The 143,089-nt window shown below is 40.1% G+C and overlaps 9 protein-coding genes and 1 long non-coding RNA gene across 23 annotated transcripts; 5 read left to right on the top strand and 5 right to left on the bottom strand.

Moving 5' to 3' along the window:
* Nucleotides 1-15,525: 15,525 nt before the first annotated feature.
* On the bottom strand, nt 15,526-16,718 carry ascl1b (achaete-scute family bHLH transcription factor 1b). Its single transcript, XM_088299100.1, has one exon. The coding sequence runs from the start codon at nt 16,596-16,598 to the stop codon at nt 16,026-16,028; it is 573 nt and encodes a 190-aa protein (XP_088155226.1). The 5' UTR covers nt 16,599-16,718; the 3' UTR covers nt 15,526-16,025.
* Nucleotides 16,719-22,358: 5,640 nt separating this feature from the next.
* irf7 (interferon regulatory factor 7) lies at nt 22,359-26,342 on the top strand. Its single transcript, XM_088297870.1, has 9 exons — nt 22,359-22,557; nt 22,693-22,846; nt 23,635-23,803; nt 23,896-23,969; nt 24,058-24,109; nt 24,603-24,790; nt 25,636-25,837; nt 25,921-26,036; nt 26,125-26,342. The coding sequence occupies exons 1-9, from the start codon at nt 22,394-22,396 to the stop codon at nt 26,278-26,280; spliced, it is 1,275 nt and encodes a 424-aa protein (XP_088153996.1). The 5' UTR covers nt 22,359-22,393; the 3' UTR covers nt 26,281-26,342.
* Nucleotides 26,343-27,013: 671 nt separating this feature from the next.
* On the bottom strand, nt 27,014-39,060 carry phrf1 (PHD and ring finger domains 1). Of its 5 annotated transcripts, none has more exons than XM_088297865.1 (19): nt 38,953-39,060; nt 38,348-38,408; nt 38,134-38,257; nt 37,916-38,032; nt 37,278-37,471; nt 36,178-36,261; nt 35,737-35,870; nt 35,044-35,174; nt 34,561-34,733; nt 34,193-34,325; nt 34,003-34,118; nt 33,709-33,902; nt 33,490-33,612; nt 33,159-33,307; nt 30,891-32,673; nt 29,624-30,801; nt 29,472-29,536; nt 27,701-27,910; nt 27,014-27,602 (listed from the first exon to the last, which is right to left on the bottom strand). In XM_088297865.1, exons 3-19 carry the CDS (start codon nt 38,210-38,212, stop codon nt 27,465-27,467), a joined length of 5,001 nt encoding a protein of 1,666 aa, XP_088153991.1. In that variant the 5' UTR covers nt 38,213-38,257; nt 38,348-38,408; nt 38,953-39,060; the 3' UTR covers nt 27,014-27,464. The 5 variants fall into 5 exon arrangements, with proteins under 5 accessions (XP_088153991.1, XP_088153992.1, XP_088153993.1 ...); XM_088297866.1 differs by having other exon boundaries at nt 30,891-32,670; XM_088297867.1 differs by having other exon boundaries at nt 34,576-34,733.
* Nucleotides 39,061-41,353: 2,293 nt separating this feature from the next.
* Nucleotides 41,354-42,287, top strand: LOC148335405 (uncharacterized). The gene is made up of 2 exons (XR_015844127.1): nt 41,354-41,538; nt 41,911-42,287. It is a non-coding gene; the product is annotated as an uncharacterized LOC148335405 (long non-coding RNA).
* A 1,999-nt stretch (nt 42,288-44,286) lies between these two features.
* Nucleotides 44,287-82,572, bottom strand: rassf7a (Ras association domain family member 7a). The gene is made up of 6 exons (XM_088299115.1): nt 82,431-82,572; nt 50,529-50,727; nt 48,295-49,211; nt 46,581-46,755; nt 46,404-46,493; nt 44,287-44,574 (listed from the first exon to the last, which is right to left on the bottom strand). The coding sequence occupies exons 2-6, from the start codon at nt 50,629-50,631 to the stop codon at nt 44,543-44,545; spliced, it is 1,317 nt and encodes a 438-aa protein (XP_088155241.1). The 5' UTR covers nt 50,632-50,727; nt 82,431-82,572; the 3' UTR covers nt 44,287-44,542.
* A 9,543-nt stretch (nt 82,573-92,115) lies between these two features.
* lrrc56 (leucine rich repeat containing 56) lies at nt 92,116-103,624 on the bottom strand. Of its 4 annotated transcripts, XM_088297637.1 has the most exons (12): nt 101,698-101,982; nt 100,507-100,594; nt 99,708-99,768; nt 98,659-98,755; nt 98,338-98,535; nt 96,850-97,018; nt 96,571-96,777; nt 96,311-96,378; nt 95,937-96,070; nt 94,038-94,231; nt 93,575-93,908; nt 92,116-92,957 (listed from the first exon to the last, which is right to left on the bottom strand). In XM_088297637.1, the coding sequence occupies exons 1-12, from the start codon at nt 101,854-101,856 to the stop codon at nt 92,870-92,872; spliced, it is 1,797 nt and encodes a 598-aa protein (XP_088153763.1). In that variant the 5' UTR covers nt 101,857-101,982; the 3' UTR covers nt 92,116-92,869. The 4 variants fall into 4 exon arrangements, with proteins under 4 accessions (XP_088153763.1, XP_088153764.1, XP_088153765.1 ...); XM_088297638.1 differs by lacking the exon at nt 101,698-101,982 and adding an exon at nt 103,532-103,624 and having other exon boundaries at nt 96,571-97,018; XM_088297639.1 differs by having other exon boundaries at nt 96,571-97,018; nt 101,911-102,004.
* Nucleotides 102,361-120,994, top strand: LOC148335402 (GTPase HRas). 2 transcript variants are annotated; one of them, XR_015844005.1, is made up of 7 exons: nt 102,361-102,704; nt 113,766-113,924; nt 115,822-116,000; nt 117,076-117,235; nt 117,721-117,845; nt 118,227-118,476; nt 118,550-120,994. XR_015844005.1 is itself a non-coding variant. In XM_088297647.1 (6 exons), the coding sequence occupies exons 2-5, from the start codon at nt 113,814-113,816 to the stop codon at nt 117,838-117,840; spliced, it is 570 nt and encodes a 189-aa protein (XP_088153773.1). In that variant the 5' UTR covers nt 102,361-102,704; nt 113,766-113,813; the 3' UTR covers nt 117,841-117,845; nt 118,227-120,994. The 2 variants fall into 2 exon arrangements, 1 of the variants encoding a protein (XP_088153773.1); XM_088297647.1 differs by having other exon boundaries at nt 118,227-120,994.
* Nucleotides 120,995-121,757: 763 nt separating this feature from the next.
* Nucleotides 121,758-125,086, top strand: LOC148335401 (tumor susceptibility gene 101 protein). Of its 6 annotated transcripts, none has more exons than XM_088297644.1 (7): nt 121,758-121,941; nt 122,534-122,663; nt 123,002-123,086; nt 123,186-123,251; nt 123,356-123,519; nt 123,588-123,690; nt 124,662-125,086. In XM_088297644.1, exons 2-7 carry the CDS (start codon nt 122,622-122,624, stop codon nt 124,778-124,780), a joined length of 579 nt encoding a protein of 192 aa, XP_088153770.1. In that variant the 5' UTR covers nt 121,758-121,941; nt 122,534-122,621; the 3' UTR covers nt 124,781-125,086. The 6 variants fall into 6 exon arrangements, with proteins under 6 accessions (XP_088153770.1, XP_088153767.1, XP_088153772.1 ...); XM_088297641.1 differs by having other exon boundaries at nt 121,890-121,941; nt 122,498-122,663; XM_088297642.1 differs by lacking the exon at nt 121,758-121,941 and adding an exon at nt 121,987-122,218 and having other exon boundaries at nt 122,498-122,663.
* Nucleotides 125,087-125,523: 437 nt separating this feature from the next.
* Nucleotides 125,524-133,564, top strand: tsg101a (tumor susceptibility 101a). The gene is made up of 10 exons (XM_088299458.1): nt 125,524-125,892; nt 126,507-126,594; nt 126,804-126,869; nt 127,107-127,270; nt 128,287-128,413; nt 128,580-128,637; nt 128,795-128,889; nt 131,474-131,676; nt 132,220-132,459; nt 132,550-133,564. The coding sequence occupies exons 1-10, from the start codon at nt 125,851-125,853 to the stop codon at nt 132,637-132,639; spliced, it is 1,173 nt and encodes a 390-aa protein (XP_088155584.1). The 5' UTR covers nt 125,524-125,850; the 3' UTR covers nt 132,640-133,564.
* A 1,287-nt stretch (nt 133,565-134,851) lies between these two features.
* On the bottom strand, nt 134,852-141,830 carry ldha (lactate dehydrogenase A4). The gene is made up of 8 exons (XM_088298252.1): nt 141,686-141,830; nt 139,302-139,427; nt 138,077-138,194; nt 137,819-137,992; nt 137,446-137,619; nt 137,207-137,324; nt 135,992-136,115; nt 134,852-135,865 (listed from the first exon to the last, which is right to left on the bottom strand). Exons 2-8 carry the CDS (start codon nt 139,425-139,427, stop codon nt 135,701-135,703), a joined length of 999 nt encoding a protein of 332 aa, XP_088154378.1. The 5' UTR covers nt 141,686-141,830; the 3' UTR covers nt 134,852-135,700.
* Nucleotides 141,831-143,089: the final 1,259 nt, after the last annotated feature.

Here is a 143,089-nt window from a genome sequence, read left to right as displayed (position 1 = left end):
TGCAGGAAAACCAACTGGCCTTCCTCTGTTACCTATTGTGATGGAACTATCACTGAAATGAATCATTACAAAGACAATCCCAGCCATTTCAGTCATCTCAAACTGAAAATCGACTTGGATTGATCCAGAAACAACTTGCCGCCCGCCTTTCTGTGTTTAGACAAGCAAATGAATGGCAAACTCAGTTCATTTCTGGGGCGTCAAAAAATGACAGCGTGGCCGCTTCCAATAGGTGGCTTATGTAATATATATATATATATATATATATATGTATATATATATATATATATATATATATATATATGTATATATATATATATATATATATATATATATATATATATATATATATATACATATATGTATAGAGAGAGAGCGAGAGAGAGAGAGAGAGAGAAAGAGAGAGAGAGAGCGAGAGAGAAAGAGAGAGAGAGCACTTGTGCAGAGGAGGAGCAAAGAGGTAATGCTAGTTTTCTCCCTTGATTGCTGCTAAAGACCTGTGAGAAAGTAATGAGAATCAGAATGCGCTTTATTGTCATTCTACTCTCCAGTGCAAATATAATATATAATTTAATCAAATATATAAATTCAATTAATTAAAGATTAAATAATAAATAAAAATGAAATAAAATTAAAAAAACATTATTTTGCCGTTCTACAAAGCAAAGGAAGATGTATGCGAGAGCCTGAAGATGGCACTCAGGAAGAAACTGTTTATCAGTTTTTCAGAAAGAAACAAAAAAAAGAAATGCTTTACACCTGCCTGGATGTTGACTTCAAATCTTTATCACCAATATCTAATCGCTTGCCCCCACACCACCACCAGCCGCTGATAAATGGTCTCATGATGGAATTCTCCTCCTCTAACTAGAAGCCATGCTAAACACAGGTGTGAGCGTATGACGGACTGATAGAGATGCTCACTGATGTGGCGACCAAAGTTAATGCTTAAGCAGGTTAAGGTGTGTGTGAGTTTGTTTGTGTATTTACCACTGGATGGTGCATACGGGGGCCATGAACCTGGGCGGGTCGTTAAGAGAAGGCTGTTAACTAACACACTGTCATTAATGCTGAACAGAGTTGACTTGCAGCCACACGCCATTAAAATGTCCTGCAACCTAACACCCATTCACAACATTTGAAGAGCGCCCCTGCTTTATTTATTATGAAGTGGTTCTAAAAAAAATGAATGCATGTGGTGAATCATATTTTTTTTTCTCCTCTTGCATGTAAAGAGGGGCTCTGACATTCTTTGCAGTGACTTAACATCAGAAAAGAGAATGAAGTCATGTTAAAAGCTGAAAGCAGCTCAGCGGCTCCCTTAGATCGCCAACAATGATGGTTCTCTTCGGTGCACTGCGCGATGGGCGATACTGACACACTTCAAAGTGTCGGGATTACACTCCTTTGCTCCTGTTAATCCCAGGAGTCGGATGACGGGAGCGCTCACATAATGATGCTTTGGCCAAAGGGTTGAGGAGTAGCTGCAAAACACAGAGAAGAGATTCTAAATATTGACTTTATTACTGCGTCAACTTTTGCTTTGCTGCCATTCACACAAGAACAAGGTGAGTCAAGATGAAAGCGTTGTGCGTAGGGGAAGGCTTTGCACATGATGTGCAAGGGTTATGATGGTTTGTTTCATTAAAGGTAGTTTTTTATTTTTATTGACTTTTTTAAATTCACTTTGGTTTAATTAGTTTCTAGTTAATTAATTGTTTTAATGCTTCATTTTAGTTTTGTCTTTATTGTTTTATATATATATATATATATATATATATGTGTGTGTGTGGCACAGTTGAGTGCAAGATAAAGGTCACTAAGAATCTGTGAATGTTGTTAAGTTTAAACTTTATGCAAACATTGTGCAGTCACCATATTTTCACTTTTACACGAAATGGGTGATGGACTTATATAAAAAAAACAAAAAAAAAACAAGCTTGCGCAGTATCTCTATCGCTGAAAAGAAGCACATGGTGGCGGAACACGAATTGGAAGACACACTACAGACGGGGAAATGGGAAAACACAAAAACAAAAAGCACGCACATAACATGGGGTATACACTTACACCCCCGAATCCTGACTTCCCTCGCGCACCAAACGAATGAACTGATAAGTGAGTAACCCGAGGATGTTAAGATGAAGATCCTGATCATGTGGCTACAAAAATAAATGTTCTATGTTCTGTAATGGCATGGATATTAAGTGTTAATTATTCTTTGGGAGTTTTAAGATCGTGATAATTTTTAAAGTAAATTTGTTTGCCTGTTTATTCTGTTATTTAGGGGAATTCTTAACTGGTTGGAAGGGTGCGCGTAGTGATGACGTGAGTTAGGAGTGGTCTGCATGTTTTTGGCGGTTGTGACTATGTGGCAGTATTGAACTGTTTAGAGCCACGAATAAAAGGGCAAAATAATTTGTATATTCCGCCTACTGCCCGAAGACAGCTTGGATAGGTTCCAGCATGCTCGCGACCCTCGTGAAGATAAGCGGCTCGGATAATGACAATGGATGGATGATAATATGCAGTTGTCTATAGTCAGATGACAAAAAAAGCATAAATCAAACAGAAGCAGTGAATAGACAAAAGTATATTTTTTAGGGAGCCTTAATGTCCCATCTTACACTACTATGTTCTGGACCAAAAGATGAATCCCACCAGTTTATTGAAGAGAATCGCGTGCAGTGCTCCCACTAATTACAAAGACGCTAATTAGTGTACTGGTCATTTATCTTCTTTATCATTTGTATTTATGCCAGCTTGTCAAAATGTCTTTACGTGAAACCACCAGTCTGTGGTACGTAGACGTGTGCTCAGAAATTGATGTCTTTGACTTATTGACTTCGACATGTCTTACATCACATCATTTTCTTAAGCCGTTCCACCACGATTTCATAACATGTCATTAAAAAGTGACTTCAACATTCTTGTTCCATGACAGAAAATGAAGTACATTAATATTAGCCAATTCATATCAATCGCAGTGTCTTTATTTTTCTATATGCAACAAATCACTGCTCTGTATTCAATATAAACCTAAGTTGGGTCACCACAGAATTTGTTATATTTGGACATTTGGAAGGTCATTCACCTGTCTTTCTGTGGAGTGGAAAAGACAAACTGTCAGGAGAACTCAACTCTCACCACCCCCAGAGGTAGGATGTTAGAAATGACCAAATGGGAATGGACGATGCACGCACGCAACATTGTTGCTTTCCAGCTTCCACCGTAACTACACCGTATTTTCTGTAACTTCTGAGCTTGTTTCTTATGATATGGTTTGTGTGGGGGAGGACCCAAGTGCATCGAGTTGGAGAAGCAAGGCAGGAGTGCAGGATGTTCTCAAATAAAAAAAGGAATTCATTTCCAAAAAACACAAACGCAAAAAAGACTCTCGGGGCCCGGTTTCCGTGCCCAGCCCAAGTCCAGCCCAAAGTGCAATCTAACTCTGCACATGGGTGGAGTTTTCTTCCGTTCGCTATTTCGGTAGACTGGTGAGTTTGAAATGGGTGCTTGCACTTTGTGTGAGTAAACAGAGCCAATTAGATTATCGGCCAATCGAAGCGGCTCCTTTCATTCCCTTTCAAATTCAGTGCAGGTGAGGTGTATGGTCTCCATGGCGGAACCAGAACCAACTTGCTTGCTGGAGTCCATGCAGGCGATTGGCACACGTAAAGTACATTCATAACTGCAAGATCTCTACTTGCAGATGATGTAAAGTGGAGAGACTTGGAGACTGCCTCAAAGGGGTGCTTTTCAAATATGATGGATAGATGTGTTGATGATGATGACAATAATAATGAGGCATCCAATGATTCAGAGGAATTGATGCTTTCTGTTGTCATATTTCTGAATGAAATACCATGATACCCATCCCAAACATCCGCGCAGCTCAGAATCTGTCTGCCTGCGGCTTGATGAAATCCACCAAAATCACCTTACACCTGCACCACAAGTTGAACCTTCGTTTATCTATGATCCAACGTTTTCCTACTTGATGTCACAAAATTGTCAGGTTCTCTGGGGGTGTGTAAAAAAAAAATGCCATTGGTCTACCTGAACGCCCAGATAAGCTTAGCACGGTCTGCCAAATTCCCAAACACAACTAGACTTGCCATGACATGAAAATGTCAGTTTTTATGCAGAGCATATATGCGCCTATTTCCAAAACTAGAGCCAGAGGAATCAAAACTACCAAATTTACAAAAGTCCAAAAACAGGATACAAAGAAACAAAATAAAATTGGGAATAGGCTCACCCCAACTGGTAACAAGCAAACAGAAGCAGCAAACAATGAATTGACGACGACTGAAAGAAACCGAGGAACACATAAACACAAACATATAAATAAATACAAGCAAACTGATGAGAGTCAAGTCAAATTTTATATTTTTAATTTATATCGCCCTTAATCACAAAAAAAGTCTCAACGGATTTTACATGCCCAGAGTTGACAAATATTAACGACATCCCCTGATCTAATAGTAAATTATAATCAATGATGCCAATGGCAGCACTGATATCAAGTAATAATCGTAATGTCTCCTTCCACAATGTGCCCCTCCAGCGCCCTGATTTAAATGCGAATGAGGTGAGCCACTTTGATTGGCCTGGGTGTTGGCTGCTCACACAAAGTCACAAACGCCCCCTTATGCCCAATTCTACCTGTGCAACATCTACAAAAACACCAAAAGAAAGAAAACTCCACACATGCACACAGTGAGACATGTGCTGAGCACAAAAATAGTGACCAATATCATACCTCACGAGACAATTTCTCCAGAAAAATATCTGCAAAAAATAAAGACTGGCAAACTAAATCACCCAGGCACTGAAGATAACGCCACATAATGTTCTTTATTGAGGAGTAAACGCCTGAATCAATAATCACCATTGTCATAGCTCAAATAAATCACTTTCCCTCCAACTGACTGTCACAAATGACTATGTGACTGCTTTACTATGTTTGAGTACATTTCTTCCCAGAAGGTTTCTTTATTGCTTGAACCTAATTTTCCCATTGCATTACAGACCACACTAGGATGAGTTTGCTTGCTATCTGGAATTTATGCAATACCATCGACCTTACAAGAACTACAAAGAGAGTGAGGGGAAAGTACACAAATTATTAGAGATACCACCTAGAGAGCAGGTGAAAACACACTGGGAGCAAACGATAGCTGTCACTGAACAATAGAAGGCCAGACACCTTTGGGAGGTAGAACGTAGATTGAACGTAGACACACACTGATAGAGGCCAACGTGGTCATCATAAAAGTGAGAGTTTTACCAATGAGACCACACAAGATCACCAGTATACAAATACGAATGTCTGAACAGGTTTCAAGCTTCTGTGTTTTCGGGCTGGTGGGAGCAGATCACTGAATCACTTTTGTCCGCTCTGATGCATTTGAAATAGATTGGTTGCTCACGCCTTTGGTGTCACTGAATGCATGATGAAACGGGATTACGCAGTGACTTGTCTTCATCTCTGTCCCGCACCCTTTTCTTTCATTTTCAAGTCTTGCTCCGGCCTCGGCCGGCCCTTCTCTCTGGTCTCGAAAAGCCGCGCTGATGAGCCCAATTGGTCTGAACTCTTGGGGCCAGCAATAATCTCTCTTTAGCCCCTCAGAAGGCTGAGAGGGTGGAGTGAGCCATAAGAACACTCTCTGTCAGCTTGAACCAGCCAGCAGAAAGAAAAAGTCATAATTATAGTGCTCTCTCTGGCTGGATTTAAATAAATCTTCCTCGTTGGGGGCCCTGTATGCACACACGCACACACTGCAATGCACTTCAATAAAAAGGCACTAATCAATCAGAGGTTCCCCTGCCATGGCTTCATTGAAAGCCCCGTCTGAAAGAGGGACTGACAGCCCTCAACCTCCCAGCATTGTTCGACGAAACTGATTAGGCCTCTGACTGGCTACCTCAGCCACCAGCTAGAAAAGCGCAGAGGTCAAAGGGTCTCCATTTGAAATTGACATGCACTGAAAAGTTCTGGACACCTGCTTTTTAAAGTGATGCTTGTCTCTGCGCTTCTATCCTCTTTTTTTGTCATTTGCAATTTGAGGGCAACACGGGGAGAGAGTTGTTTGAGAGACGTGTGCGCGTGTGACCGCGTGTGACCGTGTGTGTGCGTGCGTGTGCGTGCGTGTGGCTCAAGTTTTCGAGGGGGAGCTTGGCTGTGGGCCCAGGGCTGTAACAAAGAGGGAACACTTTTAACATGCACATCCAGACAGAGTAAACTGACCTGCGGCACTGACAAGCAAACAGAGAGCTAAAAAAAAACAGGGGGAAAAGAAATATACAATGAAATAATCAGCATCTTTTTGTCATATGTTGAACTCAAATCTGCTGAAAAGGTGCCGAGCAGCTTAAGCTGCTTAGAATTGACAACATATGCTTTCAATATGCTATGGTGCTCTGTGGCCATGAGTTATCATGTTATTCCTTTCCTCACACCACTAATGAATAAATATTAGCTATACATGAAGCGAAAGAGCCAGATGAAAGAATGGAACTAGCAATAGCCAGTTTATGACTAAAAGTATGGGCGACATTTTATTTGATGGATTCCTCTGAATAACCCCAAGAGCAAATAATTCCTGAAGTGTATGTTTTGACTCCATCCCTCATCAGATTATAAGAATGTGCACTGGATTCCAGTTCTCTTATTCTTTTCTCCATTTTACCGGAATCAGCTTGAAGCTTTTGCAAAAATGTCACCCTTATAAAAACGAGAGCCACTCCATCAATGGAGGACAATAGCATATACTGACAAAAAGTCTGAAGGCTTTACGCCACCCTGCCATCACTCTGCTCCTTTCCATACAGCCGCTGCCGGTGACTGGTAAATGCCACTCTCAATCTTTCTCTTTTCTCTCCTCATCCCTTTTTACTCCTCCTATTCCATGGCCTCAATGGGTTTGTTAAGTATTGTGCACTGTGATGGGGGCGGTGAGTAAGTCAGCATCATTAAACGCAGGCCAGGCCTGTGGCCAGATCAAAATAATTAACTGGAGAGGTCACAAGCTAATGAAATGAAACGGGGGACTGAAAGGAGCCCCTAAATGGTGCTCACTAATCCCCCCTTCACCTTGTTTTAGGGAGGGGGCAGGACTTCATAAGACTGAGCATATCTGCTGAGAAAAAAGGGGACTTGTGGTGCGTGCATGCGTGAGTGTCTGCATGCTCAGCCATGTTTGACCACTAATTTCATTTTCTAGAAATGTCATTTACTTGGTATATTGTTCGATCTACATGCATTTTTCTATACTGGATCTCGAACACACTTTCATATTTTGATCATTTTAACTAAGTGACAAGTTTTCTTACTTTTGGTATTTTTATAGACAGGTGCAGGTCGAAATGAGAGTTTGCGCCGCTGTGGGAGTGAACACAGTCGACTTAATTCCTGGCCACTCGAAGCAGCTCATCTCATTCCTTTGAAACTCAGCACAGGAGAGGCATGTAGTTGACATGGTGGATGGGTAACCGATTCACCGGAATCCATGCAGGAGATCGGTGCGCTCAAAATATAAGAAACTACAAGATTTCCACTTGCGGATAATGATGTGAAGTGGGCACTTGGAGACTGCTTTCTACCCCAGATTGGATCAAATTTTCAAACTTGGTAAAATAGACTTGCCCTGGCACAAAAGAAGATGCACCAGTTTTTACAGCCGAACGCACATGTGCTTGTCCACATTTTTTTTTATATTACACCTAGTTGATATGTTAACAATGGTAACTTGCCAAGTATGTGGAAAAATTACAGACTAAAATTTGTTTGTGATTGTCCATTTCAGTCACGTTTGGCTACATCAGTCAGGGGTTTATTCTGCTGTTCAAGTTTAACCCAATTCCTTACAAGCCTTTTTTTCTTTCAAAGCATTTAACTCATTCACTACCAGCCAAGTAAAAAAAAAATTTGACGTCTTTAGCCGTCGATGGCAGTAAATGAGTTAAGCTTCTGACTGCACTTGCGAAACCTTGAAGTACTACATGATATATGAAGTTTCTACGTTTGACAAGACAATTTAACTATCGCAACATCAAATCGACAAAGGTTGTCTGTACGGCTTTCTCTTTTTTTCTCGTTACTCGGCTAGTCAGCGAGTCACAAAGCTGCGTTCTCTGCGCCATCGATGCTTGGCACCCGGCTATAGTGCGGCCATTCAATCATGCAGCATTGCGGAAAAAATTATCCTCAGCCTGCAGTTTGTAGTTTATGCTTTTTTTTCATTAATTTTCTTTCTTTTTCCCATCGCCTCAAATTTGTTGTGTTCGTACCATAGAATGTGTTTTGCATTCTGTTTTCTCGTTGTTTTTGTGCCCTTTAAACAAAGTTGGGTTGAGCGTGCCAAAATAATCATGCAGGTCTATGTTCACGCTAAACTGCATGTACTGTGATACAGCAAATAGCATCGATGGGTACTTTACCATATTTTTCAAGTCCACCCTCCGTCCTCCGTCCTTGACCTGGGCACCATTCGATTCTTAGCCCCCCGTCCTTGTTCCTAAAAATAATGGGCCTGAAGCGCCCAAAAAACAAAATTATTTACATTCACATTCACTTACCATAATTGCCGAACTACACAACACTTGATTAAAAGTTTTACAATTATTTTGTTTATTTTGTACCTTTGATCCTAATTTTGTGATCGTTCTATTGAGGCACGCTCAAATACTTAATTCACACCCGTTTTTTAAAGTGAATGACTCTTCTCCGAGGATGAAGTGCTTCTTTGCCTACTTAAAGTGACAGAAATATTGGCATTCGAAAACGCCTTGTCCAACAAGGTAGGTTAATTAATTGAAATTAATTCAAAGAGAAAGTGAAAATGTTAATGTTCTTTCAGATATCGTGAGCTTTTTTTCCTGCATGAATAACAATGGCGAGACTACTTTTCTTACTTGTAAAATCAGCACTTTTAAAAACACCACGGAAATAAATTCAATAATTAAGCTGATAAAAATGAAGTCAAAAATAAATTATATCATCAAAATTCTAACCACTCACTATTTAAACTACTTTTACGTTACATATTGAGTAAGAAAATAAGTTTTCATACTTTGCAAATACTTTAACAGGGTCAGTCAGTATTCTACACGATAACTAATATCTTTCAGTTATTTTCTGTTCAGATGTTTGTGATTTTACTCAAGTATCGCTTTCGGCTATTTTATACAAGACTATATTCAACTTTATATGCTCTAGCTGGGCTACTAACTTCAGTTTGGGGGAGGTTTGTTTTTTGTTTTTTTTACTTCCAAATAGCACTGCAAAAATCTTGATTAACCAAGCGGCTTTGAATGCATCAGTCGCGACACAAACGACCGAACTTCAATAGTTTCCTTCAAACCATTTTTTTTTAAATATGTATTTTTATTTGACAGCATTCAATTTAAGAGCATCCACTGTAAATTGAGAGGGAACATTTTCAGCCTAGCCCGAATTTAATATGACAAACTCAGTGTTTGTATTTCTAGATGAAACACTCAATTTAAATAATAGAATAATCCACTTGAGACAAAAAATAGCTCTGGTGAACAATAGAACCATATATTGAGGACAGTGTGTGTTTTGCTGTGTGTCACGGAACAAGTTTTGCAGGGGCATGCTCCAACCTGTTGAGAACTCAGGGGTATAACGGTGTGAGTACAGTATGTGTTTGTACGTTTGGACTGGGGTCTGCGTGTCCGTGTGCGTGTGCGTGAGTGTGTGAGTGTGTGTGTGTATAACTGAGTCCTGTAGACAGACAACACATTTGCACAGTTACTCATCTTAAAGACGTTACAACGTTTTGTTGAGTGAAAGAAAACACATGATGGTTTTTAAACTGAACTTAGAAAGGACAAGTCTACACACGACGTGCATTCACACCGTTTGAGGATTTACTTTTTTTTTTTTTTTTTAAATGATGACTAAACATCTTGGGATCTGTATTTGTAGACAGTGCAAGTGCGTTTGAGCATAAAAAACAGGTGCTTCTGTTTTGTGATTTTTGTGCTGATGTAAGCCTCTTTTAGCGTGTTTGGGAAATTCGCCAGTGGTGGGCGTTCAAGGCATTCTCTGCCGGCCTAACATAACCAAAAATCAAGAAATCATGATCATATTTATGATAAAAGTTTATTTCAATTTATATATATATATAAAATTATTCATATCCCAGTGTTGTTGTGTGTTTGACATTTTCTCCTCACTATATTGGAATGTCATTTTCTTTCTCTGCATTTCTAAGTTTCATCCTTCATAAGCTTGACTCTAACTTTTCCATGTGGCCCAACAGAAAATCACTCACTCCATGCTGCTAGCTTATGCTAAACCATCATTAATCATCCAGTCATTAGGCCACCATAAGCTCTTTATCACAGGAGTCCGCCAGCCTCCACTTTAACCCATCAATAATTATCACTTCCCTGAGAGTAGAATTAACCTGTAAAATGGGACAAAAGAGGCAAGAAAGTTGGTGCTAAGAAAGAGAGTAAGAGTGAGGTAAATGGGGAAAGGAGAAATAAGGGAGGACAGGGAGGATTAAAATGGTTTGAATTAGGTCCACGCTCGCCCCATTCATTTGGTATTCTGCTCAAATCAGTGCTTTTGTTGCGCCTGGTGTAAAGTAGTGTCAATCATCTCGACCCGGTTTTTTAGAATGGGCAAATTTATTATGAATTTTCTCTGGCAAATAATGAGTCGTACCCCCTTGCCTGCGCTTTCCTTCTCCCCCAAGCCACCTCTTCTCACTCTGCCTTGCCTCCACCCCCGTATCAATGCTGCAGAATAGCCAATAGAGAGTGAAGTTAGCAATCTCAGGGCCACTCGCATTCTGGACCCACATCAAAGTGACACAGACGTCCAATCAGATTTGTCTTACAGGCATTACATGATGAATATGGTGCAGCCGGAGCACAAAAGCACCTTTGTGTCTCCTCCAAGCAGAGACTATTCACAGCCCACCACAGCCAGCCAGAGTGGAAGTAAATGGCCAAAAGGGCCCGGGACAGAAAAAAAAAACACCCAAACTTGTGCAGCACAATAGGCCATGCAAATCACAGCCCCCGCCGCCTCCACACAACACACTACTACACAGCCGCACCTCCAACCCCATCACCCCCCCCACACACACACACCCCCACTTCCAGCCTGAGCTTGGTCCCTCACACATGCAGAGGTGTCAGGGATTCACGTCCATGCTCCTTTCATTCCTTAGACTGAAGACTGACTTTTTTCTTCACTAAGAACAAGTGACTTTGTGGCTGTCAACAGAAGACATCTATTTAAGACTTTTGCTTGACTGTGGATTTGCAGCACACATTGCCCAATCGAGAGAAAGGACAAATTCGAGTTTGAGTGGCACAATTAGCTCAATATAAATTGGCAACATTTCCAGTAGACCTACTATTATCTTCCAAAAATGACACGACATATTTGTGTGCTACAAATGCAGCTCATGAGCAAATTTCAACATTTTACCTTTAACGTTGCCTTGAAATAACAGCTTTAAGTCTTTAGATCAGGAGAATACAATCGTACAGTCGTTTCCAGGCCCACCCCAACTTTATAATATGGGGCGGGATGACAAACTTTGTCACCAAACTCAAATATGCAAATAAAACAATTTGCATATGAGGAATAGTGGAATTCGTTAACAAAGTGACAATGCCAACTACTAGCTATTACAGCGTTTTGGCAATATTGTCTAAAGGTAAAAGTTTGGACAAAAACGGGCCAATTAGTGATCAATTAGTGCCTCCAGCCACACGAACGCACATTTTTTCCCCACACACATCCTTTAAATTATCTCAGACCTCTTCAAGCCCTCAAGACATTGTTTTCTTTTCCCCATGAGTTGGGTCAGCGCTGTCAGGGTGTCCTTTACTCTGTTAATGGAACCAGCACCAACTTTTCCTTTTTTTAATGATATTTTTAAAGAAACATACTATAATTCATTTGTGAATTATTTTTTTTTCACTTTTTTTGTTTATAAATTATTCTGACTGTAATTGTTTTTTCACTTTTTTTGTTTATAAATTATACTGACAATATGCGGGAATTGGAACAGGACACGTGTACACAAGTGCACCTTTAGCAGCATTAACTGTTTCAAGTCATTTGGAATATGACGCCGCACCAATCTTAGGGCAATTTCAGAAGCTCCGTCAGGTTGGATGGGGAGCGTCCATGCACAGCCATTCAGACCTCTCCAGAGATGTTCAAGTCGGATTTAAGTCTTGGCTCTGGCTGGGCCACTCTAGCACATTCCCAGAGTTGTTCTGAAGCCACTCTTTTATTGTCTTGGCTCTGAGCTCATGGTCATTGTCCTGCTGACTGCTGAACCATCAACCCAGTTTGAGGTCAAGAGCGCAACGGAGCTTGCTTCCATCCAGGATGTCTCTCTACCTTCTTGCTTTCATCTATCTCTCAATTCTGACGAGTCTCCCACTTCCTGACACCATTTCCATGCAGGCTTGATTAATAGATTTCTGCAAAGATTTTTGTTCTTTTAGAAGATTGTCTTCATCCAATAGTGGAACACTGGAGCTCTGAGAGAGGTTCTTCTTCTCTCATTACTCAATTTAGACAAACAGTCAGCTCCAGAAATAATCCCGGTGGTTACAAAATTCTTCCATTAATGGATGATGGAAATTATGTTCATTGGGACCTTCAAAGCAACAGAAATGTTTTTGTGCCCATTCCCAGATTCCCAGCTGGCATACACTGTCATCGTTTGGAACTTCTGTAGACAGGTGTGTGCCTTTCCAAATCATGTGCTATCAACCAAATTGGAACTCCACTTAACTGTAGCTTCTTGCTGTCGTGGGAGCTTTGTGCGTGACTGTGTGTTCAAAATATAATATATAATAAAACAATGGCCGTTGTTTCAATAATATATTTGAATCCAAATGAGCACAAAGGAACAAAATCCATGTTGTTATTTCATGTAACATACTGCTCTCACTTTTTATGGCTGAATGAATCTCACTGAGCTCCTCGATGGTGTTTCACAAATTGAGTGTGCAAAAGGCTCCACTTAAAATGTTATGTAAAAATATGTTCGGACTTCTTAATAATGTGCTGTGTCCTTGTTTCTGAGATATGCACTCAAACACACACACGCACACCCCCACACACGCACACACACATGCAACTCTTGACTCTTGTCACATTGGTCTGGTTGCACAAATGGGGTGCACGTGATGGATTATTTAATGATGGATTAACATGAACATGGCCCTTATATTTGCAACATGAAAATGACCCTACACGACAAAGTAGCATGAATAAATCCATCTTGTCCCGTTACAGCTGAGGGGAAAATTGCGTATCAATCAATCCGTCAGTAGACAAACGCTTTCTTTCATTGAGGGAGCTGGCCTCTGGTTGACACTCAAGGACATCAGAGACACCATAAAGCGTGTCATAATGGGGCAGCGGGGTGTTGCACGCCCCAATTTGATTTGTCTTTGGGAGTCCTGGTGACGTAGGAGGGTGAAACGACACATTATGTCCTTCGAGTCATTTATCACTTGTTTGATCCTGACTGTGCCGCTGACGAATAGATGCACCGGAGCTTTTGTCACCCCCTCCCGAGTGCAGGCACGTGGCTAACACCTGCAGGCTATGCATGTGCATGAGTGTGTGCGAATGCATGTTTGGGGAGCCTTTTTACAGAGCATTCAAGGACCTGTAACTTAAACTTCAGTTGAATAGGACCCACGCCCCATGCCTCACAATGAGACAGAAGAACCATGTCATTGCACTGAGCCAATCAAGGAATACATGCAATCATAAAAATGAAAAAGGTATGAATAAAAAAACTGTTTACCCAGGATTTGATGTCATGCCACCGCAGATTTGTACCATTGACAAGGCGAGAGGAGTTTGTGATTATTACCATAGAACTCGTAAAAAAAACTTACTGTAGTGTCAAAAAGTGGGCACGCTTATCTCGGGAGAAAGTCAGTAAACATCACAACCAGAAGAAGAAGAAAACACACAACATGATGTTATCTGTGTTTATTCTTTATGTGAATACATCCCCCAGGCGTGCTCAGGAATCTCCCTCCTTACATTTGGCAGTATGCCACGGGTATGCCAATTGCCATCAAAGTTCTGGGGAAGTACATCATTCGTTGTTTAGGAAAGCAACAGTAAATAGTTAACTTATTGTAGGACTTGGATGAGGGTTGAGAATGTTAAAAAGCATGATGCATGAAGTTGATTTAATTTTAGTATAGAGCATGTATAATAAATTTAATCTGATGGGCAGTTAATTTATTTGTTAGACATGTATGACACTAAAAACTGTTTAAACACAATGTTGGAATAGATTACTTTGTAAATTTTTTGTTATGGTAAATTATTTTTTAATTTAAAATAGTTTGGGTTCGCTGACAGAGATTTTACCCAATTATCAATACAATGATTTTTTAAAAGTGTTTTAATGTACTATAACAAATTAAAAGCACAATAATTATTTGTATTTCTATAAATAATAATACACTAGAATTGTACAAAATAATTAAGTTATATGTATATATATATATATATATGTATATATATATATATATATATATATATATATATATATACACACACACACACACACACTGTAAATATCACCCTCACTTAGAGAGAGAGAGAGAGAGAGAGCATTATAATATTTATTAAATATCTAAAAATACATATTGGACTACATTGTGACATGTTTTACACATGCTGCATCAGGGAGAGAAAAAATCTATTATGAGTCATGATCCATGTGTGGCTGTTTTCGCCATCAGACTTTGATGGCTATGATCATAATAGTTATAATTGAGTTTAATCATTCGCAATAAAGGCCCCACATTTAAATAATGAGACGCAAAGGAAGCACAATGGTGCCCACAGTGGGGTGTTGTGCTCCCTATTTTGCGCGAGGTGCTTGTGATTGAGCCCTGCTTGAAAAAACACAGTCGGGGATACAACTAGCCTACAAGCCCGGGTTTTTATTTAGATTGATCTTAGTCAGGCCAATACGAATTTTGACCTGACGTATTGTCTTGCTGACTTTCCCGGAGCCGTATTTCAAATGGGCTTTGAGAAGAGTGAATTGCCCACTCCTCCTCCCCAAAACAAGCACTCTCCCTGCAGGCGAAATAGCGCATGCATGAAACAATGCAATGCAAGAAAAGTAATATTAATCTCCCCTCCCTGAATGCAGACAAAGAGTCGTGGAAGGTGCGCGTCTCTAATGCTTATTGAGGGCTCACCCAGCTGCGCAATTTTAGCCCCATGTGCCCAATCAAGTCGGGGAAAGGTCACTGAGGTTGGACTTGAATAGAAGTGCTCCATAGTTTGCTCAATTACCGCCACACACTCCCGCCCACGCGTGAACATAAGGTCATAAAGATGGAAGCCAATCCACACACGCACACACACAAGCATGTAATATAAATAGATTATTTTATTTATAAAACTCGTTTTACACAAATATATCTGTTAAAATCAAATATGTACATTTGGAGGCTAGAGGAAGGGGAGAGCAAGTGCATACATCAAAAAAGATCTCCTTATCGCCCCCTATTTTTTTTTTTTATAGATAATTATATAAAAAGGGGAAATAAACTACAATTCGTCCCAGGTAGTAGCCTTGATATTGCTGATAAAACTTAGCCCATCAGTCAGTGACAATTTTCAGTGTACAAAAATAGGTCTTTGTGTTACAATGAATGACAAGAAAGAAATGTACATGCCCGATGCCTCTTCAGTCATTTGAGGGCAGTTGCGGCTGTGGCTGCATGTGTGTGTGAGCATCACCTAATAATTGCACTTATTCAACAGTATTTACTTCAGCGCGTCAACATGACACAGTCCAACTCCTTCTTCCCCTCAATCCCTGTCATTATTGCTTGGCTGCTTTGCTAGCAGAGTCAGGTGAGGGCGGGCGGTCACAACACTATTTGAACCCGCCGTGTGTCCAGTGTCGGCCATGAATCGGGCTCGCTTTTACGCACGGGCGCCGCCGTGTGGTGCTGCGTCAGTACCGGTCGAACCAGGTGGTGAAGTCCAACAACTCCTGCTCCTCGGAGCTCAGAGGCTCGTCGGATGAGTACGTGGAGTGGGGCGACTCCGGGTCGGCCGAATAGGTGTTGGAAAGCGTCGGCGAGGGAAGCCCGCACTGGAACGCCGCCGAAACCGCGTCGTGCTCGTCTAAAAGCTGCTGCAAAGCTCGGATGTACTCCACCGCTGAGCGAAGAGTTTCCACCTTGCTCATCTTCTTGTTGGCGGCCCCATTGGGCACGTGCTGGCGCAGCGTCTGGAAGCCCATGTTGACCTGCTTGACCCGGTTCCGCTCCCGTTCGTTCCGCCGGGCCACGGCCACGGGCTGCTGCTGCGGGATGGAGTAGCCCAAGCCGTTGAAGCTCAGACGCCGCTTGCAGCGCAGCAGCTCGGGGGAGTTGGAGCGCTGTCTCTTCAGCACCTTGCTTCGGTTTTGTTCGTGCGCGGTCGGGAGCGAGCAATCCTGCGCCGGGGCGTGCACGCTCAAGCCGGCGCGTCTCTCAGTAAGCGCGAAGGCGAAGGCGGTCTGCGTGGTGGTGATGGTTGCCATGTCTGTGACAGCTCCCGTGATGGATGCGGTGACGCTTGGCTCTCGTGTCCTTCGCGTGGGGGAGACCGTGTGGTGGCCGACTGTGGTCCAAGTCTCTCTTGACTGCTGTTCTGCACGAGCCTATGTGACCCAAACTTTGGCAGCACTCCTCTTTTTCAACACGCGCCCTGACGCACACCCCACCCAAGCACCCACCCCCTCCTCGCACGCTCCGTGGCGAGGCCCCGCCCCCGCTGTGTGATTCTTCCGCGGGCCGGCTCCCTCGGGCCAGGCGCGTGGCTCCGGGAGCTCAATAAACAATCTGAGCTTTCACTGGGCCCCGAGCACGCGCTGGCCTCATTTGCATTCCAATGTCTCCAACTTGAAGGCCCATTGGTCCATTCAAACGGCCTGCAACCGTGCGAGAAGAAAGCAGGGAGCTCGAGGGGCAGGAGGGGTGGGGGGGACAGAAAAGACTGGAAAAAAGGGGAGAATAAAAAAAAAAGTGAATGGTTCGACTCTTTGAAATGCCTTTTGAATTTGACAATGTACCCCTGGCAAGTCTTCAAATTATAAGTCCTCGCCCCCCACCATCGTTCTCCACTGGCTCTTTACGATCACAAATACCACGACGCTCAGTGCTGTATCCAAGCTACAGCTTTACGCAGCCAAATAGATGTTAGGCGTGTCTCTGTGCACAGTAATTGGCAATTAGACAAGTGGCGCGAGGACGCGATTCACTCCAAAGTAAACATTGTTTATGACACGCAGGCTGTTTTCGCTCTGTTGCGTTCGCTCATATTGGAATCCAAAAACATCGTTGTGGTGTTAAAACCGCACGCGGTGGGAGGTTCATATTCCCTAATCGAACTGAAGGTGCGCAGGCATTTCAGCACCATGTCAGAGTGAACAGTTTGAAACCAAAAGAATAAAACTCGCAGTTTCAAATGTGCACCTTGCTTGAAAAAAAAGTTTGTTCTGGTTCAGTTAGGTAATATCTGCGCACTGTCGGGACTTTTTAGAAGAAACTGAGCGATGCAAACGCTGTGGGGAAAACGTGTTAATTACGCCACCTTGTGGTATAAATGAGCAAATCAGACAATTCACCTCCCGGACTCCAGACACGACGCCAAGACACTTTTTCTTATTTGCTAGGGTTTAGGACGCTTGACGATGGGTTTCAGATAAAATAATTGATTTTCATCGCTTCACTTTTTTTATTCAGAAGTTGACTATTTGTCAAGGAGAGGATGATAAAAGTTTGTTCAATATAAACATAGGCCTATATTTTAAATGAATATGGACAAAGAACAATCCAACGGTTAAATGGCAACAGAGAAATTGCAAAATCTTCAACCTAGAGCGCAAGAACACCGTTGCCCTCCCCCTTCAAAAAGTGTAAATTAACTGGAGTGACACCAATTATTGCCGGTGCTATAGCACCCCCTAGCCTTGGTGTAGCGCCGTGCCTACTCTGGTGCCACCCATCCACCGAACATGCACGTTTTTGCAAAGTGGAAGGACACCGGAATAACGGACGGCAACCTCCGCAAGTACGGAGAGAAGATGCAGACATCAGCCGAAAGTCTGAACCGTGATGCAGACGTGACAACTGTGCTTCCCATCTTGACCTCATGAGGATAATTAAACAATTCATAATGTCAATGATGAATCCATTCATTTATTTGCTCTTCTTTTATCAGGTTAACTCACGTGCGCTTATTGTTTCGGCAGTAATGCCAATTGGCAGTAATCTTATTGAATACGTTCAATCTTTCAATTTATATCTGGCAGTGTCAATACTGTTGTAAAAACATAACATTTGATAAGGTTCTTATAAATCTCATTATATCAGTGATTCTCAGCCACTGTCCCACAAAGATGGCAGAAGATGCAATTCAACCGTGTACTAACCCGTTACAAACGAATGACATAATAATAATGGTTTTGTGTTCATCAAGGGGGCAGCACGGAAGACGACTGGCCTCACAGTGCAGAGGTTGTGGTTTCGATTCTGGCTCCGGCCTTCCTGTGTAGAGTTTACATGTACTCCCCTTCCTGCGTGCGATTCCTGCGGGTACTCCGGTTTCCTCACACATTCCAAAAACATGCATGGCAGGTTGATGCGACACTCTAAATTGCCCTTAGGTACGAGTGTGAGTGCGGAGGGTTGTTCATCTTTGTTTGCCCTGCGATTGGCTGGCAACCAGTCCAGCGTGTAACCCGCCTTTTTACCAAAGATAGCTGGGATAGGCTCCAGCACCCTTGTGAGGAGAAGCGGTACAGATAATGGATGGATAGATGTTCATAAAGGCTACAAGTTCACACTTTGTGATTGTTTCAGGACATATACCTTTGGTGACATTTTTGTTTGGTGCAGTATTGAAATTTTTTTAAACATCAAAATAGAGTTTATACGCCCAATTCACAATTAATCCCATTTCCAGGAATGTTACACTCTTTATTCGTGTATGTTTATACAATTGTATACACCCGTAAAACTCAATAGTTTTTGAAAAAAACAAATAATGTGTGTCTTGTACTTGATGGATTTTTTCACAGCCGAAAAATTAATCCTCATTCAATTCAGAATTTATGATTGGTGAGCTCCATTTATTTTGGTTGGTGCTTACTGTTACTTAATCATGAAAAAAAAAACATGAAAAAAAAGGTCACACCACAATACATTAATGGCTGCCAGTGTCAAGAGCTGGGACAACCCTGATTACACGCGGCACTCTTCAAACTTACAATGTGAAACCATGTAAAACAGTTGCCCGTGGGACTTCCCCGTTTGAATATGACAGTCTTGAAAAAGTGGAAGAAGTGGACTTTCACCTCCAAACACAACACACTTATCACAACAAGAAAAGCTTGACAAACATATTCAGTTATTCTAAGGAGCAAGTTAAGAACAGCGTCACTCAACATTTCAAAGATCCATACAAGAGTCTTGCGTGAGATGGCTGTTTTTGGGGGAGGGAGAATGAGAGAAAGGTGTGCGAGCGTAGGTGGATGATATTTTAGCAAGCGGGAACAGGAGGGAAAGTTGAAGGAGGAGGGACAACAAAACAGTTGTCAAGATGCATTACGTCAAAAGAAAAATCCCCTTTTAAACGGTTACAAAGCTGCAAATGAAAATGTCATCATCGTGTTTTATTGAGGCAAAAATCATGACAGTAAAATCAAAGTTTAAATAAGTCACAGAGAAGGAAAAGGTAAAATGATCATTACAATAATTACATAATAACTCAAGCACTTAAAAAGTTAACGACGGGAAGTGTCATCATCAACAGCACTTATCCTTTAGAGCAGGGGTGGGCAAACTTTTTGATTAGTGGGCCATAATGGGTTCTAAAATTTGACAAAGCGGCGGGACTTTACCTCATCAGAGAAAAAAATATATATAATTTCAAATGAAAATGAAAAAAAGTATTAAAACAAAATATCTGTCTTTGACACACCACAGTATTTAGAAAAAAAATCATTAACAAGGTTTATTCATTGAATTTTTTTCAAGTTTGGTGGGCCAGATAAAAACGTTTAACGGGCCGTATGTGGCTCCTGGGCCGTAGTTTGCCCACGCCTGCTTTAGAGGGTCGCGGGGGCAATGGAGCTTATTCCAGCTGACTTTGGGAGAAAGTAATGGTCAACAGCCAGCTGCAGGGAACACAAAGACGTGATGAGATGTCATTGGGCAGGAACTGATCCCACACTGCCCGCACACAAGCCAGGCAAGTGAACCGCTACTCCATCGAGACTACGGATGGAAGTAAATATTGAAGTTTTTTTATATTAAAGCACTGCTGTTGAGGAGTCGTCGCAGAAACCATCACAAAGTAGCTTCCTAATCATGACACATGTTCTTTCACATCTCAGTGCAGTCAAGCATCTTTCTTGTCTTAATGGGGGAGATTTAAATGTAAAGAAATGCAGTCCAGGCATTCCCGAAATTTAACACACAACAAATTTAAAAGGTTACACATGACCAGAAAGCAACAAGAACTTGAGAATAAAATAAGAAGACTGTCACTGCAATCCATACAACTTCTGGCTTGTAGTAAATTTCCCACTAAGGTTAAAGAAAACCTTTAGCTTGGATCTTTGGAGGTCTCAAAAAGTTCCCATCGCCCAGAAGCAGCAGTCTGGAATGTCATCAAATACATCGGACGACTGCTGATAAACATCATGTGAGAGACACTTCAAAGTTGATATTCTGAAAGCGAGTGGGTACATTGACAACAAATTACGTCATTTTCTCCGTTGTCAAACGCTGACAGCATCTATAATATCCGATACCTACATCAGGTCAGACAGAATTCTGATTCCAATTTGAGCTAATCCAATTTCTCGCATTCTTTTCCTCCCTCTTTCCATTTTTACCACCAATATCAGAACTGTGCACAGAGCAAAACATAGTCACTTTTAAACGTACAGCATAAAATCCACCCTAAACTTGAACAGTAAATACATGACCATCAATAGATTGGCTCTCACAGACGACCAGATTAGTCAAAAGCTTGAAAGTTTGGACCACATCCTTAGAAAAGTGGCAATATAACATGCAATAAAATCCTCTCTCTGCCCCCCGGCCATGACGCCTGTGACCTGTACAGCGAGTCTACATAACTAGAATGGGGAAGTGTCTGCACTGGATATGTATCACTTCTACATTACAAACATGTCAACGGTGTATGTTTCTCAAGAACAAGGGGGGAAAAAGGTTAAGCTAATACTGTGGCCAAAATCGACTAGGCTGTTGGGTAAGTTCGTGCACAAATACAGACGAGCCACCAAATAAAAAAATAGAAAAGAAAAGATGAAAACCAACTTGATTTTCCAGTTTTGTGCTGCACTCAGAGGTGTGGAATCACTGCGGTGCTATAAATAAAGACGCTCTCGATTGGGTGGTAGTGGTTTTAAGTACGTCATGAAGTTGGAATTCCACATTACCAGGTATTACTTGCTCAGTGTGCGTAATTGCACACCTGCAGGATCCTGATGCCAAAAGTCCCTTGATGTGGATTACGACACCTCATTTAGAGATTATGTTTTAAACTGTAGATCCATGAGTAGTTTCTTATTCAATATTTTGGGTGGGCAAAACCTCAACGAAAGGTCACAGCAGGTGGGCGAGAACTCATTTACATAAAGGGTCTCAATTACACTTGAGAGTTTCAGCCACAGAAACAGGCACAGATCTTGATTTATTTTGAGCTTTTATTTGCACCACTTTTGACATACGAGGAGAGGAACTTAGACGCAGAAGCAAATATGACACGGAAGTTGAAAAGTAAAAGTCTTTGTCTAAGAAAATTTAAAAAAAAACTACAGAGAGCAGAGCTGGATGCTGAAGACATGAAAGAATTCTGACTTACTTGGTAAAAGCTTGACGTACTGATGCGTCACTGAGTAACTCAAGCTTTAATACTCTTAAGACATCAAACCTATATGAGATCATAAATAATAAAAGCATAGACAAAATGATTAAGATCGCAATAAACTCAGAGCTCAGCCCTGTGTGACAGCAAATGATCTATCATCGGGTTAAGAAAATACTTGGTGGTCTCAAGGCTTCAGTTAGTTGTCACCGTTATCAGTGGACTCGTCAAATAGGGACGGAAAGATGACGCAAGACAGAAGATGACGTCACACTTCCTTGATGACTTTTGTTTTCGGCCGATAGTGATAGCACTCATGAAATAAGAAAAACAGAAGAAGAAAAAAAAAAAAAAAAGCTTCGCTTCATTTATGCACCTGGCGCAATCTCCCGCTTGATTATGTTGCAATGTGAGGTTTACAGTTCCTGATTGGCCATGAATGAAACACACCAAAAGCAGGGAGGGAATACCACAAGAAGCGGTGGCCACCCATTTCGGAGGAGGCACGTGAGGAGTGTGAGTATAAAACCTCACACAATGCTGGAAGGAATCATATACAGCTCTGCTAAAGGAAGGAACAACTGTCAAGAAATGGAATGGTAAGATTTTCTCTTTATCACGATCGTTTTATTCAGCTATTACTTCACTTAAAGTCTCCCAAAGATGCTGATTGAATACTTCTTCCTGAGTGCAGCAAAACAGAGTGATGAGTAATCCAACGTGTTTCCTCTCAGCCTCCATAAGCCACTGTTTGCCAGCTGGCTCATAGAGCAAGTGCAGGCGGGCCGCTATGAAGGTCTGCGCTTCGTCGCTCCAAACAAGATCCGAATTCCTTGGAAGCACAACTCCAAAAGGGACTGCAATGATGTCGACACTAAAATATTTCATGTAGGTCTGACTTCCTCCATCAAGTTGCAACTCCACATTACCTGGCACACTTGTTGGCCACGTTCGACGATTCAATATTGAATAAGGTCTCAATTGTTTATTTGTGTTTGGGAGGGTGTTCTTTGTTTTTATTAAATGCACATTGAAGATCATTTTAAATGTGTTGAATTTGTGAGTTAGAAATTGATTTCGAGTTTGGCAAAAAAATTGTGTTGGGTATTTAACATTTTTGCTTGTCTTTATACATAGAATTCATTCCAGATTCAGTCAAAACAAACAATTTATTTGCACCAATCTAAAAAAAAATAGTTTCAACTTCTACCACAAGCTAGAACATTCTAACCAAATACACATTGAGAACACTGGACTGAACAGGTGTTCTTAACTACTGTCACCTTGAGACCCACATGTTCCTATCTTCCTACTTTCATAGACATTGAGACCATTAACACATTTTTCTTTCAAGATTCATGTACGGTATGTTGAATTTGTGAACGCCCAACCAAATAAGTTTGACATACTGCCAAAAACATATTGCTACCTACGCGTCGAGCTGCACAGTGTTTGTTTACAGCGTTGCTAGTGACTCCGCTATACTGTTCAGAAAAACTCAGAATACAAACATACAAAATAAATGTCATTTTTTTTAATAGCTGTCCGGACGCACCTACTGACAGATCTATACAGTATATTTGCACTGATATGCAGAGCAGAGAAACTAAATGACGGTTCAGTTCGGACCGATACACTGTATACCACCGAATAAGATGTGACTTTATGATTGACAGGAATGGGCAGTTGTCAGTGGTAAAATCAGTACCTTCCCGAATGATAAGGCCAGATGGAAAACAAACTTTCGCTGTAACCTAAACAACCACCCACTGCGCTTCAAACTGATTGAAAATAACAGCAAGACTACAGACCCTCATAAAATCTATGAGATCATCAACACTAAGAGTAAGTTGTTTTTGTCTTAATCCAGATCTCTTGTCAAAGCAAATTTAATGTTTCTGTTTTCATTTGTTGTCGTTTTTCCATTCATTTTGTAGGCACAAAAGAAAGTATACAAAACCCATGGGAGGAGTCTGACATGATTGTAGATCTCTATGAGGCTCCTGCCGAGGTGCTTTTCCATTTTCACCACTGATGTCTGCGCTAATGGGTATTTTGGATTTCTCTGACACTTCAATTCTGTTTTTCTCGCCACACAGCAACAATTTGCAAGTAATTCTACGGCTTTAGAGATGGACAGCCATCCGACAGGTACATCCAATAATTTGCTCTGAGGAGAACATACTACATTGAGGGACAGTACTGTAATGGAATTAATTCCTCATCTCTTCTGAAAATCACATTTTTCGACATTTAAATGTGTGTGCGACATCAGATGTCCATCCATCCACCTTTAGCTAATATGGGGTCAGGTCACAGGTGCAGCATCTTAGGCAGGGAAGTCCAGACTTCCCTCGCCCCGGCCACTTTGTCTTGGTCCCGCGGGAGGATCCCAAGGCATGGCATGGGATCAGAGAGACAGTCTCTCTGGGACATCACTCGCACCCCAAACACCTCAGCGAGGCGTCCATGAAGCATCCCATCCAGATGCCCGAGCCACTTTGTTTAGCCCCTTCAGATGACCGAGCGTCACACCCTACCTCCAAGGGAGAGAGCATGCACACCACGTTGGCTACGTGTATCCTTGTAACGTGAGCTTGTTCCTTCGATCATGACTAAAACTTGTTTATTTGAATTTTTCCAGTAAATCCACATCCGCCTCAATATTGCAATATTGATTTGGAGGTCTCCATCTACTACAGAAAAAGACAAATGCTCAAGACAATAGTGAACACAGCCCGCCTGCAACTCCACTATCTCCAAGAGGGCTGTGAGAACAACTGCTATCCTGTGCGCTTCCCCACCACTGAAGGCCTGCTGGACCACAAACAGGTGCCTCGCAACATTCAGCAAACGTAGCCTAAACTGGCCTACCTCAACAGAAGTGATTTTATAAGCATGGTACGACTGCAGAGAATAACTGGATGAGCCAGCAGCAGTGGCCTTGCCGCTCACATGGAATCAATTCATACTCAATGCCACATTCAAATTCAAAATCACAACAATCAACAGGATTGAATTGTAGACTCAGTCTGGTTTGATTTCACCTCGACTCAGGTAAACAATAAGGATATTATACGATAGTCCTAAACGGTTAATGTATTGGGTATTCTTAATGATTTTATGCAAGGAAAAAAAAAAAAAATCAAGATAAGTTTTGTGCTGCATTTTCAAGGTCTCAAAAGTATTCAAACGAATGACTCATATGAGCATAATGAGCCAGACTCAGCCCATTTTGTTAATTAAGTTAAATTATTAGCAGCAGCTTGACATGTCTATCCTGATAAAATACAATCAATAGTAAAAAACAAAAACATAAATGGCTAGGGAAGCATAACAGAATCCTTAGGTCTGACCAAATTAACAGTCACGGGAGGATTCTTATTCATCCACTACTTAGAATGATGTTCCAATTAAGACACATTGTGTAAATACATTTGAAGCCTGGATAACTTAAATATTCAATAAGAAAAATGGCTGTAATTCCTAAATGGAACCGTAAAAGTCATTTTTGTGACACCTCTTCAATTAAAGCTCTAAGTCTGTACTTCAATCATCCATCCGTCATCTGTTGTATTATTTCAAATTTGTTGTGGTGGGAGAGATGAGCAAATTCTACACCGTCTGTGGCCGAATACCTCAAAGTTATTTCCTAACCACAACTGTCCTTCCGCCAGATTGAGTACACCAACCGCATCCTCAACAGTATCCAAAGAGGTCTAATCCTTGAGGTCCATGACACTGGCATTTATGGCATCAGGCAGGACACTTGCCATGTGTTTGCCAGCACGGATAAGACCAACATGACACGAGCGCATCCGAGAAAATTGCCCAAGAACACCATTGAGGAGCTCTTTAACGTTCAGAAGTTTCTTCATGGTGGGGATAATTATCTAATAGTAATTCATAATACAGTACGCTACACTGGGAAATGTTACCGTTTTTATTCACATTTGTTTCAGAAATAAATAAGTTTAAGGAGAACAAGGGAAACTCTCCCAACTATACCATCACAATGTGTTTTGGAGAGAAGTTCCCGGATGGAAAACCACTCGAGAACAAGCTTATTGTTGTCAAGGTCAGGCTAGACTTCCATATATCATGTGCAGTCAATCCTCTTTCATACAGACAAGTGTTCTAAAATGTTCTTCCCTGTGCTAACACAGGTGGTCCCGCTGTTCTTCCAAACCATTCACGAGAAGGCCCAGAGTGATGGAGCGTCTTCTCTCAACAGCACCAACGTCAGCCTCCAGTTGTCACACAACAGCTTCTATGATTTCATTGCTGCTAACTTGAGCCCACCGACAACAGAGTTTTGCTAACAGTCCACTCCACCACCCATTTTTTTTCCCACCGTTTGCCAATAAATTCTTTGGAAACCCAACAGGTTATTTTTGTATGATTTCATTCTTTTCAGCCATTCATTTCTTTAAATAATTTACCTTTTAAACTACAGTACATTACATGCAACAGTTAAGATTAAATTGGACATTTTAAATCATTCTTTTGGTTGCTTCGCCACTGTAAAGCCAACTGTAACTTTTTATCTAAATTCATAAAGTTCCAAATATTTATCCCAAAAAGTACATCAGCAACACTAGTACAGCGGCTTGTCAAAGTATTTCCCCATGTGACATTAAAATGTCTGTCATGACAACATGACATAAATTATGGCAATTTTGACACAAAGTCGACATTAAGATAACATTGCTCAAGATGACTAAGAGACATTTGAAATTATGAATAATATTATTATGAATAATTTACCGAATGACAACCATCATAAGGATTTATTCATGTTCATGACAGGTGTCATGATTATGTCTAATGAACCCACATTCAAATAAAGTGTTTTAAACAAATAAAGCTTATATGGCCTAAAAAACATGAACACTATTCAGTAATTGAGTTATCTGGCTGTGTCAAAGTCTAACAGTGTACATGTTAGTAGTTGTGTCCTTCAGGGGGACGTTCTTGGCAACGTTTAGTGTTGTTGAGGATGCTGTTACCTCAAAATTACTGACATGGAAGAAAATAAAGTACCATACATAAGTGTTCAAGTAACAAAATCTTAATCCTTTTATTAAATTGAGATGGTAGCAACAAGCAGCGTTTACGGAAACAAACAGTTAAGTGGTCAAAATTAAATGAAAATTATTTACAAGTTAATATTAAACTTCCTAATAAGACTATTGACATTTTTTTTAATAACAGCGACTTCCTAATGATAAACATTTTAAATAACGGCGTAAAAACTGCCTGTGAACCGAACAAGGAGTTTGGGCCACTGATCTTGTTAACAAAAAGTTACGCCTGCCGAGAGTGTGAATACTTAGAGAAAAGTCTCTTAAAACAACTACAACTTCGGCTGAGCACAAAAAGATTTTTTGACTTGCATCCCAGAAAAAGACCAAGATCCATGCTCGGCCACCGAGACGAAGAAACAAAATCTTACAGTAAATTTCTCTCCTGTAAAACCAGTGAATGAGGGTAGATGGGATTTAAATCAGTGGCCGTCAGACTTCTTCATGGGCTTCGTCTCAGATTTCTGGTGTTTCCGAGCATGTTTGTATTTGTTCACATAAGCCGTTACCAGATTGCCCACCTTCACGGGGTTTATTTCTCCACTCTTGCTGTGGCACACCTAGTAGAAGACATAACGACTTCAATTCAAAGTCTAAGCTACAAAAAAAAATTAAAAATAAGATCACGTCATTTCATTCAACTGTCCTAAGAACCCACCTTCTGCACAGCTTTGCGTAGAATCGCTTTATATTCCTCCTTGTTGATGTCTCTCTTCTGGTAGAAAGGTTTGATGGCTAGTTTCACCTCTTCAATGGCTCGCTCCTGCATGTGAAGTTTCTTTAAATACGCCTGACAGCCGCTGCCGGTCCGCAGAGTGCTGTCATCTCTCTTGGATGAATCACCGAATGAACCAGGTCCGCTTGTGTCCTGTTCCGGTAGTTCATGCAAAATGACTTATGAGCCAATCACAAAAAAGCAATAAAGTGGAAATAGAAGTCTGTCTAAGTTGGCATGCTGGCTTTCTAGAGTTGTGAAGAACGTAAGTGGGAAATATTTGAAGCAGAGAGAAACAGATCACATAAAGTGGTAGAATAGTTTCATGAGCCAGATGTTTTATTTTACCAAGCGGCATTATCATTATTTTTTTTTTAAAGACTATTCAAGATTACTGACTGGACATAGCATCTTAAATAAAAATGTCTTTATTCTTAGTAGTACATGAGTTATGTTTTATACTGAATTCCATAATGTGGGTTTCAGTTTTATTTCATCTGAAACGCCACCACTTTCAGGTTTCGGTTTCAATGACGTGACCACCGGAGGTTGCTCCATTAATGCTTGCTGGGATTAGCACTGCCACCCACTGGTGATTCAATTATCCTACATCATTAATTAGCATTATTATTACGTTTGATTAATGGGTATAGAAAAAGGGTGCCCACTCTTTTTAAAATAGAATAAGAAATCTTTAGAGGTACACATTTTCTGTCCTTACTTTACTGATGACTTGAGATGAATTGAATGAGTCAAGAATAGTCTGGACACGAGCTGTTGATAGCAAGCCTTGTGCACTTGGACGGCTACTTGGACTTAATGTTTGCTCGTGCTGCGGCTGCCGGTTGTGGTGGCAAACGGCTCCCGCGGGTCATTATCCAGTACTGGAGAAACTGCGAGCGCATGCCTTAGCCTTGGCCCGCCTGCTCTCCAGCCAGTGCGAGACACCCCGCCACGGAGCCCACCGCAAAACAAAAATCCTCCTCTCACTCTGCGGAAATACATGTTCCCATATCGTTTTCAGAGTTTATTATTAAGTTTGGAGTAGGCGGAACAAAATGGAAAGTGCTAATTTTTCCAGTTGGCGCCCTAGTATGTGCATCAGCAACGAGGCATGCAAAAGGTCTATGACTGGCTGCTCTGGATGTCAATGCGATCGACCGACACACCCTTTGCGAGCTAGTCGATCCTGATCGACGCAATGGGCACCTCTGGTCGAGAACTTCAGTTACTAAAATGTAAAGCAATCAAGAAGTGACCCAAGTGTTGATGATACAAACGACCAATTAGAAATACCGAAGCATTTTTATATTTTCATTTTCAGGAGATCAATATTTGCTTTAAGACACACACATTTAAATACTATGAGTTTAATTCACAACTCAATTCACAGGTAGTATAATTACAGCAAGCGGTCATGTATCTGAAGCTCATACACCACAAAAATTCTGGCTTGGAACACAAAAATAAATCAATCAATTAAGTGACAAAACAGCGCTCCAAAACCTCAACCACAAATTGTGTTTCTTATATAACCCAAGACTCTGCAGTATAAGAGAGGAATATATTTTCTGAGGCCCATGGGCTATACCCCAGTAGTCAAATTCTAATCAGAATTATTTATTCACATGTTTTCAATCCATTGTGATCGTGCATTTAAAAACAAAAGCAGTCCTGTCCAAATAACAGTGGACCTAAATGTAATAGGTCTTACCTGGCTGGTGGTAATAGTTGTGGGTGTGGGAGTTGCCTCCTGCTTTCTTTTGTACAAAGCCAGCTCTGAAAGAAAGCGAACCAAATAAAATCAAACAGACGCAGATGCAATTAATGCAGTGGCAAATGCGGAAATGAGAAATCAGCACTTACTGCTCGCACACTTGTCAGGTTGCGCTCCATCAGGCTCTTGTATATTCCACGTCACCCTCTTCCCTTGAATCTTAACTTTGGATGGAGTCGACAGCTGTTGTGCCTCAGTCTTGACTTCCTGTTTGATGTTTTCCTGTTTGACAGTGGCACCAATGTCCTCAGTGTGCTCTTGCTTCACACAGTCCAGGCTGTCGAGCCACATATCCACAGGGAGGTCCTCATCAGATTGCGGAGTCTGCTTCACTGGGACTTTCAAGTCAATTGTGCTTGCCTGGTCCACTCGGGCCTTGCCATTGGTCTGGAAGTGGTTCGGTGACTCCTGGTGACCGCCTGAGATGTGAGGCGAGGTGACTGGCAACTCTGAGGACACTGACTCCGGTTTGATTTGAGTGATTTCAGGAGTTTCTTCCGGTTTACAAACGTCTATCTTGATGGGCTCTTTTTTTATTTCTTGGATGGTTGAAGGTGTATCGTCTGTCTTAGTGTGTGGGGGGGTGGGAGAATGTTGAAACATATCGATAGATGGTTTCTCATCTTTCTTTAACTTTTTAACCATTATTTCTTTCTTAATTTCTATAGGTACAGCCATAGTGTCTGCACTGTCATTTTCTTGTTTAACTTTTGCAACAAAGAGAGATGTGGACACATCTTTTTTGACTTCCTGAATTTTTTCCTCTTTTACAGCACTTAGTGAGACTGTGCTTTCCTTTTTAGAGTCCTTGTGATAGTTTGAGTATGAAGAACAGGACACTGAATCTTTCATTAAACTTTTAGATGAGCCGTCCACTTTGCTTCTCTCTCTTGAGCTTGATCTGGACCGGTGTCTCCTGTCTCTGTCTTTTGGTCGAGCCCTCACATCTTCATAACGCGAGTGTGTGCGCTCTTTTCCTCTTTCATTGGATCTGGACCTGTACGGCGACTTTGATGGGGATTTTGAGCGGGAGCGTCTACGTCTATGGTCCTTGGCTCTACCTCTGGACCGAGATCTGGACCGCGATCTGGACCGCGATCTGGACCGTGATCTGGACTGAGATCTGGACCGGGAACGACGACGTGTTCTATCCTTTGACAACTTTCTTCGGTCATGGCCACTTTTGTTGCCTTTCAATCTTTCTTGGCTGCTTTCTTCATATTTTTTTCTACTTGAACGCTCTCTGCTGCTTGAACTAGAGCTAGACCTTCAGAATAAAAATCACAGAGGAATAATTAACAAGACAAGAATATTGAGTTATTTCTAAATAGAAAAAGAATGCTCGTGACACTTTACCTTGATCTCTGTCGTCTCTTTTTACCAGTGCTCTTGGGAGAACTGGACCAAGAACTATCTGACAAGGACCGTGTCCTTCTCTCTCGCGACCTTGACCGTCTTTCTCTACCTTTGTCCATTTTCTTCTGCCGGCCTCCCTGCTTTGAGACAAGATGGTCCTTAGTCTGGCCTCTATTGGATGCTGAGATGCTTGAAGTAGAGTGCTGTTGCTGAGATGGAACCGCTGTGGCAGAACTTTTCTTTTCATGGCTCAAATCTCTTGGAGGACACCTGGGATCAGATTTTATTTCTTCCTTTAGTCTTACCTTCATTGAAGATAACCCAGAGCCCGAAGAATCAATCTTTTTGTTATGGGGGACATTTGTGGAACTAAGGGTACACTGCTCACTTTCTTCTTCCATCTTTATATGGCTGCGCTGAACAGGTGAAAACGTGACTGGTGTTTCTGAACCGGAACAACTTTTCACACTGTGTCCAAACATGGCGTCTTTTCCTGAATCCGCTAGTCCTATCTGCCTATTGACCTCAATGCCACTAAAGGCTGTTTGGTTCTCAGTTTTTATCAATATTGATTCGTTTTCAACTTTGACAACTCTTGTGCAGCTGCCCACCCGTGATGAAGTTTGTAAATGAGCATTCCTCGGTTCTTGTGAAACTTCACTCTGTGTTTCAGTTTTCACTCGAAGCAGCTTCTGCTTGCTTTGTGCTCCATCACGACTCAACGATGAACTGGGAGCTGAATTAAATCGGTTAAAGCTCCTGGCCAAGTGTTCACCTTCACTGTCGGAACTGCTTGAATCTGACATAGTTGGATTAAAGGGGTCATAGACATTCACGTCTTTTTTGTTCCCGGGAGCTGTGCGTGATGCCAACAGCTTCTGTTTATCGAAGTGCTGTTGTCTCTTCATTGTCTCATCCATCTTCTCTCTCCTTTCAGCCTGTGTGCTGCTTCCACTGGGAGATGTTGATGGGAAGATGATTCGTCGTGACTGCCACGAGTTCCTGCTGATGTTAATGCGGAAGCTTACGGATGATGACGATGAGGAAGATACAGAAGAATCGCACAAAGATGCAGAAGGAGAGACAGCGGAGGAGGACATAGAGAATGAGTTGGCAAAGGCTTGAGAGGAACCAGCTCCTTGATTTTGAGGCTGGCGGTCAGGATTGCTTTGTTGGGCAACATGTTGCTGCCCGTTTTTGTCCCCAGCAAAGCTGACCAAGGCTGACGCAGGCATGCCAGAATTGTTATTACCGGAGGAAGAATTACTATTGCTTTTATTAGTTCCACTCCTGCCATCCTTTTCATTTCGTTTGATTTTTGGTATCCTAGGGAGGTTGTCAACGTCTACCCACATGGGCTTTGAAGGTGCTTTGATAGGTTGACATTGTGATGGAAGTAATGTTTTGCTATTAGATCTTGGGGCCAAACTCCTACATGAGAAGGGGACGCCAGGAATGGAAGCTCCATTGGTTCTCTGGATGTCAAATGATGGCGAGGGTCGGTTTTTAAGAGGTGGAAGGACACGCAAATGACCTCTTGATGACAAATCAGGATAGTGTGGAGGCTGGCTATGGCTGACATCTGAAGGTACTGGAGGGGAACACTGGGAGAAAGGTCTGTTTAAGTTGCTGTGGGGGAGTCCTGGTAGACGTCTGTTGTTGTAATTGGAGGAAGAACATTCTCCTAGGCTGGCTGAAGCCACTGGCTGGGCAAGGCTGACACTGTTTTCCTCTGAGCGACTGCACTCTCGTAAACCTGGCCTCAATGTAGACAAACTTGCTGCTGCAATTAAAGCACAATGGTAAGGTACAACCTACTGATTGTGGCAGGTATTTGTATTAATGCTCGTTTAGCTGGAGATCAGTAGTCAGTAGTGATGGCTAACTTTTCTTTTTAGGGTGTGTAAATGTAGACAGAGCTACAATCTACTATTGGCCACATCTACAGTTTTTTTGTTGTGCGCTGTTATACAGCTTATCCTGTATTATTGTAGCATGTTAAAATGCTTCTTGGAATTTCACCCTTTTCAGACAACGCAAGAGATCTTGGATTTGTGCATTTAATGAATTGTGAATGATTGATGAGTAGCATGTTTTTAAGTGGAAGTGTAATAATCAACTCTTTTGAGAATATGCCAACATCTCTAATCCTGATCATCGGTCATCAGGTGAATGCAAGTTGTCTGGCTGGGAAAACTTTTCCACAGGGCAAATTCAATAAAAAGTAAAAGGTATCATTTTGGCTCTATGATTAGAATCTAAACTTACCTGAGGCTTTAAGACAACCATCACGACTAATGACGACATCCGAGCTGTCCATTAAAAGCAAGCTTTGCCCTGAAAGAATGCTCCCCAGCAGATCGGGCACCGGAGCTGCCTCTACAACACCTCCAGTTTGGGGAACCTCAATACCCCGCCTGGGATCACACAGAGGTATTGGGTTGTTACTTCTTTTTAAAAAGCAATAATGTTCCCTAACAGCATCTTTTCCCTTTTTTTTTTATTTATTTAAGAGTCTATATTTTTGCAAATAATAAAATCAAATAAATAAATATATCACGAGGAAGGCAAAACCCGACACATCAGGATGGAATTTTACCTTGACATGCCCGTACTGACAGGTCGAGCAACAGGCTGGTGTGAGCGAAAAGCAGAATGAGAGATCCCTCGTCTCTTTGCCTCCAACAACGACAAAACGGTTTCTTCTTGCTCATCCTCCTCACTGCCAAAAAAAAAAAAAAGAAAAATAAACAGTTCAACAGGTAACAAATTGCTGAACCATTATCCAGGCAATTTATCAATAAACCAGTGATCATACCGATCTACAAAAGGATCCAGGTCAAAAGGATCGCCATAGATTGAAAGGGATGCAGCACCAATGTCGGCGCGCATATTGCTTAGCGTGTGCTCTGAGGGTCGACACACAGTAGGAAGTGAACAGTTGTTCTTGTCCTTTGACAGTCCGAGACTATTGGCAATGCGACTCCGAGGAGTCGCTAACTTTTTCCCCACCTAAGATAAAGCATAAATACAGACAAGAAATAGATATTTACATTGCATTGTGTGTTACATTTATTTTGTGGAAGGTTCACAATTGCGATGAGAGACTCACCAGTGCCCTTTTGGAATTAGTCCTTCTCGCTTTACGTTTCCTCCTAGCTTTTGTTGTACGACCTTTTTTGCCCTTAACAGAGAGCGCCTTCTTTTTTGTGGCCTTTCGGCGTGTACCTGTTGAATAAAATGTGCTATGTTTCTTTCAGGTACAACTCTTCCCACCGTGGTATTTTGGAAAACCTACTTACCAGCCTTGCGCCTGCGTCTGGTTGGAGCACAAGGTGTGAGGTCCCTTACATATATAGCTGTGTTCAGCCCAGCAACAACTGCATTGATGGTCTCATCCAGCCAATTAGACCGAATCTGGTCTGTTGGAGCGAGCTAGAAAGAAATAGCAGTATATGAATCAGTGCCCGGGTTTAATTTTATCAGTCCATTCTGGTACAAGGTCCAAACACATGCATATCCTGTTGTCAATACTACATGAAGGTGAGTACAATTCCTTTAAACTACACACTGTAGCAACTAACAACACACTGATCCACGCCCATTTATGCACAAAATAGTCTAAAGTAAGCCCAAAAAAAAAAAAAAGCATCACGCCATCATGCCAAACCTGCGATGTGCGTGCCTGTGTGATTCGATGTCGATTCACATTGGCCCGAACCCGTTCACTGTGCTGAGTTCGTGCGATGGCTCGTGTTGCGGCAGCTCGGGACTGCGAACGACTGGTGGTCGGCTGGGCAGTAGATGGAAGCCTTTGGGTTTGATTCCGTTCTTCTGCAGCTCCTTCAAAAAAGAATGCTTTTGAGTTGAAAGCATATGAGCGTTGGCACTTGTGGAAAATTTACTGTTTAATTTATTCTCAACAAATAATTGGGTCTCGCCTCTGTCAATCAAGTATGAAATGAAACAAACAACTCTTTTGATATCTGCCTATTTCTGAAAATGGGCCCGTGAAAAAGCCATTCTGAATTTTGCCGAATTGTCATGTCACAAGGTACAGTATTTCAGTTGTGCAATGTGTTCAGTGCATGTTCACAAAACCTAATTGATACATATTTAAGCAGGCTCTACACCAAAAAAATAATTATGTTACCTGAGTTGTTATTCGCAACACATTCCGGGCAGAACCATTCCTCAACAGGAACAGTGTCCAGAGGTGGTGTGAGACATTCCATGTGGTAGCTGTCAAGGGAAGGGAAGTTGTCCAATAACTCAAGTGCTTTGCTAGTGTGTTTTGGAAGATGGAGAAAATAACAGTCAACCCAAAATTAGTCATTTGTATTAACTTGCAATGTTTTTGGTCATTGTGCTCTCTTGTCATTTACAGAATTTGTTAATGCCTGACAAGGAAGAGTTATAAGTTACTGAAGACCTAGCATAAAAAGCAGGAGAGTCAAATAATAGCCCCCCTTAACGCTGCCCATCAAAAGTAGCCTTTTCACTAGGTTGCTGTCCTGTGTAAAAGGTACAGATACGGAACGGGGAGTTGAAGTCAACAGGCAAATTTAGCAGCTTCTGGAAAGCATAATCTGTATCACAGGAAGACTGCCACTTGTGTAGTAGCGGATAGTGGGAAGCCGGCACATCATTTAGCAGTCTGCAGTGGTGGACTATCCCCACCCAGCGTGTTAGCACAATACTAAGTGGAAGAAAATTAACTGCAGGATTACCTCAGTAGAAACGAGGGGCCTCTCAAAGTTAATATAGCAATATAAAAATAGAGGGGTTGGATATGGTAGATGATTTTTGTTACATTTTTATTTCTCTATATTTGTATTCATCTCACCCGGCATCACAGCCATCGCAGAGCAGAAGACGATCCTCGCGATCACTGCCTTGACACACCTCACAGTTGGTCTGTTCCAAGTCCAAATCCACTGTCACATCCTCGTCTTCCTTCGCTGGTTTTTGTACTGTGATCTGTTAGGAGCATATATGTAGAACAAACAGTAAATACATGTTGATACATAGAGACAGCAAAAACATGTCTGGTGTGCACTTTTGTTCATTATTAAAAAAAAAAAAAAAACAACACATCCTGAGAGCTTTACGATATTTAGTCTATGCCAAAAAGGCACACAAAACATACTTGGTATGTTATATGTAGTAATGATTTAAGTGAGGTAATTTGATGGATTGCGACTGTCACATATCTGATTTTACTCTTGTCATTTTGGATTTTGATTGGATCTGTTGCATTCATGGAATAAGCAGTGAATATACTTACGATTTTCTGCACTTTGCCACCATAAGATTTCCTTAGGTATATGCTGTTGAATGTAATACGGTCCACGGGGCATGAGTTGGCATTCTAAAAAGAGCGATAAAAACATCAGAAATTAGATGCTATTTGTCTCTCTTCTACTTGTAAAGATTTCAAATGCAATATTTAAAATGGAAGTCAATTCTCATTAATATGTTCTATGTGCCCCCAACAGTATAAACACAATATTCTAATTAATATTGTGTTTGGGGGAATAAGAATTTAAGCAGATGAATCTACCTGTTTTTAGCGATCTAATGGCACAGCAATTTTGACTTTCTATTGTCCTCGGTTGTCGACTGGAAATGACATCAAAGTTCCCACAGCTCGCATTGCGAATATCACATGATGCCAGTGGGCACTTTGACATCAATTCCAGTCGACATCAGAGAGCAGTGGCAGAACTCCGAAATTTGAACATAATATGCACCATGACATTGGTTCATAGTTCTCTAATAAAAGAAATACCAAAGAAAAAGAAGAAATTTATTCCTCAGCACCATAAAAACATTATTAAATGTGCATTAAATTTCTGTCAGGCAAGTATCCAGAGAAGTTAACTCCTATCAAAATAAATTAAATGAAAATAAAATTCAAGTAAAACCAAAACATAAGTACATTTGAAGGACACCAGGCAAAAACACAAAAGTTGTTACAAAGTGTCCTTATCCTTGTTTTTTCGTTTGTTATTGAGACATCCATATGCTTTGCATTCCTCCAAGACAGCTTTTTGTGCAAGCAAATACTGGCAGCGACAGCCAATCTGGATCCAGATTCTCTTTTCAACAACGCTACGTCACTGCTCCATTTCCCACAGGCCAAAGAGGTGCAAGTATTTCTGGCGTCTCGAAAAGATAGGTCCTTCCAGCAATTATAAGCTCACTTTAATCAAACGAGTGCAACCAAAAGGCGTTTGGATGCAATTCTTCTTGATAAACCATAATGAAGGTACCCTTTAAGTTTGATGCAATGATGATGTAAAACATTTGGTACAACCGTTGCACAAGCCCCACATTACCCCCACTTTAGACGATGTTGTGGGTGAGAAATTTAACACGTCTTACCTTGGACCAAGCAAGGATGCAGTCTAGGCAAAAGTAGTGCTCACAGTTCTCTGGCGTTGCCACAGGCTGGTTGCTGAAGGAGTTCAGGCAGATGGGACATTTATCTGCGTCCTCGTCTGAGCTTATGGCTGAAATGCTAGCGGAGGGCTCGCCTAAAACTCCATCCTCATCTTTAGCATCTTCTTCCTCCTCATCTTACATAGACAATACACAGTATAGGCTCTTCATCATTTATGCAAATATAAACTAATAAAGTCAAGAAGATACATCAAGTAATTACTGTATGTCAAATCGGTTTCCCCTAACCCAATAGAATGTATTAAACTTAGCCATTTTACTATGAAATATGCCGAATACAAGCTTTGAATGTAAACACATATATTTGTTATCCTCATAAAATATGAGGAATCTAAAGAAAAGACACTGTGACTTTAAAAGTATACTTCCACCATAATAGGCACATGGCTAAGCACACAACTATTACAAGTATTAAATATGTCCATAATATGTCGTTTGTGGTGAATTATGAATTGTTTTTTGGAGGGCTTACTTTAATTGTGAGAATGAAATGATGAGACAATGTGGATTTCCCAAAGTACCTGTTCAAATACATATAACAACATTGCTATTACTATTACCGTCATCCTCTTCATTGTCATCTCCCTCCAAATCATCATCTCCATGATCATCATCATCTTCTTCATCGCTGCTATCTGATTCTCCCTCTTCAGACACGTCAACGTCATCATCTGAGTCTAAAATGACATAAGTGTTAGTTATAAATCATAATAATGGATTATTTTGTGTTCAATTCATGCATGTCAAACTTTTTCAAGAAACAGAGATCACACACGACCTGAAATTTCCCATGGTACAGTTCTTTTTTTGTGGACAGCACGCCTTATCAGATCATCTGGGCTGTCGTCATCATCCATAACTGATCATGAACAAAATTACTCCAAATCTTGTCTGAAAAATAGCTGGAAATACCCATTATTTAAATTATAAATAAATACCCATTATTTAAATTATAAATGTTTAAAAAGTGAACCAACAGCCAGATTACTCACCGTTTGGAAGAGAGGGCAAGTTGATTTGCTCAAACAGAAACGGTTATTTCCATAATGCTGCCTGAATGAAAACAAAAGTGAGTAACAAGGATGCAAATTCAGGTCAGTACAAATATAAATCAGTGTTGTGAAAACAAAAACAACAACAATACTTTATGACATCATGAGGTCCAAATTAAAGGGTGACCATTTATAGTGGCAGAAACGAGTACCGTTTTTAGCTAGAGATTATTTACATGCTGCAAGATGTATGGACGCTCAAACGACTAAGGCTACATTTGTAAACAAAGACGCAAACTCAGCATGGAACGATGCATAAATTATCAATAGAGGACGAATATAAATATTTTATTACAGATGTGTGCACTAACATAATTATGACCCCTAAATAAAGATGTGCTTATTTAAAACAACAAGCACGTAACATTTGCAATAGCATGAAGCCGTGTTGTTAGCTACCCTACGAGTAGCATAAGATAAATTTAGCATTGAGCTCCGACTACACTCAGTGGAAATTTGTTCTTTGCCGTTACACGCAAGCGTGCAATACACGCACCAACTCAAAGTCACAATGGGGTATGTAAAGGCTAACAAAACAAACCTACCATATTCGGTGATAAAGTGAAAGCTATGCTGAGAGTAAATGTTTCGTTTCTAAGGGAAAGGTGCTGAGTGACACCGCCGGCTGTTTCGACGGAAATTGCCGAGTGGATATTCTTGTTTGTTCGGTGTTTAAAGGCGGCTGGTAAATGTCGTTCGAGTGCATTACAGCCACCTACTGGTGTGGAGTGTTATTCAGGTATGACATTTAAAAAAGATTGTACAGTATTAGTATTACTTCAAATATTCTTCTTTGGGGAAAAAAGCAACATTTTCCCGCTCCTCCAGAACTTATTTCTAACGGCAAAGGTTTAATAAAACACCATTAGCTGGCTAATTTACAAATCAAATCTGCTTACCTCATTATGGTCTTATTCTTCTCCTTATTTTTGGAGGCACAGGTTAGGTGATGTCAGAAAAAGGAAATACAGAGAGGTTTGAACGCCCACTGCTGTCTCATGTCTCTTCATACACAAAATGTTGGTAGAGACGCTTTTGATACATTAGTAGACTATTCTTGTTATTTTCCCATTTCACCAGTAGTTTCATCACACGCACGGGGGCCGATTCGTGGGCCAGACTAAAATCAACCATCAACCTTTGTTAATCTAATCCTTTTTTCAATTTTGTCAGTCTAACCCCCCCACCCCCCACCCACCCTGAAAATGGCCGTATTGTTGCTCACGGGACGGACTCCACCGCTTAGGAGTTCACCAAAACATCCTGTTTTTCTTGTGTATTTGTGCAGCTGGTGTTACCAGCTATCACCAACTACCAGCAGGGCCACATAAAAATACTTGACTTGCAGGGCAAGTGTGACTCAATTGGTAGAGCAGATCATATGGTGACCAAATGGTCAGTGATTTGAATTCTGGCTCTGACTTTCAGCTGTCGAAGTGTCCCTGTGGCTGTGGCAAAGGACACTGAACACTAAATTGTTCCCAGCGGTCCTGCCAGTGCTTTGTTTTGGAGACAGGAAGTGCTTGGGATGGCCCACTCAAAATTGTGTTTTGCCTCTGCAAAAATGTTAACAGCAATTGTGCTGATTATATTTAACTTTAATGCAATGTCACTTAAAACAAAGTAAAAATCTGATCTTTTTGGTAATAATGATAATTTAGCCACGGAAATGGTTGTTTTGTGAAACACGTAAATGATGTGTAGTCTGAGTTGTTGTCTCCATAAAATTATGTCAATGAGGAACAATCTTCTCATTTCTACGAACGTTTATTTTTCCTTCATGAAATACGACCAGAGAAGCGTCATCTGTCTCCTTAAACCCAGTTGGATGACCCTTCAACCTACACCGGAAAATACAAAAGCGGCCACAGACATGCGCACAAAAAAAATCGACCGGGTAAACCACTGCATGACGTCACGTCGGTTTGTGCAAAGAGCCCATTCCATTTCAAATGTTTCTGTGGCGCCCCCTCGTGTTCAACTAAACCAACTACTGTAATCTGTTACATAATGCAGTGTAATCCTGATTTGGTACACCATGCCATGGGGTCATGTGTATCCTGGATGGGAATAATCCAGCCAGGGGTTCATAGCCAAATACTGTTTAGATGGACCGGGTCAAATGAAGGTCTCCAAACCGATGTGTGACTGGCAACACACAGTTCACTATAATGTGCAAAATTTGGATGTATGAACCTCACTGTTTCCTTACCAAACCCGACCCTTTGTTTAAATGTAACATTTCTTTTTTCATTATTACAGTGTGCAAGACGTGTTAAAATGTAATTAAATACCATATATAATGTCGTTCGACAATTAAAAACATGTGATATTCTTATTACATGAATAATTAATGGGTATTTTTGATGGTCTCAGAATGTTCCCGAATGTCACGTCGTAAATAATGAAGTGCTTTTCTTCCTGGTCGTCATCGTGAGATCAGATTGTCATGCAGCATCCTTGCTACGTGCACAACCTCTCTCTGCTCATGGCAACACTGTACACAAGCGAGACGAGTTCAACCACTTTGCACTGTACGCATAGGGGCGTCGTTTGTTCAAAGCGGTTCAAACTGTACGTATTAACCAAATAACAACAGTTAAAAATATTCACAGCGTTTATTTAAATATACATTCTCTCATCCAGGTTGAAATTTGGAGTAAATAATGACATGACAGAAAATGGATTAAAAGTGGAATGGTTTATCCCTAATGTAAGACGTGCGAAACTGAACGCACCGCACCCCAACTAGAGAGACAACGTCAAGAAATGCTAGTTGTGGAAAGACCACCTTTCTGAAGATCTCATTCGTTAATAATGCCTTATAGGCGGGGCGTATTCTGGTTAACTGCAAGGCCATTGGCTGGATGCTATGCCTATTGACTTGGTAATTTGCATAACCAGGTCAGGTTGCCCATGCACGGGAGTGGGCTGGGTAGAGCCAGTGCAAGTGAACTCAACTTCGGCTGTGCTGGATTTACTACAATCTGTAAATGCGCCCAAGTTTTAGCAAATGCTGTGATTTCAGTAAAGGCAAAAATATAACTAGAGTGAATTATGCGAGATATGCTCACATAACCACATTGCACGTTTTTTGTATTTAGGAATACTACAAGAAAAACTTGGGACCGGTAAGTACAGCATTTTGGAGTGTTCTTACCCCTCTGTTAAACAGTATATAAAATTGATGGGTGGATGGAGGTTCTTTATTCAGCTAAAATTAATTCAATAGACTACACTGCACCTCTCTTTGGACTGCCTACAGTTCCTATAATGTAAATATTGCACACTTTGATCATTTAAATCAGGAATAAAACCTCAATTACTATGTACAGCCCTTTTGCCTTGGGTCATTTAAACTATTTCACAATTATTTTAATTTCATTTCTTATCCATGTTGTGACCTGATGTCACTGAATAGACCGCCCTGATTCTTTGTTATAAATTGGTTGACGCTACAATGTGTGTTATTCATAGTATTGTTCGTATGTTTTTGGTGCCAGGGCAGTGGTTGAAAAGATCTAAAAGCAGGTAAGCCACTGACTAACGCACATTGCGCCCACTGCCAGTTCCACTGTGCGTGTGACAGCGGCTAACCTGGTTTTGGGAATTCCTCTCATGGATCAGACAAGACGTCATTCACCGAGCACGCCTTCACCATGTCCCTGTAATATATTGCCTATGGGGCAGGCCTGCGTTGGGAGTCCAGTCCCCCCCTTTGCCCACCTACTGTACTTTATTTATGGCCTGCACAACGGTCGCACCATGTGCATGTACGCCAGACCTCTGTGACCTACTCTTTCAACTGCATTGATGATAATAAACGTTTATGCCTTCATATTCTTAATCTATTAAATGATTGCAAGTTTGCAAACTAGAACAGGTCATCTTATTACATTACGTCTTCTATGTGAAACGATGCATGATTTGTAAAGTGTTACATTTTAATAAGCGAGGGTGATTTCTTCAATTTTTTCTAATAGGTCTCAGAAAAGATAGTTGCATGTTATCACAATCATTTTAATGGGAAGTCAGTCAGCTTTGCACGACGTTTCTGTTAAGTGGCTGAATTCAATTTGCATTAAAAACAAAAATAAAACATAATCGGAAGTCTTGAAGCCATGTAGTAATTTTTGTAGATCATACAGACAACTGGATGGCTTTATATATGACTAAAGCAGCTTGGACATTTGAATGGAAAGGCTTGGACTGCACGTAGGACTCTTCTCGTCCACAAGTGGGCGCCAGAGGTGCATCGGGTCTGTCCAGACAGTGGCGCCAACACATGGATTTAGAAGATTATACAACCCCTGCCAGACAGCTCTAAATCTTCTCACTATAATCCAATTCTACATAAGTAATCATTATATCTAAACTGGCCGTCTTGTGAATCTTAAAGTCACAATTTACACAATGCATTGAGTTTATAAAACTGAAAGTAAAAATTTGAGTTAATGATCAAGTGAATGGCAATAATTGAGGTAGTGCTCTAAATGCGGAAGACGGCAGTAGCCTAAAATTCACATATCAATCAACATATAACAAGCAACTAATTTGCACAAGGGTTAAAAAAAAAATCAGGGCATTTTGTGTTGATCACATGGGTGATTTTCCGCACACGCGAGCAAATAGAAGCCATTTAATTTCCATTTTAAGACTAAAGGAGTATGTGTGCAGCAAAAAATAAAAGTACAATGATCCCTTGCCACTTTGCGATTCACTTTTCGCGGCTTGTGTTTCGCTGATTTTTCCAAAATATTAATCAAAAAAGAAAGACGCCATATTGCGGACTCGTTTCGGAGATTAATTGACTCAGAGCGAACTGACTCAGAGCTTTTGTTAGCACCCTTGGGCACTCATACGAGGCACGGGATTGGTTCCTGGCTGCAAGATCGACCATTGAGAGAACAAGTGGATTTGACTGGCTGCGCTTCATGGCATCCTCACCCAGAAAGCACCGCACAAGGACTACGAAACATCGGGAAATAAAATGTTTGTTTTCGGCAGCATACCTTAACTAGCGTTGCATTTTATCTGCAGGTCTTGTTGTTTTTGTGCAAAGTGAAAGTCCAGCCATGAAAAGAAGAGCAAATATTGAAGAAAATGAAGAATAAGACAACAAAGAAGACACAGCAGCAACCATAACAGAAGTGATGACGTTAACGTTCGATTTGCAAAACAAAGGTTCATTAATCCACCAGGATTGTACCTTTAACTAAAATGTACCACGGGATTCTAGTAAAGGTAAAACAATTTTAGGATAAAAAGGTACGATTTAACATAGTTATTAGTCAATGTTATTAGACTTGAAGCAGTCATTGACTAAAATTTCGATATTTTCACCCAAGTTTTTATATTCATGGTCATATTTACAATTGTCACAGATCAAATGCAAGTGTAATTTTTAGCCCATTATTGCCAAATATCATATGTTAGTGTGTGAGCAATAACTATTGAAGTGACGCAAAACGTTTGAGTAATTTGGTTTCCACAAATCTCTACTGTATATATCTGCACTTAGACAGCCCTGCACTAAAACAGTGATCCATTATCTGTTCATCAGATTTTGTCACTCAGCTATGTTCCAAGCTATGAGGCCAAGAATTGTTACATTTGTGGTGGCTACATGAAAGGGTGCACTTCTCAATCACCTGTGAATGCTTCCAGCAAAAAGCCAAGTAATAATCACGACACATCACCAGACTTATTGTACCACAAAGAACGGAAAGGAGCGTGAATAATTTAAAACTCATAATATATTCATACTTCATTTCATTTTTGGAATGCTGTTTACTGCTGGAAGTTGCAAATACATGACTACTATATTGTACAATTAAAATGACTTAGTGTAGGTAATTTAATACAATAAAAACAAAAGATTCTCTAAAACATTAAAACATTTTTTATTACATTTAAATACATTGTAATAATTTCTCTAAGTAAAATGTTCCTAAATTTTACACTTTACACAGATAATCTGTAGTGCTTACCGTAGCAAAACTCTGTAAATATATTTGTCTTAAGTATTTACAGTATGTATATCATGGTACTAATTAGAATGAGAACTGCAAAGAAAGGGGTCAAATAGGAGGTGATGGTGACATAAAAATTTCCCTTGGCCCTGTGGTCCATGTTTTATCGCCATGACGACTCTCGGGATGTCAGGACTGCAAGACACACAAAAACAGGTAGGGATAATGATCCCATTGTTTAAAAAAAAAAAAAAAGACTTGAGGAGAAACCTATACCATCAGGATATTCACACAAAATGGGATAGGTTCTACCAATACGGAACAAAGTAGGAGTAATAGGTCAAAAATTGATTCGACTGGCAGAGAAGAGTGCTTCAAAAATTCTATAGAATCAGGAAAGGACCCCCAAAATACAGGCTTCCTTTGGACCCATCACCATAATATGAGTGCGTATCATACGAACAACATTTGCTTGAGGGATTCGTAATTCAACTCTTGTTCACTTGACATAAACAGACCCTAAAGCTACAGTACACTGAGGACACAGTGTAAGTTACGTCAGGTCAAATGTTAAGTGTGACGACGGCAAACAACCAACCAGGCACATTCATATCAAGCAGAAATTATTAAGTGTCTAATACCTTGGCCTCTTTGCAAAATTGAATGGCTAATCCCCTCTTTTAGTGTGGAGTTTAGAAGCTGACAAACGTTTAGGGTCCAGTAAACAAGTATAGGAGAAATATTTCTTGTGATGTGCCGAAAGGCCAAGGTTTTACACAGGAAGAGAATGGGACACTGCAAAACATGCAGAGCCCCCTGTGAGAGGCTCTTGCTCTTTGGATGTTGACAGTCACCAAAGTACAAGGCATTGGAATTGAGATACACACCACTTATAGCATTCATACATAAAATGAATCACATCTTTTCATATCATAAAAAATGCACATTATCTGCAATCAGTGTGGCAATACAGTGGACAAGGCAGCAGCCAGGAGATGAGAATTGTTTATATGATAGGAAGTTTTATAATTAATACCCCAGCCAACCGTTTTTTTTTTTTAAACTCAGGCTTGAAATTAGATACAAAAGCGATAAAAGGTTTATTTCTAAATTTGAATGACTAAGTATTTGTCATTATATAAATTCTTAAGCACCATTCTAAAGGATCCTGGCAATTTCAATTATAATCTCGAGGATTATTTTACAGTATATCTGAAGTAAAGGAGCGTATTAATAATGGTGTTAGTTATTGTGGACATTAACGGTGTCTTTGAAATAAGTAGTGCATTTTCAGCAACAAGCTGACCTACTGAAGACTCTAAATTGTCCATAGGTGTGAATGAATTAGAGAGGAAATGATTCTTTGTCTATATGTGCCCTTCAAATGACAGGGCTTCTCGCTCACCTGGAATAGATAGGCTCCTGTTCACTCGTGAACCATAATTAGGACAAGCAGTACAGAAAATGTATTTAGGAATGTTTTCTTCTCCTTTTTATTGCCTATCACAAGTCATCAGGTGTTGAGGTTCTTGTGTCCTTTCCAGTTACTCTTATTGAAAAGTTGGCCAGGGTAAAAATCTTTTTGTGCTGCAAGTGTTAGTGTAAAGTGCTTCAATAGAAACAAGTAAAATAAGACAGAAAGCAGTTCATTAGCCCCGAAGAAAACAAAAAAAGAAGGGAAGATAACAGACACTAAATGGAAAAATAAAGAAAATGTCATTGGAAGAGGGAATGTGAAATTTTGTCAAACAGAATCAATGAATAAGTGAAAAAGAGCGGGTTGGTCAGTGAAGTTATAAAAAGTAGAGCACAAGGAAGGCAGTTGAGGAGTTGCAGGACCCTACACCTTACAAATGCTTCCACAACTTAACACCAAAAACAGCAGCCTCAAACCCAAAAACAAGGCGGGATGGAGAAAAGTATGGGGGAGGGGCAATAGTTCCAGGGACCAGGGGGGTGCGGCGGGGCAGGAGAGGGGCAGAGCGGGATGGACGTGGAAGGCGGAAGGTCTCACACATACACACCCTCGGGGTTGAGGCTGGACACGAGGGGGTTCTGTAGGTTGCGTGGATGTCCCAGAAACTGCTTAGCAGTAGGGCGAGGTGGTGATTCCGCTAATTAGAGACAAAAAAAAAAAAGGCATGTATGAAGGCGAAAATCTACAGGCAACAGTTGTTAATCTGTCTGACTTGTGCCCTTACTGCCATTCCTGTATCCATCCTGGAGAAGATGCGCCAGTTCTAACTGCTCCAGTTGCTCTTGGAGGTCTGTGCGTGAGTTGCCGTGTGCAGGCAGGACGCCAGCTTGTTGAATAAATTGCTGCAGGTTACACTGCCGCAGCTCCTTGTTCAACTCCTCCAGCTCGTCCTGTTTGGCCTGAGATTAAAAAAAAAAAGAAGAAAAAAAACAGGGGAACATAAGAGAAGATGGCACACAGCGTCAAACACAAGTCGCAAATGAAAAAAATGTGTTGAGTGTGCAGAAGTTTTATTTTATTTAACATTAACTGTTAAATAATATGTAATTACATGTAGAAAAAGAGAATTCATCTTATTAATGGTGCAAGTGGTATTTCCTACCATAAGGGGGCATCAGAGTGAGCAAGTTGAAACTACTGGGCTTGCAGGGTTTGTCACTCTGGCATCATCATCCTCCGGTCACCATTAGCACATTCATTTGCAGTCTATCATTTCAGGAACGTTACAATCTTGAATTAGCTTTCATCATGTCAACATATAAAATGCACGGCTGGCCTACTGCAGTTCACACCTGCTACTCTGTCTCCATTAACCTAATGGCAATGAAGTTGAGCTCATCACACCCAAAACAGTAAGGAGACTATAGAGTCCGTGGCCAGCAGACGGCGGACAGTTTTTGTTTTTAGGGTGGGGGTCATTAATACACATTTCTCCAGTGATAAAGCTTCACTATAACTCCAACACTTTGGAAAAAAAATTGTGTGTGCATTGGGGCAAATTTATAAATAAAAACAAATCAGGTTTATATTCTAAATTAGAACATGAACTTGCAAGGAGAAAAAACAGAAGCCTAATATGTTGGTCTTGGTATGTAATGTTCTGTATATAGTTGCACTGATGACTATGACAAAGAGCCAGCCCCAGAACATCAATCAGGGGTCCTCCAAGGGAATGACTTGCGGAAAGGCAAATGAGCTCATAATTATTCTTTAATCAGTTTTGTAACCACTTAGTTACGTGGAGCCCACTGGAACAGCACGCAATGGTTGCCATCAAATCACCTGACTTCAAGTTCTCCCTGTACTTTAGTTCCTCCAAGTGGAACATTCCAAATGACGTGACCTCAAATACACGAGCTCACCGACACAGCTACCAGAGTCTCTGGTTTCACGTGACTATGAGGAAAGATTTTACCGGGGTTAAGCTTTTATTGACAAAGCTGCACCCAAGACAACATTCATCACTAAATAAATAACTGTGTTTAGATAAGTCTCAGTTGATCCAATGAAGTGAAGCTCTTGTGCTATAAAACAAGTCACTTTAATCTCATTTCTATGCAATACAAGAATAGTTAAACATGGTAATATAATCACTATGTGTATGTGTTTAGAACATGTATACAAAATGAGACCTGCCAAGCTGGCTTGGCAAACCTAATATTTCTGTAACAACATTTTCATAGGTTAGATTCTGAGTATATAACATTTGAATATTGTTAGTTCAATGCATTTGGAAAGCTTAAATTTCACTTGGATAATTCTTTATATTTGGCAAATGTCTTTTTACTGTCTGCTGCAGTGTATATGGAAGAGAGGGACACAGTATATTCCACAGTCTAGGTAGAAAAGGGTTTGTTCGACACCGGCAAATAAAAAAAACACCTTGACCTACGCTGGCATTACAGCCCCTTTTCCAGAACTACAGCCTCTCTCCTTACCTGCAGCAGAGACTCTGTCTTCCCCAGAGCTTTATCAGTCTCAGAGAGGTGCTCCTCTAACTTGGTTCCATGCTTCTCATGGCTCTGGAGCTCAGCTTTCACGGCATCAAGGGATTCCTCTGGAGCTTTGTTTTTGACTTCCGTCTGACTTTCTCGCTGAATCTCTTGTTCTAGCTGAGCAGAGCGTACCGAGAACTCATGCAGCCGTCTTCCGCAGTCATCAAGCTTAGCATGGAGGTCTCCAAGCTTCCTCCTCATTCCTCGCTCCCGCTCAGTCTCAGCTTGGAACTCCTCCTCCCAGTACTGCTCGTGGGCGAGCTCAGCCTGGTTCATTCGCATCGTTTGCTCCAGAGTGTCCAACTCTTCGAGGAAGTGAGCATCAGAGATGGGTGAAGGAGACAGAGATGGGTAGTGGTGCTCCCAAGTGTCAGACTCCGTTTCCAGTGTTTCGAGTTGTGCTTCAATGGCCCTTAGTCTCTCTTGTTGCTGAAGAACCGCCCTAAAGACCTCCTCTTTGGATGGACCCATTGGTGGCGAGGGAGATGGCGCATGAGGAGACGCAGGGATGGGAGAAGAGGAAGGTGAGGCTCTCTGGTCTGGGGAGTCCCGAGGAGACCTCTGAAACTGCTTGGTCCTGGGAGAAGTTGATGGGCCCAGGTTGAATGTGAGGGCTTTCTTGGGTTGGCTGCGCTTTGCAAGGTCTGGCTCTGTATACTTGGGCAGGGATAGAGCGCTAAGTTTGTCTTGTTTTGAGCCAGGCCCATCGCTGCTGCTTGGCCCAGTGCGACGCAGAAAGAACTGAACCTCACTGCCGTGTTGGCCTAACTTGGCAAGAGACTCAAGAGGTCTTTCTGTGGCCAGCAACTGTCGCTCTGTATCCCGCAGACGTTGGATCAGAACATAGCGGCCTGTCTGACCTGCGAACAACAACAAAAAAAAAAGTGAATATACTGGTTAAGCAAATAAACTACCAGAAATAGTTGCAGTTAATTTACATGTTGAACGCCTCTGTTTGTTCAAAGTCATTAAATCAGTGGATTCCCCTTCCATTCACATTGTTTGAGGAATGTTAAGTGAACAAATTACATCAGCCGCATTATGATACCTGAATATTTGCCCCTGAGAATAAAAAGAACGTACAACTTTCCCAACATGTAAAGATGCTCAAATAAACTAAAGTTTCCACAAGGACCTTGAAATTAGGACAAACCCTCCCTTATGGCGAGGCAAGCAGCTCACTCGTGGAAGGAAGAGAGTGCTAAATCGGGTTTTATATTGTTTAATGCTGCTGCAGCGTATGGCTTGAATAAAGCCAGATGATACATAGGCAGGCTCAAATCCAAAATGACCTCATGACAATCCAGCGGAGCTCTTAACTTTGTGCAAAGCTGCAACTTTAGGATTAAACATGCTCTCCGTTTTGTCCGCATGGTTTTTCTTTCTTTTATAATCCAGCCATGCTTCCATAAAGCAGTAAAGTTCCACTGGTTTCACCACACTATGGTTTCCATTGTGGGTTTGGTTCGGGCTGCGGCGTGCCTGTGTAGGTTTACTCTGGGTACTCTGATTTCCTCCAGCATTCCAAAGACATGCATGGTAGGTTGATTGGACACTCTGAATTGCCCCAGGTGTGAGTGTGAGAGCGGATGGTTGTTTGTCTCTGTGTACCCTGGGATTGGTTGGCAACCAGTTCAGGGTGTAACCCGCCCATTTCCCAACATTAGCTGGGATAGGATGCAGCACCCCCACGACACTCGTGACAAAAAGCGTCTCAGATGAAGGATGGCTAGATGGAGTGGACTCAGTATAACATGAGATTACATTAAAACAATCAAATCGCTTATTCCATTTTGCAATTAAGCAAGCATAAAACATAACTTTAATGTCAAGTCCTAACTAAGACTTTGTTTTTACATTTTACTAATAACGGTGGCAGTATTTTTACTTTATATGAGACTGGATGAGTTAATTTCAATTTGCTTGATTCAAAATCTGCACCTTAGATATGTTGTTGGACTTTGGCTATGTTGTGTTCCTCTCATTCCATTATTTTTGTCAATTTTTCAACCATCAACAGAACGTTGTTTAACTACTACTTAATAATTATAATGGAATGGAAATAGCCAAAAATTGGCTCAGTGCTGCTTGGTAACGTGAAACCATGAAATGTATATATGTACATGCGCATTCAACAGGTCAAATCATGTGACACGTCAAGAGCAGAGGACACTTACCTATTGCCTGGGCAAGAGCGATGACCACATCCTGGCAGGATGTCTCTTCTGATAATCCGCATACTACCCGCACCACTCCGTCCACCCACACTTTGAGCTCCATCTGCGACTGAACGAAGCAAGGCGATTGGTAAGATGGTCTTCCCAACTGATCTCAAAAGTTCGGCTTCCCTTAGCTCAGGTTTGCATGGCCCCAAATCTGTATGGGATGGACCACAGAGACAAACGGGTGTTGACAGTTGCAGACAATTTGGGTCCATATACGCAACGCAGTCTGTTGACAGTTACACATTCCATTCACATTCCACTTCATATGATTACTAATTCACTCTGACGTCAAGAAGCAACAATGCTGCTAGACCACTCATGACCACACCGGCAGACAAAGGGTGTAGCAGCAATCCTGGTGGTTTGTTAAGAGCTGAGGCAAGATCTTGTGGAGCTAGGAGCAGAAATGCCAATCTGTAACCCAATTAAACGCTCTGCTACTCTCCTTCAAAGCCGTTATGATAGCTTACTGCCAAAGGGAATGGACAGGAAAAGTGGAGCAACTCAAGCTTGTATGCATCTGGTAGCTGATGGAAGAAACATCGAAAAAAGAGGGGTTAGTGTGTTTGTAGACGTCCTCTTAATTTGATTCCACTCAGGAGGACCAAAAGTGACTTGAGTGGGTGACTTGACTCTACATTCACATCATTCTGTTGACTTCAGCCTCTGTCGGTTTTTACTTTTACAGCCAAGCATCAAAATAGGGTCATGAAATACTACAATACTCACAAAAACATGAAAGGTCTCAGGCTGTGATGGATTAGCTACAAAAATTGATGCAAAGAAGGAAACTATAAAGTCTATGTGGGTAAAAAAACATCACTCAGACAGATGGCGTTCTCTTTCTGTCTGACTTTCTAATTCTCAGTGGGAGGTGTTTTAACTGTGGTCAACCCCACCCTACACCCTCCACAAACCTTATCTTGGTCTTCTTTCAGTGCCTGGCCGTGCTCTGTTGGCTGCCAATAAGGAGCTGTCTCTGAGGAATGCACTGACTACATCAACCAGCCGGAAGAATTCCTATCTTCTTTAAAGAAGTACAACCCTGCCCAGCACTACCCCGGTGACCTCTCCACGCAGCGCCATCATTACTTCTCCACTTGTTTGGATAGCAAACACACCGATATGGCAATAACATCTCAGGCTTCAGCCCAACATGACATCACATACAACCGGTCTGATGTCACTGCTACATGACTGGACCTGAAGGCTCATTGGCAAATCATCCTTTGTGGTGTATCATTGAGTGTGTGGTGTAAATCGTAATATAATGTAGGTAACTTAACCTGGCAAAAAAAAAAAAAGAAAAACAACTATGATATAGGAGTGCTGAACAGTGTTGCAATACATAATTAAACCTGATAGGTTGAGTCACAGAGTGAGTAGTCATCTACTTTGGCAAAGGCTTTTTTTCCCTTCATCTGAATAACAGGAAGCAACAATTCAAATTCTTGGATCCATCAGCAGTGGAATGACACTTGGCAAGTCACGTGCCAGGGAAGTGCCTCACCTGAACTGAGGTCAAAGTACTTTTACAGCCACAGATGACGTGTAAAAAGTGAAGCCCAAATAGAGGATGCACTTCCCTGCTTTCACAGGTTAAGTAGGGTTTACATTTTGAACTAAATACTTGTATGTAGTTATCCAAACATTCTTTAAATCAAAGTCTTTATTTCAGTATAAGGTTTCAGAATGTACCTAAAAAACTTAAAAGGGAACAAACACAAGAATGCCACTAGCCCATGTTATTTAGGTCTCGTCCCTCCTAGTTAGCGAAACATGATAAGCTGCACCAACAAGAATCAAACAGGCGTGTGAGTTTCAGGTTGCTATCTGTTTCCTCTGTCACATGCAACAACCCTGAGAGCCAAACAACGGCCTGACGCTGTTCCTGATTCTGGTCTACCAGTGGGAGTCTCGTGCTTCACGTAGCTGACTTTAATGTAGCTAGTGTTAAGGATCAACTCCGAGTTTAACACAGCCACTTTTTGACAGTTCCTCCATGACTGACCTAATGGCCATTTACAAAGGGCTACATTTTACATAAGTCGTTTTTTTGCCATTCGTTGAGACTACAGAGATGTAACGGCCCAGGCTTCAGCTTTTCAAAAATGGACGAAAAGCACATATGAGAATCAGTGCAGTTAAGTAGGCATGTCACTCAAGATGTGCTTGTTAATGCTTCCCCTTTGCAGCAATGCTTACCTTTAGTGTGACAACTAGAAACACACTTATATTCAATCCATAATATAGTATTAAAATGAAACTGGATACGACAAGTGAAATTAAATGAAAATCCCAGAGTATTCCGTTGCACTTGCGGCTTGTTTTACTAGCTGCAACTGACAAAATCTACCATAGTCCCAACCCCTGCTATGATCCTGAACATTTAAATAACAGAAGAAAATACTGCATAAAAATATGACTGCAAAGCTTCCTATGTGATATTTGGAGTAAATATGCAAATTCTATTAATTAATGTGGGCCTCCAAATAGTTCCACATACAACCTTCCACTAATACCACCATTTCAAACATTAGCTATTCAGAATTTTCTCCACGTGACAAGAGTTTATACTGCACTGTGTGAAAATATGTCATAATAATAATAATGATAATAATAATCGCTTCCAGCACTATCGACATAGCACCAAAAGAATTTGACACCCAGTTTCACTTGAAACCAGGTCCTACACACGTCAGATGTTGACTCAGTGCAAGGAATGAAGACAATGCTCTCACTGGGGCTAATCAGCAACCTCAAACATTCAAAACTAAATCTTAGCAATAAAACTACTTAGGGGAACTGTAGATTAAACGTATGATGAAAGGCACGGAAAGAAACAGTGAGACTTGAAGACAGACAATGAGAAAATGAACCAGGCGGTTAGGGAGATACATGTGAAAAATAGATAAAGGAAGAGGAAGAGCGGCTAAGAAAATAGCCATGATTGGAACCATATGCTTGCCATTCTCTCCCCTCTCATCAGCCATTCAGCAAAACAGCCTAGCGCCTTTTATCACCCCGTCGGCACCTCTTTGTGTCTCTCTTCAAAAACACTCTGCCGGCTCCTCAGTGAATTCCACTGAAGGCACAAGGGGTTACCACCGCTCAAAGCCTGCAAATACACAGGGCATGTTTCAGCCCATCTGTGTGCCACTCTGGAGTGGGGAACATTGGTTGTGTACAAATTATATAAAGACTTTTCACGTTCATGATACACTTCAGTTCGAAAATGGGAGATTAATCCACATACAAACCACTGGAACAAAGAGAGTCTAGTGAATATAAATATAAATGTTTTTCTCCTATTTTTCTTGAGATAAACTCAAAGATCTAAGACTATGTACACAAAAGGCATATTTCCTTCACATATTGCGTGCAGATCTGTCAAAATAATTGTTGGTGAGCACCTCTCCTCTGCCCAAATAAAGCAAAATTACACATATATATTTGATTATTTTAGAGAGGCCTTTTATTATGGGCAGCCCAAGGCACACCTGTTCAATAATGATACTGGCCAATCAGCATCTTAATGTGAGGTGGATGGGAGAATTGCTCACTAAAAGACTTCAACAGATTAATGAACAAAAATTGCATGAAAACGGGCATTTTGTGAACACAGAAAGTCTTTGAACTGTGAGTTCAGCTCTTGCAAAATGGTGACCAAAAAGAAGAGTGTTGCATTTCAAAATTTTTTTTGAGTTTAGACATTCTGCAGCATTTCAACATCTGTAGCCTGAGGGTGCAGATTCTCTGTGTGAGAAACACGACGTGTGCTAAGCCAGTGCATTGGTCACAGGTTGGGTATGCATGCATTCATGCATTAATGTGCAGCTTTATGAGAGGCTGCTCCAGCTCGCAGTGCTATCGCTGCAGCAACAGGAGGCCAAGAAACAATGCAGTGTGCGCATCACACTCCGCATCTGAGCCTAACCACAGATGGGTACGCATTCATACAACACAAAGCAACAGTGTGAACACACACAAGTGCACGCGCGCACACACTCACACTGCACTTGTATTTGGTCAGAATCTCTATGAGTAAGCGCAAATGACGATGACCCAGGCTGGTCAAAGACGATGTAATAGGTTAGACATTGTTGCTTGATCACAATGAACAGTGGTGGAAGAACCTCTGTGCCGCTCTGCTCGAGGTTGGCACAGACAACACTCAAAGACCTTGTAACACTGGCACTGAGCAACTCACTCACATCACGACCGCAGACACCCTATTGTTGTTCTGGCTTCACCCTAAGCAGGCACTTTCCTCTTTTGCGGCATCTGGTATCACTGGGTCGTTGGTGTTCAGTGCCAATTATTGCGGCCCACATGTTATGACTGATAAAACTAATAAAGAGCTTGCTTTTGTGTTCCCCAACGCCCAATTTGCATTCTTTATCCTACCCCTCCTTCTTTGTCATCCAAACTTTCAGCCTGCTGGGAGAACACAGTTGCTGTGTTCAAATACCCATGAGACCAAAAACAAACAGCTTAAGTCTACAACATGCCCGTCGTCAGGAGCTGCAGTAATTATCATGCCCAAAACCATTTTGGTTGAGAACTTGCATTGGGGGAATGAGTCATACATGTTTTTTCTCATGAATATTAACAAATACTTTCAAGGATTAAAGCCGCCTTTAGGGTATCATTTTAAAAAACACCCTTTTGCCTCTTATCCACGGGGCATTGGAAGAGATTACCTGGATAAACGAGGTACGTATCTATTTTTTATTTTTTTTATTTTAATTCAGAACCCAAAGGGAAAATTCCCCAAACCACTTTAATAACCAAGCATTTTCACTTTCATAACTCCACCCAGTGCATTTTTCTGAGCCAGCTCGGGTTTTCCTCAGTATTTATGGGGTAGTAGCAATCCCTTGCTAAGCCGTATCCAATATGGAGGAATGTTGAACCTGAATCTTTTCAAATGCTTAATAGGAGTCCATCAATATTATTCTCTTTCAGTTCAATCCTCCTTTAATACTAAGTGATACTCACTGTGTCAATTACTGCATATGCCGATTTTTTAAGAATAAAAAAGACGCAAAGTAAGATTGTTCCAAAAACTAACAAGAACATAACAGCTCTGAGTACCTTGATCAATGTTGAAAGTCGGTGAAAAAGTGGTACCGCATATTGTATTTGCATTTGTCTGCGTCGCAAGGTCAGTAGGTTGCTTCTTGATAATGGGAACGCAACATTTTTTATTTTAGGCATAGTGTTTGCTTCTGACTCAAATGACAAAGAAAATACACTCTACCGAAAGTGTAAAAAGTGCCACATTTGGAACTATCAGTTAATTCGTGAGATAGCTTTTGTCCTGTTCAATAACAATTATATAAGACATTAGGAACAAATGGTTGGGGAGAACCGATTTGCATCCGACGGAAAGGGGGGAGGGGGGTTACATTGTTATCAAATGTTATGGGTCAGACAGTTTTATTTTTATTTGTATTCCACATGGTTTGTCGAAACTTGGAACTCCCTTTTGATTTTGGTGTAATCATTATCCTAATCATGTTGTAACTAAGATCAAGATTCAGTGCTTCTCGATGAACAGAAGCTTAGAAAACATTTTAAATCAATCAATAAAAACACTGGCAAGTAAATATAAAGTCAGTAATTATTATGTCATAATATAGGTCTATTGCAGATTTGTGATGGTTTGAACAAGTGCAAGTGAAGACCAAACCCTGGGTTCAAAATAGCGCAATGTTCCATGCACACATATCAGTAACAACAGAGTTCCAGTGTGTCGGTCAGACTGCAGGAAGTGGACCACTGGGTTAGGAAACTAAAACAAAGAGCCGAGGTTCCAGATTATTCATTTTCTCAATTACAGTGGTGCCACCAACAACAACAACAAAAAAAGACAAGCGGAACAAGCACAACTATAAAAGTGGCTTTGAAGAGAGAACTGGGTCACAAGGGTTTTTGTTTGTGCTTTGCACACAAACAAAAGTATATACACATTAAAAGTTGTGTTTTAAGATCTAATCCTTCTTAGTATTGAGGCTTGGCTTTCCTAAAATACCAATTATTATCAGCTCACTGTTAAGATATACGTGATAAATAATGCATTTTTCTCACACCACATTCATTTGGGAAATATTTCTTTGAAAAATGTGCTTGTGACCTACACATGCTTTGAAAATATCCCCAGTTTCCCTGAGTCTCTACTTTTATTGGTTAAGGAAATGGATTTACAATAAGGGAATCAAAAACAGCGCTAATAAGCTTAAGTCGTCATAGTTGCTTAGAGGCCCAGTATCAAGACATCAGTCTTTAACCCGCTCACTACAATGATTGGCTTGACCAAGTGTGAAATCTCAATCACATTGGATTAGTGCTTTATTAAAATACTTTTGCCATAAAGTCAAGGACACATATAGTAATGGAGGCAATAACTTTTAAAGTAGTGTAATGTTGCAAAGTCTAATTAAAAAAAAAAAAACAAGATGGAGATGACCATCATGTATCCAAATGGGTCTCTACACATGGTATTCAAGTTAGGTCAAGTCAAATTTAATTGTCGAGCCTTTAATCACAAAAGAGTCTCAAAGGGCTTCACAAGCCAACAATGGACAAAGATAAGCAACATCCCCTGACCGAAACCCAACCAAGGGAAAACTGAGATACCCATTTGGGGAAAAAAAACAAAGAAACCTTGAGAAGGGGCAACAGATGGAGGGAACCCCCTTCCAGAATCATCACGCTGCAATGGATGCCGTGCGTGCAACATTTTGCACAAGGTATGGTGCTATAAAATGTTAACTAAAACAAGTGGTTCTTACTCAGGAACTGGGCCTAGCAGTCGATTCTCTACAGCTTCACCTCTGGGAAATAGGTAGACCTCAGATCAGGTCACGGTTGGTCGGTGCAAAATCCATACAACAAAAGCAACAGATGCAGTCATAGGCACAAGACCCTCTCGAAGCAGGAAAGGAGAGGACAAGGGAGTGGAGAAGTGACAGAAAAAATTGCCTTCAAAATCTAAGCCTATTTTATCCATTTCCACTAAGGTAGCAGCTTTTATTTCAGCAGGACATAGAAGCCAAATAGAAAATGCTCTAGAACTTGCAGACTTCTTTTTAGCCTTCAAAGTCGCCTAACGACCACGTTGCAGATTTTTATGAATAAGGCCGGTGGGTCAAGGCAGGAAGGGGGGTAAGTCACGGCCGCAGGGTCTATTCCCCAGCTGTGCTCCTTGCAAACAAATTATTTACCAATTGCAAACCTTCCCTTCTAAACCAAGACTTTTTGATACATTTATTAAATCAGGCTTCCGGCCACATCAAAGTACAGAAACAGCTTTTATTAAAGTAAAAAATTACATAAAATTGAACATTGATGCAGGGAAGTTGTCAATGCTTGTCTTACTGGATCTCAGGACAGCATCTGACACATTTGATCCTAATATATTGTTGAACAGGTTGGAAATATTTAGAAAATATTAACTGGAACAGCCCTAAAAGGATCCAGTACCTATGTGTACAAACAGAGTAACTTGGTGACCATTGGAAGTTTTGAATGTGATTGAATGACCATGACGTCAAGGGTCAGTCCTTGGACCCCTTTAATTCAGACTGTTTATGTTACCTTTGGGTCAAATGCTTCAGCACGCCATAAAGTAATAGTCTTTGGCAATAAAGAAAACAAGATTGTTATTAGAAAACACCTGGAATCATTGTCTTTAGAAACCAAAGACCAAGTCAGAAATCCAGGAGTGCTCACAGACTCAGACATTCAGGATTATATAAAACCAATCACCAAAACATTCTTTTATCAGCTGAAAAACATACAAGGACTGAAGGGTTGAACTTATCCATTCTTTGATCTTCAGTAGACTTGATTATTGTCATGGTTTTCTAACTTACTTCCCTCAAAAGAGCATTAAACAACAATGCTCAAACAGTGATGTATGTTTCTAGAAGGCGATAGTGTCTTCCTCATTCGATTGAAGGCCGTCCAACCGCATCTATGGCCCGCGGTGGAATGGGATAAGCGAAGGGGTTGAATCTGTTTGGCATCGGAACAGGCTCGCAGCGATTAGTATGCCGGTTAGGACTAATGCTAACCGGACTAGTAAATCGGCTACAACCTACCCTAACCGGTGTGTTCACCACATCTGCGGTTAACAAATCATTCAGCCTTATTTGACAGACACATTCCTCTAACAGTGAAAGCCTCTTGAGAAGAAAGGTGTAAGTGGAACACGAGTCCATACTTACATTTACTTGGCTGTAGGTTTAGGTAGTCAAGGCGGACGGGAAAGCCGAGCAGCCAAAGATGTCCGAAAAGGGGTGTGGACAAAACTTGGTGTCAAAATTTATGATTCTCTGCTTCTAGAAATTAAAAATTCCCCCCAAAAACTAAAAGAAAAGCATAGGATGTGAGTCGAGACAAGAAAAAGCAGTGAATTATAGTCTCTCTAGTGAGCACACTACAGCCTGGCTGTTGTAAATGTGCCAGTTGTTGAACAAAACCATCAGGTTTCAATAAGGTCAGCTCAAAAAACATTAGCCAACTATAATAATTAACTGTCATTTATATGGCACCGATATCCATGGAAAACCAACTCCCGTTTCCACGCTAGTGCTAGGATGAACATAATTGCCGGAGTAGTTGCGCCATAGCATAAGTCTGCAAGAATGTAGCCGTTTCCTTGAACATACCTAGATGTTATATTGTTGTGCTTTAAACAACAAAGCAGTTGAGATTGAATTAACACGTCCTCTGCTCTGCTGGCTCCAACCAGCCAGTGTACACCATTTTAAGTAAAAAAAACCTTCATTGCTTATAAATTGCACATAATCGATCAGTTGAATAATATGCCCATCACTAGTTACGAACAAATATAAACCCATTACATACAACCAATGGGATTGCTCTAAGCTTATTCACAGCCCCAAACATTGTGTGGTCCATCAACATCTGGTAAAAATTAACAGGGCCATGAAATCACTTGGCATGTAATTGATGTTTGAGGTGGGTTTGTGGCTGATGTCGATGATCTAAAGAAGAACTAGACATGGGCATTGAGAGTCTGTCTACCACCTGTCACTGACAGTCTCAGCCAAGTCTATCCTCGGAAAACACCTTCGAGCAGTGTCCGTCACCATAAATTATCACTAGCCATTATCAGAAAGACACTAAACTGGTCTGAGCAGGAAGCAAACAAGGGACATCGTGCAATGGAGAATTTCATTGTTGAAAGATGACACTTTATATTCTATTAGATGACAATGACGGGTTGCCCCACAGCATATGGCCAAATACTTTTATACAGTTGTCACTCCAATAAAGCTGCATAATTTATCAGACCAAGAGACTTACTAATACCTGGCACGTCAGTTATTTGCATCAGCTGGGAAACCAAGCAGAGCGGAGAATATCAGAGACTTTTGTTTGTGCTGACTCATGGGTACACACTCACACACACTTCTCACACACACATGCACAGCCAGCAGCAAATGGTTAGAATGATAACGGCAGATTGCACAGGCATCGCCGGCCTCCACAGAGAGCTGGGCTCAGGATGAGTGGGTTCGCCAGCCGCAGGCTTAGCCCTCCAAGCACAGGAGTTCATATTGTCGGATGGGCCAAAGACGAAGGTTCTCAGACTGCTGATGGGCACCCATGTGTAATTATACACCGCTGATCTGAGTCAGCAAGGCTTGCCAGGGAACAAGGACACTGCTCCTTTCCCAATCAAGCTCAAACACACAAACAGGCAAGCGTACAGTATAATTGTGTATAATTGTGAAGTACAGTACACCGACAAAAACCCCCAAAATTTAAATACACGCAGGTGTCATCAGTGGACTAATGATGACACAAGTAACTTCTGTAGATTCATTTGCAACCTCAAATCTCAGAAAATATTGACTTCTTTGCAGGTGAACAAGCCCGCTCCTTTCCCGTATGCGTGCTTGCATCTGCCACAGGGGATTCACGTCTGCCACAGCGTCCAGTGTCACAGGTTTGAAGCTCTAACTCATTAGTAATTTAAAACATTCCTCCACATCTTATAATATGAATTATTCACCACAGTTTTTTTTTTCATTTAACTTTTTTTCTTCACTCTTATCACATATTCTTTAAAAACAATTTGGAATATTGTTAAAGAAATCATTTTTAGGATATATATAAAAAAAAATTTTTGCACACGTAAGCAAATGTGATTGCAGCATTTGGATTTATATTGGAGGTACCTCAATATTCAGGATTTACATTGACATCTAAAATACCTTGGAAGCCATGCTATAAATATGCACACACCTTGTCGAGTGGATGCATTGGAATGGTGTTGAGAGGAATATTTTGATTAACAATGCCTTTGGGAAAAATGTGATCTATTTCTGCCAAGAAAATTGAACACGTTTCCGAGACAGCTCAGTTTATTACTCCGATGATTTCTTAAATACTACAGGGGAAGCTCATGCTCCAATTAAACGTCAAGTATGATAATTAAATATCTGTCTTTGTTCACTTGTTTTCTATGATTTTTCATCATTTTATGGATACCTTATCCAGTCTGCAGTTCTTTAGGCTATCAGTGGCACTTGATTTTCAATTGGGATGCACAACAGATAATCACAACATGTATTTTAAAGGAACATTTTTTTAGACAAGTCACACAAAGTCAATGGAGAATAAGTCGGGGCAACGGATCATCTTTGATTCCGTGATCTGACCGCGTCAAGCAACACGGTTCGGGTCGGGCACGATCCACACAATGGTATAAAAAAAAAACAGTGATTTCATATTTAGGCAACATGATAGGCCCGCATTCACTATCAAAAGCAGCAGAGGCAGTTGATAACCCTCATGGATCAAATGATCGCATGTCACAGGGAGATTTTTTGGCAACTTGCGGTGAAACCAGTCCTCAAATTAATGATACAGGATTTGTTTTCTGCCTCTTGTCCCAACACTGCCATTCAGACAGACAGTCAAGGAAGCTTCAAACATACTCAATGAATATGAAATTTGAGTTTGCCTGTAAGAGGCTTAGGATATGTGTGTTGTTGGTAACACGCAGAGATGAGGGACTTGAGTCATATGACTTGACTTGAGTGAGACTCAAGTTGCTATTTTCAGGAATTGAGACTTACTTGCCAAAAACGAAGAACAATTTGGTATCTAAGTGACTCGACTTGAACTACATGACTTGACAAGTCATCTAATCTCGTTGCACACTTGAGTACAATGACAATAAAGGGATTTCTATTCTATTGTTCATAATTTGCTTCAGTTTGCCTTTATTGTTTCATTCACAGCAACCAGGCAACCCAGTCAGCGTCACTTATTAGTGTGAAGTGCCGATGTAAACAACAGCAATAGAGGCAGCTCAGAGGATCATTCATTTTAATTAACGGATTCATTTGTTCAGGGCTTTGGCAAAAAATAAGATGGCAAAACGCGTGGTTTGCACCTCACGAAATTAAGACACAATGATAACATCTAGCTTCATTTGTTCTTACAAAACCCACAGACAGGTAAGCCAACCTTACAGTTTAGCTAACGATACGAAAAAGAAAAAAAAACATTAAGGCACAGCTAAGTAACAAAACTAGGGCTGCGGGGATTTGCGAAAACTAGCTAAACGTTTGCTTTGTTTGACCGTTTGTTTCAACTGTGACATTGCGTTTGCATAGTCATGCAAACACCCTCAACTTCACTCAACTTTAAAAATTGAAAAGCTACAAAGTGCATGAAGTGATTGCCTTTCATTCCCCCATTTACACATACTCATTAGATTTGGGTAACAGACAGGTACCAAAAACAACATGTAGTTTTTAAATGTGATGATTATACATGTTTACATCCATATTCAGCATATGTAAGTATTTATCGCTACATTACCAACGTGCCAGTCCTATAAACGTGAGTAGGAAAAAATTAACAGTCGTTCTTCTAAATAATTGATGTGTACAACTTCAATTTAATAACTTTTTTTTTTCATTTCATTTGAGATGTATATGATCATTTTATTTTTAAAGATATTTGTTTAGTATCATCAGTAAAAACAATTTTTTTACTTTATATTTTGCCCGATACTTTGCCAGCGCAGCTTGGTACTTGCAGGTTACAACTTGAGACTTACTGTATGAATAGGCCACCTCTGATTCTAGAAACATTGATATTGCCACCAGATAATAACTAGTACATACTTCAGACATGAGGGATCAACTCTGGTAGCACGTCATGTTGTTTTAGCTGAGCAATGTTATTTCCGAGTGTTTTTGAATGCATCACGCGACTCATGGGACGGGAAGGAAGAGTGCGAGAGCAATTTGGAGAGAGGACGTTATGCTACTGAGAGAGGAGTTCGTCCCTGTGTACGCTTTGCCTCAGGCTGTTGTTGCTGTTTTGGTGTCGGCTCAGGCCCACAGAAGCAATGTTTGTGATTTTTAATAAAAGGTGAGACGAACAACTGAAGTCTGCCATAATAATAATATTATAATAACATTAATAATAATAAATGACATCTCTGGAACGCTGAGGTTGTGTATGTGATGCATATCCGTGCATATATACCATATTCATATCTGACCCGCATCACCTCACTAGGGTTTCGGGTGTGTTAGAACCTATCCCAGCTGTCTACCAGTTCTAAAATATTTACACTGGATACCTATTACTCAGAGAATTGATTTCAAAATGTCTTCGCTCGTTTATAAAATATCTCTTTGACATGTTTGTGCCATATCACCCAACAAGATCTCTGCTGGTCTGGCGCTGGTCTTCCAGCAGAACTAAATGAAAATGATGAAGCAACTTTTTTTGTTTACTATGCAGCAAAAACCTGGAATAAACTCCCTGAGGATGTTAGGCATGCCTCCACACTGACCACTTTTAAGTCAAAGCTTTCTTTTTTCCAATGCTTTCTCTGTTTTAATGGATTCCAACATATTTTCACAGTCTGTTTCTTTGAAGTGGATATTTTGAATGTTTTTACATCTTATTTTAAATGTCTATTTATCTAATTCTGTACAACAATGGGAATTGTTTAATGTATGAATGGAGCTATACAAAGAAACATGCCTTGCCTAAAGTAGCACAATTGGCTAAATTCATAGTGTCAAGTTAACATGTTTTAAAGAGCATGTGGGAGTCCTGTTATCATTTTCAGGTTCAGTCTTAGGGCAGGTATCACCCCAGGACACAGCAGGTGCATATTGTGCTAATAGTCAGCTTTACAGCAAAATACGTGATTTGATCAAAAACACTGACCTATCTGCTGATTCAATCGTTTTGAAGATGAAAGCAAGAGTTCCACTAGTTTATATCCAATCCACCTGAGGGATGTATAAAAACCATCCTGGCAAAAGAAACCCAGTCACTCCTGGATTTGAGCAGATTGAACTTGTTTTAACTGTGGAAGTCTTTGAACACCTGAAAAAAATTCTGAAAAAAAATTCAGGTGCTCAAGTGTAAAATGTTACGCCATGGCTGAAGTAGGTCGGACCTGTAGAACGTCTACTTTCACATCATCATGTAATATTTACCTTGGGAGTTCCAACACCCTTGGCCTTAGGAGAAACTTATTCGGTAAACACAGTTATAAAACAACTTTGACAGATCTTCAGGCCACGTGCATTCCAGGAACAGTAGGGCTGAACGATTTGTTGTTTTCTGATCGAAATCATGATTTCGTTGTCTGAAATATGATCGCTAAAAAAATGGTCACTAAAGCTGCATTTTTTTAATTATAATCAGAAGCAGCATGCTACTTGTTGGAGGGCTCCTACAACAAAACTAATTTGCCCCCGCACCATGTCTCGGCCCATCTTGGCCCACCTATGAGCTGAGATTGCTAACTACGCGCAGTTCAACACAATCCTTCCCCAGTGCGGATACATGGACTCCATTGCAGAAGTTGGCAGTAAAGCACCAAAAGTTGCTTGAAGACACAAAAAAAAAAAAACTAAAAAGTATTTGTCGTCATGGCAACTTTATTTCGGTTTGCACAAGGACGAGGAAGTATTTTAATCCATCAGGATTGTACCTTTGGCAACAATGTGACATGTGATTCTGGTTAAGGTAAGCACAACTTTAAAAGGAAAAAATCTAAGAGTTACAGTGGCTGCAGGTTCTCACTTAGCAGTTCAATAGATTAGCAAATTCGTGTAGGCTATGTGAAATTTATGCGTGTAAAGCTTTTGGAGCAGAAACCATGCGATACACTATATACCATTTTAATCAAATTGTTTCAGATAATGGATGGATGGATGGGTATTTTTATCTGTTGGACTTTTTATTCCTTTTTAAATGGATTGACGATATTAACTGACGGATGTGCGGTTAAAATAACATGACGGACGGACCGCCAGACAATTAGTTTGGTACGGCTTGAAAAACATGAGGGATGACGAATGACGGTGACCTTTAGAAAAGTACCCACCTCTCGTAATATGTATGATTTCCGAGTTACTGAGATGTCTGATCCCCCCCAAAAAAAACAATGCTCTAAACCTTGTACTTATTTCATCGCATTCTGAAAGAATTGCTGTTTTTTTTCACTGGCCTTTAAACATAGATGGTCAGCCGGCCATCCTCCATTCATCAATGTAATTGGATATGTCAGTTGCAGGGGCTAAAAAGGTTGACTAATTACACTGTAATGTGAAAGCGAAATATTGGGTATTTTTAACGTTAAAAGGTGTTTTGAGCATACATTTTAGACAAATGGCTAAAAAAAAAGTTTAACATGAAAAATTATTAATATTGTGAAAAATATGACAGTCTTTAGAAACCAATAGTATGCCTCACAAAAGTGTTGCATTATCCCAGCTTCTGAATTGTATTTGATCAAATTCCCAGAAAGCAATGGGTGTCATGGAGGGCGAGGAGCTCACGTGGCTAGGTTGGGCCCAAATTTATAGTTTGTATAGCTTGATGAGGGTGCATCATACACAACTGGACTTGCTGCCCTGTCATTACTCTAAGAGGCGGCATCGAGCCTGCCAATTCTGCTGGAGTCGAGAGTTTTGTGTGTGCACGCATGTATGTGTGTGCAAGCGAGCATGTCAAGAGAAGGCGGAGAAAAAGACATGGTGTAGATTAATGCCTTAGTGACAATATTTCAGGAGCCAGAAAATTAAAAATCCAACACCACCTCAGAGCCGTTTTTTTTTTTTTTTTTTTTAAATCACAGGGAACACACGCACACACACACACGAGCGCACACCCCTACACGCGCATGCATACTAATAATTAACCCCAACATCTTTCAATTACTTGTAGGAACAAGTTTGACTGCTCTATGTTAAACGAGACCACAAAGTTCCGCAAAATGGGGGAGACGTCTGTCAAGTGCACCTGCCTGCCCCTTGTCCACTTGGTTGATTTAAAACTTCCAAGTCCCAAGGCAGACATTTCTCTCTCTTCTGGGTGTCTCGAGACCCAACCCCCCCTGCCTTCTCCTTCCATCCCTCCACTGACCGAGGCTCTTGGCTGAGGCATCCTTTTATTTACTGCCAAGAGAATTCTGTGTGCGCAAAGTCAAAACAGCATGGCTGGTTGAACAAGGGAGCAACCTGCTGCTGCTCGCTCACACATAGAAACTACGTGGCCATCTCGGGTGGGGGACGGAGGGGCAAAGATGTTTACAACACTACAATCACAAAGGACAGGGAGGCAAATAGACTTAGACACTCATAACCCCTTCAACTATAAGCTGTCTCTCCTGTTGAGGAATTGCAAGAGTAGATATGTGGCCATGGGTTTGGTGACGTGACAGAACAAAGAATGGTCAACCCATTAAGACAACGACAAGTTTCCCGTGACAGGCCATGGCAGCATTCTCAAAGCGGAACTTTACGGTCAACTGGACTGACTGGGAACATGACCTTAGGCGGACAAAGCTCTGAAAGTTCATCCTGAGAATCATTGATGTAATCCAACCATGAAGCAGCATATGTTAGTTCAGTGAAAAGGGATTTAGACAAGGGAGCTCAAAGAACCCTTACCCCATTAACTTTGTTCACTAAGTCCATTTGCGGAGTGTTTTTCTCCAGAATTTAACATTTGCTTCAGACTAACGAACGAACCCAGACAAACACTCTGATTTCTCCTGGAATTGTTTAAATTTAAAAAAAAAAAAAAAAAAATTCATTTTGTAATTTAGATGCCTTGTCTACCAACATGAAGAACACGCCGAATACCATCAAAGAAGATGCGTGCGCATCCATGGCGCATGCGTATGCAGACGGCGCCAATGGAAAATGTGATAGTTAGGTAAAATAAATGACCAGCCGCTTCAGTGCAACACTTGTAGAAAAATGTTATTGTGGCAAAGGAGGTTGCATGGCTGCATCTTTTATTTGCTCTGACCCACAAAACGCAAGTCTTTCTGTGCATTACCACGCGTAAGAAATTCATAATAAAGTTAATAAAAAGTAAAAGGTTAATATAACTAAACTTCATAACTAAATGGAGACTTTTTCATCCAAAGCGAAATATGTGGTTAGAGTCTTCATTTAAACCAGGGGTGTACAATTTTTTTTCTTCCAAGGGCCACAAACAGAACAATACAAAGAGGCAAGGGACACTTTATTTTATTCATTTACAAACTAAACTCATTGGTGTGGATAAAGGGATGAAAAGCTACAGTATATTTATTTCTATATACAGTATACGGCATATTTAAAGAAAACAAGTAAATAAATTGAAAATCTGGGAATTTTTTTATATAATAATCAGTGCTAGAAGAAGCCAAGAGGCCTTGTTAAATTTGGAATTGTCCAATTTCTTGGAATTTCAGCATCAGCATAACATTTTCTCAGATTTCTGCAGTCCTCCATCTGTTTTTTCTTTTCTATTGTTTCCAAAATAATACATTTGCAAACATCTGCTTTTACTTTGGAAACGACTGATCATCAATGTTGCCAATTTTCTGGCATGATATGGTCCAAATCATGAACGGAATCATAATTAATTCATGTTGACAATTCGTCATATCTTGTTTTTGAATAAAGGGATGGAAAAATAAAAAAGGGCATTTTAAAATCGGATCCTTTGATTAAGCGACAGATAAATCTATTATTAAAATAATCATTAAGTGCAACTTGACGGAAATCAATGAAATGACTGATGACAACAAATGATTTCCCCTCTTCTCTGGCCTTGCCACCCAGTGTAGAAAGTAACGAATACGCCCAGACAACACAGGCTGTGTCGAATGTTCATTTCAGTCTGTAAAATACTAAAAATGGATGGTCATAGTTTGTACACCCCTGATTTAAACCATCCAAACTATTTTTACCTTACCCATTGAAATAATTGGAATTGAGAACCGTTTGGAGCTGCAATCAAAATTAGGAACTGGAATCGGAGGTGTTCAAATTCAAACGACCCTCAACCCTAGTGTCAAGCAGGTAGAGTGAGACCCTTATTGTATGCAGCGTTTACCCAATAAAATTAAAGCGTTTTGTGCTGTGGTGCTCCAGTCTATCGACCACTGATAGTAATTGGCCGATTTTCGAGGAAAAGTATCGATATCCGAACGGCTTATGTGAATCAATGCCGTTCATTGTGATCGTAAAAAACAGACAAAAAACAGTAACTGAATCAGATGTGTCGGTGCATTTTTTCGTGCGCAGTTCTTGTACAATAAAGGGATGGACGTTTTGATAGAATCTTTTTAAACTTAGATTACTCAATGAATCACAAAAAAAATAACAGATTAATCAATTATTAAAATAACTGTTAGTGAGCAGCTCTGAAATTTAAAAATGTGCAGCTTTTCCATGTAATTGGTATCAGAATTGGTATCTCACTCATGGATGATAGTATCAGAATTGGCAGCATAAAACCCCTAGTGGTGTGTGTTCACTACAGATAAATACTCTACATCAACTGTACGTGCAAAATAAATTGCACGACAAGCCATCAGTTAAGCATGGGTTTTTTAAACAAACCAACAATAATGTGCTTGCAAAAGCACTTAAAACATCTTGAGGTCGAAAAACAGAACCAGAGTGAAATTCCGTTTCCAAATCCCTTCCTTGTGCTCAGTAATTATAGTTTGTTGTGTTTGTCTTTGTCTCTTCCGATACAACAGGTGAAGTGGGGCTTGCTGGGCTGGATGCCATTCTTTCTTTTTTTAATTATTTTTTTATTTTTTTTTACCAGTTGTGTGAGCCAAGTGTATTTTATCCATCCTAGCGCCGCAGAAACACCTGAGAGACGAAAAGCCTCTCTAAGCAGTCCCAAATTAATAGGACAGAAATACCCTCAGTTTATATCTGCCAGCTTGTGTTAATTTTCAACGGGCGGCATTCAACACAAGAACAGTATGTTCCACGTTTATCAAACTCGAGGAAAGGTAAACTCGATGAGGATGATTTATTGAATTCAGTCGAAAAGATTTGGTGAATCGTAAACTGGGTTGACTTTGGATTGGAAACGAGTGTGAGGGAGGATGATGGAGCTGGGTGTGAAATGAGAATGTGATGCACGAAGGACTGGATCAATCTTTTATCACTGCAGTGTACTTTCATCCCTAATGGATCTGACATGAGCACAGCGCTGCCTTCTGTCCCATTGCACAGGCAGGGGAAAAGACACGTGGAACAAGGAGTGTGTGAGTCGGACAGAGCTACACTTAAGAAAAAAGACATGTACAGAGGCAAAGAAAGTGGTTTGAACCACATTCCCAAAATAATCATAGCCTGAGACTATGCAGACGTATTATTTCATGTCCTAGCGTCAACCAATTACCTCCGGCCCTCAGTGCATCTGCGGGAGCCGGTAAACATGCCTGATAAGGACCCGAGAAATGAAGTCACTTCACAGCATGAAAAATTACTTTGTAAATTTCCATCAAGAATCCCCAAAGATATCATGCTGTGCATGGCCGGGCTCGCTTTCCTTTCCACGGGAGCTAAATGACAGACGCACGCTTTGACAGAAGCGACAGACTACACCGCAATAGTTGATGGAAATCCATCTACGTAATAAAGCAGTGAAAGAACAGTAAAGTGAAGGAGTCGAGAAAATGACTCTCAGACAATGCTCAGCTCTCACCATCCTAAATGGGCCCATTCAAGGACAATAAGAGAGTCTAATCAGTGAGGGTGAAGGAGAGAAGAAATGAGCATTTAAAAGGTGTACTGTATATAAAGTTGAGATTTCACCACAATAAAACAAACCAAACAAAGACAAATGCATTGGTAGGCTTTCAGGAACTAAAAAACGAAGAACATACATTGGTTCTCTCCTTTGCAATAGCTTCTTCTTTCCTACAAGATTTGGGACTTTTTAAGTGCTGATACCCAATTTACGGTAGGTTATAGCAAAGTTACACAAGATGTAAAAATCTCCGAGTCAAAATCAGAGTAAAGACTAGTTAACATTTTCAACAGTAATTGTAGGAAATAGTAAAGCATTTTTGGAACTGATAATTCGGTAAACGTTTACTTTTTACTGATTCTGGGAACTTGTTCTAGTAACCAATGACATCATGTCACACTTAAAATCAAAGGCACTCATATGTGACATGAGGTTAATGGAGGAGGCTCCAATTGGTACCCAAAATTGGATAGTGATATCAGATGTTTTGGTGTGCATGAAAATAAATCAATGTTTAAATAGGTTTTGACACCTGCATTGCATGATGTTATTATTTGAGTTGTGTGGCACACAAACAGTTAAATGAGGTTGGGGCACGCAGCACTGAACTCTGCCCGACCAATGAATTAATCTTTAATCCTCCAGTGATAAAAGCAGCAGCCAGCGTGTGACTACAAGTAGTATGCACTTGTTTCATAGTTCTAACACTGAATGACCCCTTTAGGAGGGCAAAATAACAAATTCTTGAGCATGGAGCAAATCAAAACATAAAGCACATGAAGAACTTAGCTGAAAAATCCTGAGAGCACAAAGAAAGAAGTTTCGCCAAACTGGTTTGAGTCATTCATATGGCAGGTTGTTGTAAAGACGGCAGGAAAGTCAGACTTGAGACACAGCTTAGTTACCCAAAGGTCGAATTTATCGGCTTAAAAACACTAAAGAGCCTCTACCGTAATGTGCCATTATTCCATATGCAAAGGCGAAAGTGTAAGGCACACAGCAAACAGCTGACTTCAGAGAAACTTCCCTGCGCTGACATTCAAAGAGGCAAAGACACATTCAAACAAACAAAAAAACATTTCCACTCACCAGGAAGAATATCTTTTCACTGCCTTTAGTCTTCTGGACCACACTTTGTCTCTGCCTTGCTGAGCAAAATCCTTTAAAATTGGCACCGCAGCAGAATCCGTCCAGTGTGCGAGGCAGGGTTTCCGCGCATGAGTGTGTAATCGTATAAAGATGTGTACAAATGCGTATGTATGATGTGTAGGGCGATGACAGTCCAGAAGAAGAGGTCAGAGGCTGTCGGACGTGGTGACAAAGCGATATCAAGGATGTGGCTTCTCTTTTCTTGCTCCGTCTGGCTGCCTGCCTCAGGAATGCACTGCTCCTGGGTGTCTCCACCACAGTCGAGATCTGAGAGCCTGGAAGAGTTTTCTTTTTTTCTCCTCTCGGTCTTTCTTTCTCTCTCTCTGACTGACTACACCCCTCCTCCTCTCTCACCCACAGAGAAGCACACCCTATCAGTCACTCCTCCTCCTGTCACTCTTTCTGCCCACCCTTTCCTGCTGTGCTGACAGATCAGGTACCGCCTTCTTTTTCAGGTTAGAGTGTTTACAGCGTCATGTTCTCTCTGTATCCATTTCCTCATATTGTCTCGTGGATTTGTACCCGTCAAATGTATATATTAAAAAAAAAAAAAAGACGACAAGTCAATACACAAGGTGTGCAGCTGAAACTGTTTGCACACCTGAGGCATTAAAATATCCACCCTTGACCTGGTGTGACATGTGCAGCTGATTACGCAAATTAATCTGTCAGGTGTTTTCTGCTTCCTTTTCCCTAGAATGACATCATAGTACAGATGATCAGGTGCGACAGCACCGCAAAGTTCGTGTACACTTACTGTATCAATGCCTGAGCTGGCCAACACCCAAACCCAAACTTTACTCTGAGAGAACAATGTGTTTGCGAAAACCAGTAAATACCTAACATAAAACAGCAATAAAATCAACTCAACTTTGTTTCTAGTGCCCCGCAAAAACACAATCATAGACACAAAATATGTGTATCTCTTCAAATCACAATTTGAGGACTTGAGCACCGCCCAAACATGAAACTTAAACTGGTGACTGATACTGGACCTGATACCAACAAGACTTTCTGTGGAACAATAAGGCTGTTGTTTATTCTGAAAATGTAAATAACAAGGGTGTAACAAAAAAAACGGGAAATCGGTTGTTATATAAAAAATGCACATTTCAGATTTCCAACCAAGGCCCGAAAATTGTGTTCCACAAACTTTGCTCCTTTATTTTTATGTTGGAAATTTACACAGTGTTAATATTGTGAAAGCAGAAATTATAATTGCTCCATCTATTTTCTACAGCATTGTCATGAGGTTGGTTTTACTTCTTCCCACTCTTTTTAGAGTATGTACAATTTATTTTTATTTTTAATTGTATTTTTATGGTCATTTAAACTTGTCTATTTTTTTTTTTTTTTATGTATTTAGTCATACTCATTCGTTAGAGTGACCTGGTACATATGCCAATTGAATTTGGGCGAGAAGCATGGTACTCCCTGAACAGGTTACCAAACAATGGCATCAAGAAAAACATTCACACTCACATTCATTCACTGAACAATTCAGTCTTCATATGAACCCAAAATGAATGTGAATGGAATGTGAGAAAAGTAAGTATACTCAGAGAAAACCCATGCAAGCATAGGTGGAACATGCAAATACCACACATTCCTTTTTCTAAATTCCAGGTAAATTTGATGTGCTTGTGTAAACTGAGTACCAAAGTTTCTTGGGGATTTATAGATTTTTTTTTTTTGCAAAACCTGCCAAACTTTCATTTTTTGACTAGGGCGGTGAACTAACTACATTTTACATTTATAAAACTAAGTAAAACTAACTAATTACAGCAAAAATGTCCTTCATTTTCATCTATGGCAATTAAATTAATAAACAAGCCTTTGGGGTTGATTTTAAATGTATATATTCCAATGTGACTGCAATGCCGTTAGCCGTGAAAAAGGTAAGTCGTCTCGGAATTGTCGTCCTCTTTATGTGTGTCAGATAGAAGTGAGGTCATCAAGAGTTAGCCAATAAGATTAGCGCTAGCAGATGACGTTCCTCCTAGGAGATGAGGTTGAGCGTGCCTTTTGGGTCACGTGCTCTCAGTCCGTAAAGCAACGCTAGGTAAAAAGTGCTTTCCTATTTTGTTTTATATATGAAAAAAAAAATTATTGAGTATAAAAAAAAAAAAATAGTACTCTGGGTTTAATACTTCAACAAAAATGCAGTCTACAAATCCGCTTTCGCAGTTGGCAACAAGGCATCTTAGCTTTATTTATTTAGGGTGCATACATGCATGCATCTAACTTTAGAAGTGGTATCATGCACTTCACTCATTTGTAATTCAAAGTCGGTGGACTATTAAACTGTACCCCATATTATCAAAATGTTTTAAAAATATTTCTGTTGAATTTTTACAATAAAACACTTACCATGGTATTTTTCTAATCTTGCACCCAAGCAAAACACCAGTTTCTATAAAAATTAAAACAAATACTAAAACTAAAACTAAGTGTTTTTGACATAACTAAAACTAATAAAAACAAAGCCACCCTGAAAAATAAAACTAATTAAATTTGAATAACAAAACTCAAAACTAAATAAAAACGCTAATTAAAATTACCAAACTATAATAACCCGGGAAAAGACACATAAACCACATTGATTTAAAGTGTTTGTCTATCGTAAATTGCAGTAAGTTACATAATGAAAATAACAGAGCAAACGCACACACACCTTTTAGTCAGGCTGGCCCCAAGGGGAATTCTTTTCATTTCTGCGGGCTTTAGTGTTCTGTCTATCAAGAAATGCTTTTGGCACATCCAAGTTGTAGTGTCAGACAAATCACTTAAAGAAGAGTCACATGTAAAAGACTCCTGAGGAATGACTACTACACTAAAGGCCAAAGTGAGAAAAGGTTAAGGTGCCACTGAGTTGGGGCATTTTGAAGGAGCACAGCTGTAAGCACATATAAATCCTGACAGGCCACAAAGTTTAAGAGGATGATGAGTGTGTCGATCATCAAATCTACAGATTTCATTCAAGGGCTTTTTGTAAGACTCCCAAAGTTCTGCATCAATGGTTTATAGCGCCAAAGATAGAAAAAAACAGAGCTGCAGACAGTAACACGCTGGATTAGCAGTCCAAAACCTCCTAGAGTTTACTGACACCTTCCAGGCATTCCTCAGGGCACCTCCTACTGCCTTTTCGAGTCCACCCTCCTCTGTCAAACCCCACGTATCATCCCTCATTTTCTGTGTGACTCAAACATTCTTGCAACATCCCTTCCCTTGCCCCCACTTGCCTGCCATTCTTCAGTCAACAGAAATGCAAAGGAAAACAGACAACCAGCCCCTAAAAAGCTTCACAAGTGCTTTCATAAGATTCCAATCCTGTTTTTTTTCATTATTCATCACCACAATGAATAACATGAATCTCAATACAATAAGCGTGCATCAAATGATACGTATGATTTTCAACCTGCCCCAAGTGGTGACCAATCCATAAGTATGGTATGCGAATTTTGATTTTTTTTTTTTTTACTTTATTAAGAGGGCATGAGAAGAAGGCTAGATGGCATGAGACTGATTGGGCTATCCGGCGGTTAAAAAGGTTCAGAGTAGTAGCAGGCAGAAGGGTATGCATGCTGATGGTGTCTTTGTTGGCCTTTATGCACCTTAAATGAATAGCGTTAAGTTCCAAATACACTTTGCCTCTTCCCATCGTTCTTGTTGACTCGTCTCTCCTTCTCATTTAGTCAACTTTTCGCAGATCAAGCAAGCCTGGACAGTAAATAAAGTATCATCATACTACAAAACACTCCACACCCAAAAATCCTTTAAGACTTTGAATTACAGTTTACATGAGTTTCAAAGATAGGAATGCGAGGTAGTATGCTTGCCACTTCACGGAAAAAATGCCTCAATATAGTACGGCTGTCTAATTATGGTTACCCATGACTATTGCTTCGTTTGTTAATTTATTCCTTGCGTCTCATTATTACTTCCACCAAAGAGGGTAATTACACTGTTGAATTTTAAATTAAGTGCATTCCGCAATGAAAACGAAACAATGCCACAGGAGATGATGCAGGTGAATTGGAGGACATGAAAATGAAACAAATTGGGAAAAAAACAAATTTAAAAAAAGGAAATGCTTTTCTTTCAGGAAAAAAACTATAATAAAAATAATCCCGATAAACATTGAAGCAAAAATGCCCCGACCGTGATGGTACGTGGTTAAAAAAAAAAATATCCATGCCTCTGCATGCCCTACAAGTGGGAAAAAAGAAAACAAAAAAGAAAATCTTAAATAGCCTTTGTTGATATATACCCTGTGTTATATGAATGAAGACTATACAAAGTTGTGTAAATCAGACTACAACAACGTCGAACAAACACTACTACAGCAGGATGTTCATCTGTTTGGACTACTCACACAGGCCCAAGATCAACACGCCAAAAACAAATATTTCTGACCTTTTTTTTTTTTATTTATTTATTTTTTTTACAGACTACTTTTAACATTTGCTATGCAATTTCACGTTTCGGGCCAAATAATTGCGTGGCAAAAAAAAACATTGTAAATTTTCTATTAAAAGCAGTCTAATAAATCAACCCTCAAAAGGCAGGCTAAAAACTATGGCATTCTCTTCGTTATTTTTCCAGTTTTTCTACTCTTAACAAGTTCAGGCTGACTTTGCTTCCAGAGGATGCTCTTTCACATTTTTGACAAGCTGCATGAAAAATGGCTTTAAATTAAACTTTTAACCTGGAAATGGACATATAAAAAACAGTGCTCAAATTCTTCATTGCTTTACAGTGATCCTCTTCATCGTCCTCTCTGTGAATCTAATTTAGTTCATGACTCAGTTTTCATGAGGAACACTCTGATCAAATACAGGAACAAAATACATAGTTAATGTCATCCATCCAATAAAGGAAAGATAACCGAAAGAGACGTAAACATGGCCCGCCCTCGCAGATGGCCGTGTGGTTCAGTACAATTAAATAATCTCTCAGATCCTGGAGATAGTTTTGTTGCATCTGGAAGAATCTTAATAGTTTGTTTTTATTCCCACCTATAGGCTAAAAATTGAGCGAAAGTACAATAATAGTACTACAAGCACCAAGAAAGTTATTATACAACAAGATGGTGGCCAGTGTTGAGCTTAGAACTGCTGATTTCACCATGATCTAAACCAAAACAAAAACCCGAGGAGAGGGGGTCTAAAAAGACCGGAAATGTGGGTTTGTGGCCTGGGCGCTGTCAGGTGGTAAGAGGTCAGGGGTCAGAGGTGAACAAAAGCTTCAAAAGCCCCACACAGAGCCAAGCGGAGGCCACCGGACATTCTCACTCACTGTCTGTCTCCATTTACCTCTCCCCGCACACTTTAGTGAGTTAGTTTGACTTTGAAGTACTACATCAATTTGTCATGTGTAAATGGCCATACAATTGGAGTCCTTCAAAACATCAGTGGTGTCTCCATTTACTTCCAATATTGGACACTGAGTGTCTGGGGAAAAGAAAAAGCCAAACACCTGCAGGAACAGCAGCATTTAAAAGCTTTCACTGGACCAGTCTCGTCAGCCTTTTCCCTCTGAGGTTTTCAAAGCCAAGTTGAAGCTGTGTTAAAAGTTGCAAAGTCCTTTATAGCTTGAGTCATACATTACGCACCAGGAACAAAAAAAAGTCACTTCTTCCTCTCCAGTATGCCCACGTGCACACAGACATGATGACCGAGTGCATAATAGAGTTTGCGCTCTCTCATCATACAATCGCAACATGTATTTTAAAGCAGCCGACGTATGCAAAACAGATTCACCCCAACTACGAGCTTCAAGACCTGTTGCATTTTAAAGAGTCCCATCACCAATCTTCATCAGAGTTGGAGTGTGTGCGAGAGTGGGCGGACGTGAGACTGAATTAATGAGTTGCGTGTTATCAGATATGTGAGATTACTAATCAGATCTTTGACAAAGGCCATTTGTGTGAAGGTTTTTGCCGCTCTCTGTCACATGCCATGACGACATGTCATACATAAACTAATATGTTCAGATTTTCTGTTGACATTATGTCAGGCTGGCCAAATGCTTCAACAGGACTTTGGTGCTATAGTTTCGTCCAGGTTACATCAGCCAGAAGAAAACAGGCTTTGGCTCAATGAGACACATCACTGTGCTCCTTTGTTCACGTTATCAAAATGAAATGAAAGTTACATCGCTCCCATGCTTGGCAGTATGGCGAAGATTTATTTTGGTAAATACGTTATCGCAACATGCGGACAGAATTGTTGGGGCCCCACAGTTGATGAAAGAAAAACCCACAGCGGTCACATAGATAATTTGTATCGGACAAAAGTAATCCATCCATCCACTATCTGGTTTGCGGTTGTACTGGAGCCTATCCCAGCCTATCCTATCTTTGAGCAGTAAGCGGGGTAGACCCTGAACTGGTTGTCAGCCAATCGCAGGGTACACAAAGACAAACAACCAATCCTCGCTCATAATCATGCCTACGGACAATTTACAGTGTTCAATTATCCTATCATGTCTATGGAATGTGGGAGGAAATCTGAGTACCCGGGGAAAACTCACGCAAGAGAACATGCAAATTCCACACAGGAAAACCGGGGCTGAAATCAAAACCACGACCTCTGTACTTTGAGGCGGACGTGCGAACCAGTCCACAACCATGCTGCCCAAAAGTAAAAATAAAAATACAAAAATTATGAAAATAACAAAAATCTGACATTGCTTTTGAATTGTTCAACAGAATTATTTTAAAAACTTATGAAGCTTGACAAAAATGTGAGTAGGCTTAACTTCATATTTTGTTGTACAACCTTTTGAGGAATTGCTGCAATGAAATTATGTCAGTGAGACTTCTGCACTTCTCTTCAGATGTTTTGTCCTAGTCTTCATGAGCAAACTGCACTCGATGCCTCAGTTGTCTGCTTTTTTTTTTAGCTTTTACCTTTAATGTGCTTGTCTATATATTTTGATCAGTTGAGAGTCGGCAAGTACAACAAGAACTGATGAATATCAAATGACAAACTCCATCTGATGATGATTCTCGCCAGTAATGTATTTACAGACGAAACAGTCCGGCAAAGTGTTTAGAGGCTGGTGAAACCAATGCAAGTAATTATTTCAGCATGTAAAATAGACACGCATTGACAAATATTGTTCTGTGTGCGACAATAGAGAGAAAACTCCCACTACACTAAGAAACAGATAAGAGCAGAATGATTTCATGTTTACTTGGAAACGAGACCAGTGAAAAAGGAGCTTATCGTGCCAAAAATGGTTCAAGTTGCCCGTTGATACGTTACAAAAGCAGATCTATAACAACATACTCACACTGACCTACTTCGATGGTGGTTGCAGCTGTCATAAACGTATGCATATGAATGACACATTCACTGGCATTCTGTTCTCCCTTCCATTTGTACACACAAGTACGTATGGATGTTTTGTCTGTCAAGTGACCTGGGGGGGAAAACGTGTCCTTACTCAATTTGAGTACTTCAATTGGGGGAAAAAAATGCTCAGGAATTTTGTCTGCCTCGGGTACCCGTTTATTTGATGTTCATTGTCGGGAAGACAGTTAAGCCAGCCATAGAGATACTTTGCAGGATGGAAAGCAGTTAGCCACTAAGCGAGTAGGATGGCAATAGCTGTCAGACTACATGAGGGAAACAAAACCCCCACAAAGTCACCAACAATGTTTTTTAAATATTGGAAAACAATAACGGGTGCTGAACCGTAAATATGTGGGGGTCCACTGTAATTTATTAATTCAATTGATAACCCATCAGTAACAGCTCTAATAGCCCACAGAGACATCACACTACATTATTCGCACTATAATTTGTGACCCTCTGCTAGTGGAAGTAGTAGTAGTAACAAAGCCTCCTTTCAAAATGTGCCTTTTGATGAAAGGGTGAAGTGTTCCCACACAGATGCTGGGTATGTGAATAGCAGAAGGTCCTTCAGGTCATCGGATGGAGTGCACGTAAAGGGAGGGGCTGGGAGTGCGCGTCTCGCGTTTCCATAGAAACCCAATACAGATGCAACCACCTGGTTGGATGAGCCCAAGATGGGGAGCAGAGAGGGTCCCACTTTAGGTTGTTTACCGTGCAAAGAGAAATCTGTTCGGCATGTTTTGATTCACCAGTACAAAGTGTTTGTAATCTGAAGGGCAGTTTTTGGGCGTGTAAAGAATAACACGGACCACAAACAAACAGCGCGGACCTCACAATGGTTATTCACTAAAGTCAAATGAAGTTCAAGTGCCTTAGCATAACAAATGAATTTGTCCCAAAGGCAAATTAGGTAAGTGTCTAAATTTAACATTTTCACCCGCTGGGGATGAAAATTGTTGCCATCATAATTTGCATATTTGTTTCACATTTTTCAACGACACCATACGTTTAATAAGACAAACCTTATCCGGTTTTCTTGTTTATCCAATCCATAAAACAATTACAATTTTAAAGGCACAATTCAATAATGGAAAAAAATAACTAGAGTAAACCTGAACTTTCTTACATGTTACAATGTTTTACAATTATGGCAACAATGCGGACATTTTTGCCACTCACCCTTTGCAGCCTGCCTCTGGGTGTCTGCCTGGTGAAAAAGGAGAAGAGGAAGGAGAGGAAGAGTGAGACAAACCTGCTACTGACAGTTTGCGCTACCTGATCCACCACTGCCTATGGGAGAGACAGACACACACATGCTTAGAGCAGTGCAGAGGGGAGGGGGCAGCTGAAGAGCAAAGTGAAGTGGTGCCGCCATTCTCCGTTGCCAACGCAACCGACGCTCTTTCAAAGAAATCATCCAATAGCAAACATACGCAATTGTTTTCAGACAAAAGTCACATGACTGCTCTAACGCCACTCCCAAATGGTGAGTTTAGAAGGGAGGGGGAGACAAGCATGGCGCTTGCGGGTGGCATGTAAAGACAAGGGGAGGCGGAAAAAAAAGGGGATTAAACACATTAAAAAAAAGATGATTGTTGAGGACCGAGCTATGCTTGCTAGCAAAACACAAATACTGCAGCTTTAGAATATCATGCTTAATTTGCAGCTAAACATTATGTTCAATGCCAATAGTGCAGAATCAATGACTGCATGTGTGCACGCACACACTTTAATGTTTGGTTAATTTATTCAAACAGCTTCAGTAAAAAAACTAATAAAAACTGAACAGTCAGCATAGAGTTAAAAACGTGTAGGGTGAAGCTATCAAGCCGTTCAGATAAGAAAATCATTGACCGCAACATAAAATTAATCAGCAGGGAAAATCATTGACAACATGTCAACATAAAATTCATCACCTCACACAGTAAAATTAAGTAATGAATGTCTAAAAAATGTCCAGTAGTAAATAATTATTCAAGTTTTGAAGAAGGTTAAGTCATGAAAAACTGTAGATATGATCACTGTTCTTGTGTAAACTTCTGTGACGTTTCAAATTCCAGCCAATTCAAGTCGATTGCTTACTTTTTAAAGAAAGATGGAAAGTAATTTTTTTTTTTTTTTTAACCTGGCCTGTTTGGCTAGTAAATCATGCAGAACGGTGTCTGTGTATTCCTTATCATGCCAGAATACTTTTGCTATGCAACAGGACAGTTTGACATACTCATCGTGTTGTTTGTGTTTGATATTTATTGGAAATGCAGTAAAACAGAACGAGATGGGACAAACAGAGAAAAAACAGAAAACATGGGCAAAAAAAGAACAAAACAAATGATATATAATAGCATAACAAATGGCAAATACTACAGGATAGGACAGGACGGGACAGGCGTGGAGAGTCAGACAATGCGACCACTGTGTGGTAAGCAGTTAGAGCAGGGCAAGTTATGACAATTTGATTGTGATTTCCATTTTGACTTCTCATGATCAAAAAAACACAAAGAAAAATTAGGAACGTGCTGAAGGGCATGGTGTGTGGTTAGAAGTACTTAATAGCAATTAAATAGTGGCCCAACACCAAGCAATTGCTTCGGTGTTTCCCCATTATTGTTATAAGTTTTTAGGTGTGTCTGATACTGATGTTCAGGGACAATCAGGACAGACACTATACTGCCGAGGTGGACATGCAGGCTTATGACCCCTAATTGTGGTGCAACCCCAAATAATTGTTAATATGTATTGACATACAAAATCGTGGCTCTTCATGAGTCAACCCAAGATTCATAGTTTAACCACATACTGATCTCACAGGAAAACATTAAGACGACTACACAACAACCAATATACTTAGTGATCTAATGTTTTGTAAGTCAACAATAACCAACACAAGATAAATTAAGGATGTAGTCTACAGATTGAAGCGAATCCCTCGTCCAGGGAAATCTGCTCAGTTTTATGGTTATTAACAAAGGATCCAATGCAATGCTTACTAAAACACCACACCAACATCAAAAATGTTCATCTATTATAGTTCATTTGACCATATTATAGCCAAATATGATCTATATTTTTAACATCAAAATCAGCAGAAAATATATATATTTGAGGTAATGAGGTAATAAATGAAATGAAAATAAATCATGACAACAACGATAAGGAAGACACAAGAGCAGAGAAGGGTTGTGGAAAGCAATCATCTGAAACAGGCAAATACAAGAGCTGCAGGAATACAATTGTAAGTGAGATGGAAACATAAATGTGCTGTTCTAAGTTTGAGCACACATCAGAGGTTCAAATGCAATTTTATCTTGCTGTTAAAACTGACCCTAATTCTTTTTTAAAGTGAGAATTCTGAGAATTAAGTGACAATTCTGACGCTAAAGTGAGAAATCTGACTTTTATCTTAGATTAAAGTCAGAATTCCCACTTTAAAGTGAGACATCTGAAATATCTCAGAATTCTGAGAAAGTGAGAATTCCCACTTTAAGTTAGAATCCTCATTTTAAAGTCACAATTCTGACTTAATTCACAGAATCTTTACTTTAAAGTGAACTCTGACTTTATGTTCCCACATTTAAAGTCATCATTCTCACTTTAATCTTAGAATTATGAGAATAATAATAAAGTCATAATTCAGACATTTAGGTTCCAAGTCCGAATTTTGACTTTAAAGTGGGAATTCTGAGAATAAAGTCAGAATCCTGTCATTTTTTTAAATTTATTTCTTCACTGGCCCTAATCCTCTTCATACCATATTAGTGTTGTCATAAATGTGAATGGAAATTAACCCCAAGAACCAACCACAGCACTTGTATTATAATCGAGGATGAGAATGACTCTTCTAATACAAACATCCACTCTGACTCATTATAGCACATTTGGACGATTTGTAGGTGGGTGTTATTCTTGCTTGTCCAACCATTGTTTTTAGGAGGCCTACTGAGATGTTTCTAACACTTTTGTGAAGTTGTTTGAGCTACATGAGAAATAGCACAACGCTGTTTATCGGATGTGCCTTAATTAACGCTAATACCTGATACACAAATCTACTTATTAAAACTAGTCTCCAGCGCGACGTGCAACTGCAGCGAATTTCATGAGAGTCCGTTTCAAGTTTTTTCCGAGTTTGAATCGGCAGGTGCACCACTTGTTGCGTCACAGAGCGATGAGCGACAGTCACTAACAGAACGAGACTGGAATGTACTTCATATTAGTGACACACAGCAAGACGCCAAATGGAAGACAATTGGACACAACTTACAAGGAGAAGTCGAGCAGCGGACGTTTAAAAAACACGATTAACAGCCGACTCTTGTTACCCCACGGTGCATGGTTGCCACAACATTCCGGAAATGAATAAATGCGACTTCCGGTTGCTGTTTCAAACTAAAGTATTACAAACTAAAGCACCCACAAGGCTAAAAAATCTGATGTATTAATTCGGGGGCGGTTCGATGGTGGTCCTTGAAATAAATGCAAGCATGAATAATTTTAACTTAAGTCAATACGTACAGATCATACATGCGTTAACAAATTTATTAGACCGCCATAATTTGATGTTCAAACGGTAGTATGTTGAAACTTGTTATTCGAAGTGATTTATAAATTAATGTTCATAATTTTTTATTTACTTACATTGCTGAAGAGAAAAAAAAAATGTTTTTATGTGCATGTCGGATTCATACATAATTAATTTTTGACTTGCCATAAAATTCAATGATCCTGTTCAAATTGTGAGCTACGATTACACTGGTCAACAGCAAATTTTAATCAGAGATAGCTTTATGTATCTAAATGTATTTATGATGCTGATTTAACTCACCGTTTTCAAGCACATTACGATTTTGAGGTATTTCCTTATTTTATTATATTACTGCAGTAAATATCTTACAATATAAAAAATATTATTACTAAAACCTGATGTGTAAGAGGAAATGAAAGATATGGAATTAGTGGGAAATTCCCGATAAACAATTATTCACAATTATTATTTTCAATTACTCTACTAATCTGATTTTTTAAGAAATTTCTTCCTTGATTTAAAAAAAACAAAGCAAAAAACAAAAACAGAACATTATTTCAAATTGCGGAAAAACAAATCAATTATGATTTGGTTTCTGGTTTTGTCCATAAAATGAAAATATTGGGCAAAAATTAGATTAATTAAAAGTAGTTGCCGGCAACTGTCTTTTCTTTATTGATTTTCCACAAAGACAATCAGTGTAGTTCCATGTGGTACAACAGATATTAAAGAATATTTATTGTTGAGAGGCGGATGCAATGCTGAGGGGGGCGCGTGTGACCCTAGGGAACATGCTTTTTTTCCCACCGTACTACAATAAAGTGTAATTGCACATTTACTCCAGTAGTTGGCAGTGGCGCTCTCCTTGGCCATTATGCTCAGCGAGTATTAACTCTACGGTGTAGGTTTGTTTGGCAACAAAAATGCTATTATTCATATTTGCGGGGGAGAGTGGGTAGTGGCGGTGGGCATGAATTGTTTTCTTCTGGCTAGGGAGGGCGTAACAGAAAATAATTGAGAAGCACTGCACGAGACACATCTCAATGATGATATCTAATGGTAATTTTCCAGTCCACTGAAAAGCACATCATGATGCTGGATGGTCTCTAGTCATTTGAATGTCAGGTTGTCTATGTACAAAAACAACAAAACAGTTGTAACATTCCCAGAGTGTTTTATTAACTTTAGTTATTAACGCTGGAGTATTTTTTTTTTCTTTACTTCAGAATCGGTTTTGTTTTTAGCAGTGCAATTTCATAATTCATATAACTGGTACAAATAGGACAACTACTTACTTGCATTGCAACATCCAGGAAATTTTTACTTAGTTGTGAATGTCAACAGAAATTAAGTTCATCTTGCTGAGAATGGAATGCTCCTCCCGAAGGGAACTTGTAATCTTGCATTTACATTACTTTACAAACATGTCCCAAACCTGCCTCAACTCATACTATTGGTATTTCCAGGTATTCCAAGGTAGAGTTCCTGAAAAAAAATGACTCATCTGCAGTCAAAACAAAGACGTTTCCTTAGGCGAAAACACATTCCATCAATTTTCAAGGCATGAGCGAAGAGTGTGTTGCTTGTCCAAAAATTTCTCTCCACAGTATTCCATTGAGTCTGTTTGCTCAATTTACAATCAACATTCTAGCTATATGTTGGTTGCAAATGGGACGTGTTCATTGACAAGTTACAATAAATTTGGCCTTTCTGAGGATATTAAGGGCCACATGCAACCAAAATTCTCATTTTTCACATGGCGGAGCATTCACACAAACACCCTGAGCACTCCTAGGACCACGGTGAGCAAAATCAGACATGAACATGGCGGCCAAATCAGTATCACAACTGTCCAAAACCTGAGATCATAACATGTTACACGATGTAGATATGCCACAAAAATTCAAACCAGCTGGATATCATCATTTTATAGAGATTTGTGACATGAATGAAATGAGCCCTATGTTCTGAAAATTAGTTAATGCCATATTTTATGTTGTGAATCAGCCTTCACTGACTTGTCCAGTCATCAATATATGTAAATAGGTTTGTACGAATCAAGTGCTAATAAATTTGTGCTGCAATATTTGCTTTTCTAATATCAAAACTATGATCAAGTGGAGACTGGAGAATCACAATATGTGAATATAAAAGGAGTAAAAAAGGACACTTAAATGTTGAATAATGTTATTACTTGTTTTTATTATTCAGTAATTGTTGAGATGTTTAACTTCTTAGATAATACATCAATAAAGAGTTCAAGGAAATTGGAACCTTTTCTAAAATTCCTACTTTTTAAATGATGCAAAACATTAAGTCAAAATATTTTGTTGTAAATGTGAATTAGTACATAGATCAACTTAAGTTGTCAGATCATATACATAAAACAGAATTTAAAAGCAGGACAAAGTGACCTCAATTTCATAACTCACTGTAGATTCTTTGGTTAAATGTTATCACAGATGTGCACCAATACCATTTGACATACTGCATTGCTAAGCCAATCACCAGGGCTTGCAGTGATGACTAACACAAACTTGTATACCGTATGTCACTGGTCGCTGTTAATTTTTTTTTTTAAATAAATTAATGATAATTGACTCACAGAGTGAAACAAGTTTCAACTCACCTTTTGTAAAAATGTATCTGAAGCACATGGAAGCGATGAGGTCGTGTGTGACAATAATTACATGGCATCGTCCTCCTCGTCCTTCCAACGCCTTGTGCTGGACCACCTAAAGAACATCACATTTAAAAAAAGGTACATTAGGACCGACATTTAGTATACTAAAATAGTCGACGCGTCCAGCCATTTTCAACAGACAGCCTATCCTGTTGATGGTGGTGGAACTTTTTTTCCCCCTTGGAGTATGGGGGGGCAAGGATATTTCAGTGGGTCTGCACAAACAAAATATCTTGTTTTTTATTTTTTACAAAATTTGTCAGAAAACGCTGATAAAAAAAAGTCATTAAATGTTCCCTACCGGGGACGGAGGAAATTTGAAAAAAAAATCCCAGAAAAAAAAAAGCGGAAAATACCCAAAAAGTCAATTACCTGGTCTGGCCAGTGTCCCTGTGGTCCCCGCTGTCGCTCCGCCAGTGGGTTGTGGGCAGCTGAAGCCTATCTGAGCTGGCTCCAGGTGAGAGACTACAAGCTGAACTGATCCAAAAACAATCCATAGCAAATACAGTATAGCCCGACTGCCATTCTCTCGTATTCACACCGACCTGAAACGAAAACAGTTTGACAATGAAAATCTGCTTTAAACCATTTATTTGGACTAGGAGTGTACCACGCATCTAAAACAAATTTCAGTGTAAATGTTGATTTGCCTTTGAAAAATCACCCAATTAAAGATCTCTGGGGGGGGGCTTTGCTTAGCTGCCCACTTGTCCAGTGTATGCACTCTGTATATGCATGACGGTGAAAGAGACTTCAATCTTATTTTTGATATATATTACACTTGGTCACATTTGTTTGTTATTGAGTCAAATACTTACTAATTGACACATTTAATTGATGTGTAACAAGTGAAATACACCCACTGGCCTTGTTTGCGTTTGCTTTAAACAGTGGAATATCACGGGGCAGTGACTATGTCTGCAATGGTTTTGTCAATGGTATTTAAAAATGAAGAGTTTCAGTTTTTATGATACAGTCTAGTAAAGTGGACCCCCATTTAGTTGTGGGGGATATAGGCCAGCCGTGAATAGTCAAAAACAGTGCATAATTGACATCCATCCATTTCAATGCATTGGAAAATTAATTCCCCCAAAATTCTTCCAAAACGCAGCTATCTTCGGACAGTAGGCGGGGGACACCCTGAACTGGTTGCCAGCCAGTTGTAGGGCACACAGAGACAAACAACCATCCGCGCTCACACTCATACCTAGGGGCAATTTAGAGTGTTCAATCGACTTTCTTTCTATCCTAATTTCTTGTTGCATGATCACAGAAAACAGAGCCACAACCAAATAGGTAAACAATGAATCGATTAAATTACAAGTATTCTGAAGCAATGGAAAGAGTTGATGGAAAAGATGCACCTTGTTATGCAAGAGCAAGTGTCATGGCTGAATGGCAATGAGCCAACACATGTTCACATACTGTACTTCAAACATGCCTGTTCCTAACATGTTTACAAGCCTTAATCCACACTGTAGAAGGAAGCCTCAAACATGTACATCCAACGGCATGTTTTTCGCCCACTACTTGAATCCTGGGAATAATATAAGTGGTCGCTGCCTGAAAAATATCCATTCCTGAAAGACATGCTAATAATCTTACAAAACACAGTACATCTAGTTTTTTATTTAGAAGGATTACTACTCATCATATGGCTTTGATGATGTCACAGAATGTGTGCTTGTCTTGTTACAATATAATGATATCATGGCTATGATGCCATCAAACATAGTATTGGGAGAATATCTTGTGTTGAAATGCATTACCCTATAAGAAAAGTAATTCACCCACATAATAAGTATAAGAACTTGGTGAATCTCAATGACCTTTTCCCCTGAAAGAAGAAACTGCCAATCATGTTACCGGATAAGGTTAGGTTAGCAAATTGTTTCAGTGGGCTTTGGTCTGAATAGCATTCTCTCAATTGTTTATACACACCAAATATAATTGTCTCTCAGCTACTGGAAGTCATTCTTGGTGGATTTACTCCCAACTGCTGAGTAAATAATGGTAATGTTCATCCATGTAAACTCATTAAATACAATGCCAATATGAATGCATAAAATAGAATTGTGTTTATATACTTAGTTACATGGGCCCTGACTGTACTCATGTTAGTTATTTTTTCTGTTTATTTCATTCTCAACTTCTCAATTTATTGATGCATGGATAGTTTGGTTTACATGCTACATCCAATGCTGCTGACTATTTCTGCCGCTGTTCACATTCACTGCAGTCATGCACTCCTCCATTGAACTGGGCAAAATTAATCAACATTTAATAGCGATTTCTATTTGGCTTCTCACAATCTTAAAATTATGTTAATCAAAGAAAAACTATTTATGTACAGAAGGGCGTACTGCATTTACAAGTTCTCAGCGTTGAGAAAGTATCCCGAATGTTGCTTGTGCAGCAAGCGTGTGACGTGTATGTGATTCTGCCGGCCCTGAGCATGCTTTAAACTGCTGAATGACACGCCGTTGTTGGAGTTTACTGTAACCAAAACACACAAAAAAAAATTCCACACAATGTATTGTTAAATACAAGATAAGTTGCACTAAAAAAGGTGCTTATGCTAAAGACAATATAAAAGCCAATTGAGATGCTAACCGGAAATAGTACCTCGATGTCCGTGAGTGATATTCCTTCAAATAACGAATATTCATGCACAAACGCTATGGGAACGTATGTACACAGGTAAAGCCATCATACTTAAAGGCACATATTCTTCCCAATCTATGAAAAACGTGCTATGTGTCAATAGAGCTCAATAGCAACTTTATGTGTACGCCATGCATGCAGGCACCACCGTACCCCTAACAGGCCAATGCGTACACAACAGGAACAGCGGGTATTTATTTTTATTTGTTCTTGGCATCCCAAGTTAGCCCAGTAAGTCCCCAGACTTGTGAAAATAAATGTAGAATAAAATCAGACACAAATAAATATGATAAAGAGAAAAGGGAGATGCTTTTTCATGCTGTGAATGTATGCAGATATGCAAGGCCGTCAGCAAAGGTCTGGATGCAGCAGAATGAAAATGCAAGTGGCTTGAATGTTCATAGTCATTGTGTACGTAACAAAAAGAATGGGCATGAGAATATGATGCTACTTTTGAGAAGTTGAGTTTTAGTAGATAAAATCAAAATCATTGACTCGTCATTTCATAAATTGTTATTTTCAATCAGCTGCGATTGGCTGGCAACCAGTTCACGGTGTACTCTGTCTGCCGCCTGAATGCATGAACAACAATCCAGTTAATCACAATTATTTTTTTTCCATAATGACACAGCCCTAGTCTGCCATTCACATCCGCATACTGTATAGTATTTATTATTTATGTGGAGTTGCCATATATACTGCTGCTCTATTTCTGCTCCCTCACATTGCTTGATGTTTTATGTTCGAAGTTGTGTACAGCACTTTGTCCGTTGTGTTTTTTTTAAGGGCTCGCTCGCTCTTTCTCTCTCTCTCTCTCGCTCTCTCTCTCTCCATATATATATATATATATATATATATATATATATATATGTATATATATATATTTATATATATATATATATATATATATATATATATATATATATAAAATATTACTGAGGTAATGCAAGCATGGAGGCGCTTTAAAAAGACAGGACGGACAGGGACGTAGGACGATTATCAGGTCGCGGATTTGGGACAGACTGGCAAACAGATAAATAGAAAGATAAACTTAAAATGTAACACTGACAATCAACTATTTGCGAGTTTTCCAAACTTCAGAGACTGTCCGGCAAAGTTTTTCTGGGGTGGATGTACTAATGTTAATAATACTGTAATGTGCTGACGTCACCTCACAGTGGGGATCTGATGACAATTCAACAGCAATATGACATCAACATCATATGTCATATTGACAATTACATTGCCACTTTCCTTGGATTGATTTGTCCTCTACCTTTTTATGATATTTTCTGTATTTGTGGGAAAATGCCAGCGTGTGCTAGCTATCGAGCAACAAGCTTTGCTGACCACTAATGTGGATAAACACGTTGCTCCCGAGTCGCTCATAATCACCATGGCAGCGAATGGATAGCACATTAATTTACTGTAATGACAAAAATGTGCATAGTAGCAAAACATTGTGTCACATTAAGGTTTTAAAGTAAGTGTTCTATTTTGATTGTCCTACAAAAAATGTAATTAAATGAAACATTAATTGCATTTTATTTTTGTCTCCAAGGTTGATGCAAAAACCACCCTGGAGTATACACCCAGTCACAAGAAAATCTGCTTACATCTCTCTGGTAATACCAAAAAAACGTTGCGAAGTTTTCTGCAATCAATCACCGTCGGCCTTCAGGAAACCCCATTAAGTTGCCGCCCCTGCCAGCAGAGTGTCCTCCGACATAAGAGCGAGCCTAAAAACAAACCTGCTCGGCAAGCTGCCTTGAAACCTGTCTCTGTGGCCCCTCATTTAACCAAACTGCGGTATAACGTCCCAGAAAAGGGTGTTCATTTACCAAGGACTACTAAATTGAAGAGTAGTGTAAGGGAGTGTAAGGTATATCAACAAAACATCCGCCCATCGATACATCGGGCTCCCAAGAACATTAGGGAAACTTGCACACTATCAATGGCCATTGGCCCTCAAATAACCAAACTGGATGTTAAAGCCAATCAGCAGAATGCCCCACCACCAATCTACAAGAACGCTCGAGGCACTCAGCAAATTCTATTTCAAACCATCACCTTGGACTTTGACAAATCCAAAGGGAATCGACCCAACCAACAGCAGAGTACACGCCCGCCAAAGACACATATTCAGAAAACCAATCTCCAGTGTAGTTCATATGAGAGGATTATCCATCCACCAATCCACAGTGAGGTACGAAAAATCGGTCAGGACATTCCACAATCCTTTCCCGTGGTCCCTTACATCACACAAGTGCAGTCCAGGCCCCATCAGCAGAAGAAAAACAACCTGGAATGCCGGCACAATCAACACCGTGTCCGTCCACCAATCCGCAAGGATTGTAAACACAATCATCAAGAAATCTCAAAGGGCCTTCAGATAACCCAACTGGAATATCCGAATAGGCACACTATGCACCCAATCCACAGGTACGATAAAGACATTCAACAAGCTTCTTCTGTACGACCCATCACCTTGGTCCCTGATATATCCCAACTGCGGTGTAGCTCCTATCAGCATGGTGTCCGCCGACCAACTGACAAGTCCAATAAAGTTACTCATAAAGATATTCCTGAAGCCATCTGCATGGGTCTGCAGAAAACCGATTTCAAGTCCAACACAGATCATACATTTGTCCACACATCAGTCCAAAAGGATACTTGTGACACTTGCTCTCACTTCACACGAGTGGAATTTTGTCCTAATCCGAAGAGTAGTCATAAAGTCCACAAGAGTATGAAACACAATCGGCCAGTTGACCCAAAACCCATTTCTATGTGCCTTCAGATAACCCCACTCTAGTGTGGTCTGCAAGCTGTTCATCCAACAATTCATAAGGATGCACAACTCATTAAACTGTACAATTAGGAGGAGGCCACTAAAGCCACGACTATTCTGTGCAAAGGTTCAAGCTGGTACCCCACAACAACCTTGGATTTGTAGTTTTCCGTGAAGCTTTTGGACTCCACTGGACTTCACTCAGGTTTATCTGAGAGCTCTTATCCGCTCTGTTGGTTGTTTGTCAATGGGATTGTCATTGATTGTCCAGCCAAGGACCGTACACGTTTTTAAATCTGTCTTGAGATGACGAGAGGCAGTACAAGAGGTCAAAATCCCTAGAAAGCAATTTAATCTACAGTACAGTATCTTCTGATGACAGATTGACAAAGATGCTTGAAGTAGCTGGGCTTAAATTTTACAGAAACTACTCCCAGTCTACATCTGCAGCAGTATTAGCTATATTTTATTTTTTACATGTTATTCTTTATTTGTGATGGTGTTGATTATTTTCCTGACACAGATTATCTGTTCTGCAACTGCATGAGCATTACCTGATAAGAGAATAAGTATAAGTGAAATGAAATTTAAACAAAAATAATTAAAAAAAAATGTCTCTTGATAAAAGTCCATAGAGGTTTTACTCTTATAAGTCAAGGCTTGGAAAAGAATTAAGGGCAAGCATAAGGGGTAAGTGTGAGCATGGCGGCATGTGAGGGTGGCTAAACCTTCCACATCATCGATTCTCAAGGCGTACTCCGAGGGGTTTGTGAGATTTTAAATTATATTGAAAAGGTAACACCAATTAAAACAAAAAAGCATGAGCAGTTGCCTCCCATACACCAAAAATAACAAAGCTCTCATTGAAGTATAAGGAGCTAGACAGTCCGTCCCGGGGGTGGAACGGTCTGTCCCTAACAGTGTTTTATATATAGGTGTTTTACGATTATTATTAGAATTTTTTTCCAGTTTTGGCTTTTATTTAAAATTAAGTTAATGATTTCTTCTTGAGAACAGGTCTGCACTATGACCCCTGAAGGTGACTTTGTAAGTAATTATTTTATTTTTCCATTATTTACGTGCAAAATATTTACTATATATCTATAGATATAGATATATAGAAAGGGTGAGAGAGAGAGAGAGAGAGAGAAACTTGCTTCCAATTGAGCCCCTCATACACTTGCTCGCAACATGTACTCCATGTATGACAATGTCTAAACTGAGGTCTTACATGATCTTTTACAGTATCAACGATTTTTCTATAGTAATATATACCTGGATATAAAAGTCCCAAGACTGAGAGGGGCCCTGAGAAAATATTTTTAATTCACGGCAACTGACATGACTTGCACACTCCTACAGACTTATAACCATGCAGTGAGACTATAGTCACTCCTTTTTCATTGACCAAGTATAACATCTTACCCATGATCTTGGCTTGGAATACATGTGTATTGCTATTTACCAACAACTACTTTAGCAACCGAAAGCATGAACTCATTTCTTGTCTCTGTCTTTTTTTTCCCCTAAACCAGCAGTAATGTATCGTTTAGACATAGTGCCCCCAAGTGGCACATAAGGCTATCACATCACGAGTCACCAATATGTACAAACAGAAACAGTTAAACCAATCTATTTTTTTTTAACCGTAAACCTGAGTCACAATTTGTTCATTCATATTGTGTAATATAATTCGCGCAAAATATAAATATTTCAAGTAAAATAAGAAGTCCTTAAAACAAAACGGCACCAATACTTTCTTACCATTGCTGCACAACATTTTTTTTTTTAGTTCTGTAGTCATTCATTTCTATTGCGAGGTCATGTTACGAAATGCAACAGTGTAACAAGTCGGCAAAACGGTGACGTGAGTTGAAATTTTTTTTCTTTTTTTACCCTTTGCAGTTGGACCTCAGGCATAAAAAAACAAAACAAAAAACAACAAATAAAAAACGTTCATTGTCACCAGTGACATTTCAATAAAGCAGATCAATAATATATATCCAATCCAGATTTAAGAATGCTGCTAATTCTGGTGTCTCATTCTGAAGGTACTTGAAGCTGCCGTTCTGTCCAGGATCTTTCACAATTAACTTTTGTTGCCAGGCTGTACACATCCATCTCTAAACTGAAAGACAGAGAGATGTAATCTAATTAAATTCAAGCACAATTTAAGAAATTTGCAATCACTTTTTGTCATTTTCATTGTCATTCACATTAGATTGCAGGTAGCAGCAGACGGTCATTTTCACAGGACTGTTTATTGCATCTCTTCATTGAATGGGAATAGTGCTCAACTACTTCAGAGAAGTGTCCCAAAAACTGTTGATTTCATTTAAATAAAGGATCACACTTATGTACGGTACAAATTAAATGAGTCATACACCTGATCAGGTTTTCCAATTCTTTTTAACATAATTTTTCCGATTGAGTCATATTAGAGATCACATTTATGGTGGAAAATGTAGAGGTGTTTTTTTTTTTTTTGTATCACTTTTATTCTCAAAACCTGGCATTTGAACAGAGTCTGTGCTGCACAGTTGAAATTTAATGGTGTCGGCATTGAGGAGGTGTTCAAAGTGTTCTCAAGTGAAGGTCAGCAGTGCCCAGTCTCCACTGTACAGTTTTCATGGTGCACTGCTTCCCCCTCCTGAGACGGCGAATGATGGACCAGAATGTTGTAAAAAAATAAAAGTTGAAAAAGACATGAAACACTTTTTACAAATTATAATAATAATGGTTTACCGGGAATCCTTGCGCCGTCCTCCCAAGCTACTGGGTTTATATGGACAGGGAATGCTTAAAGGCGATAGCTGGCCAGGGTCATTTATCCTTGTCAACTGTTGCGTCAATGGCAGGCCAGTTTGCGCAGTGCTTGTAGCCTTCACAACTTTGTATCCTTCGCTGCAGGAATGAAGCTTGCGTTCTGAATTGTGCGAGTTGATCCGAATCCTATGTGCCCGGATGCCTATGGGCTTCTTCGTAGCAGTGGATGATTTGGAACTTAGAGGAGGACAAGGCAAATGTGTGTTGTCCCAGGAAAGAGGAGCCACATCAGTTGACATGGATTTAAGCTCATCTGAAAATTATATGCAAGAAAATGGGAACAATTAGGCAGGCTCAGTAAGTCACCTTTTACAACTTCTAATGCTTTTATTATTTAAAAAATGCTTGAACGTTTGAATCAGAATATTCAGAGTCTTTTTACCTGTACATACAGCCTTGAAAGATGAATTAGATGGACTTGTGTCTTGGATATCCTCACAATGTTCTTCATCACAACTGTCGCTGTTCATACTGTCAAATCTCTCCCCTTCATCATCATTGGCCTCTTCATCCTCACTGCCATGTCGAACAACCAGTACCTGTGGTAGTCTATCTCTTTGTATTTCTTCAAGATGCCTAGAAAACGTACATACATCATCAATTAGAATGTATACAGTAGAACTGTGAGGCAGACGGGCCAACTTTAGCTGAACCCACCCATTGTAGATAAAGCTTTTCCTCATTAGGGTCATAGGTAACCGTCGCCAATGCCAGGTGACGGGCGACGGGTGCGGTATACTTAATCGCAAGACACATACAGACAAACTATTTCAACTCACATTTACACCCACAGACAATTTAGTGTCTTTACAATTTTGTTTCTTCAATTAATCATGCATGGTTTGAGAATGTAGGAGGAAGCTAGAGCCCCTGGTGAAAACCTTGGCAAACAGCAGGAAAAGATGGAAACTCCTCACAGAAAGGACAGAATGTAGATTGGAATCCAGGAAAACTCGCCTAAATGATTAATTTATTGATTAAAATTGTACCTTTCTATAATTTAGTATATTCACCAGGTGTGAGACTCATTGATTATGATTAACTAATTATAGATAAATTCTCCATAAAAAAATAACACATTTTAATCGCAGTTAGACTTTCAAACAACGTAACCTTTGTTCGAAACAATGCGCAACATTTCTAAGTGAACTCTTAGCTCGTACACTCATTACACCGGGGATATCAAACTCACTTTCGTCACGGACCACAACATAGTTATGTATGATCACCTCATATTACATATTGCTGGTATTGGGCTGGAACCTTCTATGTCACAATTTGATACATTTTAAACTTTTCATAAATATATAGTACTGGTCAGTCCACGTGTGGACACATTTGCAAATTACTGACTAAGCTAAAGTGTTGAAAATGGTTTGTTCTCTTTGATGCTACAAAGTTAATGGTTGAACAAACATGCTGTTTTTGGGGTCTCCTGAAAAGTGAAAGGGTTCCGCCCGATGCCAGCAATAAAAGTGAAATAAAGTGAACCTGTAAATTGTAAATTTGGGTATTTTAGCAAGAAAGATAATGGTCGATGCACACATTTTTTTTTCGTGGTCCACATGAAATGACGTGGCAGGCCGGATCTGACCCCCGGGCCTTGAGTTTGACACAGTTGCATTAGACTGATGGACACGTGATGCGCTGGCGGCTTTGTTTTGCTGTTGCATTATTGTGTCCGTGAACAGAGAGTCCATAAGTTAAAATATGGACTTTATTTATCACTTTCCAAGAGTTAAAAACTTCATGCAACAAAAATTCACAAATTATCCATAGTCATTACAAAGCAGTCAAAAACCTGTATGCCCTTCCCGGTCAATACAAGTCCAATCTTTCTTTCTTATATACTCTTTGTGACAGGGCTAGCCAGTGCTCATCATAAGTAATGCACACAAACATTTGACTTATATCTGGCTCCTATAACCGTGTTGCTATGACTGATGTGTGGCAAATTTGCATGACCGCAACCGACATTCCATTGCAGATAATGCAGCAAAAATATTTGCCAATAGTCAAAAGGAGGATGAGGAGGAATTGGATGAAGGAGAAAAAAGTAGTCACGCATTACCGCTGGTGCTGGTGGCCAGCTTTTTTTATAGCTAGCTAAGGGTGGCAATGATGCGCGAAAATTATTTGCCAACCAACAAGAAAGTGATAATTGTCATTAATTTATTTAAGCAAGTGCCACCCCGAATATTTATTCAAAGTTCCATAAATGTACACAGTCAGCTGCTAAAATGAGCTATTGTTTCCATTTAATAAAGAGTGGGCTGTATACCTGCTGTGTTTTTCCCTCCAAGTTCTCAGTTCAGCAAGCACGTCACCAGTCTCTTTCCCATCACTGTCGTTAGAGTGTTCTGGTCCATGAATGGGCAAGTCAAGTGGGGTAAAAACAGACATACAGGGTGTTGTCTGTGAGGAAAAACAAATACATAGACAGTGAATCATAAGTAAGCAGACAATAATGAAGGGGAAAAAAAGGAGAGCATGACAGTAGAAGCTCCGCATTAGCACAAATATAAACTAAACTAATACGAGATATGTATGAAAATGGTACTCTTCCCAAATAATGAAGTTGCAGTGCAGTCGGATCCCATGTTAAAATGTACTTTCACAACAAAGTGAAATAAACCTTTAGTTCATGCCACCTACCCTCAACTTTTCACGCCTTGCTCGTATCGCCCTGACAGGGTTTCCACAGAAGACAATCTTACCCGCTCCTGCAAAGGGAATGTATCCCGAATACAAATATTTCAATATTTAAGTCCTGTTTTTTGTGTATTTTTTGTTAAGAGTGTGTCAATACTAGAAAGGGATCCAGAACAGAAATAAACACATTCATAACAGAAAAAGAACATATAAAAATAGACTGTAGTAAGTAAACATTCATGTGAAGGATCAGAATATATAACCATGCGTCAGGACGCTGCTGTCTTCTTCGACTTCATTTAAGTGTGAATCCACAGAACCAGGTGTGGACACTGGAGAGGAAAGAAACCCAGATGAACTTGCTGAAATAGGTCTGGATCCAGTTGTGCTTGCTGATGAAAGGGACCGGAAGCTAGAGGTGGGGCGCTTGGCTGAGCTGGGCCGGCTATCTGCACGGTTTTCTTCCACTTCTAAAAATGATAAGTGTGTCATGAAAACAACTCTAAACAATAGGTCAGTCCACAACAAAAACATAAGCATACGGTCTTCGGTCGATGCCGGGGAGGGGTCCCTGAGGCAGTTTCGGAGAATAGCCCAGTCTTCCCAAGTGGTACTACTCGAGCCCAACTTGCCATCTTCCACTCTTGCATTGTCAAGGTAACGCAGTTGTGGAACCAACTCCCTGACTGCATCCCAATAATTGTAATTAACCTGATGGAGTGAACAAAGAAAAGTAGGCAAAGTAAATTAATCTGTCTGCATTTTGAAGGCTTACAGATGGCACCGCGACAACAGAATTATTTAAATGATAACATCGATCCTCATTAAGTTTGAATTGAACATTTCTCATCTTCCACCAAACTGGACGCCATGCCAAAAAAAAAAAAAAAAAGAGGGAATAACGAGTAGAGGGACGATAAAAGCAATGAGAGAATGTGCGGCTTAGGGAAAGAGGAAGTGAGTGGTTGTTTGTTTGTAGATTGCAAAGAGAGTTTGGCAAACTCAAGTTGCCAAGTCAAACCCTCAGCCTCTACAAAGCGCAGGCCTAATACATATTCAGCTCAGCATTTCCCTTCATTGCCCTAGTTTCTTAATTAATTCTCTGCTGGTGAGCACAAATAAACTCTTTTACAGTGGCCCTGAACTTTCCATACCGTTATAAATCAGCAAAAGGTGGAGACCAGGGTTCTGCAGTGACTGACCATTGAAGAGATCCAAGAGGCACCATTATACCACCCCAATTCCAAAGAAGTTAAAACGAAAATGATATTTAAATACTTTCCAACCGGTATTCTATAGACCAGGGGTCTCAATCTCGCGGCCCGCGGATGATAGTTTGCGGCCCCCGCCTTATTATGAAAGTTTAATGTTCGTGCGGCCCGCGAATTTGATATGACTGGCACTTTACAGGTGCCAGTCTGTAGTTATAAAGCTTTAATTACAGTGTATATATGTATATATATATATATATATATATATAATTATTAGATTATATATAATTATTCGATTTAAGCCTCTTGACTGCATCAAAGTCCTCCCAAGTGTAGGCACTCTTTTTTACTATCAAATAATTTAGGATGTTGTGATGAATCACTTTGAGGAACAAATTGGCTTCATTTGATCAGTCTGATCTGGGAAGTTTATACGGATCTTTCCCTCCACCCAACTTCGCCTTTGAATGACTGGTTCCAATGTGTCGATGCAATGGACCGGTGTCCCGATAGGGACCTTTTTCACCAAACTAGACATTAGACCGCAGACCAATAACGCTAACAATAATAAGATAAAGCTTGTCTTCATTCCTTTTGCATTAGTGCCCTTAAACATGGCGACCACAAACAACGCCTTGTGAGTAAAGTGACGTCAGAGGTAAGGCTCTATTGAATATGCTCCGAAGACCAGGGGCGGGGCTACGTCGTGGCCAATGGTGAGACACTTGGATGCCCTTCCACCAAACATTTCGATTGAAATTCTCTTTCAATAACACTTTGAAAATCCCTAAGATACAGTATAAGAACACGTTGACCTACTTGTGTGGTCGTGGGGTTTGGCTGCAGACACACGGGGTTTCCCTCCAAGGTGAGGGTCTGCAGTTTACAACACAACCCGAGATATTGAACCTGGACAAGATCATTCACATCATTTCCTTCCAGATCTAACACTTGCAGGTTCTCCAGCATACCAACTTGACTCAAGTCTGACACTTTGTTAAAGGCAAAGTACAATTCCTGAAAAGGAGAAGATAAAAAGTCCAGAAATAACAAAAATTACTGCTTGTAAATTTTGAATTTAATAAACACGCTTTGAACTGCACAAGTATCTGACAATAAACTGTGCATTATTAACTGTACCCTGAGAGAGGAAAGAGTTGAAATGCCATCCAAGTCTTGTAGGCTGCAACAAGACATCGATAGAACTTGCAGGTGGGATAGGGTTGTTCCCAAATCCCTGTGACAAACAAAACAGGACAAATACAAAAATGACATTACACCGTCTCCATACTGCAGGGAGACCTGAGCCCATTTTTTTAGATTGTTTCTTTTTCTAAATATTACCATTTGCAATCCACAAGTTCCACACAACTCTATGGTTAGAACTTACTTTCTGCTGCATGTTTTTCAAGACATCACTAATAAATATAAAAACTATTTATTCGTTTAAGCTACCTTAAAAGCAAAGTTCATTTTCTACTTCTGCAGCAAGAGAAGTGATCTCAATACTCACATTTGAAAACCATCACAAAATGTTGTAAATCTATTAATAAGTGATGTTGTTAAAATGATTAAAATACAACACCATGTGTAATGGGAGTAGGAGAGGCCCGAGACATTTTGTCCCTTTGCTCCACTTTAAAAAAAACCTGATCCAAATGTAAGTATGACTAAGCTGAGGTTACTTACAAAGGACACTCGTGAACAAACAACAATTCCAAGGAATTTGAGAAATTGTGAAAAATGTGAATAAAAACCAAAATCGATGATTTGCTAATTCTATTCAACCTATAATGAATTCAATACACTACAAAAGACAATACTCAAACTGATACTTTGTAGTTCGCATAAATTTGCTCATTTTGATTTTGATGCTTGTAACACGTTCTCAAAAAAAAAAAAAAAAAAACTGGGAGAGTGGCAAGTTTACCAGAGCGTTACCTCACCAATCCTTTTAACACTCAATAAGCATTTAAAAACTGAGGACACTAATAGTTGCCTTGACGTTGGAATTCTTTGCCAATATTCAATATGTTTTATTAGACATTTTAGTGTCAGAACTGCATATTTAATTCATTACATTATTTAAGTACATAACATGTATTGGGAAAAAGTGGCACAGAAAATGTCTCGATGGAAGACTAACTTGAAACATGGGGTTAATGTCATGTATTGTGTATTTTACTCACCGGATAGAAATGAGCACACTGTTGTTCATTTTGAGCTGCACCAGCCGAGGCAAGTAAGAGCCTACAGAATGACATCAACTATTTTAATGACAAATAAGATGATCTTTAAAATGAGTCATACTAAGGCCCCCAGTTAAATTCCAGAAAGCCAGGTGCGGGGATGGACCGATTATCAGCACAGATATTTGGTATTTTGATGCGTAGTGGCATCATTTTTTTAAATCTGCCCAGCGATAAGAGGTTATCTTAAAATTAGTATACCACAAGGAGTTATTTGGCTTTCTTTCTTTCTTTTTTTTTAATTAATAGAAAAAAAGAAATGCTACAAAGGCTGGGAACTCCCTTCACTTGTTGTTCTTGTTTCAACTTAAAAAAAAACGCGAGTAAAAAAAATAAATAATAATAATATATATATATATATATGTATAATAAATGTTTGTTTTCTTTTTTACTGCAAATGAATATCAGCTCCAAATATCAGTTATCGCCCACCTGATAACAATCAGTCTCAGTATCAGCCCTCAAAAAAACATATTGGTCTATCTCTAGCCAGTCAGATGGCCCACTTTTTGCTTTTTTCTTTATTAGCTTTAAAATGCCAATATCGTATTATTATGCTGATGAAAACTGTGCGACTTTTACAGTTCAATATTAACTTCACATATAAATATTTATCACACGAGGATTACTATTCTTGAAAACAACAAACCCAAATCCATAGATACTGTTCGTGTATTTTTCTAATAGAAGGATACGGTAGTTGAAGATTGCAGAAGCCTCAATGTCCTATGAAGCTCACCAAAGTTACCGAGGCTGTTTTCTTGAGTATCCACGCAGATTTCCAGTGAGGTCACCCGAGACAGCTCTTTTGTTCCGCACAGTAATTCCTGTGAAGGACAGGCTCAACTCAGCACAATTACCCAAGATGTATTGTTAATATTAGACAGAATTTCTATCTTGGACGTGGAGCTCAGGGTGCATGGATAAAAACAGGTGGAGTGGATTTATGGACTCAATCATAGGTTTCTCACCAATATTACAGATATATAAGGCTACTGTGATGACACTCATTGCTAATGCCGGGTGACTCCAGTCTTCCGTTGTCTTAAGAAAATGGCTTTATCAGAGAAGGGTGATGATTTTTCAGACGAGAGCTTGACCCCCAGCAGGAGTAACTTTGTGTTTACTTTCACTTTTTCCCCCCAAAATTCAAATGCCATTCTCAATTCTAATGTCTTATCAGGGTTAAATTTTGTGAAAGCTAACTCAGCTTTATTAATACAGCAGTGCACAATAACTACAGTGGTAATAAAGTGCTGTAAGACAATAATTAAAACAATTACAATATCATAAATAACTGATACAAATATTCTAATTAAAACTGAAACAGCTCACATGACAAAGCATACATACAAAGCATACACTACTACGACTACTACTACTACTGCTAATAATAATAATAATAATATTATTATTAATAATAATAATAATAAGTATTCAATTAAACAGGCCAACATTTCACACAAAGCAATTCAATTAGTGAGTAAATTGAGAGCTCATCATTATTTCAGTATTTTTTTTTATGCTTTCCACATGTTGCAATACGCCGTGAGATTTTTATTATAGTCGATCGCAGGCACATAAAGACAAACGAACGTTGAACATTCACACGTGGTCAATTTAACATGCAGGTATTGGGAATGTCCACGGAGGCACAAATACCCTAACAACATAACCCACAAGTCCGAGAACATACGCAAACTCCACAAAGGAAGGACGGTGCCAAGATTCAAAGTCAGAACCTCTTGAATATGAGACAGATTTGCAAACCACTACCCCACTGAATAACTTCTAATTTCAGTCGATACAATTTGTTAATTTTGATGATCTCAGATATGTGTTTAAATCAACCCTTTCTGCAAAATGCACTTCACATATAATGCCAATGAACAGAGAGTTTATCTATCCTTGCGTCTTTTTGTGACCATACCAGCCTCTCCTGGGACAAATAGAGCTCCACTGTTGCTTCAGCCTCATCATAGACTTTTACGGCAGGAGCTGGGTTGAAGGGGCCTGATTCATCCATCACAGTCACCTGCACCCGGCCAGAAAAAGGCCGAACTTCCCGCTTTCTACACGCACGATCCATTCTTCTCTGCTAACACTATCTAGGTTGACATTGTGCGCGACGCTATACTTTTACCGTTGTCTTGTGAAAAATAATTCAGCCACGTTTTTCACCCGATGAATACCACTCTGCAGGGTCCGTGAGTGTTTACATGACAACCACATCTTCCTGGATACAGCAAGGGCGGGCCAGTGGCTTCATGGGAAATGTAGTTTACGCCTACTCCAAACATACGGAAGTCATATTTGAAAAACTTTGGGAAAATGAAGATGCGTAAATCAATATTATAAGGAGTCATGATGCAATTAAAGTAGCATTTTTATTTTATTTAAAAATCAAAAAAGGATGATACACAAAGACTTCCCGCTGCCTACAAACTGTGCAGAGTTTTACTTTGGACGTTAATACAAACGTTATTTTCTGAAGTTTAATTCACCATTTGCTGAAAACAATGTAAATCGGCGTGCTGGTTGTCCTGTTATGTGAGCGCGCTGCCGCGATGTGCGCGCGACCGCGGCCACGGCTCGTGCACATCGGGGCGGTTCTGCGTGGGTCTGCGCTGGGCGTGGGCAACCCGCACTCCTCAGTCCCCACTCCCCATCCTCTCCCCTGCTCTCACACTGGAGCCACATTGTTCGACGGGGGGCACATTTCGCTCGAACCAATGAGTGCTCCGAGTCTCTCGGTGCTATTTTGCGGAGCAAAAGTGAACCGTTCGTAGCAGATAATAACAATTCAGTTATTTGAAGACGACCGGAAACGGTGCGAAGACTGTTTGGATATATTCAATTGAAGAGGGAACTTGAGTTGGATTTTTTTACTCCTCTCCCCTGGCAGACGAAACATCGCGAATTAGAGCCCCGCTTGTTGTAAGTATGCGGTGAAGACGTTCCATCCTCCGAAAGATGTTAATCACGAATAATCTGTCCGCCTTTGTATCGGGTGTTGCGTCTTGATGCCCACTGTTACACGTTAGCTAGCAATGGTGAGGTTTTAATTGACACCTAGCCGTCTTTTAGGTGTGTACCTAATAAATAATACATGTGCAATTCGCGCAATTATCATTCTGAACAGCGACCCCTTCGTAGAGTGTTCAACTTGGGAGGTGGCTACTGGATGCCTCCGTTGCCCCTAAAAACAGAACACCAAGTCATCCAAATACAGTTTAATTGATTGCATTGTTAAAGAAATGCAAATCAACAAGACCGCCGTTGTCGCTAACGGTGACCATGCAGACCAAGGGGAGACACCCTGTCACACTGTGGGAAAACTGCAAATGTATCACTGCGGAAGTTGGATTCCTTTACCAGGCTAGAAGACTGTTATGATGCTGCCTCTAAAATGTTGAATGAGGAGGGGCTGACTGGCAGTGGCATTGTCAAATCATGGCTAACGGGCCGGAGGAACTTGTACAGTATATACATTGGCGACATTAGGCACACCTGCACATAGGGCTGGGCGATATGGCTGAAAACTATATGAAGTATGTCATATCAGTCGATATCGATATTTATAGAATTATTATAATTTATTTATTTATTTTTACGTTTGAAAATAAAAAGGGCAAAGGGCTGAATTCATTTTTTTTGTTTTAAAATGTAACATTTAACCTTCAAAATGAACTAGAAAAAAAGTCAAACGCATGCCGGCCTCCCTTTTGATGCGTGTCCGCAAAAGGTGCTTGTTAGCGGCTTACCTGCTACGTACGCTGGCCTCGCTTCTCCAGAGCTCTCGTGTGATGGAGCTACGGGCCGTTTCCTTAAGTCGGCCGGTAAGTCGACCTTTCGCCACACAATTTTTTTGTTTGTTTTGAGTCACACTAGCTCAGCGGCGCATGCGTAAGGATGTATTTCCTAAATGGGAGGGAGTTTGTGACGAGATGGGCCGTGATAGGTCGAATCTGCTCCATTGTTTGTTTGTTTCTTATCGATAATTTATCAATACCATTTTTATTGATATCAATCACCCAACTATCGCGATACATATCGATATTGAATTATCGTCACAGCCCATATAGGCTACGCAGGGGTTACCAACGTGGTGCCTGCAGGCCCCCAAGGATCACATGAGTAGCCGGTGAGCTTGTCCTAAAAATAGCTCACCAGTGAAGTGATCATTTGAAAATGTTAATAAATTCAGTGGTTTACAGAAACAAAGTGTTGCCTATTGATATTTATCTGTTTCGTACCATGTTAAATTATTGTGATAATTATTGTCACAAATCATTTGCATTATCTGTGAATTCTCAAGGATATATCGTTATTATTATAATTATTATTATTATTATCATTATTATTATTCAAGTTAATTTTAACAAATTTGTAATTTCACAAATGTGCATGAAACCGGTAGCCCTTCTGCATTAATCAGTCCCCCAGAAGAAACTCTCACTTTCAAAAAGGTTGGTGAACCCTTAGCGGCTTTATAAACGTACACCCTGGTATACATAATGCAGAATTTTGATTGATACTGTCACCTTGGTATTTATGTAACAGCATGCTCACTATTCCGCTTGTTGTTTGAAGTGATGTAAAACTTCACTAATGTTCTAATTTTGCATGCGTCTAAGCCTTCACACAAAGTCCCTGAGCATTCCAGAGTGAGCAATATCAGACTTGCACAGTGCGGCCAAACTAGTAACTGTCCAAAACCCGAGGATATTCTTCAAACGCAATATTAATCAGAATTCCATGTTTATACTCATGTTGGTGCATAAAACAGCTTAATGCAAAGAACAGTTTTTACTTGACTTCCCCCTCAAAAAAATCTGTTGTTTGTGTGAAATTGATTAAATGTAACGCGAAGTGGCGTGCACTATATGTGAGGTGCTGTTGAGTAGGGCTAGTGTAAATGACTATTTTGTTACTCAACTATAGTCACTACGCTGTAGTCGCGATTAGGTCCGATGCAGGGTGCTGCATGCCAATGATGAGGTGAAATGGGGAGTGGCAAGGTAAATTTTTTCCACACTCGCCACACTGGCGAGCGGCCAATTTGTCTGTGAAAATTGCACTGGGGGACCTGGCTACCAAGCATAATAATCCGGGCGTTCGAGAGTTAGCACTTCTGTTGTGATCCTTGAATGGATGAAAACTTGAATCTGGTTAATTTCTGCACCAAAAACAAAGTATACGCGCTCTCTGAAATTTTGTCTGACACCCGTGCACAACGCCGGGAGTGTGTATATTCTCTGAGGCAGGCTCTGTCCAAATACCCACACTACACCCTACGGTTGTCACTGAATTGCACGCCTAGTAGAAGTGCACATGATATTCGAGAGCGCCGCTTACAATTGTGCTAAAATTTTAGAATTGGGACAGTGCGTGTGATGTCATCAACAGCGCCATTGAGTTGTAGCTGTCTCATCAAACATGGCGGCACCAGTTGTTGTTTTTGCAATTTTGCTGCTTAAAATTATATTCAAACTGCACATGTAGTAAAAAATCCGTACTTGGGCTCCCCCAGTTGATGGCTGCAGTGACTCAATTCCTGGATTTCCGATCTCTTGTTTGCAGCCCCTGGACGATCTGGGCACATGTGCAAAAGGTCGATGAGTATGGAAATTACACTAGGACAGAATACATAGGTGACTTTAAAACTTTAATTGAAATTAGACATGTATAAATAATATATGTGTAATAATTCGATCAGACTTTAAGTAGAAAGTCATTTGCGTGTGTAAGGTATGGTCACGTGATTAGGGATAGCAAGGCTTGTCGTCTCAAAGACTCATCAAGCTTTTTTACTTTATTGAAGAGAGTTTTGCGCCTTCTTAGTGAAATAGGCAACAAAGATATCAGCAATCCACTATATGCATAAGATCACATGGCCAAACTTGGAAAACAGTTTGACAGGCTTCCTGCGTATGCCACAATAATTAGCAAGTCATCCGATTGTTTGAAATCGAACTTGCTAAGATAAATGCATGAATTAATAAGGCGTCTTTGAACAAATGGATGCATATAATTTATTTATACAAATGTGATTTATTGTACGTAAAGCCCTTATCCTATCGAGCAGCAAACATTTTCCAATGTTAGTTGAAGGGAGTAAAACTCAACAACACATTTGCTGAACACAGATACGAGATACACTGCGGTTATAACGACCGTAAGTTGAGCTATTCTCGCGACGCAATTACATATTAAGTCATATAAACGGCTTTGAGAACGTGCTACTTCGTCACATATACGGCAGGTAAAAAATGGTCAAACAGCACAGTGCAAAATAATCATAGCGGCCTGTGGGCACCCGAACTTGTACCACTCAGCCAGCTTCCAATACAAGCCCAAAAAAGGAGCAGGCGGAGGCGACTTGGCTTGTATCGTTGGTAAGTAAGTGTATGGACTTGTTTACAGCTGTTGATCTAACACAGCATCAGTTTCAGCAAAATCCCCGGCCAACTGAATGACGAGTGATGTTGGCGATGTAAACGTTGCATTATATTTAATGTTTCTCAAGGATTTTTGAACAATTGATGTGGTTTGATTTTTTTTTTTTCTTGAGGCAAGTTCGCTATGACAGGGGTTGAATGGAGAGTAAATATTGAAGTTGATTAAATATACATATTGCTTTTTTCTAACCCTCAAATTGCTGATTGACTCTAAATGCCCTGATCCCATTAAGCCTATTTTGAAGCCCATTTATTTATGAAATTCACACTTTTGTGCTTCTACCCTAATTGGAGTATATGGGTTGAATGGTGTTGGTGTTGATGTTGGCCCTCTCCACGATAAGATTTTTTTTTTTTTTTTTCGTAAATATTGTAGGTTGTAACTCTTTAAGCAGCATTATACTCCTCATGACAACACTGGCATTGAAACAGGAGTTCAGAACATTCAGAGAACATTCCTCCCATCTGTAAGTGAAGTAAGCAAGTGAATGCTTTAATCGTCCACTCTGTAGGGTATGTGAGAACGGAACAGAGTGAAACACCATCCAATTCAAAATGGTATTTTAATAAACAACTGGTTGAGTGATTGTTAATTTTCCTAATACTCAAACAGTGTGGTGCGCCTCCCTAATGGAAGGAGCAGCATTGATGAGGTCTTCAATGAGTCATGCATGAATTGAGGCTACAGTGAATCAGCTGGATCAAGTCCAGCTGGATGTGGTGTCGAACTGTCATCCTTTTCCATGAACAGCTGGGCCTGACAACTAGTAGTAGCCTATGCCAAGTATGACAGTGACTCTTCACAGATTCTGAAAAGATGCATAAGAAGATGTGCTTCCTAGCTCCCCGGCTGTAGTTTTTTTTTTATATATGTGGCTGTCAGTTGGGATAAGCTCTTTTGGTTCATAATACGTACAATTTAGAGGGACAGTTCTGCTTCCTCACACCCCCCCAAATTTCTTTGTACATGCAATACATTTAAATGATCTTAGAAAGATATGAATTATTTTATCTGTATAAAAGGAGTGCTCTTTTGTGTTTGTCTAACATTGGCCCACCTCCCTGCTTGCAAGAAAGACCAATCAGTGAGTTTAACAGCATTCTGTCTGATGAAAAGCCACTTGGCTCCTATAACCAATTGTCCTTTGTGGAGGTCAGCTGGCCTTTTCATCTCTGCTGCTGCCTCAATGGTTTCACTCTGCTACAGCTGCCCAAAGAATGACCCCCGGAGGAAAAAGGTCACCTGCACTCAAAATTTGCAGGAGCGAAAATGTTGAGATGGCACTTCTTTGAAAATGCATGTGCAAAACGGAGGGTTTCCTTCATGCTTTGCATTTCTGGTCAGGCTTCCACTTGGATGGATAATAAAGCATTGACTATGTTTACATGCAGTCAATAAAGCTTTCCAAACACGAATATTGGCAGCATTTGAAAGGCCATGTAAACATGCGCAAAACCATAACCCGAATATTGACGCATGCAAACATAGTCAATGTTAGTCACCCTAATAATGTTCAAGTGTTTTATGGGCTCCAAAAACAGAAAGTCATCTGCCAGTCAACACTTGTTTGGATGCAGTTTTAGATGATGATGTCATAGTAGTGCAGGAGGAGGGTGTGGCAAGCTGTCGTGGAGCCTTGTATTGGACTGTGATACCTCCCCAGAGAGGGTCTCCTTTCCATCAACGCTCCATTAAATATCTATTATCACTAGCAGTAGACTTGTGGCTCTGCCAGTATGGATTCTTTAACCAATCAAGCACTTAAATTGAGAGCAGAAATCATACTAGGAAAGATGAGCATTCTTGCGCTAGTCTTGTTATACAGGTTGTGTCTTACAGTCGGTAGGTCTAGTGAAATACTGTCTATATTTATGGAGATGCGAGCAGAAAGTTGGTTTAAAGGTTGAATGATTCTTTCTATTCCGTTTTGTTTTGCAATAATACCGAGTTCATGTGCAAGAGGATCCTGCTTCCCTCATATTCAGCCACTGCCCATCAGTTGCCTTCACCAGCGCCCACCTTAAACTGTCATGTAAGATTATCTTCTTGGCTCAGGCAGGGGTCTAAGGTTTCAAAACCAACTGTTAATTTCCCAGGCTGGAGGTGGCAAATTATAAATAACTCCAAACACAGACTAACTGTTAGTGAACCTTGCTCACAGCAGTCATGCAAAGACTTTGGAAGCTACACATGTAAAAATGAATTATTTAAATAAATAAGTGAACCTTATGCATAAACTGTATTCATAAAACTTTATCGAACTTGCTTGTGAGAAGACAGGTGCAAAAATGACCAACTGCTGCTTGCTGCTGTCACAGTGAGATTTCAGTGAAGTTAATTGGCCTGCAATTGAGATAATTGAGAGAATGCAGTGAGTGAGCTCCCAAAATGGACAGATTAAAATTAGAAATAATAATAGACTATATAATAGTGTGGGTATGCATATGGCTGCACCACGTTCCAATAAGACTGTGGATCTAGTTCATTGTCCCGTAGCTAATCAGACGAATTGTGCCTCTTGAGGTTGTAGCCAAGCCCTGCATTTTGTTTTTTCATCAACAATTAATTTTATACAAGACTAAAGTGTTATAATCTCCTCATTGATTAAAAAAACAGACACGACCATCTTTATTAATCCAGTCCCAATTTTTAAAGGGGAAGTCAACCCAAAAATGTTCTTTACAATTATCTATTGTATGCTCCCCCCCCCCCCAGTTTAAAAATGCCATTCGGATTCTGGTTGTGGAATAAAAACAAGTGAGCTGTGATTGGTCGTGGATTGGTGAATTTTGCTGCTTAATTCATTTGAGGGCAAAAACTATTGTAAAAGCAAACAAGTTGCAAGCTTGTAGGAATCAGAAAACACACTTTAAGTGAAAACTCTACACTGAGCATGTGATATTTACTTATTTAAATCACAAATTCTTTAGCGTGTAATCACATTAATCTCACAATTTAAGACAGAAGAGGAGGATCTTGAGACGCGGAGCTACCGGAGCATAATCACGTGTTTGACACAGGGATTATGATACGGAAAAACTCTCAACGCCTTTTATCACGGTGTGATGAAATATATTACATATCACATGATCATCATCCCATTTATACAACATCCTAAGCAGCAGCTCCACGTAAGCCCATACTGACGAGTGTCTCGAAGAAAGCAACAGCATCTCTAAACGCCATGAAGTTTTCAATTCATCTCCATGTGTGGATTATTTACCAGCCGTTGACATGGCCTAGTTTGAAAGCCTTGCTGTCTGCTTTCTTGCCTCCAATCTAGCAGCAGGCATTGCTCTGTTGAATTTTCAATTTCAACTGTCTGTTACGTCCATTGGACGGGTGTGTTGCAAGTATGCATAACCACTTTTGTCAATTGTGTTTGGGGAGGTATCACTCTTCATGGAAATTGTGCAACCTCGCTACTGTTACATTGATTTTCCACCTAATCCTGTGCATTCTGATAATGTTGCTATTTTAGTCTTGTTTGCTAGCTTTGAAGCTGATTTGAAATGAAAATATAGCTAAAGTATTGTTCTAAAAATCACTGTTCAAATTAATCCTTTTTGTCATTTATTGTGACATGGAGTCGTCTGTTGATCCTTTTAAAATAAATACCAAATCCATGAAATGTATTTGCATTAGCCTGACAGCATATCTTAATGTATGTACACCTGAGCCTGAAGGTGTTCCAGGATCTGCGTTTCTATACACTACAATCACCTTGACACAACTCCTGCTTCCATCAGTAGACACCTCATCAATAAATATTGTTGCAGACTCAATTCCATTGGCAGCAAGATGTTCTGATGCTTCCAGCACATTTAACATGCGATCAATAATGCCTTGCTTACTGACATGTTTCGTTCCTTTCACACCCTTCTGGTGTATGTTTGCTCTCATTTCACGCGACCGTAGACTTTCAAAATGATATGGCGTCTTTGACAAAACAGTACTCGATGGCAGTGTTTTTTTCACCATTGAAAAAATGTTAGTCGTCTTATGTGTTTTTTTTTTTTCATTAGTAACCCCCCCTAAAAAAAATCAAACAAAAAAAAAAACTGAATTGCCTTTGAACATGTATGTTAACATTGGTGATGGTTCTCAGAGCTGTTCCTGTTCCTGCAAGACTCAGCAACAGTTTAGTGATGTGGGGATCTGTTGCTTCAGCTTAATGGTCATGTCCTTAGTTATGGAGTCTGCCTTTCTGTCAATCATTAACATCAGTGAGCAAGGCACGGCTAATCTCGGCGTGCTTGACACTGAGGTTATTAAAGACAAACTACTCAAATGAAGATATGCTGAACACAGCTTGTGTGTGTTTTTGCAGGTGCCCTCCTACTGTAAATTCTTGGAAATCAAGGTGATGTTCACTCCAGCTGTGTAACCGAGCAGCATTAAGATTCTGAATGTATTTTTGTGGACAGGTTTATGCATACATAAAAACATGTAATCATTCATTCGGAGTGAACTCTACTCCTGTGATCTCGCTCACCATCTTTCGAAACAAACGTAGCGTGGGTCGTGTTGAACCTCTGAGGGAGCATAATTTAACAAGGAGGGCAAGTACTTTATTGCACAGAATCAGGTAGCTTTGAATATTTATTTTTTATTACTCAACATTTAAAAACTTAGTAATTTTATTTTTACTTAGGTTATCTTAGTCTGATCTTTGCATTAGTTTGATGATTTTTTTATTCTTTTTTTTTTTTACGACAGAGAGAACAGAGGGCAAGTCAAACCGTTAACCCACTTCGGTTTGACGAAACACTTACCACCATAATAAACCCTTAATAAGGTAATTGGATTTGAATAGTAAATTAGCAGCAAATGATTCTTATAGGGATTGTGGTAGTGCCCCCCCTCTTGTAATGATATGCCCCAGTAGCAGGTGGGAGGCGCGTGTGATCGGCAAAAGAGGGTCAAGTGCCCAGCACTTCCAAAAGGGATCTGTAATGCTGTCATCAAACAGAAGGCAGCTGCACCCTAAAATGTTGCAGGGATTCACAGTGATTTTCCTCTCGCGATTTCTAGTGAGACATTATTCCCATGACGGTATTGCCTTGTCACTCATTATCATCCTTATGTACAGTATGTCAAATTGTGACTGTTACCATTGGGTTGCTAGGGGCCTTTGGCAGAATGAGCATGCGGTTGTCCATGGATTACTTGCCCTAACTTGCATCTGATGTAATCTTGCTAAACCTCCATGGAAGCTTCTCCTCTTTGTCGCGCTGACTCATCATGTTCCATCATGCCTGCCACTGCTCTCTTTTTAGGTCATTTTCAGGTCATAGACTTAGTAGGTTTGTGGTTAATTTGCAGTAGAGCAACTTACATGTTGCCACTGCATGTGACAGCGACACGGTTATGACTGCTTTGGCCAAACTTTGATTTTCATCACAAGAGCAAGAAATGTTTGGGCATGTTTTGCTTAGCCACAATGGTAAATTACAAAAAGCCAGCCAGATGGCAGGATGTATTTTGTGTATTATGTCACAGTTGTGCTCTTATCTAAATATTGGTTCCCACAATAGAAATTCTGTTGATCCACTAAAATCACAATCACTGGATTCATTCGTTGACATTGCCCGTCAACTTTTTTTGTTAATCCACTCACACTGCAACCTTTATCAAAGTTACAGGTGTTGTTTTGAAAATATTTTTATACTCTTAATGGTTGTAAATGTGTCCAAATTTGTGCACTGTTACTTGTGTTTGAGAGTACCTCAGTACTTACCATTGCCTCGCTGTTTGTAAACAAACAGCTCTGTGTTTCTTCTTTTGACAATATATCCCAAAACATTTCATTTGTTTCATTATTGTTTTGTAAATTGAGCTAAAAAACATATAGACTTCAAATATTTCCTAAAATATATAAAATTTGGCACATCATATGGTTTTGTGATATCTAAGTCTGTCATTAGGGGAGAAGAATAAAATTTGATTTTTTTCCCTACATGAGACAATCATAGTTTTCTTTTTTGATATTGATTGATAGCTTTAGAAATAGGCACGGCCTTCATTGTCAACATTTAAAATTCCAACGTTCCCTAAGAAGTAAATTAGAAACTATGAGGAAAACACAAATATTGACTAACATTTACATGCTGGATAGATAAATGACAAAAACAGCACAGATATGATCCCAAGTTTAGGAAAAGCTGCACCTCAGGAATGTGATGCCGAGAGATCGCCCTATGTCGTGTTCATTTTTGTCCTTTCACACTGAGCGGGAGAGTCCAACACTGAGTACCTTCAGCACATTTTTAACATTCCCCTGTGAGGATCCTAACACAGCCTCCCTCTATTCTCTCTCTCATCTCATCATACAGTTGGAATAGTAACATCTGCCATCCTTGTAGGGCTGGGAAATGTGCAAACAATTTCTATATAGACCATTTTATGTCACAATAAGGATATACCACAATATATTATATATTAATATATATATAAGAAAACATTTATAACACACTATAATTGCCTACCTTTTCTCACTTTATTTTGAAGTGACATTAAACAGACCTGTATCAAATGAGACATGCCTACAGAAGTGTTGCTATATATAATTATCAAATGGAAACAGAAGCACGGTAGCCTACTTATTTTGCACAAATGGATATTCTAAATAGCAGGTATAAAAAAAAATCATGTTTTCTGACAGAAATTGCTTAAAAATAAAATACAGAGAAATAAAAAGATGGGCTCTGCTGTAATATAATTTGGGGGAACATTTATTGTGCAGATGTCAACAGTAAAAATCCAAATTCAGGACTGTTTTGTGAAAACAAATCACATTAGTAATATTATATGTATTCACTATAATATCCATCCGTCCAATATGTGAACCACTTATCCAGAGATGGGCATTCCGTCCCAGGTTTTAGTCGCACAGGTTCTTTGCTAGCTAGCATCTGTGACGTTGATAGCGCCAGTCTCGCCTGGATCTGCCGGCTACTCACTCGTAGGCGACATGAGCAGCGCAGCAAAGATTTTTGGAATGGCCTCTGCCTTTCAATTGTGGGAAAAACTTAAAAATCTGTAGCGTGTGTTTTGATGAGGCTCAAAATGCAAACGGAATGCCAGCTTTGTGTAGTTTAAAGGTGTACGCAACATGCCTTGAAGTGTACTATTTGTTTGTGAATTGTTAACAATAAGTCGGGGTTTGTTGTGAAAATAGTACTCATTTTACAATGTCTAATACTATAGTGAGTTTACTTGAGTTCAAATTTGAGTGTTCTATTGAATTTGATTGAAATGTTACAACAGTTCCATGGCAATTTCTAAGTGTATTGCAAGCAAATGAACCTGGTGCCATTTATACTTGTTTTTGTTTTGTGCCCCAAAAAATAATCATTTGAATAATCGTGATTTCAATTATTCCTAAAATAACCATGATCATTTTTTTTCCACAATCGAGTAGCTCTTGCTAAGAGTGCATTTCATCAATTTGAATGTCCCTGGTTGCTAATCTGCATTGAGTTTGACAGTGTACTAAATGGCAGCCTGTCTGTGCTTGCTTTTTCTTCTCTACAGCTGCAGCAGCAGTGTGTGCGTATGTGTGTGTGAGCCACAGCGGCAAAGATGACAGAGTACAAGCTGGTGGTGGTGGGAGCTGGAGGCGTGGGCAAGAGTGCACTCACCATCCAACTCATCCAGAACCACTTTGTGGATGAATATGACCCCACCATAGAGGTACAACAGTCTTTCTTTATTTCACCACACATTTGACATATTACCGCTTCAGTCGCACTGGAATCCTGGCTAAGAAGGTAGTGAGAGAGCAAAACCATTTCATATGAAATTACTGTGGCAGCCATTATAGTGGTGCACATTCCTGCTGTTTTATAGCATTTAAATTTCACTCCTTTTGAATTGATCTGGTGTCCAGAAAAAAAAAAAGTTAAATTGTAGCGTAGTGGATTATTCCTGAAATTATTGACTTGGCTGAGTCACTTCCAGAGATATCAAACATATTATAAAAGTAATTCTCATGGTTGCTTGTTAGGTTTGCACCCCCCACCACTACCATTTTCTCCCATTTTCGTTCTCTTTTCTCACCACGCCTGCCTCTGGGCAGACAATGTCCTTTTTGTGTATTTGCATTCCTGGCTCCTATGCTCTAATAAACAAAGGGAAGGCACTCCCATGTTTTTGTGGCTGCACATTGGAGGTCTAAAAACTGACTTGGTTACTTGATTGTGGTGTTAATATGAGCTGAAAGTGGGAAAGGAATTAATCTTTGGTTTAGTCCAATGTGAAACCACGGAGCTGTTTACATCGCTGCATAAATTTAAAAAGTTCTACACAGTCTCTTCAACACACAAAGAGTCAGTGAAGTCAACCCAAGATGTAAAAACTTCCCGTTTTATTTAAATTTGACATGTTTGCTTAACAGTGTTCTTTGAACTTTACTCAACCAAGTATTTGATCAAAAAAATACATTTAAAAACATGGCATTTTACTCACCTAAGGGGGGGCGCCATTTTTACTGTCATGTTTGCAAAGTCACAGGAATACGACGGATATCGGCTTCGCTTATTCCTCCTCACCCCACACCTCCATATCAACAAATATATTAGCATGTTGCAGCGCGGCAAGTATGCTGACATGTCAGGCTTTTGGGTGCACTAACAGTGGCAAATGTTTAGTGAAAACAATTTATTTTTCAGATTCTAAATGCTCCTTACAGGCTTACCCACCCCTGTTATATATTTCATATATATATATATTATGTTTATTGTGTTTTAATATAATACTTTAATTTTGTTGTAATTTCGGCTGTCCCTGTGTCTAGAAATGTAAACCGAGTCTGTGTTGGCAAAATGTACAGATGGAGTTATCAACAGCCTCTCAAAACATCCACTCTTGTTTCCTCTTCTTTGTGGCCATCCACTTCTTCCTTGACAATAATTGCAGTTTTTTATGGTTCAATCAAAAAATAATACTGTATGTTGTATGTGGAGCCTCAAGACCCAGTACAGTTGCAGTTTTTCCGTTGGAATGCATTGGTACGTTTGGTGCTCGGTTACTTTGTGTGCTACGAAGAGTCGCATCCTTTTTTGTGATGATCCTCTTCAGTTGTTTTTGATCGCATATTCCAGTGTGAGGCAGAGGCCTTCGAATAATTAGATGTGTGATAACGCTGGCGTCAGCGCCAATGGCTTTGAACAGAAAGTGCCGTGGGCTTGACTCTTGAGGTTTAAACTTCATGTCTCTGATTTTCTACGGAGGCTAACAAATTCCCAGGTCGACTTCAAAGCCCCCCCCCCCTGCATCAGTACCTTATATACAGCACAGGGAGCTGGGAAAAATTCAGGAAAATGTATTTTTATGTGGCAGCTGTGGAATAGGTTTATGATAAGTGATGCATATGATACTTCACCTAATGTCTCATTCATCTTCTATAAACACCTAAGCGCCTGGCCCATATTTTGCAGTGCCTGCAAAAAACAAGAATAAGCAAAACACAGTTACACTTGTCATGCTTACAGATCTGAGGTGTTGCATGTGATGTCATCTTGTGTGGCGTCACCAAACTTCTGCGTGACTTGGGTAATGGATGGATGTATCTATTATGTTTGCTTTGCAGGATTCGTACAGGAAACAGGTTGTGATTGACGGAGAAACCTGCCTGCTGGACATCCTGGATACTGCAGGTCAGGAGGAATACAGTGCAATGAGGGACCAGTACATGAGGACGGGGGAGGGATTCCTCTGCGTGTTCGCAATCAACAACACAAAGTCCTTTGAAGACATTCATCAATACAGGTGTGGCATAAAGAAAAGAGTGGGCAAATGGTGGCCTTGGATTTTAGCACATGTGTGTGTGTGCAGTGCACATTTCTCTGGGCTCTCTCTGCTCGGGAGTCCAAAGGGAGAGGCATGTGTTTCCTTGATGCGTGTGCCAGCTCTCTGCAGTGGTTGAGTGATGTCAGGCTCTAGCATTTAACACAGCCAAAGAAAGCTTTGCCCCAACTGGAGGATTACAGCGCCGTGCCAATGACATCGATCCGGATTCAATTAGGGGAGCTGGAGATGGAATTCCCAAGGACAGAGAAGGAAAAAGAGAGGAAAGCGGAGTTGGAGTTCCCTTTAACTTCTTTCAATTTGTGACCTGCCGACTTAACGAGGCAATTTATATCTTTGGGAACTCCCTTTCATTGAACTAGTCCAAGTCCAATCAAATATTTACAATAAATGAATAAAGTAAATGGCAAATGTTTTTGACAGATGATTTCAGTAATCCCCCGACTGTTGCAACACAACGCTGGTCAGAATAGTAGCTCTTATTATTTCAATGTTGCATAAAAAAATAGTTTTTTGTGTGAAACACCGCCCTCATTTGACTTTATAACAAGGCCATAAGCTGAGGTGGGTAAATGCCATTAGTGGTATTGATGACAAATGGTCCAGCTTTGACTAATGTGGATGTGTCCCAATTTACTGTAACGTAGGGGGAAGGAGCTTATAAATTGATCAGACCCCCTCCTCTCTGTCAGTTTCCTTTTGCTGCTGGCTGCTGTAGCAATGGGGTAATGCTGTTTGCCGCCTGCCTGTCGTCCATCTCCATCCCTCCTTTCCTTCCCTTGTTCCCCAGCTCGCTCCTTCCTTCAACAGTTCAGCAGTCTCCTGCACCACCAGGGATGGGATCCTTCTCAGGGTCCTAGTGCTCCCTTTGTGCTTGCATTTCCAGTGGTGAAACAGCTGCTGTTTACAGTATAAGCCAGGAGGCCCCCTGACCAGGGACATGGCGCGAAAATTATCCGTTGGTTTGTTGGGACAAGTTGGAAAACAACTTCCGACTGCTAATGTGTCTCCATTTTGTTTTGTGTGCGAATGACAGAGAACAGATTAAACGCGTGAAGGACTCGGATGATGTTCCCATGGTGCTTGTGGGCAACAAATGTGACCTTCCGGCACGCACGGTGGACACAAGGCAAGCCCAGGAACTCGCCCGTTCCTACGGCATCCCTTACATCGAAACCTCTGCAAAGACACGACAGGTAGATATTGTGAAGCTTGAACTCTAATAATAAAGAAAATCGCATTGGTCATTTTTATTGTACACCCGAGCCCATACCAACAAACAACAACTTACAACTCCTCACACAGTTCTGGCGTATTCATCACTAAACTGGTAGTAGGTCTTTCAGGAAATACAAATAATTAAATGAGGGCCTCATTCCCCACTTGGTATGATATTTTGATGAAGAGTAGTTGAGATGATTGTCATGGTAACGTTGACACACTTGTGCATGGTGTGCTCTCCTGAAGGCTTTGCGCTCCCTGAAGGGACGTTTTTGCTGTGCAACTCTCTTACCATTCATCTTAGTTCAACAACACAGAAAGTTTTCATCTTTTTTCTTTTATCAAAAGTTCCAAATTTTTAACCATAGATCTATCATGTAAACCGGAATCTGTTGCCAGAGTCATAAAACAAGAAGAAGTAATTGTAGTGTCATTTCTGTCTGTATTTTGGTATTTACAGGGAGTAGAGGATGCCTTTTACACACTGGTCAGGGAAATCAGGCAACACAAGCTGAGGAAGCTGAACCCACCAGATGAGAGTGGTCAGGACTGTATGAGCTGCCGCTGTGTGGTGTCGTGATGAAGGTGAGACTACTTTTACTTTTAGGCTTGTGCTGCTTGTGTGGTGTAGGAATACATGTTAATGCAGCTCAGGAAGGAACGCTCAGTTATATTTGTGATTACATTTTTCCTGTTTTTATGTTCATAACCTGTTTTTCATTCATATTCTTCATAATATAATGTGATTGAGACTTTACTGCAGCTTTTTACAAAGGTTATTGATATACTATAGCTCAGTCCAAATTATGTACAAATGTATGTTTCATGACCGCTATAGGAACAGAACTGTTATAAAACTAGCACTTCCTGTAGAATGCTGAAGTCACTGTGCTAGTATTTCCATTTTGAGTATAATACTGTACAGTATGTTCATACTTTTGTATCATGCCCCTTTTCTCCCCCCAGCTCCCCTTCACAGCTTGGAAAGAAATGCTACAGCACAAGAAGTCACAGCATGGTCTTTAAAATAGGAAGAAAAAAAAATGAATGATGAAAACAATATAAAAGATTGCAATTTTGCTCTCGCGAGAAGAAGCTGAACCAGAGCCGTTTTGGACTGGCTATTATTGCCTCGGTGGCTACATGAACAAGCTTGGCCAGCCCTCTTGTTGTTGTTCTTCTTTTTTTAATTTTTTTTTGCGCTCCATGTCGACAGGTGAGCAAAACCACTAATCACTTATAATCAACCCCAAGGTGGTCTTGCTGGGTAACTAACTTATTGTTTTCAGTCTCAACACTGGTCCTGTAGGGGGCATCTCGGATCCCCAACCCCCTTTCACCGCACCCCGAAATACTCAATCCACTTGCGCCCTGATTTCGCACTGCGCCTGGGTAGGCATCGGACATTTCTTTGCTCTATAACCACTCATGTAACCCAATTCTAAAATTATCTGACTACCTCCCTTTAAAGGTTGGATGCTGACCTGGGAATTTGTAGGTGTTGTTGTTGTTGTTGAACAGTTAGCCTCGCTGTAAAAGATGTGCATTTTGGTTTTGAACTGGAACTTATGTTGTGGGTGAATAATTAGAATCTCACTGAGCTGAGTTTTATTGAGTTAATTGAGCTCAACTTTTTTTCATTAACTTGGCCATACTTTTTTACATATGTATATACTGTGGTGTGCGTGTGTGTGTGTGTGTGCGTGCGTATACACGTGTATATATATATATATATATCATATTAGGGGTATGCAAACATTTGAGTCAGAAAATTGGTTTTGATTTAAAAGATGGGAGCGCATCGATTCTGAATAGTTGCACTTTAAAATATAGAGATATGTATGAAATCATCATTTACTGGAGAGTATTATCTTTGGAGGAAATGACAGATTTACACTAAGCTACTGACAGGGTCATTCATATTGTGAAAACAAAAAGCTCATTGCATTATACCCTCTCGATCTCAGCCGTACCAAAACAAACCGAATCCTAATCCTGCGGAATTGGACCAAATCGAATCGTTCCACTTTAAAATAAACCGTTCTTGAATTGTATCACTCCCACTGTATCAGGATAGGTATCAAATTGTCTTTTATTGGAGAGCTGCACACCCCTAATATATACACACAGACATGTGCACACGCTATATATATATATATATATATATATATATATATATATATATATATATATATATATATATATATATATATATATATATATATATATATATATATATATATATATATACGCACGCACGCACACACACACACGTTTTGGTTCTGAATGCAGCTGCCTTACATTCTTTGCTAAGAATTGTCTTTGTGGATTAATGATGATAATAATAATAGTAGCTTAATAACAGCAATGGTTACTGTACGGTATATTGGTGCTGGTATAGTAGGATTCATATCTGTCCAATTTACATTGCACTGTTAGCAAGGGAGGGTACATTGCTTTTGCACAGTTGCTACAGCTGGAGGCATTTGCCTTTTTGATAGGAGCAACATGCTATGCTTGCACAGTTACACAACAGGTTTTAGGTAGAGAAACAATTTATTTCATAAACAACTTGCTGTCATTGTTCCATGTGCTTCTTCCCCTGATGACAGAGTTTTTAAAGAAGCGTCATCGTTCACAGAGTGTAACACACGCCTTAGTATGTTTAAACTTTCCACACACCTCACTACCCTCAAGAACCACGTGTACCGTATGTTCACGTAGGTGAGTGATTAATGATTAATGATTAAAATGGATGCTGGATCAGGGGGTGTGTCTGTGTCTCTCAGTGCTGACTCGCTTGTGTTCTCAACTACTGCATTCATTTGCTACCCTTATTCAAAAGACTGCTCTTACGTGTTTGTACTTTGTAGCTCATTATGTATGCACATGACAAGTTCTGTCTGTTGTTTACAACTACAGAAAAAGCATGTTGGGTTTATCCATGCACTGGACAGAAATTGAAGGTCAAACCGCAACATATTGAAGTGTGTCTGAAAGAAAGAGTTTTTCGGTAGTATATAGCCAATAAAAGCCAAATTGCCTCACTCTTGCTCAATTAGTTTAATTTAGTGACTATATTTCGTTCTGAATTCCACTCACATCCCATGTAAACATAAAACTGTTTATGAGTTACTGTGGAGGTGAGGTCAGTTTTTTCCCCCCACTACACATGACAAGTCATAAATAGCACGAACAACCACGCTACAGTGTGAATGTTAGTAATTCTTAACTTTTCATTATTTGCTTGAATGAACAGTATGAACTGTGAATGGCTCTTTTGAAAGTATTCAACTAAAACTCTGTTTTGAAATTCATTTGGTTCCAACTGTTAGATTGAAACGTTTTGATGGAAAGTTTGTGACGTCCTAATTGCTTGTTGTCTCACTGTCAAACTTTATATATCAAATCCATAATAATGCCACAACTCCATAAATCTATGCATAAATTCTCAGCGTCTTAGAATGTCTGTATTGTTGCCGCATGGATACTTAGCCAGTAAACCCCGAGTATACATGTCACGAAAAGACTGTACAGACCTGTGGAGGTAGGACTCCTCTACTGAGTTGTCTCAAGGGCTTCTCTTTCCCTTGAACACTATTGAATGGAAGTGTGGTTGGAATTTGTAAAAAAAAAAAAAAACATGTTGGCTGTTTAGTTATTTAAGATGTATGTACTCTTTAAAAAAATGTGTCAAATGTATTGCAGGGCAGGAATAAAGATGTTAAGATAAACATGTTGTCTTGTCCCTCTTTTGTGTGCTCCTTACACTTGCAATCAAATCTGCAATATGTCGCTACCAACAGGCGAGAGCTGGAACATGGATTCAGATCAAAATCATTTACAAGGTACTGGTGACAGAGAGCAGAATCAGCACTGATTCAATGTGCTGTCTGTATTCGCACGCCATCATCCCGACGTCTGTTCGTAGTCTCATTGGGATGGCACCAAGACTCTTGACAAACTTTGTAGAATTGTGAGGGACTACAGATGGATTGTTTGTTGTTCCACAAACAAAACAAATTCTTCTCCTTGAGAATTCAACTATAACAAGGCCATGCCAAAGGGTTTCAGTTTATCATAGCCATCCACATTCCATAATCTCGCTGTCTTCTGGCCATCGCCGAAACTTCCTATGTCAAAGTTTGGTAAATACAATATTAATAATATAAATGTAATATTAATAATTATTATTATTAATATAAATGTAATATTTTTTCACAAATCTATACTAGTGGTCATCACACATGTGTGTGATTTTTATATTACTTTTACAAGTTAAATGACCAATCAAGTATTCAAAATGGCGTGCAATTATTATAGTTTGTTTTTGGTCTGCTGAAGAGTGATCCTTTTGGAGGTAAAAGGATTCTAACCAACACTGGTGAGTTATGCAATTTGGTCTCATGGAGTTATACGTGCGTTTTATAAACCTGCTAATTCAATTAAATATATAAATTAGATAAGAGAATAAATAGTGAGATGGAAAATAATACGAAATAGGATATATAAAAACACATCACGTCGCTGTTCCGCAAGGTAAGAGTGGTCGTGTGTGTGTGTGAGAGTTCAGAATGGTGATGGCTCTCGGAAAGAAACTGTTTTTCAGTCTATTAGTCTTTGATTTGATGCACCTGTCGCGTCTGCCAGAGGGCAACAGGTCGAACAGGTTTGAGCTCGGGTGAGTATTGTCTTTGACGATATCGAGAGCTCTGCTGAGGCACCGGGTGGTGTAGATGTCCGACAGGGAGGGGAGAGCGCAGCCAATAATCCTTTGCGCTGTTTTGACCGTCCTCTGGAGCCTCACTCTGTCCGCCTCAGTGCAGCCGCTGTACCAGGTGGAGACACAGTACGTCAGCAGGCTCTCGATGGACGAGTGGTAGAAGGCCAGCTCAGAATTACAGTGTACTCCAAATCAAGAGTGGGGAAATTTGATGACCAGCTGGGACAACTTCAGTGTAATTTCCTCATACATTTGTTAGTGAGTTAGTAAAAACAGATTTATTAGTTTTAGTCAAGATTTAAAATTCATGTCTGATAGCAGACAACAGAAGTAGCACATACTGTTCATTTACCCCCCCCCCCTCAAAAGAAATACCTTTAATATAATCAATGTGTTCATTTAATGAGTCACAAAACTGGGATGTTTGTTTGATCCACGTTGTCCAATTATCGTATTATGGTTTGTAAGTCATGTGATTGTGCTATCATGACGCTGCTCTCTTATTGGCTTTTAGGGGGTCATAAAGTTGTGTGCTTGTCCATAAACATAGGGAAAGAAAAACCCAAAGGTTAGTGAGTGTTGGTGATCTTAAAAGACAAGGCAAGTCGATTTTGGAGTTTTAGATACACACAACTATCATGACATCCTGCACAAACGCCATAAAGAAAATGCTGCCGAAGGTAAGGGTATATGATAAACTGGATCCATCTGTAGATAAATAGATGTTAGATAATTATTTAATGATTCTCTTATTGACATATTACCTCTTGTAATATTCATTTTTGTGTCTGTTTGCTAATTTCTTCTAAAACTCCTTAGTTCTTTTATCTCCGTTTTTTTAGGTTGTTGTTTACCTTTTGCCTTCTTCAGAGTCACTGAAGAAGGCAAAAGACTGCCGAAACATGTCAGTTAAACAGCAACCTGAAAAAAACTGTCTGAGATAAAAGAACTAACGAGTTGAATTATAAATAAGAGACAGAAAGAACTTCATTCAGTTATGCTGATTTCTGTTGCGTAGACATATCTTCGTAACCATGTGGCCCATGAAATACATGCTGCATTGATCCATTTCAAAGACCTCGTTCCAATGATGGATAAATACAGTAAGAAATTTACCAAAAAAAACTGAAAAATATATTTTTTTTTTCATTGGATAGTTGTGGCTTTCACCAAGTACTCAACAGTCATGTTGCTTTGTACAGGTTACAATGACGGAACCACCAAGGTCTTGATGAGTCTAACGGGAAATATCCCCATCCTTTTTAAAGGTAATGATTCAACATTTTATATTGGGAGCAATAGTCGTTAAGTCCACTCAACAAAGCATTTCACCATTGTTGACAACTATAAACTGTCCCATACACTATGTTAGGTATGAGTTTCAACATCCCCATATGCGTGTGGCTTGAGGAGAGCTACCCTCAGTCGCCCCCCATCTGCTACGTCCGGCCCACGCGGGAGATGATGATCCTGCGAGGAAACTACGTTTCGGGCAATGGTGACATCCTGCTGCCATACTTGCAGGAGTGGAAGCAGGTGAGCAGCACATGTCAATAGTTTGCAGCTACCCATAGGGTACACTGACCCTCCTATGGCTCTCTCAGGGGAAGTGCGATCTGGTGAGCCTCCTGCAGGTGATGGTTGCCACGTTTGGAGACCTCCCTCCCATCTGTATGCAGCCTCATACTCAGCCTGCACAAGCGTCCTGTGAGTAAATGCCACCATACGGAACTAGATGTCTTAGCAAAAAATGCATCACAACCTGAAAGATAAAAGCAGGACCTTCACTGTGACAATGACCTCTTAGTTTGCATGCGTAAAGATTGCTGCATCTTGATTTTCATGAAAGTCTCATTTTGCCTGTTTTGGAATTTGGCACACCACTCTTGACTATTGTGGGCATTCTGGCCAATTGGGGGTATTTCCTGTGGAAATTCGGTTCTACGCCCAGCGGAACCACATCTAACTATTGCTGCGAGTTGTTTAATGTCATTTTGGCCAATTTGATCAGGGCACAGGCGGACAGATGCAGGTCCTCCCACACCCCAAAACATGCTTCTTGCTTTGGGAAGGTGCATTCGACTTAATAGGGATTACTTCAAAGGGAAAATGTATAGTTTATAGCTTGGACTTCAAAAAATGTCCATCTTTTGTGACACAAGTCCTGGAACCTTTCTGACGCATGTTGAACGCCAACCAGCGATAACATGACAATAGGTTCGCTTGCACAAGCCAAGCTCAATTCCAAGTGCTGTGTCGAGGACAATGCCCTCAAAAAAAACAATGATTCTCTGTGTTGGTTGACACTGTCAGAGTGACAGCTGTGTCTAATATTTCGGTAAAGTCAAATAGATAAGACGGTTTTATAGGAAAACAAACCCTTGACTGCTGTGAAACTTTTGTAAGCATACAGATGGCACGTAAAGTGTGATAGATGGGAAAAAAAGTAGCCAGGCTAAACAAGGAATATTTCCATGTACATTAATGTTTTGTATTTTTATACGTTTGTTTTGAATCAGAAAAAAATGAATCAAGTTAAGAAAAGCAACAACACCTTCTTCTTTGTCCTAGATGTACAGTCTGCAAAGAAATAACTGGGTCATGTCTGATCAAATGTGAGATTGTGTATGATGTTGTTAATAAACTTTGGACTTACCTGTCCTCAATACCTGTTTTAGGTTCATTGCAGTTCCACCAGCAATCACAGGTGCTTTCCCGGCCAGACGGCAGTTTGTGTTTGTCTTTATCAACAGAAGATGGCCAACTTGTCCTTCAAGGAAATGAAACCAGCTGTTAATAAATTTCAATATTGATTTGTTGCGTGTGATGCATATAATGTGCACAGTATCACATGTACATGATTGGTTGTTATATTGGTGTTGTTTGATTTATTTAACATTTTATCATTTTATAAATGATTTGCAATGTAAAAGTCAGTAAATTTGAGATGTATTGCCTCATCATATATATAAACAGAATCAACTTCATATGAGACCTGTGATATGTGTAATCTTGGTGTAAACAAATGTTGTTGTTGTTGTTTTGTTTTTTATATGCTCACATTTATCTAAACTGTAGTTTGATTTTAAATTTACAACCTAAAGCTGCGAACATCCACGCCCCAACCCCAAACGTCCCTTCTCCTTTCACAGAATGACGTAAATAAATTAATTTTTCAATGGATTTAGTTTCATTTCTTTGGGCTGTGTTATTGTGGAACTGTGTTTCAAATTTAAAAAAAAAGAGGACGTTTTTGGGATCCCGAAAAAAATAAAGGTGGGTACACAGTATTCAAAATTTAGGATCAGAATTTTTTTCTAGAGTTTGACAGTTGTTGTTGTTGTTGTTGTGGTTGTTGAATAATGGGTATTCAATTAAAAGGTAATCTGATGAGTAAATAGTAAAATATCAACAATGTAAACTTAGAAATAAAAACAAATGCTCCACTAAAATCTCACTATATTACAACAATTGAAACTGCACCAATTTTGTTGCTAATAAAGTTTTACAAAACTGTGACGTCTACGATTTACCCCGGATAATGTCAGGCGTAGCACCGGAAATTCGCTTTGTTGTTAGTCTTGTATTTGACTGTTGAAACATATGTTGTTTGTGCGGAGCAGTCAGTTTATCATTAGTGGTACTTTTACTGATTCTGAGATAACGAGACAAACATCCACTCTGTTTGACTGGACGTTTTATTTCAAATAACCCGATTTTTGTGCTTAGTCCGACCCGGCGCTGTGCTAAGCTTAGCCTAGCGTTTGCGGAATTCTTGCTAGCGAGCTTCAGCTTGTGTTAGCATTCTGCCAGCTTGTCTCATATTTAGTCAGTTTTTGTGAGAAAAGGCACCTTAACTCGGAAACAATGGCGGTTGTCAACGAAGTCGCCCTGAAGAAAATGTTGAAGGTATAACCGTCTCCTGCTGAGTATCGTAACTTGGTAGCATGATAGCTAACATTACCGAAACGTAACATGACAGGACAGTACATTTGCCATTTCCTGGTATATTATATGGCGTGTTAGTGAAACATGTGCCTTATCTGATCTATGTGTGAATGTATACGGTTGACATAAGTGGAACGTGTATCTTCCGATGTCCTAATATTTAGCATACCCATTTAAAACATTTAATTGTTTCAACATTTTTTTTAACGAACGAGTGTGCCGTTTATACTATCGTGTACTAAATGCACTATAAGGTTACATTTTTTAATACTTTGTATCAATATTCATACCTAACTTAATAATTTAGATGGCGAAAGTTATTTTGTATGGCCACTATATTTTCAGCATCTTTCTTCATGTACAAAACAAACATGCCTAGGTTTTTTTTCTTTTTTTTTTTGGTAAGCCTGCACGGGTGGTTTGAACACTGACAGAAATACAGATTTCCCATTACAATACAAAAATGTCTAACTTGTCAAACCTTCCTCTTTTTTTGCTTGAGCCATTTCTGTTGTTATCCTAATACGGAAATATATTCATTGTCATCACTTGTCTCCTTTTCTTTTATATTCCAGCAATACAAATACAGGGACCTGACTGTTCGTGAAATCACCAACGTCATCTCTCATTACAAAGACTTGAAGCCTGTAATGGATGGCTACGGTAATCCAATATTCATAAACATGGAAACCTCTAAGGTCAAACACAAGCCGAAAGTCACGCACGCCCCATTGTGACTCCAAAATCCAAATTTTACCACTCAGTGGTGTTTCCTGTTAGAGGTTCCAATCTACTTCATTCTTGGATCATGCAATATACAGTAGTATGAGAAATTAGTTTGTCTTTCGTCACTGGTCAACTTGCTTTTTCAGTGTTCAACGATGGCACCACAAGGGACCTGATGAGTTTAACAGGAACAGTCCCCGTAAGCTATAGAGGTACATACTTATGTTCTTATTTTTGTTTTGGACATAAATGTTAATATTATGATTCATTATTTTATTACATCATTTGAAGAGCATCACATGCTCCGAGTCACATGAAAAGTTGTCAGCTTCATGCTGGTGTGCTGCATGTTAACAAATCATAAAAAGGATGTGAAATATGTCATTTGGGTGAGGTGATAGATCAGTCGATATATGGCTGCACTTGGTAATGAGTGTGTTTCCTCATAGGCAACGTCTACAACATCCCCGTGTGTCTTTGGTTGCTGGACACATATCCCTTCAACCCACCAATTTGTTTTGTTAAACCAACCAGCACCATGATGATCAAAACCGGCAAACATATTGATGCCAATGGAAAAATCTACCTGCCCTATCTACATGAGTGGAAGCATGTAAGTCTGTTCGCAAAAGAGGCTACAACTGCACACTTTCTTTGGCCAATAGGGCTGGTATTCTGGTCTTATTAAATAACTACAGTTTCTTTAAATAGCCTACACTTGACATAAAAAAAACTCTTTGATGCAACAAAAAATGTATAGTGAGAGATTCAAAGGTCTGCAGAATTTAATGCATCATTTGCTTAAGACACAATTTCATACGAGTGTTCTATCGATTATTCAACAATAACAATTACCGAGGGAATCGCCCACGACCTGCCGCAGCACTCAACCCTCCTTCCCCCAACAATGCACATTGAACATTTATTTTTTGGGGGGTGGTGAGGAGGGATTTCAGTCAGAGAAGTCACTTGAGTTTGCCAAATTTGACGGTTGAACACTATACCATACCTACTTCAATGTAAAAAATATTTTTATTTTGCTGTCCCATTTATGGCATCTTAAGCTAAATAAATATTCAGCAGGGACTATATTTTTTTGTTACTCAAGTCCCACAATAATCTCATCATTTGTATTCATATGAATGCTAAGTTACTATTTGCTTTTATCACTTCAAATAAAGAAGGCCGTGTGGTTTGTGGCTGTAGTTTGATGGACAGATAAAACTGAGATATGTGGTGAATATGTGGCCGTGGAGAGACACATTGTCATCTGTATACATGTCAAAACAGACATTTGCATCATACGAAATAGTCCAACTAATCATGAAATGGTCATTGGTGTTTTTATGGAAGACTTGTCAAACTCATGCTGTCCGGGTCGCCTCAGATTCTCAAAAAGTCTGAATTTGGATTTTTTTTTATAGCCAAGGCGTTAATACTTATTTTAATCTTAACTTTGTGATTGTAACAAGTCTTACATTGGGTTCTTTTAACATACAGGTAGCCTTCGTGTAACTGAAATTACTTATTGGCTGTTTGTTGTTGTTTTTAATTATTAGATTCTGCAAAATGTTAATTATTTTCTTCTGGTTCTTCTGGATCTTTTACCTTTTCTTCTTTCTTTTCTAGCCTCAGTCAGACCTATATGGTCTCATTCAGGTGATGATTGTGGTGTTCAGTGAAGAGCCACCAGTGTTTTCTCGCCCTACCGCACAAGCGCCTTACCAGGCTTTCCAAGCTGCTGGACCGCCTAATCGTAAGTCGTCACTGTAATTTTAGTACCGCCCCCCCAATACGGTTAAATAACTCTAGTACCCAGTTTAACACCAGGTGGCGCCCATTCACTGCAGCACTGTACTATGAAGAAGTATTGAAAAGCAGACACTCTGATGTAACTGTGTACACGCTTCCTCTTACATCAGCTTCTTACGTCCCTGGCATGCCTGCAGTTTCACCTTATGGCCCAAGTCCTAATGCAGGGTAAGATGTTTCACAATCATGTGTGTACCCTAGTTTTGTGTGACAAGCGTGCTCTGAAGCAGGAGCTGTTTTATTTCTACACACCTTCAGTCTTGTATGTTGCATCCAATGCTGAAAAATTTCTGAGTATAAAATATTACTTCAATTTCTTTTGCAGCGGCTACCCAGGTTACCAGTACCCAGGAGGCAACTCTTACCCAGCTTCTTCTGGTCCGACACACTACCCCACACAGACTCCCGTGTCCACAGTTGGTATGTATTTGGTTCAACAATCCCTAGAAACATGGGACACTGCAATAACAATTGAGATTCTAATTCTCATTGTTAAATACAACAACATACAAATAGTTTCTCATTGTAACAGTAGTGTTGCTGTACTTGAATGTACAGTGGGCTGTACAATTAATTGCAATTGCAATATAATCATTATTTATCAATATTGATAAAGCATCGTTTTGTTATTGCAAAGTTTTAATGGTCATTACTTTATTGAGAGCAGACGCATGTTTGATGAGATGCCAAAGAGTGGTAATACCCGTAAAGTTATTTATTTATTTATAAAGTTTTTGGGCATGGTTAAAACGCAGGCAAGCTGACACAACCAAGGCTCAGTCTGAGTCGCCCCTCTACCACAGTGTAAGTACTCGGCATCCTCATTTTAGCCATTCAGGGCATTTGCCTCTTCCCTATGATGAACGTGGCCCATTACTACCACTACAATTTGTATTTAACTATCAAGTTATGTCTACGGCCACAGAAAATACAGCTTCCCAAAGGTGTTTTGTATTTTGTGTTGTTTGCATTTCAATGTATCTGCTGTTTGAGGCACGCGCAGCCAGACAAAGACGTGATGTCGTGGCCAACTACAGTCAACTGTGGCTCAGATTTCTCATTTTTTTAGACATCTTTGCCACATTGGCGGACAGATTTCATGACCCAGTGTAAATCCTTTTGAGCGTTATAAAAAGAGCACAACAACATATAATTTTTCAGTGAATCACTGCAGACCGGTTTCACAGAAAAAAAATTAATTTGTGACTAGCAAACCGTGAGTAGGTGACACCGAACTGTACAGTAATGAAAAGAGAAGCTAAATCACACTGTGATTGATATTGCAGTAAAATGTATACATTCCTCTGCAAAAGTGTTGGAACAATAAGGTCAATTCCTTTGTTTTTGTTGTATACGAAACACATTTGGGTTTCAGATAAAAAAAAGAATACAATTAAAAAGTTCAGAAGTCCAGCTTTTATTTCATGCTGTTTACATTGAGATGTGTTCAAAACTCAGCGCAAGGGCGCCTTTTGTTTGAAGCCACCCACTTTTCAAGTGAGCAAAAATATTGGGATAGAAATTAACTTAACTTAGAGGGAATCACATTTGGTATTTGGTTGCGTATCCCTTACTTGCAATAACTATTTTAAGCCTGCAACCCAATAACTTTCTCCCTACAGTCTCCTCTTCAGGAGGTAAAATGCATGCACTTTTGGGTTAAGGTCTGGTGATTGACGGCGATTGCTTTATGTTATAGATCATGGTTTTATTGGTCCGCCCCACTTGGCAATGTATTTTCCTCCATGTAGCCCCAGAGCTAAAATTGAACAACCCTGGTTTAAAACCTCCCACTTTCCCCCCCTTGATGAAGTCCTTTGTTGTGAATTCAGTGTGTTTTGTGTCATTGTCTTGTTGCAAGATGAAGCTTCTACCTGTTAGTTTGGATGCGCTTCTGTAATTTAAATTGTTATGGCTTCTGGAACGGGCTCACTAGTCTTTATTCTGAAGTCTACAAAACCATTTTGTCTGGCAATTTACAGAATAATACATCCCACCTTGTCGGGAGAAGCTTCATCATGCAACAAGACAATAACCCACATCACACTACCAACACAACACAACGTCAGATGAAAAGAAGCTTCTCCATCTTCCTTTCTAGTTAAGTGCAATTTAGGCATGTGACCTTCTTCCTGAAACCCACTCACCCTGAGCCTGACTTTGGTGGCATGCTGAACCGACAGCAAAAGGTCATCTGATGTAACTAGAGTTGGGAGCATTAAAGGCCAACAGGACGTACAGTATGGACCTGGAGGCCAAGGAAGCGCGTCCTCTCTGATTATTTCTGCTCTATTTGGGGATGTAACTGTAACTTCACACAAAGACTGACCTGTGATCAGCTGTTTGGAAGCAGTAGTCAAATGCCAACGAACAGTCTGCCATATGGAGGACTTTTGGTGATCTCCTATATTTAGGAGCAGTGTGGGGGGGGGGGTCATCTCTGACATTTGTAGTGCTGATTCAAGAAAACACATGCTGTAGTTTTGACTTGAAAGAGACATACACAACCTGATATTTGTCTGCATTTATGGTATTCTTTAGTGGGAAAACTCCTGTTACAAGCGTACAAAGTAACCCTAAGGTGCACACGAACAGATATTGAATCAATTGAGCATAGCCCCACCCACACATGACGGGTTCAAAATATCAAGTGTAAGTGTACTTCCATTGACCAAGCGTGAGAGGTGGCATGGTGTCATGGGGCATTCAGACCGCCCCAAGGGGGGAAAAAAATATAAAAAAAAACAGCCTCTTCTGTTCTTTAGTCCAGCCCACCCAACTTTGACATTTTCTAGAGTCTGCAAGTATTTGCTGCATTAATTTATCATTGTTTTCCTGAAATTAAATCAATCATCTCAGATGAGGTCTAGTGAGGTGCACCGATTAGCATGCGAAATGTTGACTTTCAAGGCCGATGGTTTTCCTGAAAATGGAACTCCACATTGACAAAAGGGACGATAAAGCAAACAAGTGACTGTCTTTAAAGAAGTATCATCTTGTTTAGGCTCCAACAGAGATGGCACCATAGGCGAAGACACGATCCGTGCGTCGCTGATCTCAGCTGTTAGTGACAAGCTTCGCTGGAGGATGAAGGAAGAGATGGACAGGGCTCAGGCGGAGTTGGATGCCCTCAAGCGAACGGAAGAAGACCTCAAGAAGGGCCATCAGAAACTGGAGGACATGATCTCCAGATTGGATCAGGAAGTGGTAATGTTTTTTTATTGTAATTATTATTATACAGTGTTCCAGCACCGCATATATTGTAGTTGATCATTTGTTGCTTCACTATAACGCAGATCTTTGACGTGCGTATGTTGTGTAAATCCCTGCTTTGTCCTGGAAATGACCTGTTCATTTTTTTTATCTTTTTATTTTTGCCAGTCCATCACTGATCATGTTCACAACTGCATGCCTGAATTTCTACTGCATCTGTTATTAAAACAACTTTCTTTTTAAAATATAAATTACGGAGAGTGAAATCACACATTCGAACGATACAAGAGAAGGCCCAAATTCTCATTAATAGCCGTTTATTATATTGATTAAGTCGCTCTGCCTTTGTCAAATGGCATAGAATGGTTTGTTTACAAGTGGTGCCTAAGAAAAAGTCAGTCCTCCCACTCAGAAGTATGTGTGACGTCATTGTGAAAAGGTTCACATCGCCTATAGCCGTTGGGTCTGGAACGGGGTTCACTCTTCTGTCATTATGTCCGTGATTGTTTACTTGCCAACCTAATATTGTTGGACCAGGCTGACGTCGACAGGAACATCGAGTTGCTGAAGCGCAAGGACGAGGAGCTGACCGAGGCCCTGGAGAAGATGGAGAACCAGTCGGAGAACAACGACATCGATGACATCATTGTTCCGACGGCCCCCCTGTACAAACAGATCCTGAACCTGTACGCGGAGGAAAACGCCATCGAGGACACCATCTTCTACCTGGGAGAGGCCCTCCGCAGGGGGGTCATAGATCTGGAGGTGTTTCTGAAGGTGCCCTTTCAACACTACTTTGAGATACTGACATAACCCACAGTGTTGTGTGTGTTTATCAGTCTTTATTCGTTTCTTCTTTTGTTGCAGCACGTACGCCTCCTGTCCAGAAAGCAGTTCCAGCTCCGCGCCCTCATGCAGAAAGCCCGCAAGACCGCCGGCCTCAGCGACCTCTACTAAGCGACACTAGCAGGAAACAGACATGTCTTCAGGCCCTCTGGTTCTCTTTCTTCTCCCTCTGTGTTGTATCCCATCTTTAATGGACCACGGCTTGTTTTAAACGCTCCTCAGATTTGTCCTTGTGACCTGGATCAAACAAAATGCTTGAGAGATTTAACCCCCTCCCCCACACATGCACACACATCACTCACACACATCACACAAACACACACATATGATGACAACATTTTGTGTACTGTGGCTATCTATTAGCCAGGCAGCCTTGTTTGTTGAGTAAGCACAAAATGTCGGGGGCTCGCAGTTGAGACACCCCTCGTCATGAAAAGGTTAAGCTCTGATATAAATACCCAAAGTGGTTAGTTAACCTTCAGAAGACCTTTGATTTAGTGCTGCATGCAGCCTGAGCCACATTCAGAAGGCTTTTTTTTTCTTCTATTATGGATATGCTTTAATCCATGAACCTGTTTTGTTTTACACTCATGTTTTGCCTCTCCTCTTTTCACTTTCATTCTACATGTCAGCTGCTCAGGTTAGCCCTCCAATTTGACTGTTCGGCTGCATTAACCAATCATGTACAGTAGCTCTTCTAACTCTGTACAGTGTCTCTCTTGAGGACATTTTTACAAAGTATATCCACTATTTTTTATTTTTGCTGTCCACTCTGTTGTTTCTGGTAAGAAATTAGTTCTCTGCATAAACCGTTTTTGTAAAGGTTTATGAGTGTTATAGGGACAAAAGTGGATTATACTAATCAAATGTTAAGTTATGACAACACCTCTCATTTAACTTAGCCTTCTACTTAATGCACTTTGAAATGTATCATAGAGTATCTGCTGTTATTTGTTTCCAATTAAACCATAGATCATCTTTTGTATCTGTAGATTTATGTAAATCTGTTCAAATTAAAGACTGATTTGATGGCAAATCAACAAGACTTCTATTTGCGCTGAAGCAGGTCACAGCATTTTGTCTTCATACGGCCTACCATAATGTGTTTTGGATCAAACAATGATTCTGATTTAACTGTTAATGTCACAAAAACATGTTCTGCCTGTCACTATGTCACTGTCTTAGGAAACAAAGATATATTTGCAATTTTATGACAAACTAAGTACATTGAATAATTTCACACAGTGCACCAGATGATCTCTCATAGCATTAATTTTATCACAACAACCTTAGGTGGGAATCGCTGCTCTCCTTGCTTGACCTCATTACTTTTGTGGGGGCACATATACACTCACACTCTCTCACCAATGGACAGTTTAGAGCAGGGGTCTTCAATCCTGTTCCTCAAGGGTCGCTGACCTGCCTGTTTTCCATCTCTCCCTGCTGCAACACACCTGATTCAAATGACCACAATCGTTATCTAGCTTCTACAGACCTTGCTGATTATGTGATAGAAAACTGGCTGGACACCAGCCCCCGAAGAAGCCCTGGTTTATCCATCCATCCATTTTCAAGGCTTGCGGGCGTGCTGGCGCCTATCCCAGCTGTCGTTGGGCAGTAGGCTGCCATGCATGTTTTTCGAATGCGGGAGGAAACCGGAGTACCCGGAGAAAACCCACGCAGACACGGAGAGAACATGCAAACTCCACACAGGAAGGCCGGCGAAGGCCAGTCGAACCCTGAGAATGTAAACTTTTCTGCCAGTCGGGGGCTGCTAGAAATTTCTTCAGCTGAGACCGTGTGCAGCCGAATAAAGTTTCGTGTTATGTGATGAAGACTCAAGAAGGAAAACGCAAGGGTTTTCACGAATTTATGTCACCCGTGTTTCAAATAAATGTGGTTTGAATTCGATAGTAGTCTGGAATATCTTGCGGGGATACATACTGACATACTTCGAATCTGTTCAGGTATTTTGTTTTGAGAGTAGTTTATGATTTTGCTCAGGATGGACGTGAATATAGAAGTTGATGACTGTGCCTGTAACATTGGAGTTTTTAGGCCCTAAAATATATTGATAACATTTTGAATAGAAAACAATGGAAAATGACTGATTGTCCTCTTGGACTTGCCATGCTGCGTCAATAACATTAAGACTAAATCTGAACCCTGCAACCTGTTCGGGCTTGAACATTATATAGTTGTTTGTAATCTATTAAAGTCATACTGCAAAAACAAGCTGCAAATATAAACAGGACTTTTTATGAATTTCAGTGTTAAGCAAAATTCCTGTTAATTAAATTGAAAAAGCAGACAAGTCAGGGTGTTATTTCTGCATCGTGGCTTTATTTGATGCTACAGTACATAAAAATATGTCCAGATACAGTGATTCAGTAGATCATCTTTATGATAAATAATACTGAAAAGAATAAATATGTATCATCTGTAGTAACGGCTAGAGAGAAAATAAAACCATTACACTTTGTTACTGTCCTTTAGAGTTTATATGGAGAAAAATAAATACAATTCTCTGCGAGGCCATTAAGGTGTGCAAACAACATATTCAAATTTGTTGTCTATATTGATGACTTGCATTCAAAAGCACACCATACAAAGAGTGCCGAGAATTTCCATTGACTCTTGACTTATCTGACTTGCCAGTGCACTTGTGGTCATATGTGGAGAAGGCCTTAGATCACAACAGTTGGACAGGAAATCCGCACCCACTGCGAATGGAATGTCTCCATCAAACACAAAAAATAACAAACACAAACTGACGAGTGGACAAAAAAAAAACAGACATACAACCATCACACCATAGACAGAATATACACAAAGCATACAAGGAGTGTACGAAGGAAAAGCCATAACAGTGCACAGTAACAGCATACTTGTATTTTAGACACAAATTCCCAGATCTCAACTCAGGCTGACCTTCAAAGCTAAATGGTGAATGTTTCTGGTTAGACATACAACAATGGGAGCAGACGGCAAAAATAAAATGTTGGTTATTATCTGTAAGTAACATCCACTTTTTGCAACTTCGTAAGTCTTAATGGAGGCCATTTGCCACAACGGGACACGGAAAATACAAGGGAGTTGCTTGGGATAATGCACAGTGTTTTGTGACGTTTCGTTTGGGGTTGAAGTGTGGTACCACGGAGCGCTCGACTGTTCACAGTGTGAGCTCCTTCTGGACGGCCCACAGCGTCTCGGCGCTCTTCACCAGCTGCTGCTGCTCGTCGGGCTTCAGGCTCATGTTGATGATGTCTGACAGGCCCGTGTTGCCCAGGACGCAAGGCACGCTCAGGAACACCTCGTCTTTCACGCCATACATCCCCTGCAGAACAACATACGTGTTAGCTGTAACATGTAGCATTTTTTATGAATGGCAAAGTTAAGAGGTTAACAAAACAGCTCTTGTGGAGGAGCTCGTCAGACTAAGTAGTGAATGAAGAGTCCTTACCTTGATGAGTGTGGACACGGGGTGGACTCTGTGCATGTTCTTGGTGATGCTCGCCACCAGGTCAGCCACAGACATACCAATAGCCCATGAAGTATAACCCTTCAGCCGGATCACCTCATAGGCTCTGTAGAACACACACAACACACATTGTCAGGACGTGATGCAATTCTGCACATTTCGAAATGCCAGAATTTTTCCCATGAGCAATCGTGACAACATGATGATAAGGTATTATTGCCTCGAATCTCAAGTCAGGAAGCCTATTTGTCCTGCCATAAGACCATTTTGCGAAAGCGAAAAATTGTGTTTATTCTTAGACATTGCAATATAAATGTGTCCTAAACCAAGCTATTGCTGCAATCTGAACGTTGGCAGCTGCTGCCGCAGGTATAAAGTCTAAGTGGAAGCTCAGAGGGGCGAGAGCTTTCTCTGTTGCCCGTCCCTACTACGGAATGTCTTCCCACTACACATTAGTTATGACCCTTCACTCGGACATCAGGGAGGATAAATAAAAAGCCTTTAATACATAATGGGTATATCAATGTGCTTCAGCTGATTAGTCCTCCTTAGTACTAAAATAACGTTAACAGAAATACATGTGCATTTTTAATAATAATACCATTTTTTATTGGCTCGAATCACAGCATCAGGCTATCGTAAGATGCCACCTTTTCTTTTTATTGCTGCTACTGCTACTGTTTTATTGTTTTTCAATGATACTATGTTCAATTGTTCTGTTGTATTTGTATTTATTTACAGCATGTTGTTTCATCTGAAACTGTTTTTAAATTGCTATGTACGTGAAATTGAGTTGAGCTGCATTGTGATGAACAGTGTAATCTGTGGCTATACGGTAGTAACAGTTCGGGGTGGGACAAAGACAGCCCGTGTGTTGTTAAATCCAGCCTGTCAATCATTTACAAATCCTTTCACAAACATGACAATTATTTTCACCTTATCTATGAATGACCTGGCCCATCTGTCAAGTTTAAAAACTCAAATGTGGCCCTGGACTACAAATGTTTGCCCAACCCTGGTACAAGTGCATATTACAGTGCTCTGCTACATAACAATCCAGCCGGTTATCTTAGCACCATTACCAAATTCCTCACTCGGGATGGTCAGCTACAATCAATTTGCAACTTTACTGCCATTGCACAAGGGAACAGGAGTCATGCAAGTACATGATCAGTTGATTTGCAGAGTTGCACTCACCCATCAACCACCATTTTGTGCACCGCCTTCCAGTCTTCGCCATCTCCTTCCGCCCCCATTTTAGGGTTGAGGCCCTGAAGGCTGACGCCGGCCACGTTCACACCACTCCACACGGGCACTAAGAAAAGCCAAATAGCTCAGATAAAGCCAAATCTAATGAGTGGCCACTAATGTGATGCTAAATTTAAGATGTGCCTGTATGCCAGCTCTCATTTTATTTATAGTGAAGCGTCACATACCACTGGAGTCCCCGTGCTCTCCGATGATCCAGCCATGGCAGCTTGACGGGTGGAGGGACAATTTCTCTCCCATGAGGTGGCGGAAGCGGGCCGTGTCCAGGTTGGTTCCGGAGCCGATGACGCGATGACGCGGGAAACCGCTCAGCTTCCAGGCAACGTAAGTCAAGATATCCACTGAGAGGGGGAAGAGATGACACAAAACTCAAGTCATTTCAAATGGCAACTTTCTGACTTGAGGAAACACTAAAAGAAAATGTACAATTCAGCAACAGTTACTTGTTTAGACCACGCATACGGAAAAATTATGCAGCTGGTTTCCACTGAAGTAAGTTGAATAGTGTCTTTCAAGTGAGTGCCAGTCGTTCTTCCTCACCTGGGTTAGATACAACCATCAGGATACAGTTGGGGCTGTATTTGACAATGTTGGGGATGATAAACTTGAAGATGTTGACGTTGCGCTGCACCAGATTGAGGCGACTCTCTCCTTCCTGTTGACGCGCTCCGGCAGTTACTACTACCACTCTGGAGCCGGCTGTCACACTGTAGTCTGTAGAATTCAAACACACCACACAAGCGCGACTATAATTAGAGCATACCAGATAGTTAATTTGGTTCGTTGAACTTATCTCACCTTTGTCTCCCACAATCTTGTGCGTCTTCAGGAAGAAGGAGCCGTGTTGCAGGTCCAATGCCTCGCCCTTCAGTTTGTCCTCCATTACGTCCACCAGTGCCAGCTCATCACAAAGATCCTGTTCAGTAAATACCGTGTTTACACTTTGAAGTCTGAGAACGAGTGTGAGATCATCAAATGTTCTGTGGGAAATTATACAGTTTGACTTAATTGGTCAAAAAAGAATTAGTTATTGACGACAAATAGTGTATTTGGTCATCAAGCAATACCAGCAACGTATACTGAAGGGCGGAATATTAATGACTCTTCCAACAGCCTGCAGGAGGTGCAATTAAGTGTTCATTTAAAAAAATAACAGCTCCCAACATCAAAATACGATAATACGATATAAATAGGATACGAACCTCATAATAAGATAAGTATTACAATATTGTGGGGAGCTTGGCGTTATTAAAAAGCTCACAATACTGGATTTACCCTTACAATATTGAGGAATAAAACTCAATATTGTGTTTTTGTTCAACATAACAGCAGAGACAAAGAAATTGGCTTGTCATTTTATTGTCAAGTGTTCCCATTGGCACAGCGGCACAAAGTATCATAGTCTATGTAGTTCACGATGCCGTGTTTGAATGAAGCAGGCGAAAAGTACGTTTTTTTTTTTTTTTTAACGGAGATGTACTTCGTATGTGCTGCTTTTAATATCGTAACATGATGATGACAAAATCATGACTATTTTAATATGGCAATATTGCGTTATCGTTACACATCCCATACTCTTTGTAACATTTTTCTATGGTGGCATGCCACCCCTTTTCTGATGGAAAACATGCACCTTGTTTCAATAAAGCCTTCACTGCTCTGTACTGTATACTATCCATTATCCAAATTACAGAAAGGCCCACTTAAAATTCTAGAAGAGGGATTGGAAAGCCAAAGAGCCACATCGTGCATTTTCATGCTGCCCAGCTTTTGTTTTTTTAAAGCAGGGGCGCTCTTTAACAGTGCCTCCATTATTCCGTTACTGGCACGGATTCAGCTGACAGAGAGTGAGAGGCCAATCAATACCGCGTGGTCATACACTGTGTATATCAAATGGATGGCTGGACACCAGACAATTGGCAATTGCATAGACAAGGAAAATGTGTTCTTTAATACAACAAAGTCAGATTTTTAGTATAAATGGAAGCAATTAGGAACTCGACTTGTGATTTTTGTCTCTTACCTTGAGCAGAACACTCATGGCGGTGGCCATGCCCACCATGCCGACGCCCACCACCGTCACCTTGTTCCTGCTGCTCCCCGGCTCCTCCTTCAGCACTTGGGTGATCAGTTTGTCTTTGGTGTCCATCTGTGGAACGAAAGGTGAGAATGGCTTAGAAAAATGGTAGTCAAATAGAAAGAACGCATGTGTAAATAGAGGTGGTGCTGAAATGTGAGTAAAGGGGTTTGAATTCCTTCTGTTTGTCATAATAAACTGTTCACTGTTGTCGCAAGTTGTGAGTGGTTTACAACAACAGTGTGAGCAGCACATGGACCTAGTGCTTAGCATGTTCAAGTTCAAGCCTTTCAGTGTGGAGATTTTATGTTCTCCATGAACTCGTTCTTCCTGAGTGTAAATGCTAAATTGTTCATCAAAATGTGCCCTGTGATTGACTGGTAACCAATGCAGGGCTTCGCCACCATCTCAGCCAAAGTCAGCTCACCCTCTACATTAATGCGGGCACGTGCTATAGAAAATAGATGAATGTTTCACAACCAAGCTTATCCACGACCCAACTAAGGACAAGCGCTATTCAAGATACATAGCTTGAATGCTCATTTAGTAACGAGATAAGCCCTCTAGCAGTGTACAACTGTCACTTGCTACCATGCAGACGTCCATTGATTTATTTGCTGAGCATACTCATTGCTTCCCAGAGTCTCACTTCATCAGATCTCCATAGCAACAACTCCCTGGACAATTGCTCCTTGCTTCATAACGTCCCGAGAGAGACGCCGTAGTTTCGCAGGAGTGGAGAGAGGCAGTGGAGGATCATGTGTACGTGCAGCACAGCCCATCCCCCAGCTGACGTCACACACGCACACACAATACTATTTATGGTTCCTGGAGAGTTCACTACTTACAACCCTTTGCATGTCAATGTGATGTGGAGGTTATGCTCTAATGTAGAAAGTTCACAGACAATAGCAGGTGTGGTAGGGAGAATGTCAGACCTTTCTTTCTCCGAGAGATGAGCTGGATTAAAAAAAAAAGGACCTAATCACTTTCAGCACACACTGCCCCTGATCGATAATTGTTTTATAGTCGCAGTTGTAGTATACCGTTTAGTTGAAATATGTGGGAAATCTACTATTACCTCCTTTTGAAGGATTCATGAAAGACATACAAACAAAAGAAGGAAACCATTACACAAACAGAGGCTACGGGGGTGCGCGTGTGTGTGTGTGTGTGTGTGTGTGTGGGGTGTGGGTGTGTTTGTTTCTTGGCAAATAGACACTCAGCAGTGGAATGTCACTAACAAACTTTCCACTTAGCATTCATTATGTGCAAAGGTATTTTTCTTTTTACCCAGTGCAGTGCTTATAATACATGCATATGACATAATGTTTACATGGTATTTGCTTCTCAACCTGAGAAAAAGTAAGTATTGGTTAGCAGATTATCACATAAATTGACTATTGATACACGTGCAAGCGAATGACATCCATTAGGTGAGGTGGCTTTAGATTTTATTTTAACAATAATATTAGGATTGTCTTGGTAAATAAATTCCCTACACCAGACTTTCCAAGCAGTTTCTCATCGTGTGTATTGTAAAATCAATCAAAAACGCAATTTGATACTACGTCACTGGAACGAATAGGATTTAAATTCCGTATATCATGTTTTTAGCGTCAGAATTGATGATCGGGACCTCTATATTGGTCCGTAGATGTGGTTGGTCAAACAGGAATGTCAGGATGGAGACCACCGCCAGGGAAGAGGAGGAGGGGCGCCTCCATTTTACACTTGTGTTACACTGCGACACGCAAAGACCCTCGATTGCAATGATTCTAGACCCAACAAGTTGTCCGGGCAAACGATGTCAAAGTCGAAAGGCGGTGGTTATTTTTACACTGACAGCAACAAGTGGGAAACGTAACAGTTAGATATCGACGGTTATACGTTAAACCAGAAACCGGATTGGGTCAATTCATGTCAGGATTCTGACGAGACTGAATAGCTACAGCATCCAGTTCTTCATATTAACGGATCATGTTGTAATATAGTAAAAACACAAAAACAAAACAAAAACATGTCAGCGTTATATATATATATAAATATATATAAATATATATATATATTATATATATATATATATATATATATACGGTTAACGTGTTTGCCTATGTAGTTTTGTCAAACAATAAAAATCATAAATACATTATACATTTTTTACAATTGGCCCCTGACACGCTGTCGGATACAAACGAGACAGCAATCAAGTTTATCATGCCTCTTCCCGGTCAAATAGACGTTATATTCCAGGAAATCATCTTCACTTTTAGCCCCGTTTAAAAACATAAAATGGTTTAGGCAGTGCGTTTTAATCCATCTTTTCTCACCGTTTAAGCGTCGGTGCAAAGGCAGGAATGCTTCTCGTTGCGTCGCACTGGTTGCTGTCGCAGATTTCCCGCAGAAGAGGTGCGGTTTGGGGGAAGGCTTGGATTGGTATTTAAACATCCTCCACGCTCCCTCGCTCCTCCCCTCACCTCATGACGTTGCGCATACTAATGAGAAAAAAATAGACGGGAGGCGCGGCCACCGGGAAGTCTGTGCGTGCTTGGGGTCACGTCCGACAGGATGCAGGAAAAAGCCGTACTGCACATACTTCACAATTTGGTGAGCTCCCCAATATATAATTCCTACAGTGATCAAGCACCGATGTCAGAAGTGGAATGAAAGAAAGTAGTCACAATGCTAATCAATTTAGCGTTGAGTTAAAACGTATTTGTAACTTGTGACCAAAGCACATGTTCAACTTCTGTACGCCGTTTAGCAATGCTTTCTTTCGTCATCGTATTACAGGTAAAAATGAAGCTTGCCTCATTTGTGAAAGCTCTGTCGTTATATATGTTAAGAAATCCATTGATATCCCTCAATTTTGATTGACTGACGGAAATGATGGTGAGTGTGTAGTTATCAGTCCATCACTTGTCTCTATTTTTGGGCTGTACTAGCTTTATAGTGCTCATCTTGTATTCGTTAATATATATATATATATATATATATATATGTATATATATTTTTTTAATTCATTTTTTTTTGCTCTTCACTAGGAAAAACGATTTTTTCCTGAAAAATAAAATCCAAACCTATGTTTGGCTGTACATCAGATGGCCATTGTACCGCATTGTTTGCTATATTGAACTAATTTTCTCCCAAAACACTGCACCTAGATTCTCATTTCACAATGTATTATACACGGTCAAATAAAACTTAAAATTTATTAAATACTTAAGTCACCATTTTAGATCAATATGCCCGAAGACAGCTGGGACAGGCTCCAGCACCCCCCGGGATCCCTAGTGAGGAGAAGCGGTACAGATAATGGATGGATGGATGGATGGAAGATGTAATAACCCAGATGAAAATTGTTTTAGTTTGAAAGTAAAGTGCAAAAGATACGCGGTTTATTGTACTGGTGGACCTTTTAAAACATCTTAATTATTACCCCCAAAATAGAACCTCCAGACATAGCAAATGTGGCTACAAATATACAATGTCAATAAATTTACCAAATACATTTGAATTATTTTACAAAAGCAGAATTCCTGCTGAAACAATTTTTCCAAGAATAAGAGGATTACATTGTCTAACGTGTGTGCTGGTTCGGTACGCGATTTACATGTTTTATTTATTTCCATCATTTGCCTGATCAGTGCGACTTTTACGCCCCCTGCTGGCAGGTTTTAGGAAGGAAAGCAAAAATGATATCTGACAAAACACGCTTTGTACACACTCAGTTG

The sequence above is a fragment of the Idiotropiscis lumnitzeri genome, chromosome 6, assembly GCF_059441095.1.
Source record: "Idiotropiscis lumnitzeri isolate Australia: NSW breed Sydney's pygmy pipehorse chromosome 6, RoL_Ilum_1.0, whole genome shotgun sequence".
NCBI lineage: Eukaryota > Metazoa > Chordata > Actinopteri > Syngnathiformes > Syngnathidae > Idiotropiscis > Idiotropiscis lumnitzeri.
This window is presented reverse-complemented; position numbering and strand designations above follow the sequence as displayed.

What these genes read in the sequence shown, in the direction of transcription:
- ascl1b (XM_088299100.1), bottom strand. Translation starts at nt 16,598, where the DNA reads ATGGCAACCATCACCACCACGCAGACCGCCTTCGCCTTCGCGCTTACT.
- irf7 (XM_088297870.1), top strand. Translation starts at nt 22,394, where the DNA reads ATGAATGAAACACACCAAAAGCAGGGAGGGAATACCACAAGAAGCGGT. An exon ending in TCGACACTAAAATATTTCAT is followed by an intron (nt 22,847 to 23,634) that starts GTAGGTCTGACT and finishes TATGATTGACAG; the next exon opens with GAATGGGCAGTTGTCAGTGG. An exon ending in ACAAGCTTATTGTTGTCAAG is followed by an intron (nt 26,037 to 26,124) that starts GTCAGGCTAGAC and finishes GTGCTAACACAG; the next exon opens with GTGGTCCCGCTGTTCTTCCA.
- phrf1 (XM_088297865.1), bottom strand. Translation starts at nt 38,212, where the DNA reads ATGGATGATGACGACAGCCCAGATGATCTGATAAGGCGTGCTGTCCAC. An exon ending in TGACAATGAAGAGGATGACG is followed by an intron (nt 37,472 to 37,915) that starts GTAATAGTAATA and finishes TGTCTATGTAAG; the next exon opens with ATGAGGAGGAAGAAGATGCT. An exon ending in CAACTATTACCACCAGCCAG is followed by an intron (nt 27,911 to 29,471) that starts GTAAGACCTATT and finishes CTACCGGAACAG; the next exon opens with GACACAAGCGGACCTGGTTC.
- rassf7a (XM_088299115.1), bottom strand. Translation starts at nt 50,631, where the DNA reads ATGGAGCTCAAAGTGTGGGTGGACGGAGTGGTGCGGGTAGTATGCGGA. An exon ending in CGCTCTTGCCCAGGCAATAG is followed by an intron (nt 49,212 to 50,528) that starts GTAAGTGTCCTC and finishes TGTTGTTCGCAG; the next exon opens with GTCAGACAGGCCGCTATGTT. An exon ending in GGATGGATACAGGAATGGCA is followed by an intron (nt 46,494 to 46,580) that starts GTAAGGGCACAA and finishes GTCTCTAATTAG; the next exon opens with CGGAATCACCACCTCGCCCT.
- lrrc56 (XM_088297636.1), bottom strand. Translation starts at nt 101,856, where the DNA reads ATGGATCGTGCGTGTAGAAAGCGGGAAGTTCGGCCTTTTTCTGGCCGG. An exon ending in CAGCAGCGTCCTGACGCATG is followed by an intron (nt 96,379 to 96,570) that starts GTTATATATTCT and finishes TTCCCTTTGCAG; the next exon opens with GAGCGGGTAAGATTGTCTTC. An exon ending in GGACGGCGCAAGGATTCCCG is followed by an intron (nt 92,958 to 93,574) that starts GTAAACCATTAT and finishes TCTGTCTTTCAG; the next exon opens with TTTAGAGATGGATGTGTACA.
- LOC148335402 (XM_088297647.1), top strand. Translation starts at nt 113,814, where the DNA reads ATGACAGAGTACAAGCTGGTGGTGGTGGGAGCTGGAGGCGTGGGCAAG. An exon ending in GAAGACATTCATCAATACAG is followed by an intron (nt 116,001 to 117,075) that starts GTGTGGCATAAA and finishes TGCGAATGACAG; the next exon opens with AGAACAGATTAAACGCGTGA. An exon ending in CCTCTGCAAAGACACGACAG is followed by an intron (nt 117,236 to 117,720) that starts GTAGATATTGTG and finishes TGGTATTTACAG; the next exon opens with GGAGTAGAGGATGCCTTTTA.
- LOC148335401 (XM_088297644.1), top strand. Translation starts at nt 122,622, where the DNA reads ATGACATCCTGCACAAACGCCATAAAGAAAATGCTGCCGAAG. An exon ending in TATCCCCATCCTTTTTAAAG is followed by an intron (nt 123,252 to 123,355) that starts GTAATGATTCAA and finishes ACACTATGTTAG; the next exon opens with GTATGAGTTTCAACATCCCC. An exon ending in ACTTGCAGGAGTGGAAGCAG is followed by an intron (nt 123,520 to 123,587) that starts GTGAGCAGCACA and finishes TGGCTCTCTCAG; the next exon opens with GGGAAGTGCGATCTGGTGAG.
- tsg101a (XM_088299458.1), top strand. Translation starts at nt 125,851, where the DNA reads ATGGCGGTTGTCAACGAAGTCGCCCTGAAGAAAATGTTGAAG. An exon ending in GCCTGTAATGGATGGCTACG is followed by an intron (nt 126,595 to 126,803) that starts GTAATCCAATAT and finishes TTGCTTTTTCAG; the next exon opens with TGTTCAACGATGGCACCACA. An exon ending in ATCTGGAGGTGTTTCTGAAG is followed by an intron (nt 132,460 to 132,549) that starts GTGCCCTTTCAA and finishes CTTTTGTTGCAG; the next exon opens with CACGTACGCCTCCTGTCCAG.
- ldha (XM_088298252.1), bottom strand. Translation starts at nt 139,427, where the DNA reads ATGGACACCAAAGACAAACTGATCACCCAAGTGCTGAAGGAGGAGCCG. An exon ending in CACAAAATGGTGGTTGATGG is followed by an intron (nt 136,116 to 137,206) that starts GTGAGTGCAACT and finishes TGTGTTCTACAG; the next exon opens with AGCCTATGAGGTGATCCGGC. An exon ending in CCGTGTCCACACTCATCAAG is followed by an intron (nt 135,866 to 135,991) that starts GTAAGGACTCTT and finishes GTTGTTCTGCAG; the next exon opens with GGGATGTATGGCGTGAAAGA.